The sequence below is a fragment of the Clinocottus analis genome, unplaced genomic scaffold, assembly GCF_023055335.1.
Source record: "Clinocottus analis isolate CAN_PGR_092001 unplaced genomic scaffold, fCliAna1.0.p SCAF_9, whole genome shotgun sequence".
Lineage (NCBI taxonomy): Eukaryota > Metazoa > Chordata > Actinopteri > Perciformes > Cottidae > Clinocottus > Clinocottus analis.
In genome coordinates, this window is record NW_027176251.1 from 9,889,897 (window position 1) to 10,018,136 (window position 128,240).

The 128,240-nt window shown below is 42.2% G+C and overlaps 6 protein-coding genes and 1 long non-coding RNA gene across 9 annotated transcripts; 1 reads left to right on the plus strand and 6 right to left on the minus strand.

The window, feature by feature from the left end:
- Positions 1-4,332: 4,332 nt before the first annotated feature.
- LOC137781747 (uncharacterized) lies at positions 4,333-71,714 on the minus strand. Its single transcript, XR_011077231.1, has 4 exons — positions 71,635-71,714; positions 71,322-71,398; positions 19,582-19,675; positions 4,333-4,447 (listed from the first exon to the last, which is right to left on the minus strand). It is a non-coding gene; the product is annotated as an uncharacterized lncRNA (long non-coding RNA).
- Positions 71,715-81,243: 9,529 nt separating this feature from the next.
- rragca (Ras-related GTP binding Ca) lies at positions 81,244-92,171 on the minus strand. 3 transcript variants are annotated; one of them, XR_011077224.1, is made up of 8 exons: positions 91,790-92,171; positions 88,971-89,174; positions 87,954-88,153; positions 85,558-85,672; positions 84,733-84,875; positions 84,367-84,515; positions 81,680-83,324; positions 81,244-81,556 (listed from the first exon to the last, which is right to left on the minus strand). XR_011077224.1 is itself a non-coding variant. In XM_068570506.1 (7 exons), exons 1-7 carry the CDS (start codon positions 91,970-91,972, stop codon positions 83,170-83,172), a joined length of 1,149 nt encoding a protein of 382 aa, XP_068426607.1. In that variant the 5' UTR covers positions 91,973-92,171; the 3' UTR covers positions 81,244-83,169. The 3 variants fall into 3 exon arrangements, 2 of the variants coding, with proteins under 2 accessions (XP_068426607.1, XP_068426608.1); XM_068570506.1 differs by having other exon boundaries at positions 81,244-83,324; XM_068570507.1 differs by lacking the exon at positions 91,790-92,171 and adding an exon at positions 91,534-91,651 and having other exon boundaries at positions 81,244-83,324.
- Positions 92,172-92,795: 624 nt separating this feature from the next.
- Positions 92,796-94,903, plus strand: LOC137781485 (c-Myc-binding protein-like). The gene is made up of 5 exons (XM_068570268.1): positions 92,796-92,977; positions 93,445-93,517; positions 93,898-93,946; positions 94,137-94,266; positions 94,353-94,903. Exons 1-5 carry the CDS (start codon positions 92,963-92,965, stop codon positions 94,392-94,394), a joined length of 309 nt encoding a protein of 102 aa, XP_068426369.1. The 5' UTR covers positions 92,796-92,962; the 3' UTR covers positions 94,395-94,903.
- Positions 94,904-95,788: 885 nt separating this feature from the next.
- Positions 95,789-97,735, minus strand: gja9a (gap junction protein alpha 9a). The gene is made up of 2 exons (XM_068569756.1): positions 97,683-97,735; positions 95,789-97,262 (listed from the first exon to the last, which is right to left on the minus strand). Exons 1-2 carry the CDS (start codon positions 97,733-97,735, stop codon positions 95,789-95,791), a joined length of 1,527 nt encoding a protein of 508 aa, XP_068425857.1.
- A 2,886-nt stretch (positions 97,736-100,621) lies between these two features.
- On the minus strand, positions 100,622-105,184 carry rhbdl2 (rhomboid, veinlet-like 2 (Drosophila)). The gene is made up of 7 exons (XM_068569423.1): positions 104,954-105,184; positions 103,169-103,317; positions 102,113-102,225; positions 101,827-101,927; positions 101,464-101,524; positions 101,305-101,366; positions 100,622-100,801 (listed from the first exon to the last, which is right to left on the minus strand). Exons 1-7 carry the CDS (start codon positions 105,182-105,184, stop codon positions 100,622-100,624), a joined length of 897 nt encoding a protein of 298 aa, XP_068425524.1.
- A 2,423-nt stretch (positions 105,185-107,607) lies between these two features.
- Positions 107,608-118,266, minus strand: akirin1 (akirin 1). Its single transcript, XM_068570115.1, has 5 exons — positions 117,903-118,266; positions 111,654-111,800; positions 108,683-108,811; positions 108,273-108,344; positions 107,608-108,146 (listed from the first exon to the last, which is right to left on the minus strand). The coding sequence occupies exons 1-5, from the start codon at positions 118,105-118,107 to the stop codon at positions 108,136-108,138; spliced, it is 564 nt and encodes a 187-aa protein (XP_068426216.1). The 5' UTR covers positions 118,108-118,266; the 3' UTR covers positions 107,608-108,135.
- A 2,290-nt stretch (positions 118,267-120,556) lies between these two features.
- Positions 120,557-121,897, minus strand: cnr2 (cannabinoid receptor 2). The gene is made up of 2 exons (XM_068569757.1): positions 121,828-121,897; positions 120,557-121,647 (listed from the first exon to the last, which is right to left on the minus strand). Exons 1-2 carry the CDS (start codon positions 121,895-121,897, stop codon positions 120,557-120,559), a joined length of 1,161 nt encoding a protein of 386 aa, XP_068425858.1.
- Between the last annotated feature and the right edge of the window lie 6,343 nt (positions 121,898-128,240).

Consider the following 128,240-nt stretch of genomic DNA (forward strand, 5'->3'; position numbering starts at 1 on the left):
TGAGATATATTATAAATAAAAGGAAAAGGGGAGTAAATACCAAGCTGGCTTTTATTAGCTGCCAGTCTCCCTGCCAATATGTGCCGTGACTCCGCTGTCCAAAACTGTAACTGTCCAACGCCAGATCAAATTAGAGAGACTGACAGGCAATAAGAAATTGGTGAAGTTAAACGTGATTCCCGCAGCCGCGCACCCAGAGCTCTTTGAATATTAGAGCCATGGTGTCACAGGGTAGCGGAGGAGGGGGTTTGGGGACACGGGGAGGAGGAGGGAGACAGAGCTGAGGTAACTCCTGATAAAGTTTTATTAAAGCCATGTGCATTTTCCGTTCCCCTTTTTTTTTCTTTCCCTTCCCTCCATCCCTCCCTCCCTCCGCTCATTCTTTGCCCCTAGATTCTGATAAGCCTTGACAATGACACTGGCATCCCAAGGACATACAAACAGCTCACTGTCACTCGGTCTCTCTCTTTGTGTGCCGTGTCCACAAAAAGACGCCCGGGCTAACTGCCGTTCAAGTGCAATTCTTGCAAATTGACATGACAGATATTGAATCAAAATTAAATCTGATATTAAAATATCCAAACCAACTTCAGGAAAATCGTGAGGAATTGTAGCCGTAAGCGTGCTCACAAGCAAAGATAAAGAATCATTTTCTATTACAGTTTCAGCAATGGTATGACATCATCGATGGTTAATCGGCTGTTCGGTCTCACTTATTTCCCACCAAGTCTCCTCATTTATTCTTACTTGCTTCCTCACCTCTCTCCTTATTGCCCCCTCCCAGACTATTCCCTTTCTCCGCCTATCCGCCGTAACTTTTAGCATAAGGCCACACATGAAGCACTGGTGGGCTTTTTTCTTCTTCTTTTTTTTGAGGACGAAGACAAAATCTACTCCACTCCCAAATGCAGTTAGTAGATGCATGTTTGTATTCCAATGAATGGCTGAGAAAACTCGGTGGCCTTTTGCCCATGCAGCCTATGTACCAGTCCCCTTCCCCCGCTGCTGCTACGACCACGATACTTCCCAGCAGGTCCATCATTTCCCCTCTGTCTTTCGCTCTCTTCCTCTTTCTGTATTTCTCACTGGCTCTTTGAACCGAGCATGGGGCCCAGTGCTATTGTAAGACATGCCTTCTTCTTACTTCCCAAGTTTTGTCTGTGTGTTCCTCAGCCCCATTGAGGGCTCCCCGGCCTTTTTCCAGTGTGCAACTCCTTTGTAGCTTCCAGAAAGGCCTTCATCTCGCTTGTTTTCTTCAAGCTCCCCCCCCCCACCTCTTACCCCACTCGCTACCCTTTCCTTTTCACCTCTTCCTCCTCCTTCCCCTCTCTCCCTCCCTTCAGAAAAAGACAGGAAGAGAATGCAGATGTCAGACCCACCTGAGCTCATTGCTCATTCTCTGTTTCTCTTTTCTCTCTCCCACGCGGTCTCTCTTACTTGCTCACTCTTTTTTTCCTCCTATAGACCCCCGTGGCTGAAGCAGTTGCTACATCATACACCGAACACATTGACATACTGAACCTCACAGTGGATGCTGTCCATCACAATAGCAGCATGCTTGTTTGTTGTCTCTCTCTCTCTCTCTCTGTTGCCTTGCTGTCTAAACCTGTAGTTGTCTGTGATGCTACATTACAGAGGCAGGTAAACGGTCTTTGTCTTCAGTCTGTGCCTTCAAGTCTTTGTAAGAGTGGAGAATATGGATTCGCTTTTGTAGATGAACTAATATTATCTGATCTGTCAGATTCACGAGCATGCAGCCGCTCGTGGATCATGAAATATATCTTCACAGTTTCCTCTGTATGATAAGAAAATATCAGACACTAAAGACTCAACCTCAGTCAGCGCCTGTCGACAGGTATCTACAAAAGGAGAGAGTATTCCCATAGCAGAGTTGTTACTGGAGGGCAAGCAATACAGAGAAACAACCATCTCTGCCAGGTTCATTCCCTGTTGGATTGGCACTGCCGCGCAACCACCGGGTCTCCTCAAAGCCCATCAGAGTGTACTGCGGGACATATCCGCTGCCTGGCACCACCCACAATCCTTGGCATCTTCCAGGGAAGAGTATGGGACAGTAACTACTCCGCCCCGGGGATCAGGGCAAGAGGGCACGCTGCCTGGTGCAGACACATGATGGGCGTCTGGCTTCTGTCACGGTGCCCACTCCCTGTGCAGGGCACGGGAGGGAAAGGGGGCAGGAGGGGGAGTAGGCCTGGCACAGGGCACCGGCAACTGGTAAAGTTGGCACAGGGGGCACATAGCATTCTTTCACATGCCATTGTGGCATTCAGACAGGACGTTTTTTTTTTTCCTTCTTTTTTTGGCAGGAGATCGTGGTCCTGCTTCTGTTGACGTTTCAGGCGGTCCCCGGTTCCCCAAACAGCAAATGAGCCTGGAATTTAGTAGGCAGTCTTTCAGCAATGTGTTGCCATGACTTCTAATGGAGGGCAGGACAGAAGGGTCAACAAGACTTTTGTATTACAGAGCTTTAATTGAAGGGCAAAGTCAACAGAATTTCACTGCTAATTGCCATCTCTGTACCGCTATCCCCTCCCCCCCCAACCCCCGCTCGCACCCCATCCCAAAAAAAAAAAAACTGGCACTCGATAGGAGTCGTGTTTCTCAGTGAGAAAACAGGATTAATCAGAGCAGCGTGGGAAGTCTCCAAAAAATGGCATGAGGCACCACACACACTGCACCCAACACACTTCTAAATGCACTATGAATTGTCCTCTTATAAATCATAACACTGACAACAGGATAATTATTTGTATCATGTTCTCGTTGATAGGACTGATAATTTGACTACCCCCTGAATCATTCCATGTTTGTGCCATCTTTCACCACAACACCTGAGCTATCCCATGAGGCATTGCTGCTGCTGCTGCTATAAAAGGTAGGCATTGTGCCGTCTGGGGTGTAAAATAAATAAAGGCAGTGGACAGCAGGATGAGGTGGGGGTTGCAGAAAGCCAAAGATGGGTGGGAGGAGAGAGGAAGGAGTGTGTTTACAATAGAGAGAAAGGAAAAGAAGAGAAAGAAAGATTGCGTACCGTGTGTGTGCGTGTGTGTGTGTGTGTGTGTGCGCGCGCATGTGTAAGAGAGTGTGTGTGTGTCAGAAAAGAGGGAAAGAGAGAGAGAAAAAAGAAAAAGAGGGAGTGTGTGCATTCAAATGTGTGTGTGTGTGTGTGTGTGTGCGCGTGTGAGTGAGAGTGATTGCATTTGTATGTGTGTGCATTTGTGTGTGTGTGTGTGTGTGTGTGTGTGTGTGTGTAAGAGAGTGTTTGCATTTGTATGTGTTTGTGTGTGTGTGTGTGTGTGTGTGTGTGTGTTTGTGAGAGTGTGTGAGTTTGTGCATTTGTATGTGTGTGTGTTTGTATGTGCATTTATATGTGTGTGAGCATTTGTGTGTGTGTGTGAGTGCATGCATTTGTGTGTGTGAGAGCGTGCATTTGTGTGTGTGTGTGTGTGTCTGTGTGTGTGTGTGTGTGTATGTATGTGTGTGTGTGTGTGTGTGTGTGTGTGTGTGTGTGTGTGTGTGTGTGTGTGCATTTGTGTGTGTGGTAGTGCATGCATTTGTGTGTGTGTGTGTGTGTGTGTGTGTGTGTGTGTGTGTGTGTGTGTGTGTGCACTGGTACAGAGATGGATCACCAGCGCTTGTATCTTCTCCGCGGCCATGCCTAGCAGCACGTCAGCGGCAGCCTCCATTTACATTAGGGAGATTTAAGCTGTCTCAGGCAATGGTGACAAGTCAAGGTGTTTCACTTTAATTACACTGGGCAAGGTCACCCCCTAGCTGGCTCACCCTCACACAGGAGGGAAGGGAGGAGGACGACTACGAGGAGGTGATGGGGGGAGTTGGGTGAGCTCACGCCTGTATTTACATTCTCATTTTCAGCCCCCACATCTTACCCCGCTGTCCTTTAATACACCGCCACACCACGTAAAAAAATGCAGCATAGCACAAACACACATACTTGGGGCACACTGGGGGCACACGTTAAAAATATGATGGCCATGGATTTAGGAGAGAAATATTCTCCTGATAATATAAAACAGGGCGCAGACACGCGCACTCTACACAAAACAATACATTTGTCAACACTCACAACCAGAATACAAGCATACACAAAGAACACACACATTCCCCCGGCAAAGCCCGTTTGTTCCGAATAATCCCTAGTGACAAAATAAACGCCGGGGTGTATGAGGTTATAGTCTTAATGGCCCGTACACCATTGAGGTGACATAGTGTATTACACACCCTTAATATGACACCTATTGCCTACTGTGCTTTTAGCCAGGTCTCTCTGCCTTTTTACTCCTTACCTCTCCACTCTAGCTTGTCTGTCCCGGGGCGTTGGTGTTGTACAGTGGAACTGACAGGTCGGGAGTTCACAGAGTGCCTTTATGGTGGTTAACCATGTCCTGAGAGGCCCACCGAGAGGCTGTGAGAGGAAAGAAGAAGACTCACAGTCAAGCAGGGTAAAAAAGGAGGATGCCCTGAGTTTAGACTTTTGTCTTCCTCTACTTCAGGTAGAATTCATTAAATGTCTATTATATTTATTCCACTCACCCCTCCAAATGTCTTGCTTCTTTGTAGCTTAAGATGACATAAAGAAGAAGTAATTTGACTTCCTCACTGCAGAAGACTTGCATATTACCTGTGTGTGTTTTCTATATGGCGACAAGTAAATAAATACATTAATGAGAATCAGATATAGTTTTGTTTTATCAGGTCCCTTTATCAGTCCTCCTATGTACAAATAGGCAGTAAAAGAACTGAGTAATGAGTGCCACAAAGAACAAAAATCTATACTCATTTGTAATCTTATCTGTTAAATGTTGCGCAGGCTTTTTCTGATTTAAAATGTCTTATTATGGGTACACCGGAATAGATTTGTGCGACTTAATGGACTACTATTGAAGATTTTTATAAATTAACAAAAGAACAAATTGACATGTTAAGTGGATTTTTAAATACAATTTACAATATCTATTCTATAAAACACTCTATAAGCCTCTGTAAGTCCACACATGCTCCTAACCTTCTACTCATTTGTGTGTATTTTCCACAGAGATTTGATGTCAGGCTACCAGTTAAAAGCTGCCTTACCTTTCTTATCAGCATCACAGCTTTAGCCGTGAAAACTGCAGTCATTTAAAAAAAAAATAGAAGAAGTAAAAGGGTGGGAGGGAATGAGAGAAAGGAGGAAAAAAAAGAAGAGAGAGGGGAGGGAGAGGGTGAGAAAAAGAAGGAAGTGCCTTCGGGGGAAGTTATTAAAGAAGGTGCAAGCTGGCTGGCTTGGCAGCAGTTCAAAGGGGGTGGATCCCCTTGCCTCTCTGCACCCAAATGGCAGTTGCTGGCACCACCGCTAAACACACAATGCCTTGTGGCAAAACTGTGTCTTTCATTGACAGATGAGTGGGGCAAGGAAAGGAAAAAGGGAGGAGGGAACACAAAATGCTGCTATTCGCTCTCTTTTTTGAGGTGGGAAAAAAAAGACTTAACCTGAAAGAGGTGTTAGCCTGAAAGGCAGCGCTGCACACTCTCTCTCTCACACACACACACACACACACACACACACACACACGCACACACACACGCACACACACACAAAGGAAATGGGGTTGTAGCCATTTGTGGAAGCATGAATGTGGGATGGTGTGAAAAATTAAGAGAAGGAACAGTCAGTTTTGTCATTTTATCATGATTACAGCTGGCTATGGGTAGTAATAAAAACATATTATAAAAGTATGCTTGGTTTGTTTTTCCTCTGCTTCTTCTAGAAGCTTTGACTGCACAGTTCCTGGCAGGCACAAGGTTACCATATCTTATTGGATACAGGCCCTTGGGCTTCAGTCAATACTGCCGGTCAATAGTTCTTATTAATAAATGGATTTCAAAGGATATCTTTTATTCACCTGAATGTAAAACGTGCAGTTGAAGTGTGCCACTAAGCCAGGCAACGCTAATAATACATGAGCATACTGTACATGAGTGACATGGGGCTTTGGTTCTGGTACATACTTTCAACTAGAGAAATGTAAAATTTATTCGATGATGAGGGTTGATCATCTACTTTATTAGACTACAGAAAACCAAAGATATACTAATGTCACGAGGTGCACAGGTCTACTTCAACAAGCCTCTCTTTCACATGACCACAAACAGACACACACAGTTAGAACACATATCAACAACCGCACACAACGTCAGGCCACCCTATAGATAGATTTATGCATACATACATAATCAGCAGCCGATGTGGAGGCCCTGACCCTGCAGGTCTCGAGCAAGGACAGGGAGATGCAACTGAAAAGTCTAAACTCTGAAAGGCATTAATAATAAGCTGTCCAAGCTTCAAGCACTGCGAGAGCTGAGGCAAGGTACAAGACGGTCTGATGGTTGGATGGTGAGACGTATGAATGAAGGCAGGGAAAAGAAGTTTTGTAACACGCTAACAACCAGCCAGTTCAAGATACATCAACATACATAAGAGGGATGACACTTTGTGTTGAAGAAGTTAAATACTGTTTGTAAAAAAAGAAAGAAAGAAAGAAAGAAAGGGAGAAAGACAGCGAGCGAGAGCGTGAGTGAAACAGAGAGCATGAGCAGGTAAGCCTATTTATCAGTAAATAGATGCTATAACTGCTCAAGACACAAGCCAAGGTCCCGTGTGTTGCTTACCACCTCTTGATTCAAGTGAAGTAGTTGGCCCTGAAGTTACCGCCAACGTCTGCCCAGGTTCACTTAAGGTGGGCTGGCTATTCTCATTTTTTTCTCTCCGGTTTTTGCTCACCGGGCCACTCCTAAATATTCAAGCATAGAGAACCAAGATGACGAGTACAAACCTCTTTTCAATCTTGTAGTAACAGAAGCGAGGAATAACACAGCCGTCCAAGCAGGAACACTAGGTGAATCAGCATCAGGAAGAGACGATTCAAACTTAAGGAGGCCTTCTTTACAGCGGTACTTTACAACTCTGCTGATGACTACAGAGTGGTAGAAGAAGTGAACGCTCTTTCTTTCCAAACTCAGTTACGAGGGTCGATTTGTATATGCTTATTTGACATTCCTTAGTGGCGCTTTGGTTTCACACGGGACACAAAACGCGGCCTCTTTTGGTAAAGCTCCGTGTACGTCCGTGTATTTTGGACTCATCCAACCCGCCTTTACGCCTGCCCTCCACGGACTGCTGCGCTTGCTATTTTAAACCAGTTGCTTGAAACATCTAACATTGGAGTTAGCTGAAAGCTCGTGTGTCAGTCTAATAAGTCATCCAGCTATTCGACAAATGATCGCAGAACTAGAGTTACAATATGTAAGAATCTTGTATGCGTAACAACACGTGTCAGTCATCATTAACATATGACTCAACTCCATGATCCAGTTATGTATGTATGCGTTTATTGTTTACATTTCAATTAGGACTATATGTCCTGCAATGATGGGTTTGTGTCCCAGCGAGGTGAAAAGACAAACACTCCACTGGTGTACACAATACAATTTTTTATAATGCAATACAACGTGACACAACACCATCTGTTGTCCTGCAGGAAATTTTGTTTGTAAGGCAGCACAGTAAACATTACAGTTATCATGCAGAAAAGCATGCGTGACAGAAGGCCACATACAACACATTCTTTACAATACTGCAGTATCCACTTATATCGAACATGAAAAGGCCAGAGAAGAATATACAGATTGACGATCACAATGTCTTAGTCCTAATTTGGGAAAACTGAACTAGGCTACACAATAGCACACCGATTCTGCCCCGCGAGTGTTGAGTGTGTCTGCATATTCTCTCTCCCATGTATGTGTGAAACAGAAACAGTTGTCAAGCCGCGGCCAACTCAGTCACGCTGCCACTGAGCTCCAAACAATGACCTGAATATAATGACAGATGACACATAGGGTGTGTGGATGCAGCACAGGACGGAACCCAAACCCCATCTGTTACTCTGCCATATTATAGAAAGATGGACTTCATTTATTTTTTTTTAAAGAGAAGCACGCCACACTGTTTAAATCTGTGGGGACACACCGCACTTTTCCTTTCAATTAATAAACAATTATCAGTAGATTGTAACGTTGTGGCTGGAATGACAGACTCCCATGTTGGTTGAAAGAATATATTTCACATCAGAGTCGTTAAAAGCCCTCATAAACCAATGAGGTGAACACTAAAATGCACTAAATCAAACATTGTGGAGGAACGGGACATGAGCTGCATGCACACGGCAATCAAACACATTGGAGGTTCAACGATTAGTTCATGAATTGATGGACAGAAAATTGGTGTTGAGAATGTATTAATTGTACGTGTCCCACTGTTTGCTAGTTTTTCAAGTTGTCGAACGGTAACAAGTTAAATACTTTATTCTAACGACGTAACCTTTAATTTCAGCATTTTACACTTTCATGTGTCACATTATAAACTTAAAGATTCATCAATTATTCCAAAAAGTAATCTGCAGAATTATCAACCATGAAGATCACCATTTGTTGTGGTCTAAACATACATGCACTGGATGTAGGGCCTACCTTCTTAATCCTGTCTTCATTTATTTCCAGGAAGAGATTGAGAGTAGACCAAAAAAATGTGTGAGCACATTCTTGCATTTGTGTAGGTCCTACTCTGAAAGACCTGTCATGAGTGAGGGATTTTAGCCAAATCGGCCAAGATGAGAAGCTTTCTACAGCGAGCACAGCTGCCGGTGCAGGAGGTTGGGAGGGAGGTTAACAGTGGCAGTTTTAAATGTATTTTCTACAACACTTTCCCAATTAAAGGCCCTTTTTACACATAGCACTCTGCTAATAACATAATGGCAAGTAGAATGTCATTGAGTGGTGTAATGTACCTAAATCCTTCACTAGCATTTTTAATGCTTCCATAATTGGAGCCCACTTTGGAACATAGTGGCACACGGGAGGCAGTGGTGGGAAATCAAAAAGAAATGATTTGTAAAGATGTCCGCACTGGAAATAATAACTAGCCTTGGTGCTAATGTAGGGCTCTTTGCGAAAGGGGAGAAAAAACAGGTTGCTAATTGAGTTTGCCTGAAAAAAAAGACATTTAAAACTCATCATTTCATTTTACAGTCCTTTTTGAGGCACATTGTTTTTAGAAAGCGAAAGGGGAACACTCGCGGTGTTTCACATCCATTTGGAGGTTAATGGTCAAGTTTCTGGCTTTTAAATGTGGTAAAAACTACACTGAAAGGATTTACTTTAATTAATTGCAAAGTGTGAATTTTTTTTCTCCAAATACTCATGAACTCTTGCCATTCAAAACTTACCTATGCAGGATAAATACCAGTTTTAGACTTTTTTGCTCGCAATTGAGAGTAATATCATGAGTTTGCCAAAACATTTTTACCTGTATTTAAAGTTATTTTGGAATAATCAACACATAATTTGAGGCTCAATGAGTTCTGAAACACAGCCAATATAACTTTCTGTTTAGACTTTTGCAACAGAAACATCTGACCTTTTCTTTCTAATTTCTTTCTCTTCTTCCTTTCCTCAAAGAAAAAAAGGGTGTTTGGGGTGGACTGCATCCGATTTGTGAGTCCATCCTGAGACTATACATTAGCTGCCACCACAATGACCCCTAGCCCTGTCTAAACACAGACCTTGATGACTCATGGTCGGTGTGCACACTGCTTGGTTATAGGGCTCCGCAGGCTGTGGCCGGGGCGAGGAGAGGACACTCGGCACCAGGATTGAGTGGACTCCACACAGACATTAGGGCCCTCGCTTCTGGGTTGTATTGCATCAATGTCATTGGGCAAAAACATGTCCTCCATCTTCAAAACCACACCCTGAGGAAGGAGAATAGCACCTGCGGACCTCTTATTTATCAAAAGATAATGGCCAAAGTCAAATCAGTCTTTCTCTGAAAGCACTCAGCTGTTGCGCCACGGCAGGATGTGGCAAGTCGTACAAATTAGCCGAGACAGCGTTACTCCTAGATAAGCTATTGTCCTCAAACAGCATTACATCCCTTTTAGCCTTCCCTGCTTTTTTTCCAATGGGGAAAAAAGGGAAGGTCTCCTGCACAAATATCCCCTGTATAAAATGAAACGAGGAAACAGGAGCTTCGGGGTGAAGGAGCAGGGAAATCATTTACAGTAGCGTGATGAAGTGTGTGTTTCTCCTGGCAACAAACAACTTAGCAGGTGCCTTAAGAGAAGGAGTTGTCCTATAATCGTAAAAGCTTTTTTGATCATTTAACCTGCACGCCCAATCAATCAGCAGAGGAAGCAGACGCGCACACACACATGCGCTTGTGCGAAACGACACAGCACATGACCAAGTATGTTACACACAAAAGGTTAATCGCTCAGAGAGAAACCGGGGAAGGTCGAAAAATAAGTGGAGAAGATGTATAGTAGGTACATTGGCAGCAAGGTTTCACAGTGACCAGGGCTCTATCAGCAATATATCTCTATCAGTTACTATAGTGAGACTATTTGTATTTTGTTAGTTCTCAAGTAACACATCATGTATGCAAAATAAAGTATAAATACACTGCTATATTCATGAAAACTAACTTTTTTTTTCCAGGGTCCCTGCGTGATTTGTACTCAAAGTAGCAGAGTGATACTTTCATTAAATACACATAGGAGGAGTCGTCGCAGGAGTTTTGACAGATGAACCTGATGGCCTTGAGAATGGCTCAGAAACCTCACCAGCTGGTCGTGAACCTGGCGCCAACTGCCCATCGAGGCTGGCAGCTTGCTTTAACATGCCAGTCGAGACCTGTGCAGGCTCGGCTCATGACCAGTATAGCGCCAGAGGGTATCAGCTGCCAAACCTTCACAGTGGGCTCTCAGATGGAGCAACCGAGGCGTTAAATCTAATGAGAAGGAACTGAAAGTCATTCAATGGACAGTTTTACGAGAACTAATATAAATGAGCAGTAAAGCAATTCCGGCGTTTGTACCTGTTTTTTTTTTTTTTAAAGATGAAAATGAATAAAAAAAAAAAGATTACCTTGTAAAACCTGTACATGTTGAAAATGTGGTAAACACTAATCAAATCCCTACAGCTCGAGTTTAAATGAATAGTATCACATCTCACTGCATCAACAATCAGTAAAACACCATTTTGAGAGACGTCCAGTGCTTTCTAAAGTGGATTGAAAGTTCCCAGACTCTTTCTCCACTCTCCTGTCTCTACAAAAAACTATTTTTTATGAAAAATATTGAACTATTCCTGCTAGAAATCCCTGTCTTGAGTAAATTCCATACAACTCTGGTAACACAGGCTGCCAGTTGCGTCATGGTGTGTCAAAACATTAGTGGGAGCTGAAAGATTTACCGTACGGCTAAAGTTGATGTGAGTGCAGCCTCTCTTCTGCAGTTTTATGACATCAATCAATCAATGATCAGTCAGTAAACTTGATTTTGTAGGACTTATCCTTAACATGCAAACGTTTTACCATGCATTGGAAATAATTATGAAAGTTCAGCTGGCCAGAAAACAGATGAATTTATACAGTTTTCATTTAAGGACATTTTTGAAGACGTTAGCGAGTTAACGGTCTGTAAAACAGACGGAAGAAACAAAGAGGTCATCGCTCGAGACGCCTTCGTTATCTGAGGCCAACATCCGAAAGGGCCTAATCACCAGAATATTCTTTTTAATACACTGAACGTGTTTGATGGAGTGGTACTACACCTCAAAGTTTTTCCGTTGTCGACATGCTAAAAGAAAAGGGGATAATTATCAAGTAAGTATATAGTCAGATTACAACTGGATAATTCTTGCAAAGGTTTTAATAAAAGGAGCAACATAGGAGATCGGGTTGTGCTCAAAGGTAGTTGGACTGGCTAATAATACACCTTTCATCAGATAAGAGTGGTTGATAAGGACATAAATAAGTATTAAGTAAAGCATTTAGTTGGCATTACATTTTCATGACAGAAAGAAGACATTTTTGACTTTTAAAGGAGCTGCAGACATCCTGCAAACAGATAGACTAACGCTGACACACGCTGGCACAGATTCCAACTGAACTCCAGCTACACATGGCAAAGACAGACAGATCAAGACTATCGAAAGGGGTTGGGGGGGGAGATGGAGAGCAGCAGGGAAAAACAGAGACATAGAGAAAGAGAATGGAAGATCCAGAGACTTGTCAGTCATGGCAATGAACACTGACAAGCCAACTCTGTGGATAATGTTTCTGTCACTGAGAGCTCTAATCACAGTGTTCTTAGTCAAATCCAATCCCCTCATATCTGTACACTTGCAAAGTGCCGGGATGTTTGTAGCAAACAGCTGAAAGAAGCGTACAAAGAGAGGGTGTCAAGGCACGCAGATCGACTCACATCTCCACCATTGTCACCCGCTGTGAGTAGCGCATGGGGTAGAAAACGCCGGGGAAGAGGAGCGGAGAGGCAGAGAAGAGGTAGAGAGTGTGCACCAAAGAGAATGGAGGAAAAGAAACGAGAAAGATGGCAGTTTTAAAACACGCCCGGCCAGGTAGTGCCTGTCAGAACACATTGCCATCGTCTAATTGGGTCATTTTTGATACCCCCCCCTTCTACCGCACGGTGCCAGCGTATTGATGGGGAGGTGTCAGGGTGCCAAGAGCCTGCGAGGCCTCGCTGGCACCGAATCAAAGCAGGCACACACGCTGCCCGCAGACAATCTGGCAAGCCCGAGCACACACAGGCGCAAGAACATCCAAGAACATGGCCCCTCAGCTCCCGCCTGTACCACCGGGGCGTAATTGGTACATGGGCATTCCGGCGCGTTTTCAAAGGAGGGAACTTAATCCACATGTGTACTATGAAATTGGCTATTTTGCACCCAGCCTCCCCTCCCTCTTCCTCTCTTGCGCTCTTTCTTGCCCTCCCCCAGTTTGCAACCCTACCAGCGATTTAGCACTCCGAAAATGTCTTGTTTCTCTCACATCCGCTCCGTCAACTATCAGCTGCCACTCTATCTCTCTCTCTCACGGAAATCGCCCCAGGTTTGACCACGGCGTCGCAGGCTGTGAAGGCGGACAAGGATGCCTAATCTTTACTCGGTGCTCAGCTTGACAAGATTTCTCTCGTTGGAGTTTGTTTGCGGTTGTGTTCTTGCCTGTGTGTGTGTGTGTGTGTGTGTGTGTGTGTGTGTGTGTGTGTGTGTGTGTGTGTGTGTGTGTGTGTGTGTGTCGGTATGCTTGTCTGTACTGTAAGCATGCGGATCTGTAGAGCCGAAGACAAATTTGATTTGTTCGTCATGTGCTTGCACATAAAGCTGGAGTTTGGGTTTTACGGGCGTGGGTTGTGGATTGATGCTTACAGTTGGATGTGGGTGAGCCAAGACGAGCACATCCCACTCCTCTACTTAGACGAAGAATCTTTAAATCTAAATACTCCCAAACACTAACATCCTCTCATGTGTGTCTTGTGTCTCTACATTCCGACGTTGAAGAACACTGTCGCATCTCCTCTTCTTTTGTGTGGTGGAGTGTGCCTTCCAGCCAGCCTGGCACTGACTGGCACATGGAGTAAACCGACTCCAGCTGCTTTCTGACCGAGGGGAACTTGTTTAATTAACCGCGCTCTGGTTCCAATGAAAGGGTTGGTTTCGCCCCCAGCTGTTGACCAGTCTGTGGCCCCCCGGAGGCCCTGATGGGGACTGGCATATCACCCCTGGTCCGGTCAGATCCATGTTTCCCAGACAAAGATGGACTCTGCCTGTCATGCCAGGATGTATCACGCCTGAGCCCTCCTTCATAAATTAAACATGAGATCTGGAGGAGTTCTTTTAAAAAAGGAAAAAGACCCAGAGGATGTTTCTCTGCTCAGATTCACCCACGCTGCTTTTCTTTCCTTTTTTTTTTCTCTCTATGACTCGGACTCACTCAGACATGGAAAAAAGGAAGAATGGGGAGAGGGTATAAACAGGTGCAGAGGTGAATTAGAAAACAGTGCCCTCAAAGACTTTCTCAAGTGTGTGTTTGTGAGTACTTGTGTGTGGGCAACCCACGGTGGCCTGAAAGAGCGCTTCAAAGAGTCTTCTGATGGTTGTCTGGCCGTTTCCATGTGCTTTTGGGGACTCACTCATATGTGCGAAATGAACTCAGCGTTTGAGCATTACTCATCCTGTGTTAATACTCTATCCTTGGTGCAGGTGGAGTGGTACATATAAAGTTCCACCTTGAAAATATGTGGGTCTAAGTCTTGCATTGTGATAAAAGCAAAATGCTCCAGCTGTCCTATAAAAATCATCATTCACTGTTATTATATTTGAAATAAAAGTTGAACTCCCAATTTAAAAGTATTATTAAACACAATTTTTTAAGTGAGTAATTTCATCTGCTGCTTTGCCATTAAAGCTATCGTATTTTTAAACACAGAGCACTGCAACATTGTGCACGCTCAAGATTGACCCTTGGGGGTAAATATATGCAGACGCATGTAAACACCACTTCAACAAGACCGCCTCAATATCGTAACCATAATATAACCCCAGCCCCCACATCCCAGTCTCACGACAGCCATGAATCACGGGACAGGGCGCCACCGAAGCCATCAGGAACCGACGTTTGTGTTTGCCCGTGTTTCTCCTACAAGTGTTATGTAATCTTGGTCTAATTAAATTAAGAAGCCTGCACTGACATAGTATTTTGAGTCAGTATGAGATGAACCAAGGGACCTATAAAAACCTAACATAACTTAAAAAAATGTCTAACTTATTTTAAACTTAAGACTGTGCTGTTACTCCGCCAGTCCTGTACATGTTATAAATTGTGAGATAGAATATGTAATTGTAGACTGTGGTATTTTCTAATTATTCTTCCTCATTATTTCCACTTAGTTCTGTTACTCCTAAAGTGGTGATTTCCAACAGTGCTAATTGTTCTGTCAGTGGGTTTCCACTATGTTCTCACTCTCATCCGAAATAAATCAGGCTTTGCAAGACAAGTCGAATGCCAAAGTGACATTCTGAGAGGTAACATCACCACCCAGCCACTGTGGAAGTCTCTCTAAATCTAGAAAGAGCTGCCAAGAGAGCTAATTTCACCAGCGACTGGATGACAAGTCGTACCCTCACCAAGCACAATTGTCACCTTTACACCTTTACAAGTTGTCATGTGTCTTGTGTCCTGGATGCCATGATAATGCACACTGGAAGGGTGTCATGTCATCCCCTCAACAAATCATGTGTGAACACAGCAAACAGGCAAAGCCTATTAACACCCAGAGCAAATGGAAGCAGGGCTCTGTTTAAATGTCTATATACATACATATATGTGATTTTAGTTGTTCTTTTATCCACACAACTCCCACAAAATGCTCTGTGATTTAAAAGATTGTTGAATCAAAGCTGGATTAGCTTTTTCTGCTTCACTTTATTGCCCAACTCATGCAGCCTCCAACCCTCACCCCCTATCCACCTCCCCGTGTCATTTTTTCCCCCTGTGAGTCCAAGGCAGAGTCCACGGGAGCCCCATTTGCTGTGACATATGGCGAACAAGGCAGGCACTGCGAGCGAGCGGCCCTGTCTGGAGCTGTGACTTAGTATCGTCCCTCAGTGCCTCTGGCAGCACAGGGACAGAGGGATGAAGGGGATGGAGGAAGAGAGAGAGGAGGTAGAGAGACAGAGGAACGGTGGGAGTTGGGGCAGAGAGGATGGGGAGTGGAGGCGGGATTCATGCAGGAGTTTTTGCCCTGGAGACACACTGGCAGTCCTAAGATTAGAGGGGTAATCAATCTCAGCGTGGAGCCGGCCAATCCCACCGCCCCACGGCCTGGCAACCTGGCCTCCTCAGGTGGGGGCAGGGCTGCGGGGAGCAAAGGAATACTGACAGGAGGGATGGAGAGGAGAGAGAGAGAGAGAGATGAGGGGAAAGAATATGCTTTATTAAGAGTCATTTGTCCTTTAACAAGCCTTGGTGGTAGACAGGTGATGAAGCATAGCACCACAAACACATATGATTACTGTCATCGTTGTTTACTGGCTTTGCTGCCTCTGTCACCTCACCAGGGAAACCTTGTTTTGGGTGCTCCTTACACACACAACAACACACACACACACACACACACACACACACACACGCCCTGAGCTGTGCAGCAACTATCTTGGTCATAGTTAGACTGCGCTGATCCCACAGTCAGCAACTGTATCAGTCCAATTCTAGAAAAAAACAAACACTGGAGCCGTTATCAGAAAAACATATAAAGTTCAAAATAAGATACAAACTTTTGAAAAATATTCACTTAAACATCATTTTGTTTTTTCCTATAGGCACACTTTAGACAAATAAATGCAATGAGAAGTCGCAACTTGTCACACGTTAACGACAGTAACCGTCATCATGTCAGCTATGCTATTTCATGTTAAAGAAAGGGGGGGCAGCACAACGACACACTGTCAAGAGTGCAACACAAGTGTTTTAAGGGACGCAATCGGTGTCACCTGGCTTCAACACCAAAGACCTGAAGAAACACTTGCAGAAGTATCATCCAAAAGAATATGATTAGGTTTAACAAACAACAAAGGCAAAAAAAAGAAGAAAAAAAAAAAGAAAAGAAAAACATGTGAGAAAGCACAGAATATAAGCTTAAGCACTGGGCCTAAACAGACTAATCAGTTTCCAATTCAGAAAAAATATAAAAATATTTTTGAAAAAGAGTTTGGTTGATCGAAAATATTTCCTATGAACATTTATTAGCTTATGGTTTGTCACATGTTCACATATTTAAAGCAAACTGTATGTACATAATTACACAGCAACACAACAAAAAATGTGTAAACAGAAACAGTATTGAGAAATAGTTAAATCATAAGTACCAGTGTACGGGCAAGCTTCGGACAGAATCAGCTGCACTCACAGTTAATCAGGTGCGCTACATACTGAACAGATCACTTATCAGGTTATTTAATAGATCATTATAGTATTTAGTGTGTGATCAAGGAGAGGGGTTTTAGGTCCGTATCCGATAGCTTCTAATAAGTCACACTGTGGACTAGCTTGAATTATAGTCACTTGGTAATTACCATCAATGTCTCCGCTCTTCAATTACTGTCCTCAATACATCTTGAAAAGATGAAATGAGCTAGAGAAAGAGATGAAATATAATGCAGGAGGTTGAAGTATGCTCAAGATGAAAAAATAGAAGAGAATTTAAAATAAAAGGAAGGAAACATCCTCGCGAGGACTTTTAGAGATAAATGAAATACTTAGACCCAACTCCCCAGTGGCCAATACCATTTTATTTTATTTCGAGAGAAATAATTAGAGTTTTTTTTTTTTTTTTCCTCTTGCAAAGTGTCTGTTTTTTGTCTTTAATCAGTGCGGTGTAGCTTTGTGCTAAGATGTAATATTCTGTGGTTATTCAGAGTTGTATTGCATTACGAGGATGCAAGCGTCATGTATCAACCAGTGTAAATGTCTCACCGCTGGAAACCTCTTTATCAAACTAATGCACTAATATATATATATATATATATATATATATATATATATATATATATATATATATATATATATATATATATATATATATATAACAAAGCAGGTAGTCCTGAAGTTGGAAAGCTTCTTTTAATTGGGCCAAGAGGTCTGAACTAAGTCCCATCTGTGGTGTGGTAGGGACTTAATTATAAGCAAACATGGCTACCTATCGATACACCACAAAACCACAGCGAGGAAGAGGGTTAAGAATAATCTTGACGCCCCGCGGGTCATCGCACACTGTAAACAACATGGATTTATCCAAAAACAAGACAGACAAGAAACCAAACATAACAAGTTGTATGAAATCAATATGGGCCAAAGCAAGAATCAAAGCTGGAATAAGGGAAATCAGGCTAAATTGGACTTTTTGTTGTGCTTGGTCAAATATAGTGCGGCTCGAGATGAACCTCGGGAGAGAACGGCAATAACAGAGTAATACTTAAGTCGAGATTGTGGGTCCATATCTCAACAAAGTCAATTCAGGTCCTTACGACTCCACACAGTGGACAACGGCACATGTTCGAGGCACACTCTCAGGTCCCCCTTATGAGCCCGAAAAGACATTCTAAAGTGGAGATGGCCGTGAGTGTAAGTCAAGGGATCGAGGGAGGCGCTCAATGTCTCAGTGCGTTGTTCGTCTGCAGTCCACAGCATCTCGGGCTAGCTGCTCGGCTCATCTGTGATCTTCCGCTTGGAGGCACTTGCATTAATTGAGCTCGTAATTGAATAGTTGTCTTCATTAGTTCCAGTCCCCTGCTCGCGAGTCTCGGTTACGGATTATTGGGGAAATGTTTGTGCTAACATCCTCTTGGAAAGCTTATATATAGGAGGACATTCTCGTCCTTCAGCGCTCACCGTTGCGTCGTTGAAGTCACTTGATGAGAAACAACTGTCACTCATGGCTGACCGGTGACACAATGTGTGTTCCCGTAGCAACCGTGGCTTTTCAGAGACACGGGCGAGATACAAAAACATCCACGAGGAAGAGGCTCGTTGAATGGAAACAATCGCCGAAAGTCATTAATATTCTTGTGGAGTTGCAGGCTGTAGCACAAAAGCTTTACCTGAAGGAAGGCTCTTCCAGGAGACGCAACTGATCTCGTCATCAAATCTCAAAAATAATTCACAAGACTTACAAGTTAATACTTCACGTTTGTGATATGAATTCAACATGTTACGCTCATACAGCGTAGAGGGGCATGGAAAATTATCTAGATACCTTGGAGGCACGGGCCAAGTTCTGGAGAGAAAATTCCATCCTGTTTGATTGAGAACGGAGAAAAAACAGGTACACAAATAAACAGCATGCATAGAGACGGGCCAGACATCAGCACCGTGATGTGCTTGAGGTCGTGCAGCATGGTTGAGAAGATAAAGGGAAATTAAAGGAAAGGTCCCTGACCCTCTCCGATAGCTCTAAATGCCTTGCAATTTTCCACAGGAGACGAAAATCCTCCTCCACAAATGAAGGGCTGCGTCTGACCTCTTCCAAGAGCGCAGGAAGTTTAAGAGAGGTTGACAAAAAAAAAGAAAAAGGAAAGACTCAAAGAGAGGCGAAATGGTAATTTGACTTGCAAACAGACATTTCTAACCCCTTTAAGGTGCATTTTATTAAATCTTTAGCAATTTGCATCTCCCGCGCCCAGCCAATTATTATGGCATGCGTCAGATTGAAGCAACATCTATAGAAAGTGTGACACTGTCAAACGGGCAAACAAAATGAAGCCTAAAAAAAGCTGGCGTCACAGCAAGCAGGCCGGGCTCTCACGCAAAGACTTAAGGACAGTTGTTCCCTCATTAGAGCATCGTTTGGCAATAATTATCTTTAAGTGCTCTCGGTCGTCTTGGAGAGGTGAAACAAACTGTGCAGAGCTCCAAGAGAAAGCATGACGGGTTGCTAGAAAGAGCTACAAAAGTGCTTGTCAGACATGCACGGCATCGGCTGTCAGAGCAAGTCAACACCGCCGTGACGCCGGCACTGAATGACATATTAAACAAATTTAATCAAATTAAATGTAGGTGCAATTTCGCTAGGAGTGGGGCTGGTGATCAAGCCACACTTTAAATATCTTCCACACTCTGCCACAGACACCTCACATATGTCTTACCTTGGAGCACAGACACCTTTCTCCTCTCACCAAAACGGATTCGCCCATTTCCTGGTACCTAACAGCTTCACAAATAAGAAGTGACTCCGCCGCCCTGGAACAAACAATGCCCGAAAGCATCGAAAATGTATTTTATATGAATATTCAACAAGGGAGCATAAGAACCTGAATTCCTCATTTTCACCTTCCTTCCTTTCCCCCATTGCAGCTTTTTTCTTTAACTGCATAATTAATGTGTGAACAGAAACGTGTGAATTTGTTTGTGTGGCAAAATAAAGAATGGTGGGAATTTATAAAAAGAACACAGCTCCATTCCTTTGGAAGAACATTAGGGTAATCAGAGCAGTAGGAGGTGGATTTGTAAGCCATTATAGCTGAAATTACAGGATAGATATGTCTATATGTAATTCCTTATCCTTTATTCATTTATAATTGTAGACAAGTACAAACTTGCTGCTTCCTTCTCTGACTGGTGGTGTTAAGTAGCTGTGATTTCAGTATTTTATATTTTGTAAAAATGCATTTAGATGCATACAGTATATATATATATATATATATATATATATATATATATATATATATATATATATATACTTTTAGCTCAAAGTATATATATTTTATATATACTATATATATATATATATATATATATATATATATATATATATATATATATATATATATATATATATATATATATATATATATCCCAAACAATAGCTTTACTTTTTATGTTATTGGATGGAAAATGAATGTGTAGTAAATGCCCCCGACCCTTATTTTGTCAGGCTCGGCACGTAAAATGTGACGTAGGCTCGGCAAGACACACACACACTGTGTCCACCCACCAACATTATCTCCCCTGCTTGTTAATGGGGACAGCTCACACAAACGCCCTAGCAGAAGTGAAAAATCTCCAGCCCCTTGCTCAGATTTGTTCCCCTGACATCAATCGTTGATCCTGTAATTTTGTAGTTTTGCCCCATGTCGTTGATGTGTGCTTTTAAAATATATGTGTGCCATTTGCCTTCGAGTATACAATTGGGTATACACATATAAAAACAGAAGAGGAAAATGGGTGGCAGCGAGGGGTTTTGCAAGCTAAAGGGATTTTTTTTTTCCAAAGGTACACAGATACCCCGAGGAATAGATTTACTGGCCTAGAATTGTCTGTCAAGATGTGATACATTCAGAAGTTTTGCAGAGATGAATCTAGACAAATTAATGCATTTGTGATTCCTTCCTGTGTGTGTGTGTGTGTGTGTGTGTGTGTGTGTGTGTGCGTGTGTGTGTGTGTGTGTGTGTGTGTGTGTGTGTGTGTGTGTGTAGGAGGGGAGGAGAGAATGAGACGGAGTTAGTATGCTGAAGGTAAGTCAGTGGGCCGGCAGGTAAGTAGGAGACAGAGCGGAGTAATCAGGCTGCCCACAGCCCAGTGGCACAGATACCACACATACACACACACACAGCTCTCCAATCGTTCATTTTCCTAATGATCCGCAGAGCAGCAGGAGGCAGGAAGCCATGTTGACTGGGAGACCTCTGCCATAACCCTAACTCAGAGCAGCATCGCTAATGATACTGTGTCAGTCGTACTCTGTTGAGTGTTTGTCAGTTTGTAAACTTTCGTTATTTGAAACACAAGCTGAAACTTTACAGAGCAAAATACTTTCAGCTCAAAGTCAGACAAGGAAATTTCACATCTGTCATTTTGCCAACAGTCTTTTCATTTGGAAATAAAACTTCCAGCTTAACATGTTGAGTGTGCACTAATCTACTGTACCACCAATTAATAGCCTGTTAACCTTGGCCTACAGCTCCCAGTATGTCTAACACCACATATCCCCTGTGACCCTCACTCCCCTGCTTCTCTCACGTCATTTCTGCTGACCACAAATTCTCTGTAAATAGTTCTAGATGGATAAAAAAAAAAAAAAACTTTCACCACCGTGTTTAGGCAAATATCAGGACGGCCGCGGAGGCGAGGTGGCCCTGGGTGGCCATTAGGATGCAGCAAGCAGCGTTTCCATGCAGACACCATCTCCACATGGAAAGGTCACCTCCCTCCCTTCGCGGGTAAATACGCAGACGTATACAAATGCGGTTGCGTGCTGAAATGGCTCACCTTAAGAAGGCATTAGGCTCTCTTCCACTGAACTTTACATCCCTCTCTTCAATTATCTTAACCAATGGCATTTTAATCTCTTCTAAAGTAGCTGAATGCTCTCAAACTACAGAAAGAAATTAAGTCTGCATCTTCAAAAGCTAAGAGTGGATTTTATTTAGTTGAACAACATCTACATTTTATGGTACTATGACTTGATGAATGCAAATGTTGTATGTTTTCCACTATAATAAGTAGACAATCTTAGTTTGAAAGGAAAAGAAAAATGAAAACATCAAATGTCTATTGAAGTACACAGTGTCTGCTAAGCTGTCTGTTGTCATCATTATGAAACAGCAGCGCAATAGGGAGTGACGCTGATTGAACAACAGTTCATCCTGTTCGACTTGAGATGTGACTCAGTGCTGCGCCGTGCGCTTTTCCCCCCCTTTGAATCCGGTGTGCTGCAGGTTCACTATAAGGCCCTTAGCACCCAACCTGCCTACTGGGCCCTGCAAGCCTAACTGCTGTCAAGTCGCATCCAGCCAGGAGACTAACTCAGACTGTCAGTGCCCCGCGTCCACTACTAACACACCTGAGCTGGGGCACGCCTTCTACTCCAGCCGCAGGCATAGCGGGCCTCGAGTCAGCAGTCACTGTTGTGAAGAAATGGAGGAGGGTTAGGACATACTAAAGGAAGTTTTGTTTTAGAAATAATGGCTTGCTGATGAATGATGATAGAAATTATAGAAGGTTCTCCTCCGATTCGTATGTATTTCTGACTCTCTCTCTTTTTACTGTTTTTATCCTGTATCAAATGCTAGATCCTGACATTAGCTCACTTCTTCACATCTACTTACATTTATTCTATTCATACAACGCTCATGGGACTGTAACTGGATTTTTGTTCATACTTCTAGTACTTCTTTGAAACTGATGTTTTTCTTTTTTTTACCTTGAATTCTTTATTCCTGTGTGTTTGTCTTCTACTTTCCTCCATTGTCTCCCTTTTTCCCCCCTTTTGTTGCTGGTCTTTTCATTTTTCCCTTTTGTTGTCTCAACCTCGCCGTCTCTTCCCGTCCTGGGGGACGGCCATCTTTCCCCTGGCACCAGATCCCAGTGGACGCACGGGAGCCCCGCTGTCGCGCTAGCAGCTCTGCAGTTAGCTCCTCGCGCTGTGCCGAGGCTCGTTTCCGTGGTGCACTCTCTCCCAAAGGGAATTCCCACCAGAGACAATGGGCAGCTTACCAGGGTAAACAACAGCCTCCTCCTTGCCAGCCTGCCACAAAGGCACAGACAGCGAAAGGGGAAGAAGAAGTGCAAATATAGTACAATACTGCTTGGTAGCAGAGAAACCAACCACAATGCACGGAGCCAAGTCAGACGCATCCCTCTCAGTGCTTCAGACATTTAGAATCAATGGCAACACAATCACACTCACAATATGTAATTGTGGCTCCAGCTGCCTCTTTGATTTAGTCAAACAATTGCTTTAGTTTGCGGGAAAAATCCATAAGAACTAATTTTCAGTATCGCCAATGGGAAGGGAAAAAAAAAGTCTCATCAAGAAAATGCAATGAATCAGGGAGCAGTTGGAACACAAGTGCGGTGAAAAAAGTGAGCCTGTCTGATGTCGCGATTATGTCAATGCGTTTGTGAGAAAGGCTGATATGAAAGGATGGTTTTGTCTTGAAATTCATATCCACTTACTGCCAGGGAATGGCTGTATACCTCTCTCCAAGTAATGGGTGTTTACAATATAAAAGAAGAGGAAAAATAGCCACTTTTCTTTGCTCAGACATGAAATCCTCTTATGAAATTAGGCTGATAAAAAGGCCTTGTGACGTCGGACATTTTTCCAACCTTGCCTGTGAGCATTATTAATGGCATCCTTGTGGCATGTCATCTTTCTGCATCTCCAACTCCAGCTCCTTACAACAACAAGCAGAGGGCTGGGCCCGCTCGGCACTTTGCCAGAACAACAGTGGAGTCACCATGCAGCCCCGTCAAGCTCCCCGAAGCAGGTGCAGCCGGGGAAGAGCCACAAAACACACTTTGCTGTGTGCATAATGGCCAAGGGTTAATTTTTGTTGGTTGCCTTCAGAGGGGGAAGAGTGGGAAAAAAAATGAAGCAGCGTTGAAACAAATAGCAGCGTCGGGAGAGACGTGTGGCCTTCGCTTAAACAGAGCCATAAATCAGCAGACTGACATGGAGAGAGGGAGGGAGAGAGAGAGACAGAGGAAGAGAGCGGGAGACAGAGCAAAACCAAAAGTGAGACGACAACAGCATAACATTACCAATGTTTAGCCCCAACAACCTACAGGATGAACTCTTCTTATGACTTGTATACTTCTTTTATACTGTAGAATGTTCTCTCTTTTCTTCCATGTTCTTAAGACAGCATTTTTCACTTTATAGTTCCCACTCCTGTGAGGTCATGTGCGATTGTAACCCCTCATTCATGAGACCACGTTGACCCGCGTACCCTTTACCTTATTTATTCAAACATATAGCAGCAGCATTGTCTTTGAGATGCTCATGGGACTTTCTTCTTTCTTTTTTTTTTTTTACAGAGGAGCAGAACAAAAACTGCTAATGGTCAAATCAAAGAAAGCCCCTCGTGCGTGTGTACCTATATTATATTGATATTTTTCTTATAAAAAACTCATGCAAAAAACATTGCATCGGCGCTTAAATGTGAATGCGTCTGCATGCACAAGCGTGTGTGCATGTTCATACAGAACGTGGCAGTGAAGTTTAGCATCTGCCTCCACACAGGCAAGGATTAACAAGCCTCTTTGGAGTTGCATAGTGGAAGGGGTCGAAAATACATGCGGATTACATATAGCGAGCATCATGTTGCAGTTATGTTTTTAATGACATCCTGTGTGTTCAAACCTGCATGTGTGAAAGGACCCACATTGCGTAAGGCTCCAGCTTGGCAGGCCAGGAGGCTCATCCAATCGCTAATACATTCGGAGTTTGTCCGTAAACCCAGGTAGGGGCAAAATCTCAGAGATATCTTATGCACGGCCGTGTGTGTTCAAGCTGCGACCCACCCTGTGTCACTCATTTTGTCCTGACTTGTGAGGGATTACCGCAGTGTGGGCTTGTGCTGAGGTGGCAAAATACAAAGGGATAAGGAAAAGATAGAAAGGTATACCAGTCTGAATGTGTATGTGCTTTACATACAAGCCAAGTCTCCAGGAAACCTGCAGCAGGTCTGTTGGACCCAGCTGAGGGAGACGTTAATGTGTGTCATCCATGGCCATCGGAGTGTAGAGGAACGAGAATGGAGAGATGGAGTACAGGTTTTTTAGAAATGACATAGTAGATCTGATTTAGGAAAAGCTGGATAAATCAAATAGGGTAGCCGAGGGTTTTCCAACTGCATGCTTTGAAAGTGAGCCTAATAGCACCTTTTGCAACCATAGAGTAACAGGAAAAAAGGAGATTTGGCGCATTTGTGTGATATACTGTAGCAAAGCATGCAATTGCCCCCTGGATTTCTACAGTTTAGGCGCAAAGTATGTGCAAATTATTTCATTCACCTGACACCAAAGAACAGCGGTCGCCTGGCACTTTCAGAGAAAATTAAATTAAGCGCCCAGAAAATGTTCGCAAAAAAACTTGGAGGATATAGAATGGATTTATGGCTTTAAATCTGATGGAGCTTGATACTAATGCGGTATAAATCCTCGCCTTTCATTATAGTATTATATGAAATGCATTGGAATGGAGCGATGGATCCTATTTGACATTCCGTTACCGGAGCAGTTGCGCGCAGCTTCACACTTAAGCCCTTTAAAGCTAATACATAAATGTAACGTTACATATAGCCGCAGCTCTCAACAGCAGTTTTTTTTTCTCTTCCTCTTCTGACTGAATCAGCAACCACGTGAGATGATTCTCCCAAATGGTTTAATTACTCAAACAGATTGAGGAGCGTAATGATGTTTTGCCTCTCCAATGGCAACAATGCTGCTAATCGGCTCAGCTATTATTCTGACAATGAAAATGAATCATAAGATGCTTGTTCCTTTTTACAATATGTTAATGTCGCACACTGTAATCGACTGGGCTCACGGAACGATTTGGAGGCAAGAACTGTGCATTTTCACAGAATATTCATGTGACATCAAGACCAAAGACAGGATGTTACAGTTTGTCTCTTTTTTTATTTCATTAAAAGAACTTCAGTTTTCGGTAGGAGCTGGAGAAACTATTCTCTTTCTTTCTTACTTGTAGCAGACTTATCCACAGACATGAACTGACCAACATGGTCTAAATTATGTACAGGAAAAAAAATGAAAATATCGATTATAAAACTCCCTCGAGAAGAGAGATTGTTTCTTTTTTGGCTGGCTTTCAACAGACAAATAAGACGTCACTCCAAATCGTACACAAAGAGGGTTCTCAGATCTTCCTTTTTTCCCAGCACAGGTCATCATTGATGCATGCGATTCCTATCTAGTCCACGGTGGGCCACTGAAGGAGGACTGGGCCTCTGCTGGCCTGCTTGTACTGCAGGTGGTGGGTATCGAGATGGGGTCCATTTGGTCCAGTGTCATTTGGTGTGGGGGGACGGCGCAGATGCATTGTGCCCTTTGGCGTGGCTGTGGCGGCAGCACGTATGGGCCCCATTGTGCTGCGATTATGTAGGACGAGCACGCCGCCTGCTAATCCGCCTGTGGGAGGGTGCATGCCTGTGAATTATTGCACTTTGGGAGAGAGAAAAAAAGACAGGAGATGAGGAGCACAGGAAGAAGAAGAGGAAGAGGAGGAGGAGCGAGAGACAGAGAGAGAGAAGCCCCTTTGGCTGTGATTATGAAATGGTCTGTCACAGATTAAGGCTACAGGGATGCAGGCAGAGATGAGCCAGAGCCTCCCACAGACACTCTGGCTAGTCAGGCTGCTTCATTGAGCTTACCTGAGGTTATACACGCCTCGCATCCATCGATGGATGTACGATGCACACACATACGCATACGCATGCTGGGGAAAGACAGAGAGGAAGTGAAGGCAGGAGAAAATGAGAGGGAGGGAGCGATCGAGAACGAGAGGAGAAAGCGTGAAAACAAACATGCTCCAAATAGGCTTGCAATTGAAAGAGAAGGAAAGAAAGAGGAAGAGAGGGAGAGAGAACTGTGCCCAAGGAAAAACACAAGAAAATAAAAGAGAAACGGGAGAGAGGGAGCTTGAGAAGCCTCGCAGCCACAAAAGCCAGTGACTAAAATAAGACCTGTGTGGCTATTGTCTGTTTCCAGGAGGGCTTTGGTGATAAAAAAAAAAAAAGCCCACGCTATTTGTCTTTCTCTTGCCTTGCCCTCCTCGAGAGCATAGATACCTGGAGATGTTTTTAAAAAAAAAATAGAGATAGAGAAAAGAGTATGTCAGGAATGAGTTCACAAAGTGAAGGATTGGGTGTCTTTTGCAGGTTTGTATAATTATACCGGGAGTCTTTAACCTAAGTATCTATTATTTTCACGCCTGGCAGCTTTAGAGGTGTGCAGCGTTGTGAAAAGGGTAAGAAATACTCAACTCTTCACTGATTGATTGACAACTACAGCCTGCGCAGTTCCGTCCAATCACACGCTCCACTGTCAGGTTGATTCTTCCCCCGGCTTCAAGAGGGGAAGAAAAGCCGCTGCCAGAGTTTGTTACGGCAGAAACATCCACGTTTGATTGGCAGGCCGGCCCTCTTTCAGGACAGATGGAGCCAATCAGCTTAATTAGCCCGATAGTATTTCCAGGTTTTGTATCTACAAGGCTGGGATTTGTGAGTTAGGATTTAAGTTTCAGCCTTTTGTTTAAGGATTCACTGGGGCTTGCAAGTCTCCTTCCATGTAAGTCAGACAGGAAGTAGATCTGCATAAGACAAGCATTGGTAGGAGTTTCATACAGGTGCAGGCAGCTGTTTTTTTTTGTTTTTTTTGTCTTGCTCCAGGTGTGTCGGTAAGTCGTCTATGTGTTGGGAAGAATGAAGAAAGGAGAAAACTTATCCCTGGGCCATGTTGCCCTGAATATATAATGTGTGTAGTTTGATACTGAAGGCGTCAGTATGGTTCAAATGAAGCGCTTGTCAGATCATCGAACAGCCTCTGAAACTCTTTCCCCCTCATCTTTCAGACATCAGAAATGTGGGGGCTTCGTCCGACAATTTATGGATTTTTTCAGAAATCCGACAAGCACAACCATTTCGCACAGTGATTGGCCGGGTCACATGTGTGCTCCGTCTTTGCACGATCATCACATCTCATACCTTCCTATGACTGTGTTTCCATCCACTAGTGTTTATGAATATTTTCAGCGTGCATAAAGAGTTAAGTTTCTCCCATTAATACATTAAATAAACATCATCAGACATTATCATCTAGTTGGGGCTTCTTCTTCTTCTGCGGTAGCTGAACACCACCAGCTAATCGTTTCAACTATATTTGCATCACAGTAGTGGATGAAAACATACATTAATTTGCATTTCTATAGCAGATTTATTTCTGGAAATCTGGTTAAAATTAGCAGGAAAACCTGTTTCATGATGGCACATTTTTTTCCTTCCAGTGTTCTCCAAGTGAACGAGGCCATTCACAGGGTCTATTTAACACAATCACACTTTTTATGTCAGACTTTGTCCCATCCCACTCCGCCTGTGCTAACATGGTATGTGTCCATTCATGAGAAAGTGCCGTGAATAAAAGCATCATCAATTTAATAAAAAGGCCAAAACATAATTACAGGACTACTGTATGTCTTGGCATGGTAGCCTTGGAAAATAAAAAGCCATTTCTGAAATAACATGGTCAGTGTGTTTCTTATAGGGATGTAGGAGAAGCAAAACATGAATTTGCATATTCAGAGTGTATTTTATTAGTACTCCCAAAGAGTCTGCTTCCTCCCGGCTTTGTATAGAGACTCAAGGACAACAACCATGTGACCCTATTGTGACCGTACTGCTACATACATGCTGCTCCATACCCATCGGACCACATTAGATGAGAGAGGATAACCCTTTAAAAGTGGTGAGTTATTACAACATCTCAGCCTGACACGCCTGTGACAACCCGAGCTGATGCCAGATAATTGCCCTCATGCTCGCCACTTAATGAACATAATTACCACATTCTTCGGTGTTCACCCGGTGATTAATTGTTACAACATTTCTTTGTTGAGTTCCCGACAAATTACCCCCACGTACCACCGTTGCCATTTTCACATCAGGCAATCATAAAGTACGCAAGCAGGCACTCATAAAGGCAGCCCAGAGCCACTTGAGAGCCATGTTGGGATTATTGAAGGAGGCAGAGGAAGTTAAGGACTCACCAATCAGTCAATTATAATCATTGGGGAAAGGTTTTTGAAGCCGCCATTCCTCCAGGAGAGGAGAAGAGAGGATCTCATGAGAGCTGTATCCGCCATGTCTATGCGCACACACACACGTGCACACACACACACACACACACACACACACACACACAAACACTCAGTGCTTTACTCAGTCACACACACAAATAATATGAAAGGGAGGATCTGAAAAACTACAAATGACTCAGAAATCATTGGCGCGCACACGCTAAAAAATCACTTTGAGCTCCATGACACCTGTGAACTTAAACGAAAACATGTCTATACACGTCAAACGGAACGGAAGTTCTAATCCGAGTCTTGAGCTTGTGTTTGGGGGCAATTAGCTCGAGCATATTTCACAGACGACCTAATTGAGAAGCTGTCACCATGTTAAGCAAGGCTCGTCCTAAGAGCATTTGCTTAATAAGCCATGGCCTAATGCAATAAGGTGCCTATTCCCAATCAGCCATGACAAAGTCTAATTTATGCCAGGCCAAATGAGCAAGACGAAAGGGAGTCAGGGGGGCCGAGGAATGATCGTGACCGCTGGAAAGTGTGATTTAAAAAGAGTTTGGCGAGACAAGAGCTGTCCCACACGAACCACAGTGAGTAAGATGAAGTGTGCGTTCAGCGCAGCCTCCTGCCGAGAGGAGCGTGCGGCTCGTTTTTTGGGCCACGCGCCTCCATTCACTTGTACACACACAAACACAGTTTCACGTTCAGACACACACAGACACATGTATACAGTACACGTAACCCGCAGCGCTTCTGCGTGATTGATTCGGCGAAGCGTCAGATCGCTCACTGTGACAAATAGCTGGCTGACAGCACAACACAAAAAAAAGCCCACACCCTAACGCCTAACCTGTGAGGAGGACTGGGTTAGGGGGAGGGGGCTGACCTAGCAGCAGGCCTGCACAGCTGTCTCCATCAGGCCTCCCTTTTTTCTTTTTCTCTTTCTCTAGCCTCTTTCTCCCTCTGTCTGGTTCCCTTTTTCTTTATCTCTCCCTCCGTGCTCGCCTTTCTCACTTTTACCTTTTACATCCCTTCGTACTCCTGTATCCTCATCAGTATCTCTGTAAGGTATTCTGTCCCGCCCTGCCTCCCTCTATCTCTCTCTCTCCCTCTCCTTCTCGGGGAGTGATAGATTCCCTCTCAGTTCATTTATCCTGGAAGCGGAGGAGACGGCAGTGTGATGTGATCCATCTCGCCGGCGATGGAGGGAGCGCGGCGTCCCTGATCACAGGCCCTATCAATCTCACTCATAGGGGCCGGATCAGCGCTGCTGTCAGACAGCAGACACACATGGCCCGTTTGCCTGCCTAGGACTTCCTACTGTACCTAGCGCACTAGCACTCACTGGGGATGTGACTGTAGCTGAGATAGGGAGACCCGCAGAGGGGATGTTGCTGTTTTGGTGCTCCAGAGAGAGAGATATACGTTAGTTCTGCTCAGATGCTGCTGGCAAGACTTGAACAGGGGTGAAATGAGTTAAAGCCTTGTTTGGAAAGATCCCTTATGTTTCTAGCAATGCCCCGACAGAGGTTTGTACTGCAAATGTAAAATATTATAGCTGCCAGTCAACATGTCTCTTGTATTCAGTAATTAATTGCTGGAATAATTTGTCACTATTGTTATAATATATTGATAATTATCAAGCAAAATTGACAAACGTGCTTGTTTCATCTTCTCAAATATGAAAAAGTTCTACTGTTCAAAATGTGTGGCCATTTAATGACATCAATATTGCAATAGAAAGTTTGAATTCCTGTACCCGGTCAGCAAGTTCATTATCTTCGCCAGGTGCGAGCCGGCGGAGAGTTTGTGTGTTCTCTCGTGTGTGCGTCCGTACTTCTCTGACTGAGTGAGTGAGTGTCCACGGCTAATCTTGCATGCTGTTCCTGCAAACTGCACAATATTTTGGGTCGCCAGTTATGACTGCATGCTCAAGGACCACTCATGGTTGCAGTGACTCACACTTTGTCAAAACACTCTTTATTGTCTGTTTTATATACTGCCACTGACTGCCTGCTTACTCCTCACTCACCACTCCTAACCACACCCGCCGGTAGTGGCTGTTGGTGATAACACAGCTGAGTCACTATACTCTGACATTTTACAACCCCTAAAACCAGAGAAATTTGAAAATGCTTGTCTATGCTAGCAGCTATTGTGCAGTTAATTGTTGCATTTTAAAATGCTACTCCTGGAAGCAGGAATAGCATTGACTGGAGCGATTCGTGAGCATGTCCAGCCTGTATCAGCCCTACATAGGAAAGACATTTTGAAGCCACAGTTTGCAGCTTAGAGGAGGGCGATGAATTTAAGGAGGACATAAAAAATGCTTATTTTGTTCTGCAAAATCATTGTGAAGTTCAGAAAGAAACTATAAAAGAACAAAGCAAAACACTGCTCTCCTGTACAACAGAGGCTTTTAAGCCACTGGAAACTGAAAGACCACAGAAAACCTTTCTTGACCTTTAATATCACAAAACTTTGATTTGTTAATGTTCACTTTTTAAACTAAATGTGATGTGTGTGAGCGAGAGATGGAGAAAGACCAACGCTTCTTTTAGAGTTCGAATGAAGTCTGTTTGACTATGTTTGAAAAAAAGTCACAATATTAAACAACAACAACTAGACACTCGAGCTGTTGCATCAGCCAATTAAAAAATTAGTAAAATCCCAAACATAAAATTACATTTATTTGAAAACCCCTAAAATGAGTCGAATAATTACTCAATAGAAAATAAGAAAACACTGGATGGGAAATGAAATAAAAAACTTAAATATCCCAATTCATTCACAATGTTGGTAATTTCATATCTTGATAGCAATGTATATCAATAAATAACATGTTTTCTTGTAATTTAATAAGTAAATAGTTTATATGAAATAACAAAATGTTTTTTATGATTTAAATACATTTAAATACACATTTAACAATCAAAACACCATAAATCAGTTAATTTACTAATGACAATCATCAGCTTTATAAAATGGAGAGTAAACCATTCACCCACCATTCAATATTGAGAGAGGACGGCACATTTGTATTCAGTTTTTCATAATCAAACTAAAATTATGGAACTTTTTTACGCCACAGACAGCACATTTAAAAAAAAATCTCAAATATTGACAACATGAGGATTACTATTTGAGGGGCAGCGTTTCAATCCTTGTCTGACCATATTTCCCAACAAACTTGCCATATGCTGTATCAAAACACATCAAACTCTACTTGACACTCAAGTACACAAAATCACCATCGGCCATGACATAAACCACCCTTTACACACACTCCCCTTTACACACTCTGACACCCCTCAAAAAACACTTCCCTGCCGACGTGTAACACTCTCATGCACTCATCCACAGACACTTCATAACCTGACATGCATCACCCTGACACGCACACACATGCACGCATCCACACACATCAAAAGCAGTGGGCTGTAAAGCGCTGTCCCTATCCACCCCAGACAGCGTCGACCAATCAAATTAGGCCTGATCAAAACATGCCATTCAAAGCCAGGGCTGGGGTGGGGTGGGGGTGGTGATGGGGTGCGTGTAGGAGGGAGAAGGAGGGTGGAGGGGGGCGTTCAGGGGAGCGCAGCCAATGCTCTGACCTTGGGAGCAATTAGCATGACCAGAGAGGGAGAGAGACGGAGACGGAGACGGAGACTGAGGGAGAGAGAGAGTGAAGGGGGGGCTGAGGAGAATAAAGAAGGAGGTAATGCAAAAGCACCCCCACCTTACTAGATCTGCAAATAGGGGATGGAGCCCTCTGAGGGCCCACTCAGCACAAGGCCCTGGTCTTAGCAACCTCCTCCTCCTCCTCCTTCCCAGTCTCTTCACCCGAGCTCCCTTAACTCCCCCGCCGCCTCCCAGAGTTCCCCGGTGCAAGCCTTGGGCCCAGGTCTCTCCCTGAGGAAGCCAAGGCCTCATGTCGGTGTCTTCTTCAGACTTGCTCTCATTAGACTCTGCGTGTCATATTTGATTTTGTAGGTCATTAGGTTCCATGAGGTCGCTGTGTGTTTGAGGTGGATTTTAACATATTGCAGAGTTATTTCATTCCTTTTCAAACACGGGTTGAATAAGATCAATAATGTCATTGAACAACCTCGGCAAACAAGTAGTATACACGCACACCTCTACAACAGCTAGCAGTGAATCAGTATCACAGTATCTTCTATATTTGATCATATAAAGTGCATCACTTACTTACAACTCCTTCCAAAAGGAAGCAGAATTTTACATACGTCGGCTGTGTTTAAACCATGTACTCCACTAGCATGAGAGAGGCGCTTGTGACACTCCAACCCCCTCCACCCTCCCACCCCCCTTTCCTACCTGGGAATCTAATTTCAATTGACTGTCATACAGAGGAGGTTTGAGGTTAGAACCATACAGTAAGAAGGCTGGGCAGGGCCGCCTAACTGAGGTCCGCAGGTTCAAATTGTTTTCTATAAGTCACCTCTACAGGGGATTTGTGTTTATCCCTGGCCATTGATTTGTTGCTGGGGTTCATCGGGTAAGAGGGAGAGAAGAGGAAGGAAGACAGACCAAAGAGGGGAATCCAAGAGAGACCGAAAGAGCGTCTATCGTCCTTCTCTTGGAGCCCCACAGAGAGGGAGAGTTGAGGGAGGGTGAGAAGCACACTGGGTTGGAGATGGAAACCGCGTTGGATAGGTTTCGCAGTAGAATGTTGTTCATGTGATCGTATGTGGTGGGTTTTAGCACATATTACATTTAAAACTATTACGTGATCTGTTTAAATTTTTTTTAAAAACAGAAAATTAAGCACTGAAGTTATTTCTTAATTATTTTTATTTAATCACACAAACTAGCAATTTGAAGTCTCTTAATTAAACAATGTACGGCAATTTATTTTCTAAGTAATCGATTAATCATAAAATGTCTAACACAACAATCAATAATGAAAATGGTCATAAATCGCAGTCCTAATTTGGTCAACAGTGTATGTTGTGTGTTTAAGTTTAGGGGCAGTCGGTCTTTCAGAGCTGCATGTTTGTGAACAATTAAAAATTGTGTTGAGCTCACTTTTTTTCGGTCTTCTCTTGCTGATCTCTATTTCACCTACGAACCTCCCACCCAGGTTTAAACCAGCAAGGCTTTTTACACAGTTGATAATATTCATACACATGTGCACATGCATATGTCATTCTTTCAGGTTATGCTAAACACTTTGGCATCAATCCGCCGTTGTGGTATTATTTTCTTCTATTCTTTTGGTCTATTGTAGTTTTGTCTTTCTTGTTACAATGGGACATTCCTGATGGGGGGGATTGCACTTCCTGGCATTGTTCTACCGAGCTCTTGTCATTCCGCGTCTGTTGTTCTCAATTTATAATGCCGCCGTGGCGCTCGCCCCATGACTCGCCTGTTTCAGATTCACTTAGTGGCTTAATTACCGCTGAGCGTCTTCAATGCAAACGATAGACAAATGGAAAACAAATACAATCAACACACTGTCTTATTAGCCAGGTTGTCTGATCCTCTCCAACAACTCTCGTGCAAGACAATACCTTGTCTCCTGTGTGCTCTGTACACCACGATGTGCTGATGGAGAGACTGTGAAGTGAATGTAACTACGAGTTTGCATATACACACAATACAACATTGGTCTGTAATTGGAAAAAGGGTATGGGGGTATAGCGACGACGACGACGCAAATAATTATTGGGTCACTCACTTAGTTTGAACCAAGTAAACAGAAGAGCAACCAAATGTGAAATGAAGGCGCTTTACAGAATGTTAAAAAATTAAAACAACTTAGTCTCAATATTAATCAAACAGTTATTTCATATATTACTTGATCCAATAGTTGGTCTATAAAATGATAAAAACAATAGTAAAATTAAAATGCACATCACAATCTCCTGTAAAGCCAAAGTTGACATTGAAATTGCCTATTTTGTCTCACCAAACGACAAACACCCGCAGGCATTTAGTTTATCATCACATATCTAATATCAGCTCATATACACATTTTAGAAGTGGGTTTGTTGGTACTATAGCTTGAAACATGACCAAGACCATTAATTGATTATCAGAATAGTTAAAGATGATCTGTTTGTGAACAAATAAAATTATAAAATGGATGGAATGCTTTAGCTTTAACCTCAGCTACACTACACAAAAACGCATACGTTCATGTGTGCTGTATATCAAATGTAAAGTAAGTTCCTAAGCAAAAAAAAACAACTCTAGCTTCATCGCAGATTAAGTCTATATAGCAACATTCGTACTTCAAACCCCCAACTGCTTAGAAGTTACAGTGGTGAACCATCTATGGATGTGTTTTGGTGTATGCTTGATCACTCATGCATGCTGTGGATTTCATCAAGGAGTGTGTATTCATTTGTGTTTGTTCAGTTTGGGGAGCGAGCCTCAGCTTGACAGTCATCTTGAGGGGCATGCTTGCTATACCCATAAACAAGACGGGTCCAAATTAGCCGCTCAGAAAGCCTGTGGCCTTGAGTGGTGCCGTCCTACCCCCCAGCTACATTATTGAGCAATGCTAATGATCCAGGCTCTACTCATTTACTCCCTCTTCAACACCATTTCACTGGCTCTCGTATCAGATTTAGCCTGGCTGACTTTGCAGCAAGCTTCATCATTTTAGATTTCAACCCTTTCCTTCTCCGAAAAAAAAAAAAAAAAAAAAACATATACCCAGTGGGAGCGGGACTCTTCACTCTGACTCTTGCTGACTGACTCTCTCTCAAGGTTTTGGTAAGCAATGCTGCTCCTCCAGGTTTTAATAAGCAGTGGAGCAGAGTGTGTGTGTATGTGTGTGTGTCAGTGTGTGTGCGTGTGTGTGTGTGTGTTTGTGTACATGCATGGCTGTTTGTATGTGTGCCAGTTTGAACGGTGAGCCGGTAACGAGACATACGCCCCCTCTACCACCACCAGCACCACAACCACCAACACCGCCGCCGCCGCACCACTGTTTACTCTAGCAAATCCTGAACGAGGCCGCGGTGCTCCGAAGAGAGCTTTGCTCCTGTTAATTGGTCATTAAAAGTAGTGGTTTGTGGGCCTCACTAAATCTTTAAACAGGCCATGAAATAATAAAAGGGGAGGTTTGTCACCGCTGTTAGCTCCCCAGAGCAGGCAGCAAGGGAGAGGGGAAAGAGAAAGAGGAGCAGGACTCGGCTTTTGATCATTATCTGCAGAATTAACATGACTGATAATAATTGCTCTGTTCATTTCGGGCCTTGTAAATACATCGTGGATTTGAGGCTGCACACCGGCAGATGAAAGGAGGTTGTCATTGATGTGTGAGGGGGTAGAAAAGAGGTGGGCTGGAGGGGAAGATTGTGGCAGTAATCATGATTAGTGTGAAAAATACAAAGTCTTGTTAGACACAGGTTGAAACAGCGATAGCTTGTTGTTCCTCGCGCTGAACCTACAGTGCCGCACATGTTTGACATTGTTGGATGTCTGCGGTTGCAATGTTGTGCTCCGATCTGTTAGAGGAAATGCTACCGAGGATGCTGAGGAACCTGCGATGAACATTGCGCAGCGACTGACTAATGATATCAAAGAAAGTCAAACCTTAAAAGATGACTCCAGCAGGACGGAGACAACAGGTGTCAAAGAAAACACACACGCACACACTTTCTCTCTCTCACACACGCACACACACACAAACCATATTGTGTATTGTATCCTCCTAAGCCCTGTGAGAGTAATGATTCTGTTATACTTGCATGGCTTCTCATATATTGATTTGGACCAGGAGGAGGCCCCTCCCGTAGGGCCCCCATTCCTCGTCTCCCCACCCGGGTCCTATTGTGCCTGCGTGTGCATGTGTACAAAATACCAGCAGTTGGTGTGTCAACAGAGTGTGTGTGTGAGTGTGTGTGTGTGTGTCTGTGTGTGTGTGTGTGTGTGTGTGTGTGTGCGTGTGTGTGTGTGTGTGTTTGTAAGAGAGAAAGAAGGAATAAAATAAAGAGATGAGCCAAGACAGTGGATCTCCCTGACCCCGATAGGAGTACTGACCTATCCCCTCGCACGCACACAAAAAGTATGAGCACATATATAACCACTTGCACCCATGAGCGTACTTCGTTGTTGGGGTATCAGTTCAAGTTGTCAATAATTATGCAGTGGACTGTGAAGGGACAGCCATGACCCAGACTGCTCATGGCGTGGAGTTCATGTGTGTTTGTGTTGAAGGATCCACAAACACCCACATACACCCACACACACATGGGCACACACACACACACACACACACATACACACTCACACAAATGCACACACAACACACACACGCACAGATAAAGAGTGCCTGATCGCTGACCTATATGACCTTTCCCTCCTTGCTACCCTCCTTCTGTCTGTGAGTTGGCCTGTGTGTGTGTGTGTGTGTGTGTGTGTGTGTGTGTGTGTGTGTGTGTGTGTGTGTGTCCTATACAGACCGTTTTCCTCCCCTAACCCCACACCCCCAGTCCCTCCCCTTTCCTCACTCTTCCACCCAAACCTCCCATTGTTTCCTCTCCTCCTCTCCATTGTCTCAGCTGAGAATGGAGGGATGAGCAGCCGGTGAAGAAGGATGCTGATTCAGAGAACTGTCGACGGAAAGGTTCATCATACAGGCTGAGGCAAAATACAAAATAAAAAAATAAATACTTTGCTGATGTGTTCTTTTGCAAACACTAAACTTGAGACTGCAACAGTGTAAAATCCATCTGGGGGAAAATTAGCTCTTTTTTTCCTTCTCCTTTTTAATTGAAAACAAATTCACACTTTATTTAATCAGAAATTAGCATAACTATGTTGCCATTTTATTTAACGCACACAGACCTTGAGTAATTGTCTCGTTTTCACGTCAAGTTTTACATTTTCAGTGACAAAACACCATCCATAGTGTACTTTCTGCCCAATCATACAAATTGTCTTCCTCCTGTTTTCATTCTAGCAACTACTATACTGTGTTTTCTGAATGTCATCCATCATGCTTAACCTTCCTTTTATTGCAGAACATTGAAAATGCATCTCACTTAAAAGGTAACAAAGCTTAAATGTGTCTTATTGCTACTTTGACTGCTATATTTCAAGAGAAATGAACATTTGCAGGTAAAACATGATTCTACACAGAAGATAAATTTGACCTATGAAGTAATATTAGGAAAGTGGGCCTGTAAATGCACATGGCAGCTAACTGGGTTTTGGCTGCCATCTTCAGGCTGTTGTGAGTATTACCCCACCAACACATACAATGTACAAGCCCTAGAGCTAAACATGGTGATTGTTCCTTCATGAAAATTAGATATCCCCACCCCTAATCTCTTCTAATTTCATTCAAGGATTTGTAGAAGCCATAACCCTGAGACTTACATTACATGTAATCATTAACTGTAGCGTCTGTTTACATGAATGCTCATCATCAGCTCCAATTCTTATGGAATTATACACAGCGTAATCATTTTCCTCAAAAGCATGGATGGTTTGTGTGTGTAAAATTAACAGCAGGAGAGTCACTATATAAATATATGGCGAGCCAAAGGCAAAATAATCATTGTGCTTCAAACCACCAGAGATATTCACAGAAATAATGTCTCAATTCCCAGGTACCATTGCAACCAATTCAGCCAAGTTTACTTTTTGAACGACTCTGGACATATTTTTTTATGTACAAATCTATCCAGAGCATTAGGTACAGTGAGGGGATGTGTGCTTCAAATCATGCTCCGAACCCTCGGGGAGTTGTGGTATTAAATAAGACCTACCTTTGGAGCATTAGTGGAATTCAATATGTGCAATGTAATTATTCTGCTCAATAAGCCACTGGAGGAGGATATTCCATTTACTACACGCTCTAAAGTAGGTAGATTCAGATGCTGTTTTATGTTCACACAATAGAGGCAAACATGCTACTGGTTAAGGGGGAGAAAATATCAAACACACATAAACGGGTTTCATGTTAGTTCACAATTAAGATGGGGAGACCGTTTATGAATGTTAGCGCTGTTGGTGAAGAGGGAGGATATGATAAGTTGAAAATCAACTCATGGTTAAAGTCATCTATCAAGAAAACTGAAAAGAATTTGCTGGTTGCAACAGATCTGCTGCTTTCCTCTGTTTATTAACATTGTAAATATGGGGCTGGGCAATAATGCAATATGATGATTTATCGTCTCAATGGAAAGATATCGTGAGGAAATCAAATATCAAGCTATCGTGATACACAAATGCTTTTTCTATATTTAGCATATACTAAGGCAAATTTCTCCGAAATTGCTAATTACAAAATCCTGTGGTACTTTCATATAGATTATTCATTTATTGGAAAACCAAACAACATGCTGTATTGTGATATATATCGTTATCAAGCTATAAAAATGACGTATATATCGAGACAAAAGCCCTGATTGTAATTTCAGAAAAAGTTTTCGACTGTTTATCACACAAAACAGGCAAAATGAAGACTTCACCGTGGGCTCCATGAAATTGGGACGGTTACTATTAAACAACATGTAATAGAATAAAACCATTCATTGAATTATCAAAAAGGAAAACTGCAGACTAATCAATATTGAAAAGCCATACAGGGTAGTTTATCAGGGTAGCAAAATATTCACAGAATCCCCATCTCGTAATACAGCAAACAACGTGTCAAGGTATCAAAGCATGTCTAAGTAATTTTACTGCAACACAAGAAAAAAGACAGTGAATGACAATGCATACAACCACGACAGTGCTGAAGCCTGACTAGAGTATCACCAATTCAAAACATAAAGAGCGCAAGTTTGAAAAGAGAAAGAGATGGAGGGAGGGAGAGAGGGAGGCAGGGGAGGGTTTTGGGGGGTTATGCGTTTCATGCTGTCCCAGTTGCCTAAAGTGATTCTCTCAATAATGTATTAGAGCACTTGTTTATTATTTACTGTTTACACAGCTCAACTCATGCTGCTTTTGTGGAGTGACATCCTCACCCGCGCCGTCTGCGCAGAGCAGAGCAGGCGAAACAAGACGCGGCGCAGACAGACGAGCCGGCCCCGCCAGCCGAGGCAGGCAGCCAACCAGACCGGGCAGCCACGCGCTCCACGCCACGCTCAGTTGATGCAAAGGCAGTGGACTGAGAAATAAAAGACATCTCGGTTCACAGGAGCCGTTGTACACGCATCCTGAGGTTGTCAAAGAAAAACACACACGCACGCAGAGGGGGTTGGAAAAAGGTGGGAGTGGGTGGGTTACTGATATTAATATTTATGTAGACACCTAACTGGCCACCACCCCACTCATCTGTTTCTTCATATTCATTTCATTTTATTTCAAAGTGGTCCTTTGTGTGAATTAAAAGATGGCTGGAGCGAGGGTTTGTATGCCGCATGAGAGCAGGTGCACAATGTGTAAAAGGGTTGGTTTCTACTCGTCATGTGACATAAAAGTGTTTTCTTAGCCTCAGACTAAAGAAAGAATGACAGAAAACTGCTTTTCTTTTCATAAGGTAATCCTAATGTAATAAAAAAATAAGAAAATCCCCAACCTCTACGAAATGATTGAGAATTATTTAAATTCTTCCTCACACAGGAGGGGTTTATAGCTGAAAGCAACATGATTTAAAGGCCAAATCTGAGATACATTGCTAAAAAAAAAAAAGTCATCACACCACAAAAATAAAAAATAAAAAACATAATTGAAACCTGTTTTCACTCTATTAAAAAGTTATTCATGTTTTTAGATTCTTCTTAGGATCTTCTTAAAGCAGTAATACTTTAAAAAGAATTTAAAAAATCACATTCTGTAATTACTTGTGAATATGCCTTTAATGATAAGATCCAAAAATGATCCAGGATGTATGAAAATAATAGTAGAGGAAAGAAAGAAGAAAACATGTTTCAAAGATGACCTGCCTCTTGGATTAAATACGTGTCTTGATGTTAAATATAAAATAGAAACAATCCTCTAATTATCCGCTCGCACAAGCGGAGCAGACTTTGCAGCATGTGAAGTGTTTACTGGAGGAAGAAGCACACCGATATGAGTCTGGTAATTACAAATAAAAAAAGTCTATCTCTGGTCATAGCAGGCAATAATTACATCCTCTTGTGTAGGCATTAAAGTAAATCAGTTCCCAGGCCAATTTCTCAGAAAAATGTAGAGGTAGACTCTTGAGCACATACACACACACACACACACACACACACACACACACACACACACACACACACACACGCACGCACGCACACAACAAACACTTACTGTACCCCAAAAACAAAAACAACCACAAACACACACACATGCACACACACACACACACACACATGCAGCAGTTTCAAAGTCATAAAACGAGGGGACTTCAAATGCAGCTATTTGTTTGGGGCCTGTTGTCGTGGGAATAGGCAGTGCGACTGTGCTGGTTCATTAGAATTCCTTTCAAGTTGTGGAGTGCGGCCTCCCTATGTTCCTCTCCCCATATTCCCTGACCCCGACGCATCTCCATGGGGCTGAGGTAGGGCGGGGCACAGCAGGGAGGGGAGGGGGAGGTAGGGTTTGGAAGTAAAGCGCAGTGCATTACACTGCAAATACGCACGCAAACACACTTCTGGACGCACACGTGCACACTGCACGCACAAGGCAGGCCGTGCAGACACACACCGGAAAGAGTGCTCGAACTGGATGTGAAGTCACCAGAACTCAACAAAGAGGAAGAGCAAAAAACACACACACACTTGCTGCTGCTGCTGCTGCTGCTGCAGCAGACATACACATTATTTTGAATGCAGGTAAACACACACACACACACACACACACACACACACACACACACACACACATACCCAGAGCTCTCCTCCCTAACGGTGTCACCTCGCTGCATCACCCTCTCAGGGATGCAGGGGGAGGTTCGCCTCAGCAGGCACAGCTCAACACTCGGTCACAGGAGAGACTGCGATGTTGTGTTTTTGCCACCAGAGATGGTGGCAGGGAAATTGTTTGTGTAACGCACCTGGATCTTTTCTGGCACACTAATAATTACTCCCCTCATCTGCTGCAAGAGCAGCTAAATGTTGCCTGGAAAGTCCTCGAAACGAAGATGAATTTAGAAGTGTCTCCGTTCAATGATGATTGAAAGTGAGTGAGTGGCATTTGTGACGAGATTACCAGAATGTGCACTGAGATAACTACTCACTGAACTTCCTGACATGCAGGTATTACAAAGATGCTCTTGAAAAAAAAAAATAGAAATGCATGAGGAAAAGGTTTCAATAGCAGATTTGAATCACATTAATGACCAATCTAAAGACACTTTAAAGACACTAAAACACTTCATTCTATTTATGAAGTATATTTCTTCATAGAGGAAAACATTGTTAAAGCCAAATAACCATTTTTAAAACAATGTATTTCAAGTAGAAATGCAGAATAATGAACTTAAGCGAATTACTTGTTTTCTTTGGTTTTAAAATGTTTTGCATTCTGTATCCTAAAACATTGCTGGACCATTTCATGGTAAACTATGATAATGATCAGAAAGCTTCAACAATGTTCAACAAGCCAAATGTTGTTTGTGAAAGCACAAACATGATTCTGTGACGACAATATCAACGAAGACTGAATGAACAGCAGTGTTTTTAAAACCACTGGTTAAATTCTCCAGCAGGATGACTCAGCGTTTCGGTTGAAATATTAAATGAAGCACTTCTCATTGTGATTAAACATTATGAATTTCAACTGCAAAGTAGCCGCTGTTGGTTCATTTCAGCGTTGTCCAGTTTGCAGAGTGAAAACGGCATGCGGTCTGCATGAGTTTTTTCTTCTTTTCCCCCTCTCAGTTGGAGTGAGGTCACTTTGGCAGGCTGGGCTCCCGGACGAGACCCCAGCGGGCGCCAGACTGCAGGGAGAGGGACGCGGAGCTGCTGCCCGTCACAGCCCACTGGTCGCCTGACGGGCCCAAAGGCCTGCCAGACTGACACCACCCCCGGCCGGCAGGAGGCAGAGAGGGGGCTGTGGGAGGGGGCCAGGGAAGGGGTGTACGGAGGTGGAGGTTGGCATGGGGGACAATCAGTATCCAATGCATTTATCTATTTCATATAGTCGGGTAGAGGTGGAGAGGACACCGAGTGGAGGTACGGTCAACGGTGTGGCACTGTGCCTGCTGTTGGTGTATGACTGAGGTTGTTTCAGGGTGTACAGAGGGAAGGGGGCAGAAGGGGGAGGGACTCAATAGGCAGCAATTACTCAGCATATGATAGACAGATAGATAGCAGTTCACGCAATAGGCAGTTACAATAAGATTCTAGTTGAATGAGAGAAATAAAAAAAGTCAGGTATGAGAGAAAAGAAAGAATGAGATAGGGGAGAGAAGAAAAGAAGAAGGAAAAAAAGATAAAGGAGAGTGAAACTAGTTGTGTGTGTCCCAGCATGTGTCTGAGGCTGGCGTGGAGGAGGCAGGAGGGTGACACTCACAGAGTCTCTCAGGCGCGTCCAGAGCATGAGCCTAGTACCTCTACTACATTCAAAAACACACACACACACACACACACACATGGACACCTGCCGTCTCTAACACACCTGCACACACAGACACACACGCACAGCATTGTACATGCTTGCAGTTCATCGCACCGACACACACTCAAACTTTTACCCTGGCAATTATAAAGTTCATGCAAAGTCACTCTGGACATGAACATTTCCCCTCAGTTGTTTCAGTAGGACAGAGACATCCCTCTAAATGCTTTTCTCCTTCTCGTTTTTTCTCCCGCCGCCCAAACTTCTCCCCTTCGCTCTGTATTAATAAGATGTCTTCCTTCAAAGAGGAAAGAAAGCACGAAGACAGCTCTATTGTCTGCGTGTATCTATGTGATATTTTCCAAAGCTGTCCTGTGCTTATGTAAACATGACAGTTTTTGCATTGAGAGAAGTGCTTATGCTCAGACACAGAGCCAAGTTTGCAGCACTCACTGCTTTTAATATACAGTAGTTCTCGTACTGGGGGATAGGGTATCACACACACACACACACACACACACACACACACACACATGTATATATATATATATATATATATATATATATATATATATATATATATATATATATATATATATATATATATACATATATATATATATATACACATATATATATACACATATATATATATATATATATATATATATATATATATATATATATATATATATATATATATGAAATGTGTAAATGCATGAGTCTAACACCTTGAAGATATTCAAATTAAAAACACACTTTTCCTGTACACCCTTGCAAGTACACATAATAAACACACACACTGAGAGCCAGAAGACATCCTCGCACATGGAATAAAGCAGTAACTGATGAGGGGAGCAAATTGAATCTTGTCAAAGAGGGGTTCGTGTTCTACGGCGGCGCATACACTGTAACTTTGCAATTAAACAGTAAATGGATCAATGTTTGTATATGTTTGTGTGTGCATGTGTGTGTTTGGGGGCCCTCGGGGGCCGGTCCTAATGAGCTATCTGTGTGCATTTCTAACAAGAGCTCGGTGCAGCGCCCACGGCACTGTCATCCTGGGCCGCAGCTGACCTTGCTCGGCTGCTAGGCTGTGTCGTTTGCTATATTTATGGCACCACCACCATCTTGCTGTGTGTGTGTGTGTGTGTGTGTGTGTGTGTGTGTGTGTGTGTGTGTGTGTGTGTGTGTGTGCGTGTGTGTGTGTACATTCACCAGTGTGTGCATTTCAGGAGGGCGGGAGTGCAGGGGGGCTCAGTCAGGAAGCAAATACTGTGTATATCAGCATAATGAATCAAGTGAGAGAGAGAGAGAGAGAGAGAGAGAGAGAGAGAGAGAGAGAGAGAGAGAGAGAGAGAGAGAGAGAGAGAGAGAGGGTGGAAGGGATGAAGAAAGCCATTTTCCCTCTGCTGTTTTCTCCCCTCTTTGCAACCAGCCCCTGTGGTGTCTAACCCATCTATTCTGCATTTGCCTCCCCCCCCCCCCTTTTTATTTCTTTGCTTGGCCTGATCAGAAAGCTGCTCCCTCCTTCAGCACTGCATTGAGGCACTGCAAGTTGGACTGAGCACAACACTCAAGAGCTTATTTGATGCCCTCTATGTCTTTCATACCGTCTCTGTCCCCTGCTCCATACAGCATCAACCATCCCAATGAGAACGGGAGCTTGGAGCGTTTACACAACGCACACAGTCAGATGTAAGCGGGCAGCGTGCGTCGAGTCATGTGCCGCTGTGCATTCTTGCACGCAGCTATACGAGTTTTGGCACCAACCAAGCCAGCTGAATCGCCAATGGAATAATAAGATGTGCATGGAATCAACTGGATCCCCTGCTCGTTTCTGGGCAGGGGAGCTGGTGCACACTCATACATAAAACACACACACACACACACGCACACACACACACCAAGAAACATACACGGCCTCAATATGCAAAGCTCCCCTGTGCTGGGTTAAGGGATAGGGGCGTGCTGCTGTGAATACTCATCTGAGCCTGGCAGAGGGAGAGAGCTGTGTCTATCCCCCCATAACCTCGGGGCGAGGGGCAAGGGAGGGCGCTCCATTTGCGCGGGACACACATACACAAGTCGAAACACACACACGTCTGAAAACACATTTTCACACACGTAGACACCAACAGACCAGTCAGACACATACATGCTCATACGCCAACACATACACATAACATAGCCCATTCGCATATGCGGGCGATAAGCGAAGGAGCTCTACGGGGAGGGGGCGCCGTGACCAAAAGTAAAGTTTTAATTCGGTCCTCGGGGACACTGCTTACTCATCCAACTCCCCCAAGGACGACTTCCTCTGAAATCTATTCAAATCACATCTCTCCTCCGCCTTTTATTGCATTTCTCATATCCCCCCATCACAAAGTGACAAATCACCACACACTTCACAGAGCCAACATCACTTTCTCTGCATTTTGGGGGACAGAAAAGATTTGGGGGGGTTTTACTTTTAAAGTGATTAGAGAAACTCACTTCCTACTGGTTTTTAGCATTATTATTTTCTATGAACATTACTGTACACAAGTTGTCATGTTAGGAGTCCAGCGATACCTCTACCTGACAAAAACATGCAGCTGAAAATACCTGGAATCGTTTTGAAGAGGAGGGATTATTTATCCGACAAAATTGTAACTGAGCTTCCCTCAGTACTACACACACAGATGTGCATCATATTTAAGTCACACCAACCCTGCCAAAGAAGCTCACACACTTCCTGTCTCCCTCACAAATACACTAATTCCATCGCACACTCCTTCCCAAACATAAAAACACACGAGTGTAGGAACACACTCTACTACTCAAGTCCCAGACTTGCTGCCACTGTTCTCCCCTCCATTCTTAATAAAGCAGGTGATGAGAGCGTTGAGGTCTAATTAGTTTATTCAGACGTATGAAGCTGGTGGGACTGGCAGCATTGTTATTATTTCCCAACCAGCCCACAGCCGACACACACACACAAACACACGCACACACACACCAACAACAACAGTGACACTTACAACGTCGCCTGCCGCATCCCCAACCACGCTCATCGAAGATGGTTAAGGGGGGTGAAATGGTGGAGCGGGTTAGGCTGGATGAGAAAGGGGGTGTCAGAGTGAGGAGAGCCGGTGTGCGAGCGCGAGAAGAGAGGGAGAGAAGCGCCACTTGATATATTCGTAATGTTCCTTAATATTTTCATTTTGATGTAATTTGTGGCCCCGGTTTTTTAAATATCCGCTCTGTAATAATGTTTAATTTCAAGGGTCAGTCTGCCAAGGAGTATATTAAAGCTGATAAAACTCATTTTCCACAGGCCCAATATCGCGCCCAGATCAGGTTAGGAGGCCAGCCTCCCTGAATATTTCATCTTTTATCATGCCGATAATGGGAAGATGACAGAGGCGCATTATTACAATGAGAGAATTGCTCATTTTCCTGACGGGGAGGGCTGCCTGGCTGCTTGGCGGCCTGCTTCCCTGACTGCCTGCATAAATGACTGGCTGGGGCTGCCGAAAGCCGAGGGCTCCACAGAGTGTTTGTCGCAATAAAATAAATTCTTCCCTGGGAGAGGAGAGGTGACGAGTGGCGAGGAGGCGCAGGGAGGGGATGGAGGTAGAGAGAATGAGAGCGAGGTAGGAAAAGAAAGTGAGAGAGAGAAAAGCAACTTTCTTCAACCACCTCACTTATTTGATTGCGATGAATAATAAATGTGTGGGCTTACAGTTGGGGGGGGGGGGGGTGAGCAATGGAGCAATCGCACTGTGTCTGTCTGTGTGTGTGTGGGTGTGTGTGTGTGTGTGTGTGTGTGTGTGTGTGTGTGTGTGTGTGCGTGTGCGTGTGTGTGTGGTGATGTGGTGATGTGGCAGGGTAGGGGGCTAGGTGATAATCACAGATTTGAAGAGTATCTCCATTCCGAATTAACCCATTTAATTGAGCCATTAGGAAAGAACAAAGCTGGGGCTATGAGGCGAGACGTGGGTACAGCGTGGGGGGGTTCCTGCTCATCATCAGCCTTGGGAAAGTAACCTGCCCCGCACGCAAATGACTAACTGGACCGTCTCTGGCGCCAGAGCAGCTTAATAAATGGACCCAATCAAGGCTGTTCTGGGGACCACCTGTGTCCCGTACAGGTCAGAACCATTAGACCCACATTAGAGGGCCATGATAGACGCAGGCGCCACTCCAGCCACCCCAATAATGAGGATAATAAGAGTACCATAATGGCATATTTATGGGCTGGCGAGGAAAAGAGGAGACTGGCTGCAGAGTTTGGGGTTTATTGAGAATGGCAGGAAAGGAACGGGGAGAACTCTGAATCAGAAACAGGTGACTGTATGAGACTGTGTTGCTTAAAGCGATGTGCAATATCACAGGCTGCTATTTCAATTACCAACGTGATTACAGAACTTAATCCTACCTATAAAACAAACACAAAAAAAACTCAATAAAAGAAGCAGCAAACGAGTAAACCAGGAGTGATCAGAATAAAATGACTCACAAGAGACTTAGTTATGATGCATTCCCATTTCCACTGGCTGCGCTGTGTAGAAGATCTGTCACACACCAGGTGGGCCCATCTTGGCATTTAATATGTTAATTTGTAATCTTCCTCTTCATTCAACTATTTTACTACAGACACCGCAATGAAGAAATGTTCTCCCTTTCTGTATTTCTGACACTTCTCACTGCCTAACGGCACTGGTTGAATGCTGGGGACTACGGACGGGAATGTTGAACCAACTAATCATTTAGACATCCAGGTAGACCTGAAAAACCCTACTTTTACGTTCTTTGTTTTAAAAAACAATTATCAAATGAGCTATATCTCCTTAGCAAATATAAGAGTGTGGGTGTATGTGCATTGGAATCAAACCTTTTAAGCTTTTTAAACAGTTGAGGTTATATAAATAAACTTTTATATAGAGTGAAAACATTATATTTTGAATTTCCTGACATTCAAATTATTATTGTCAACATATTGAGAAACTCTCTCTCTCTCCCTCTCTCCCTCTCTCTCTCTCTCTCTCTCTCTCTCTGTTCTTTCTCTCTCCCTCTCATTCCCCCCCCCTCTCTCTCTCTCTCTCTCGCTCACGCTCTCTCTCAAACACACACACACATGGAGGGTTGTAGATCCTTGCGTCTCAGTCCAAAAGTTAAAATGTATTGGGAAAAAAATCATAGATGTAATCATTTCCAAAACTCACAACATGTTTTTATTGAACAGAGTATCCTGCTTCAATCATTATGTGTTTGCAGTTTGCATTCAGACAGTCAAAAACAACTTTTGGTCGCTGTGTCTTCGCTTGCCGCAGCCTGAATTAACAGCAATCTACCACCACCATAATTTACATTTATAGAACCACAATAACACAAAATCCTATCTTTTTAGGGTGAAAGGTGATGACAAACTGGTTTGTTATTAAGGATTTAAAATTCACTCGTGCTGATTAACGAGGCTCAGCAGGCAAACATTCCGCTCCACTAAACATCTCTAAGTAGGAAGCAGATTTCAGAGAGTTCGTATTTATTTTTCATAACATCTTAGTTCTATATATCAGCGACAGAAAAAAACAAACGTCGACCACCCCTTCAATCGGCAATATACTATCCAATCGCCATTTGGAAAAAGGTCTACTCCCAAGTGTCTTTGCTGTTCATATTTACGGCTCGCAAAGAGCCATGAATTCGGGCTCAGGTGTGCCTCCATTAGCATCGTTAGGCCTCATCATCATCTCCATTATTGTGAGAGACAGTGCTACTTGGTTGCTTTTCTGTTCCGAAGAGATCCTGCCACCATCACCGGGTATCAGCCTTCTGTAGCACTCACAGTGCCATTGACTGCATCAGCAGAGGCGTTCGCCACCTTTTATGTATTTCCATTGACTTGATATGCAAGTCAAAATGTGGTGCGTAAAAGAGTGTTCAAATGATGAGCGTGTCTGCTGTTCTTAGAGGACTGCTACTGGAGATTTGAGTTTGTTCTGCCAGTTTTCCCCACAATCTTCCGTGTTAAAAAGGGCACTGGCAAGTGTGGGAAAGGTGGCGTGCACTTCAGAGCAATGAATTATGTATTATGTTGAATTGAAGTGGACTCAGTATGATGATGACGTCCTGGCAAATTAATGGTTTCTCGTTGCTTGTTGTTACACAGCACAGAGTTCAAAGGGCGAATGGGGGGGGGCAACAACAGCTTGTCAGTGACGTCAAACCAGTGTCTCAGCTCTTGTGGAAAAGCCTTCAAAGAATGGGCAACCTATCCCAAACCCCACCCACCCATCATTTGCCACCCTCCAAAAAAAGGTGCCAGACACTTTGGTGCATGCCTGTGGAGAGGAAGTGGAAGTGGTGAGTACCCCAAAGAGCAACGGAGGTCACTGCTGACCAGCGTGACTGCCAATGACCCCAGGGAAGGGTGGGATGGAGTCAATGTGTCTGGACCCACACCCCAATCATAAAAAATACAAAAAAAATACAAAAATAAAAATCTGTCACTGTGTCGGGAGGGGTGAGTGGGAGGTGGCGGGGGTTAGGAGGGGGGAGTGGGTGATGGTGGGTACCAGACTGGGGCACCTCGGGGGACTTTTGGGGAGGAAGAGCCATGCACCATGTCTCCTGCTACCAACCGTAGTTCCCTCATTTGATTGTGAAGCCATGAATAATGCATAGCGGATGGGACTGAAGGAGGGGGAAGGATGGAGGGGTGGATAGGGGGGGCTTCAACCTTAAAGGGGCCCTGCCACAGTGGGAGTCATTACCGATGAACAACCACACTGATGAGCCACGAAGAGAGAGAGAGAAAGAGAGAGAGAGAGAGAGAGAGAGAGAGAGAGAGAGAGAGAGAGAGAGAGAGAGAGAGAGAGAGAGAGAGAGAGGGATGGGAGGAAGAGGAAGAGAGATGTGAAATGAGTAGAGGAGAAAAACAAACAAGATATAAAAAAAGAAAGAAGGATGCCCATGAAACCAGGCTTCTCAAACATTTCAAGCATGCCGCTTATTGAGTGTTTTTTCCTCCTCTGTTTTCCTCACTCTGTAGATGTTTTGTTGTTGTTTTCATCTGTTCATTCATCTATTCATAATTCAAATCGGGGAAATTCTCAACATCTTTTTTTTTCCCCAGTTTGTTTGTATTTGTTGCCTAGCTTTTTCGTAATAAGTTTTATGTAGAGTAAATGTACAGTAAAAACTTTAAATACTGTGGTGCTAACTGCAGTCAAACGCAAAGCACCCATTCGACAACAGAGACGTTATTATTAGTTGAAAAGCTTTAAGAATGTGATACGTTCTATGATCAAGAATTTATCTGGGCAACCTATCCATGTGGCTGTTTAAAAATGCCTGAACTGATGCCCAATTCCCATCAAGCTGGATTAACTGTTCCATTGTGTTGCATGAACAACTGTGATCAGTGTGGTTTTCTGTCAGACAGGAACGGCAAGGTACAAGTGAGATGTCTTCATGATGACATGGAGCTTTGAGGTTCACTCAAACTGCAGCGATCGTCTGTCACCGGCAGCTCCAAACCAAACCAGTTCACTGTGGCTGCTTTTGCTTTCACTTTTCCTTTTTTTACTGCCAGATTCTCCCAACAAGGATGTTCTTACTGTGTAAGAACTGTGCTGACTGTGTGTGTGCGTGTGTGTGTGTGTTTGTGTGTGTGTGTGTGTGCGCGTGCGTGTGTGTGTGTGTGTGTGTGTGTGCGTGTGTGTGTGTGTTTGTGTGTGTGTTCCAGTGTTGAGACAGACATTACAGGTTATGTAAGTATCCACCAAATGTCACTGAGTGGCATTTTGGCCTGATAGAGATATTATGAAGCGAAGAAGAAACGTCACATGACTATAGCGATTGGGCATAATAGAGCCAGAAATAATCAATTCAAATAGGCCTTAATCGACTCAGATAACAATATGGTGTGTCAACCATATTCTATAACCATTGGATAAACCGGACATGGTTAATAAGGGATGAGATCATTACTATGTTACTCACATCGACAGAAAAAATAATCAGTAACAATTATTGATAAGCAATTAGTCCTTAAAGTCTTTAATCCAGCAAAAATATTAAATACAAAATCCAGCTTCTTCAGTGTCAGATTTGATCCAATGATCCATTTTTTTTATCATTGCAAAAACTTGTGCTGGCCTATTAAAAAGTAATGAATAAATACAAAACATACATTGATTGGTCATGAACATAAGTGTTAGTTGCAGCCCTCTTATCTTTCTGAACATAATTAATCATTTGCACTAAATACACGTTGCACACACATACCACACTGGCTCACACCAACAACAAAAACAAAGCGGCTCACACTTGCAAATCCATAGAAACACAATTTATTTCCGCATATGCAAGCTGCTGGAGCAGGAGGTGGGTGGGAGAGGGAAATGAGCAGAGCCATCCAGCAGTATTGCTGCTGCTAGCAATGTGTGTATGTGTGTGCGTCTGTGCAGGTGTGTATTTTATCCTGTGTGTATGTGAGTGTGTGTGTGTGTGTGTGTGTGTGTGTGTGTGTGTGTGTGCGTGCGTGTGTGTGTGTGTGTGTGCGTGCTTGAGAGCCATTCCTGCGGCAGCAGCTAAGGCGCTGTAGCAGGACTAGGTGTTATCACTCATTCTGATTCCGTATTACAGCATGACGGATGGGCCCCCGCGGGCCGGTGAGCGTCGCCGCGCGCTTATTACCGCAGCTCTTAAGTGGGAGTTGATTTAGCTTAAATAGGTTGTTTCATAAGGAGAAGACACCAGCGCTGTCACCACTGCTCTGCTCCTCGCTACAGCAAACTGCCACTCTAATTGAATAATGCCTCCTCTACATACCTATTAGGGTGCTTCGGTACATAGTGTGCCCCAATAATTGCTTATACAACCTGGCTAATTTGGCCTTCACCCCCTGCACACTCACACACACACACACACACACACACAAACACAACCCTTCTGATATTCATGTTGCTGTGATAATCCCCAGTATGTGTGTGCTCTATGTGGGTGAGTATTTTACAGTATTGAATGGTTGAACGTCGTCACTTTTGCTCCGGCATATTAGCAAAAACAAAACAAATAGGCCTATATTTGAGTCATAAAATTCCGGATTTGATACCGCATATCTAATTCGATATTCCTTCAACATGAATCCATCTGGATCTCGAACGCTATAAAAGTGCAAATAGGCTGACACTATAAAGGATTAGTGTTTCATTACCATATCACAGGGAAATATTTGAGCATGCATGTTCCAATAATACAAGCGCCATGGTGTTTTAGCGTGGAGGTGGTTACGATGGGAGGAGGTTCGGATAAAGACATTTTCGATTAACGAAACGTTGATCCGTTTCCCTGTCTCTGTTGGCTTTAAGAGATTATTGCTGATGCAACAGTGCGGTGGCATGTGAATTGTGCGCCACTGTGGAGTGGAACCTGTGCCAACTCTCTGTAAGTGAACAAGGGGCCATGGTTCCTTGCCAGCAACAACATACTCCCGGGGAAGCCGAAGTTGGCCGTCAATCATGATCCCTCGAATGGAAACGCACCAATTTCCCACTAGCTAGCTCACCACTTCACTCGGTCTGTCAGACAGACGCACGGATATTCATACACATGCAAACACACAGACACAGAGGGGCACTAAAAGTGAAGAAACAAAACAAAAGGGGGGGTACTCGCAGGGGGAGGTTTGATCAGCTCCCAGAATGTCTAGATTAAAGCTCCTGAGCAGCCGCACTAAATCTAACTGGGAATTCAAGACCTCTGAACAGCATGGGAATTTCAGCAGCTCAGCCTCAGGTCAGAAATGATCGGGTTAGAATATCGTTTTGCTCACCGGACAGAATTCTAAATATATGGGGTTGGTATCTGCTAAACAGCTGTACAAGTGCTTAAAAAACATGTCTGTGAGTCCCAGTGATCTGATTCAAATTAACTCAAAGAGATAAATTTGCATTTTATCTATACACTAGGTATAAATATGTCCCCTTCTGGTTCTATTGGTGACATTTCAGATCAAAAATCTCTATTATCATGTGTCTTTCACCAGTAAAATGCATTTTATTTAAAAATACCATTCCGAACATTAATCAACAAGTATGAGAAAAAGAACGTTTCTGTTCTTTGTCTCATATGGACCGAAATATGACACATCTCATAATTTCCAGCAATAGCAACTGTGTCATTGCCCTTTCATGCAATCTTTAGACCTATAAGATGTTATGCGGTAAAGGTGAATTTAGGCTGAGCTAGTTTTATTTCTATACTATAACGCCTCACTACATATGACTATTGCAGTAGTTTTAATTTTGTTGGGGCCAAATGCACCTTATCTATGTTGTTAAATAATAAAGAAACATTAAGAAAACATAAAGTGACAAAAAATACTGCATGTCAACCAAAAATGTGTTGCTTAAATTTCAGAATAGACTGATGTTAAGGTAATGCTACTGATAATTAAAATGGAAGATAGAAATAATTACAAATCCAGATTCATGAGTCTTATATGCTCCAATAGTGACACACACAAATCATCAAGCTCGCATACACCCTCACCTCCCCACATGAAAACTTTATAAAAAACGCACATATTTTATCACACAAACACACTCCCATATCCCACACATTCACACACACACAAACATTCACAGAGTACACATTTGTACAGCCTATGTGCACACGTGCCCACACATGCACAGCCCTGTGGGCGCTTGGGTGTGCCACCCCGCTCTCTTTCCCATGCGTGCTTGCTGTGCCCTCTGGTTGGCGGTGATTGATGACGGCCATGCCGAGGCAGATCATTTGGGTGGCCCCATCTACACAGGACGTAAATCAAATCAGCTTCGCTAATGATTCTCAGACGCTCATCTGGCAGCCGCGGCCAGAACCCTATCGGGTCTTGCACGGAGGGACAAAAGAAACATCAATAAGTCCGGGAATGATTTTATTTGACCATCCGTTCCAGGGATTGATGTCCATTTTCTTAAAGATTTCTAGGTGAAAGAGGGGCACCTCTGTCTGGGAGGGAAAAAAATCAAGATCTCATCATCTGTACTGCATCACAAGTGTGAAATTGATGCATGTGTGGGCATGTGTGTGTGTGCAGCTCTATGGATATGCATCTATTTAGATGTGATGCAAGGTAGTGTAATGTAGCTGAATAGGTAAAAGATTGCTTCATTGGAATCTCGAAGATAACCTCTGCCAGTTAGAGAATCTAAAAATAAAACTTTAAAAACAAGCAAACAGGTAGCCGTAGTTGAAGAGAAGGAAAACTCCAGAATTGAAATCCACCCAACACACGCGTCTGTGGGTCCACTCCTGTTGCTGGCTGTGATGTGATGTGATGGATAACCCCGGCAGGTGAGACGACCTCAGCCCTCAGGCCTCCGGGGGTGACCCATTACAACTTTTCATTAAAACGTCTGTCCGATATACAGCCTTGATTTGCCCATAATTTATGATGTCATTACGAGCTAATTAGTGCCAGGATCCCTCTGCCCTGCTCGGCATGCCAGGCCTTTGGCAGTTAGAGGAGGGCACACGCTGCCGGCTTTGGCTGAACAAGTACAAGCAGAGGCGACTCTCTCCAGCCTGGGCTTCATTTTCCTTTTAAACTGTGGCCGTAAAGGTCGGTAAATGCAGAAGACTGCCACGTCAGAAACATTATACAAGTAGCAGTGGAAGTAGTATCCACTGGTGCTGTTACACTGCGATTGTAGAATTGAATAAACGTATTATTTGTGAATAAATGTTTCCCCAGTATAAAAATACAATATGTCAACACAGTCACATTTTAAGAGATTATTTCATGATTGTGTATCGAAAGCAGTAATTTGTTTTAAACTACTTGTAATTCTGCTGGTTGCAAGCAAAGGTTCAAGAATGATTTATACCTCAGGTTTTCTGTTGATAGGTTTTAAGTGCTGCTGCAGGTGAACATGGAGGCCTCAACGTGTGGATCTCAAGAGCTTTTTTCAGCTCATTGCAGGTTGAATCACTATTAATCAGTGATTGTGAGAGCAACAAAGTATGCGTGATTCATAACCTTCCTTTAAATCAAATATATAAAGCTGGATTCCTTTGTTTTTTACAGTTATCTGACCAGAGTAGAGGTCTTGTAATTCTAAATGTGCACCATCTGCATACAGAGCAAATGTTTAACAGTAGCCTAGCAGAGCAGAGAGTGACTGTCCTCAGCAGCTTGTCTATAAGATTGGAGGGGAGGGGGGTCTCATCAAAGCCAGTGCACCCATGCATGAAAGTCAATCCACTGCTTGTGTGTGTTTTATTTATTCATTAGTGACACGCGGCTTGAAAAGGAAGAAGAAAAAAAGACAAGAAAGTTCCATTCAAATAGGCATGGCATCCCTGGAGCGGCATTGTAAGAAAGAGGGAAACAAGGGGGGAGAGATAAAATGTGTGCGTGCGGGTAAGTGTGTGTGTGTGTATGTGTGTGTGTGTGTGTGTGTGTGTGTGTGTGTGTGTGTGTGTGTGTGTGTGTGTGTGTGTGTGTGTGCGTGTGCGTGTGTGTGTGTGTGTGAAAACAGGGTGCTGGAAGAAAGGAAGATGAGGGAAGAGTGGGATGACTTCTTTTAATTTGAGGAACCTCTCGGGGGAAATCGAGCCTGTGAACACACAATTACGACAGTCATCAGTGAAGCGCGCACGTGAGGAAGTCGGGCGTCGAGCGTAAAAAGGAAAATAACAGGATGGAGAGGGAGGGAATGATATGAAACATTATTATCTCAAGTCTCGGCTGCCCCTCCCCCACTGATAATCACCCTCATACACATTCACAAATCTTCATGTGCTTCGTTTCGGAAATGATGAATGTAACTAATACATAGATAATCTATTACAAATAACTGTTTTGGGGGAAGGGCAAGACCATCATCAGTGGCCAATTATCATGTGATTATGGGTGTTAAGTGGCCTCATATTAGGGTCAGTGCCCCTCATTTCAAGGGAGAGAATAATTGTTAACCTCTGTAATAGCGATACACAGAAACTGTGTAACACACCCCGGGGGTTTCCCTCACACCTCACACACACAAACTGTGTCAGCGCATTGGCCAGAAGTTCAAATGGCTTTCTGCGCACACAAAAAAAGCTGTACACTTCCAACCCGCTGCAGTTTCAGGTCGATAATACCTTTAATTTATCCAACAGATCAGATGCAGTAATGTGTGACCGGAAGTGTGATATCTTCCATCAAGCCGGCTGTGATATGTATGTTAATTCATATTTAGTTGTGTACGTACTCTTATAGCTTGTGTCGTGCCAGTTGTTTATCGCCGTATGAGGTAATAAAAGTCTCAGCCAGCACACTATATTTTTGGTCAGTGATATTCAGTCACAGCTATTTTAAACTTTTCCACCATGATTGTACTGTCACGTCAATCAATTCCTCTTTTTTTTTTGGTACACGCTGTATGTGGGTTTTGAAGAACCCTACTTATGCCACTGTAGGTATAATGATTAGTCAGTCAACACAAATATTCGTCACAAATGTTACAAGAATAATCCTTTAAGAAGTTTGATAATTGTTTCATAGTTCATAGTTATTTATTAAGCAGAAATGTCTTGGACACAGCTTCTCTAATGCGAGGACTTTAGTTTTTTCTCTAGTGTATACATTATAGATGTGATATCTACAGGTTTACAGTCTTTTCGGACAAAAAACAATTGTGTTGACCAAATGATGAATTTACATAGAAACACAAAGATTAGATTGAGTGGATTAATCTAGAAAAAAAAAAATCCTTGGTGGCCAGCCAATTTTGTCATGAAACTGGCTCTACCCACCTCTTACTATATTTTCCTCTCTACAATTGCAATAAAACCCTTTCATGAAAGAAAATTGAGTTTTACTTTCACTCTTACAAACATTTGAGATCTACTAGAGATTTAAAGCTGCATCGACAAAATGTAAGAATGGAGTTGGTGTCGGGGAAATTTATTGATATTGTAATTGACTAAATGGCCACCAAAGAGGAAATTACATTCATTCCCCCCAACAAAAAAGTTGCATTCATCCTTTAATCTGACAAAATGTAGAGAGACATATTGTCGATAACAAAAGGAGATCAAATCAACTGTTTGGACTGGGAATCCAATATTGCTGAACACATGACTAAGGTAAAATTATGATTGGACTAAACCAGAATGTTATTAAAACAATCACATCAACAGTCCAATAAACTTGCGGAAAGTCTGAGCATCTTTAAAAGTAGATTCCCTTTCAAAACAAAAATGGAAAATCCTCTGAGGACATATCCAGCGCCTCACTTCTCCTCAGCAGTCCACATGAAGAGACAACAGACTTGGTAAAGTGTGTTTTTCAATAACTTTTTCTTTTGAGTCAGGTAAAACCAAATCCATTTAGCTTGTAGATAACAGTCAATCTTATATGAATGACTCTCCTAAGTCAACCTGGGGTATATCATTTTTAGATTTCGCTTTTTGCAAATAACTTTCAATTCCTTTCCGGCCTAAATCAAGTTTTTCAGGAAATTCTCTTTGTGGTATATTGCATCTGGCTGAGTGGCTTTTATTGTGCTGGCTCTCAGGTGGGCTGTTATATGGGAAGACCGGACCCTGGGGTCCTGTGTCGCCTCTGGCTTATATTGCGACAGACACCAAAGTGACGATCTCCCCCAATAGCCTGACTCCCTCACTCAGCGAATCCTCTAAGTGAGTTACCTGTCTAGGAGGGTGGCTTAGATAGAATGAAACACTCACTTGTCACTTTTATTAACCCTCTTATTTCCCCTTTTTCTCCCCAACACCTCCACCCCCACAACCTCCTACTGCCACTCTAACCCTTTCTTCCCACCCAACAAAATCCCCATCTTTCTTTTTCTTTTCTCCCCTACATTAACCCGCAATTCCCCCTATCACACCCCCTGAAGCCAAAATCATCTTCATTTTGCATAATGCTCCATTTAGACTGATAGTGGTGACATGAGCGGGAGGGCACTCGGAGAGAGATGGAGAGAATGGGGAAGTGATGAAGCTTTGTCCTCTCTTTCTAACTCATCCTCACTCTCTACCTCTCTGCCTTCGCAGCTGGCTGTGACCCCTGGTGGCAGTTATTATCCACAAGGTCGCAGTCGGTCCCTTGTCCCATGAGCAGGACACAACCCCTTCTTAATGTAGTCTCGCAGGCCTGCTCCTGTGAAGCCATATACTCACTAAAGCACTCCTGCTCTTCAGCACGCATGCACACACACACACACACACACACACACACACACACACACACACACACACACACAGAGACACACACACACACACACACACACACACACACATACACACCAAGCTCAACCAATCTAGGAAGCTTTCCTCTCTTCTACCGCGGCCTTGTGCTAGTCGAGTGTGCTTCCTGCAGGCAGGAGAATATGTGATGTAAGGCGGTGGATCTATTACATCGTCAGTAATGACTCATGACATAAGACATGCTTTTCAACCTTTTTTTACACTTTGGGGTTATGTCAACAGAATATATATATATATATATATATATATATATATATATATATATATATATATATATATATATATATATATAAAGAGAGAGAGAGAGAGAGAGAGAGAGAGAGAGAGAGAGAGAGAGAGAGAGAGATCAGCAGTAGCCTAATTTATCTAGCAAAAAGGCCAAAACATTTTTTAATCTCAGTTTCTTGAAGATTTTGCTGCTTTTTCAAGCTTTCTATAACTGAACAATTAATACTTTTGGAGATTTGACTGATTTGGACCAAACAAGCTAAATTAAGACGTCAACTCTGGGAATTTCTGACGGTCATTCATCACTATTTTGAAAATAAAATGAATCAGTTCAACTAAAAGATTTACAGATGCATTGACCGTGAAAATAATCATTCGATAGCTAAAATGGATCAATTAGACAACATATAAAAAAAGAATTTACACTGCTCTTTAGGCTGCTTTGGCTCATGTACTAATACTTAAATCTACTTAAGTACTTAATAATAATTGAAAGTATTTGTAGTACAGTTATCTCATTATAAATAGGAGTTGTTTCAACATGAGTGTCCAACAATTCTGAGAGGACACATAATGACTAGTGGGATAAGAAAAGAAGACATACACACTTCTGCTGTGCAGCTTTTTATAATATTTGTTTCTTTTTTTCTGAAATACGGGTCGGCTTTATCTTTTCAGGCAATACATTTTTTGAAGGGGAAGTCACATTTTTTTGTTAAACCGCTCACAACACATCAACCCGTACTTCCTGAAACGAGGAGTCAAATGTATTCTTTTGATGTTTTGGTTTTAAAAGCCAAAAGGTTTAGGAGCCACTGTGGAGTGAGTAAAGATTAGACAACTCTGTTTTACTTTTCAAATAGACATAGATAAAATATTGTAAAGTTTAATATTTTGTTGGTAGCACCTGCACATACGATCTGCTTTTTACTGGGATGATTTGATTGCAGCTGACTGTCTATATTGACTTGATCTGATAGTGCTGAATTGATCGTGGATATTATTAATTATGTAAGTTTCTCTGGATGAGAATATCTGATAGATGTCATACATGTTAAAATAAATATTAGCAAGATAGTGGATGGACAAGCTTTCTTACCAGGTTGCAGCATTTTGTAACTCTAAAAGACAAAAAAATTCAACTCATCCTAGCTATCACCATGCATCGCCATGCATTCGTTGATTTATATATCACATATTACCAAAAAATAGAGCCAACAACCCCAAAAAGAGACTTTTAGAAGATTTCAGACAGAAAACAATGACAGAAACAAGCTCTGTCGACATCTCTATCCATCTTTCCTCATGTGACACGTTCTTAAATATTCCAATCGAGAAGTGGGCAGAGACGCAACACAACCTCATGAATTCAAATGGGCGATGCCCGGAATGCCAATGGTTTCAGTCTTCCCTGCTGCTACCAATTTATATTTTCCATATGGGTCCTTAAACGGCAAATGGAAGTCAGTCTGTGCCCTTCTATCCCTCCTTGCCTCCCCCCTGGGGACAAAGGCGGTCAAAAGTCAAGGAAATTCTGATTCCTCAGCACAGCACACCAAGGGCACCTAAACACAAACCAAACAAGCTCCCACAATGCCTCACTGTTGGCAAACTTGGGTTCCCTCCCTCAGAGATCTGCTAGTATTCTAAATGGTAATTATCACACATACACACACACACACACACACACACACACACACACACACACTCGCAGGCGTGCATACACACTACCTGGATTGTACAGATGAAATGCAAAAGACAAAGACGAGAAAGGGAGGAGTTCAGGGAGAGACAGAAGAGAAAATGAGGTGTAGTAAGGAAAAAAATGGAGGAAGTGTAGCAATTTAAACCAGAAAAAAAGAGAAAGTGGCAGGGAAAAAGTGGTGGGTATGTAAATGTGGAGTCAGAGAGTTCAGGAGGAGAGAGGAGGTATAATGTGCTGAGCTGACCTGGGGGCCGCGGGGCTGAGTGTCCAGGGGCCAGTGGGGGACGATGGCCAGATCTCAGTGGTTATCATTATGTTGAGGGGGAGGTGTCCTCCATCACTCTCTCCATCCCTCCCCCTCTTTTATCTCAAACTCCATTTCTCTCCCAGGGCAAAGGTGAGGTGGCCTGGGGAGCGGCGGCAGGTGAAGGGTAACGCAGGGCGAGCACGGGGTCAGCGGCTGTCGTTAGTGGTGCAGCTTGACCTGCTCACCTACAACTTTAAGTTTTACTCCCCAAGTTTTTTTTGGGTTGCGCTTTTTTTTTTTTCAGACGCTTCTTTTTTTTTTTTGTCGCCCTCTGTCTCGTTCTCTCACCGCTGCCAGACCAAGCTGGGATAGATGAAACCTCCCCTTCTGAATCTTAATAGATCAAATGTTAAGGCGACTTGCTGGGTGAAATTTGACAAAAAGTCTCAAATAGAGAAAAGTGTTCTCATGGAAAGTATGCATTCAATCAGATTAATTTGGAGGGGCAACAGTTTTATGCTGTACAGTTTTATCTGTGGACAGAATATATAATGTGTCCTATGGCTTTTCCTTGCTGCAGGACTTTAGTATCATTGATAAAATGATTAAAGATTAAATTGTCATTTTGGTATCATTTTGTTACATCTCTAGGTTTCTAGTACTAAATGATCCAGGAGATTTTATAACGGTTTAATTTTTTTTTTTAAAAGGGCAGAAAAGACTGGAGAAACGAGTTCAAGTGGGAGATGAGAAGGTAGAAGGACCCTTACACCTTAGATGTAGGAGATCAAAACACACGCCCATCTAAAACACATGGCACTTTCTACAGATTAGAAATCATCTCAGTTTACAAAAGCCTCGCTCCACACAAAGGTGTTCTTTTCACGGAGACGAGGCCGTGGGCGCAAAGAAGAGCCCCCGGCCTTTTCATTGTCAAGCTCTTTCTTTTCTTTGCCGCCAACAACACCGCCCTCTTTATCAGTGCAATTACAGCACAAACAGACTCATCATTGGCCCAACTGTCCTCTCCTATCGCCTCCATTTCCACGAGCAACCTAATTAGTCCTAAAGAGAGAAAAGCCGATGAGCAGAGGAGAGCAGAGAGGCAGCGAGAGAAAAGACCAGCTATCATGTCCATTTGTGTGGGTTTGGAACAGCAATTGTATGTGTTTGTGTGTGTCTGTGTACGGGTGTGTGTTTCCCCTTTCTTTTTGTTTGTTGTTGTTGTCCTCACTCTTTTCTATCTCCTTTTTTTTCCCCGAGAAAGAAAGCCTTCAAAGGAGCGATTGTGCACAGCGGCTGAAGTGGTCTGTTGGTAAGCGGACACAGCAGAGCAACACAACAAACATGGCTGGCACTAATCAGGGCCCCGGCTAATGTAAACAATGTCATTTTTTGCCCTTAATGAGCCAATTTTCCGCAGATACGAGAGGGCTAACAATTGGGGCAGCGCCTTTGATGTGATTCATCTGAAGGTTTGTTTGTGATCGCTTGGCACTTTTTGTTGGAAGCCCTGCGCCCAGCTGCTTTCATCTACCCCTGAAAAGGGAGAGCAACGGCTCACTTGGGTACAGAGGGAGGGGGCGAATAAAAATAATAATTTTCTTTTCTTTCCTTTTTTTTTTTTTTTTAAAGACAACCACCCTCCCCCTTTTATTATAAACTAGTCCTAATCAGCTGACCGGCCCCCTCCCTCTTGTCTCCCGCCCCTTTAGCTCACCCCCTGCCCCCCACCCACTCACACACACACACACACACACACACACACACACGTACACACTTCTGTGAACATGCATACATATACAAGAGCGAAGGAGCATCGTTCATGTGGGATGAAAAAAAAAAAAACAGCGTCGTTCGAGCCGGGTGTCTATAGCGATCAAATAGCGAACTCATTAAAAGGCGCCCCGGTGTGCGAGCGGTGGACACTGACAGGGCCTTCATTAACATGGTGCTGACAAAAGGTGAGGCAGACCAAAGAGGCAGCCGGCGGGCCAGGTGTGTGTGCCGCGGCGCCTTTCAAGATGGCACCATAGCCAGAGGCAGGCGGGCTGGCAAGCACACTCCATCAAATGGCATCCTGACCAAGAACAAGCTGGTTCTGATGAGAGGGAGAGAAAAATAAAGAGAGACAGAGTCAAACGGAGATAAAGAGTTTTTCAGTGTTTACTAAATCCTCCAAACTTCCCATCTGCAGTGTGTTCAAAGCAAAATAATCCTGCCTTCCTGCCAAGCAATTGGTCCATTTCATTAAGCAGATCTTTCCGTGAAGTTCCTGGACGAGAAAACGTGTCTTGCGCTGATTATAATAATAAAGTGAACTCTTCAAAGTTCAGAACAAGGCCACAAGAACACACAAATAACCAAAAAAAAAGAGGAAAGAGAGGGATATTGATGTAATGAAGGTAGTCAAAGGTAGTGACCAAAGGCAATACATCGCCCATGTCCAGGCCGGTTCCAATCAATCACCAGAACTGAAGTGAAGTCAACTGCAGGCTAGTCAGCCAGGCCCCTACGACATCCACATATATACATACACAAACACACACACAAACACACACACTTCTGCCTGCGTCTATGGCCATGAGTCAGGGGCCCTCTGGGGCCAAGCGCACGTACGCACGCACACACACACACACACACACACACACACACACACACACACACACACACACACACACACACACACACACACACACATTGCACCTGCTGGGCCCTGCAGTTACCAGCTGTCAAATCCACGTGCTCTGTGCCGTCTGTTTAATGTGTGTGTGTGTGTGTGTGTGTGTGTGTGTGTGTGTGTGTAAAAGAGGAAACGGGTTGCAGCAAAGTTATACACCTCAGATGGGTCGTGGACAGAGAGAAAGAAAGTGATAAGGGACCTGAAGGACATTTACCTGCATTCAACAAATGTTCTAACAAAAATGAACTACAGTGTTTTTAAATTACAATAAATTAGATTAGACATTTTCTAAATACACAAAAAACACTGAATGCTCAAATAGAGTCAGCGCTGTGAAGATAAATGGTTTGACAGTTTGTTTTACACCATCTGAGACAGAAAAACATAAAAGGAAAGTTCCCAACGATCAGGGACAAATAGCATCAAAATGTCCCATCTTCGCATACTAATGAATCATTCAGTCATTTCATTATTTGGTAAATTTGATCAACAGAACATGGTCAGCAATAATTGATTGATTGTTGAAGTTATTCACTAAGTATGTCAAACACTATCTGGGTCTTCTCAAAAGCAAAGATTTGCTTATTTTCTCTGCCTTATTATTATTGTGATCTTGATTTTTTTTCCCATTTCCAAGCATTTTGGAGACTAAATACTTTGATAATTGATTAGTTAGTTGAAGCCCTGCATCAGTGTAAGAAAAATCGCCCCAGCTGCGAAAGTGCAAATTAAAAAGTGATGCACACAGTAACAGTGGCGGGAGAAAGAACCATAAATCAGTAAAATGGATAGATTTGGTGGAAAAATACAAGACGCATTACAGTGTTTACCTCTAGGGCATGACCTTAATCCTGAGCTCCCTCCCCACCTCTGTAAGGGACAGAGAGATAGGAAACCAAGCTCAGGCAACAATGAATAACATGTCTGTTTTGGGGGGGGGAAATCAATAATGTGTTGTGATGTGAAACTGATTCCCCACTGGATTTCGCTGTGCTCTGTGCAGGCCTATTCTCTGTGTGGCCCTGAGGTAAATAGTGTACTTTGTTACAGTGTGTAGCAGTAAGCCTTGGAGACCTGTGCAGCGATTAAGCCGTATTGGAGCACATTAGCCCAGGCCATGTCATGGCAGGCTGAAACAAGCCTGGCATGGAAGGGAAAAGGATGAAGACAGCGGGTACACCAGAGGGAAAGAAGAGGAAATATGAGATCAGAAGAGAATGAAAAAAAAAAAAACAGGACGTGAGGGCAGGGACAGAAGAGGAAGGAGGAGAAAGAGACAAAACAAGAAAGAAAAAAAATATGACAGAGTGAAAAAAGTCAGACAGAGAGATGACATTTGTGTGACTGCATCGTCATACAAGACTCCTGCACAGATGCATTCTCATGTCCGGAGTGAGACGAGACGTGTCGCGAAACTGAGACGCTTCCCTGGTGTCACCGCTGACGGCGAAGAGAAAGACAGCGGGGATGGTGAGCAGGAGCAACAGAAGGGTGGAGCTGTGGATAAAGAGAGGAAAACAGACACAGGACAGAGGTGGAGAGAGTGACAAATTCCCATCTGATGGCTATTTACAGGCTATTCAACCTCACCGCGGAAACCCGAGGCCTCAACCCCCTTTTCTCATTTCCTCCTCTGTATTTATTCCTATCCTTTCCTCTGTGGTGAATTTGTCAATTTTGCATAATGGTGCTCCACACCGACGTGGACTGCTGTGAGATGGCAAGATGAGGCAGCCCAAGGTGTGATGGAGAAAGTAGGGCCGGTAATGGAAGGGAGGACAGAGGAGTTGATGGCTGCGATTCCTTCCTCAATCGCTGAGGAGGGAAAAAAGAAGAAAAAAATGACCATCTTCCTAAACCCCCCTCTCTTGTTCTGTCCCCCTTTGCCCCCGTCACCCACCTCTCCCCTCCATCCTTCCCTCTTGTACACCACCCCCCTCCTCTCTTTCACTCTCTCCTCTCTCCCCTCTGCCCAACCCTCCACCCACCCCCTCCTTCTCTCTCCAGGAGGCAGTTGTCAATCAAGCGCGTCTCCCACAATCCCTCTGGAGCTCATTGTGCCCGCGGTCGCTGGCGGAGGCAGGCGTTGTGAGGCGGCAGTGAGCCGCAGATGGAGGGAGCGCTGTCAATCATTGTCACTAATTATTAATTTCTGTCACTCAGGCCCCCGTGGCAGCCACGGAGCGGGGGCCTCTCACTCGCTGCCTCTCCCTCCTATTCCTTCTCCATCCTCCTCCTCCTCCTCTCCGCTCATTCAGCAAGTCGGTCTGCATCCCCGTCCCTCTCGTGTTCCGTCCCTTTCTACCTCCCTTGTCCCTCGTTAAAGCCTCTGCCTCTCCTTCGCCTTTGCCACTTTCGTTCGGGTCGCCTGTTGTTTCCATTTCAACTCCCTCCAACTCTCACCCTGCCATCCGTTTTCTCTCTCTCTCTTTTTCTCTCCACTCCCCCTCTGCCCCTTCTCTCCCTCTCTTAATACTCCCAGGGTGAGTTGATTTGGTATGCCACCCCAGCCACAAAAAGTTCAACCTCTCATTATGTGGTGCACGTGCACTAAGAACTGCCCCTTCTCCCCTCCCATCACCAGGTCAGTCCCCTTGACTCTCTGCTCCTTTTTAATTGTATTCTGCCCTCCACCCCTCTCAACCTCAACCCCCTCCCTACACCGCCACGTCAAACTCCTTTAATTCCTCAAGAATCCTAAAAATCATCAAAAAAAAGATTTGCTTGTCTTTTTTTTCTTCTTTTTTTCTTTCTTTTTAAAGCTCAGACGCAGCGGGTTTACGTTGAGGTTCTGATTTGATATGGTGAACTTGGTGTTTTCAATTTGCACACCGGAGCTTTCGCCTGTGATGTCACTGCGATGGCGGCTAATGAGGGAGGCCTGACCCGCATGTAGTTGCGACTGAGAACGGGGCCAGTCCACTCTGCTAAGGGTTCTGATCCACTCTCACCCTCACCTCATTACCAAAGGTGTTGGGCTGGGAGGAAAAGAAGAGAAAGAGAGGGAGAGAGAGAGAGAAAGAGAGAGAGAGAGAGAGAGAGAGAGAGAGAGAGAGAGAGAGAGAGAGAGATTTGGTGATTAGGAGTTAGGGTGCAAACACACACACATGTATATATATTCAAGAAAACACACTGCGTACACACACAGGCCTAAATAAATATCTAAATATTGCCATGGTCTATGCTCTAACATTAATGCATGCATTGACTCACACAGTGCCATACACACGCCGTGACATCATTATACACACACGCCGGTGAATTCAACCTAGACGCACACCCCTTTCACCGTACTGTATTTATAGAATAAATATATAGATTAATGCCCGCACAAGCATTTTCAGTCACACACATGAGTATACGTGAACACAGACATAAAGTGTCTCTCCACCTCTTATCACATAGCTGCTGATTAACAAACGCGCAATAGGAAACATGCATTAAATCTCACAAGCAGACACACAACGATATCAGGTGTACCCGCACCCCGCACTCTATAACACCCACTGTATACATCTTCTTTGCTGCTTCCTCCAGGATTACAATTCGCAAGTCGCGACAGACCTGTGCCGCTCTAATGAGCGGCCGAGGAAGTGGCCAGCTGGACACCACTGATCCTTTACCGCCCTTATCCCTTTATCACTCCATCTATACCTCTCTCTATCCACCCACCCACACACACAAACACAATCCTTCTGCCCCCCAAAAAAACCCTGCATGCCCCACAGTCCTGCTCTGCATACAGCCATTAGCACCCCTCTACCCCTAACCTTCTGTCTCTCTGCAGCCACCACCTCCGCCCACCTCCCTGTCTGCCTCTTTCCTTCTGTCTCCTCTCTTTCCTGTCGCTCTCTTTTCTTCGGCACCTGTCACTTTTCCTTTCACTTTTCCCTGTCTTTCCATCTCTTGTTTGTTTTTTTTCACTCTTTTTCTCATCTCCTCTTACCTGTCACTGTCTTTCTCATCCCATCTGATTGTCTCTTTACTCCCTTCATCTATCCATGTCCCTCTCTCTTTCTCCCCCCTCTCTTTCTGTCACCAACCTCTCCCTTCTTCAATGTGTGTGTTTGTGTGTGTGTGTGTGTGTGTGTGTGTGTGTGTGTGTGTGTGTGTGTGTGTGTGTGTGTGTCAGCATTCAGCACCTTAGTGGAGACAGGGTTTATTGGGGTAATGCATTTATCACTGCTGCAAGCCAGGGCCTCACCTCCTCCTTTGAGCCAGTGAGTAATGAAAATAGGATCAGTTCTGACAACACTCTGCAACAAACACAAAGACTCACACAAATGCACTCCTGCGCACACAAAATGCACCAATGCGACCCAAACCCCCCAAAATAACCAGACCCAAGTGATTGTTATGAGCACACACGGTACCTCTTTCACATGACGCTGCTATTTCTAATGAGATGGCCTTTTTGTTTTCTTCTATTGTTTCATTTATTCTTTGTCTTTGATCAATTAAAGTTAAAACAGTTGCTTTGTAGTCAATTGATTAGTTTGAGCAGCTAATTACTCTGTTTAATTACACAGAGATGAGAGGCACACAAGCTGGAAACTGTGAGAAAGAGAAATAGTCATGATGTAACTTATATTCCAATAAAGAGTCCATTCAATACTTGGTTGTAAAATTAGTTACAATGGGTTACATTATCTTCCTTTCAAGTGTTTTGTTATTTACATTGGAGGAAAGAACAAAACACTATAATATGGAAGCTGAAGACCGATAGAATTTTCCTAATCGGGGTTAAAAGATGCTTAACATTTCAACATATTTATCTTGACTTCATCTTCATCTAAGAACAAAATCAAGGTGAGTTGAAAAAAGCATAAATCTGACTTCTCAAAAACTACATGGACCGCAATAAGCACCAACTTGTGTCTAAATAAAATAACTATCGGTATGTTTATTCACCAGTGGCGGGCCGTGGATTTCCAACCTAGGCCTTCAGTGCTGTCTGATATAGTTTACATGAATATGCGCATGACGGGATGCAGCGTCATTAACGAACAATGTATGTTGTCCACATCAAAAATAACCAGTCAAATTTAGTTATAACAAAACTATCTAACAAGCACTGAAACACTGCACATTCAAGAGAAAGATATTAACTATTGTAAAATTTGCCACCATGCTCACCCAAGGAGGCGCAATGAAAACAGGCCAACAATTAAATTACAAAATAGCTATAACGTTGTGATTCTGTTTAGGCCAGCAGAGAAGGCATAGGTGGCCCTGACGGCCCGCCACTGGTATCCACATATTTGACTGCATTGCTGCAGAATTTCTGAAAATCCTAACATAATCAAAGATCTTAAGCATTAATTAATGAGCCCAACCCAAATCCAGATATCCAATTGGCTCACTAGACACCGAGTCACAATATTACAGCACTTTTTTTGTCCGTGAATTACATCTGACTAAAATTCCAGCGGAATTGAAAGATAACATGTCCAACTATTTCAGCCATGGTTTTCTCAGGAGAAAGAAAGCAGGTAAGGATCAAGTGTTAATGGCCAGGGGTGCCTGTCTTATCCCATTTGGTCTGGCAGTGTCGGGAAAGTGGGGGAGGTCTTCACCAGTTTAAAACGATACCATCACCACAAGTATTCCAGCCAGGCTCTGATTGGCCTTGACAGAACAAAACATCGCCGCAGCAAACGACTCAAGCACCTCCCACAACATCAGACTCAAGAGGACAAGGTCAGATCAGCAGCAACATAAAGTTTAATCTGAGAAAACAAACTTCTCTTCAAAGTGCACACTTAAACGGAGTGCATCGTAGCTGAGGAGAGCATCGCTAATACACCAAGTGGTGCGTGGAGAGCCCAAGTCAAAAGACTGCTGACTAATGTGCCGAAATGGCTGGAAATACTCTGTGGTATTGCAGATGGCAGAGGTATTTGTTATTCATATGGCCCTCAAGGTGCATCCACAAGGCTTGCGTGAAAGTGTGTGTGTCTGCATGTGTGGATGTCTGTGTGTGCGTACGCTTTTGTGTGTGCGGGTGTGTGTGTCTTGTGCTTCATCCACAGTGCTGAGGATGCCATTAATGCTTGCTGCTGATCGCCCTCCCACATTTAAATAACAATAGTGCAGTCAGAGAAAGCATCGGTGTGAATCCAACCCGCAAAACACCCAGGAGCTGCAGGCCCCACTCCTGCTGTGTGTGTGTGTGTGTGTGTGTGTGTGTGTGTGTGTGTGTGTGTGTGTGTGTGTGTGTGTGTGTGTGTGTGTGTGCGTGTGTGTGGATGAGAGGAGGGAAGTTGTGAGGGGGGATTTTAGGTGCACTTGTGCTCAAACATCACATACATATGAGTCTGAGAACAAGATAGTTAGAGAGACAGGAAGGAAGGCATGGAAGACAACAAGAGAGAGGAAAGCAGGCTAGACACACAGTCACTAGGTTGTGTGGCGAGACACTGCAGGTCCATGGAGCTGCACCATTAGCATGCACTAGTGGCCCTGGATCCCTCAGTGGTTGAGCTACATGTCCATTAAATTAAATATGGCACTGGGCCAGAGATGGACAGAATACTGACTGTTAGATTTTGGTCTTTTTTTTTTTTACCTCATAAGTAATAGACATTTCAAGTGTTCCTCTTATTATTGCTTCATTAAAGTCATTACAGCGGCACTATTACAGTCACAGCAAGTGACAGCAGAGCTTTCACTCAGCACTTCTGTCATTATAAATTCATTTGGGCAGCACATCATGAGCATCACTGAGCCAACACACAACATACACGCAGTGCGCTCCCACAAATGCAACATCACAGACGATGTAATCAAGGGAATATCACATTGCTTTCAATCCAGGAACAACAGTTATTTTAGTCCTAACTAAACACCTCAAGCAAGCAGCCCCATTTATAATTACACCATAATAAACAAATCCATGCAAACATTTATCTGTTTTTCCAATACCTGCTCATCCTGTGCAGGAGTGACAAGACAGTATTTCAGCTCACATCGGACGATACAGATTTCCAGTCTATTAACAACCGTTCAGAAGTCTTTCTTCTTTGGACTGTGGGAAGAATCCAGACCACGGATGCAGACATGGGGAGAACTTGCAACTCCAAGGCCGCAGTCAGCTGGTAAAACTGTTGCACCCATAAAAAGAACTGTCCACAAACACATCCTTCTTCGCTTTGCAACTTTTATTACATACAAATCCACACTCTCCTCTAAAGGGTCAATACTATCCATCTTCCCTTCACAGTCAGTATGTGTACAAGTCATTAATGCTCTCAAACATTGGAATAACAACATATGAATTAACTTATACTCACATTTAAAGTAAATTATTAGAAATAGACAGTCGTATTAAATCCGCGAGACATATAAAATAAAATATTTCAGGGCGCTACAAAACTAACATTGAATAGTACTGAAACTGAATTACAATTATTTTCAATATATTAATAAAATCCCAGACCTAAAAAATAGCCCAATATCCAAGTAGCTGATGCACTTCCATAATCACAAATTAAGCATTTACAAAAGCACGAGGACACTGAAACTAAAAAGCAGCTATAAGCTAAAAGCAGCTATATCTGCTGCTGTGACGTGACACAAATACGCACTGAAATTGAACACCAACACAACTGAGATTGAGAAAAAATACACATCAATAAAGTGTAAATAACCCTATTTGAGGAGGGTACTCACCAAAATGCATCATGTCGTCTCTGAAAAGATGAATAGGGCCATCTCTTCTTCAAGAGGCCGAGCTGTTGGTGGGTTTTCTGTCGACCAGAGTGACGGAACACTTTAGATAAGGTTTGTTTTGTAAAGTCTTCCTTGTAACTGTAACTTCTTCAGCTAGCTAACAAGTCGTAACTTTAACTCTGACTTTATCCACTCCTCAAAAACAATGCGCACACGGTTGCGCAGAGTTTACCGTTCGTGCAGGTGCTGTCCTGTCCCCCCTGAAAAAGTTTAATAAAGTTGTCTCGGACAACAGTTAAAAATACAAACTCACCGGTGAGTAATGTGACGTCAGCCGGCTCTTCAGCAACAGCGTGGGAGCTTCACGTGCATTTCAGCCGTAATGTCAAGTGAGAAGAGAAGAAGAAAAAAACAGATAGGACGCAGATCCGTTCAAGTTTAGCGGTTTAACTAAATAACAGCTCATGTCAAAGATGGCGCAGGAGTTGTGTCGCTTGTTCTGATTTCATATCCTCTTTTCTGAAATGTTCAAACATTTTCTTCCCAGGAGATTTCCTTTCCATATTCAAAACCGCATGGACATCTACCACTGTCGGTCACCGTGTCTGTAAAATGTAAAACATTTGAATTAATATTAAAAACAGCACCTAAACTATATCACTACTGGTTAAATTTGCCTTCAACAAGACAACCAACGAGTCTTAACCACCGACACTGTCAAAACATAATGTTGACAGAAATACATTTATTTTAAGTGTTTTGTTCATTTAATGCAGGAGTAAGGAATCAAATGACCGCTATCAGATTGTCAACAATTATGTTATCTAATAAATCAAAGACCAAGGGAGATCTTGTCAGAACTGTATCGTATGCTTACTTCCTGTCAGCTGATTTACTTTACTTTTTTTTCTCTTTTTTTATACATTTACAACTGTGAAACTCTGGATGCAAACACAGTCATCTTTTTTCATGTAATGTGTGTGACCATGAATTGTAGCCTACCTCACCATAACATTAACATAACATCTAAATCCAGAACCTTGTTCTTTCTGACCTTTAGATTATGAACTGCACCTGAGCCCCATATGCATCATGCTTTATATGACCCAGTCATTGCTTTTCCTGTACGACTGGAAGGAAGGTACATCCGTTAAAATCTGTACTACACATGCAAGAGATGTGGACCTACTTTTTTTCTTTCTTTTTTTATCTGTCAAGAATGTGCGAAATTATCCAGTTTTCAATAAAATCTATATCCTCAACATCTGAAATGCTCTGACACTCAACTCGCTCTCCTGAGACTTTGACTGCTTCTTCCATTCATCTAACACCTCGCGGGCCTGCACACACACACACACACAGAAACACATACACTCTCTCACACACACATACACTCACACACACACAAATACACTCACACACACAAACAGGTACACAACAGCATGATTCAGTTTATTTTTCCTCAACTCTCTGTTACACTTGTTGGCTGTCACAGAACACCTACTCACTGGCATTGCACACAAACAAATACATGACCTAACTGTGCATTTATGAGCATATGTATACACACACACACACACACACACACACACATACACACACACACACACACTGACTGATCCCATTTACATTGTTTCAAGTAAAAGTCGCTGGGAAATAAAAGATAAAGCACTTAAATTCTCAGATGTCCCTTTGAATGCTTTCAGCAAATAAATTAAGAATACTTATAAACTTCTCTCCACATGCATCTTCTTTTATTCCTTCACAAATTGATGCCCAACAGTCCGCACTAGACAAGAAGAAGAGCGAGGTAGAGGGAGGAAGGAAGCAAAGTATAAGTGGGATGCCGCGGGTGCAGAGAGTTGTGAGAGACTTTTGGGAAGAAGGAAAAAAGACGGAGACAAAAAGAGTGAGAGGCTGAGCCTAATAAGAACCAAGAGACGGCGTGCTGATGTCTTGTGGTGCCATTTGAATACAGGGCAGCAGCAGCTGGAGTCTGTGTCGAACAGCTCTGCACTTCACACAGCATCAGCATCAGGAGAGCATATAGCGCTGGTAGTACTCTGCTGGAGTCTTACACTGCTTCACACACTCCCACAGACCAGCTTGTGTGTGAGCATGTGAGTGTGTGTGTGTGTGTGTGTGTGAATGTGGGAATGACTTGGAGCTCCATGGTTCTCATTACTCAGCCACTGTAATGTGCTCGGCTTTCTAACTTACCATACTGGGGCTGGTGTTCCCACTGTTGGCTTACAGAAAAGGAGAGGACCGGCCTCACCTCTGTTCTGAATGCATTAGCACACATCACATTTCCAATCTGGACCTCAGCACAGGTTCCCAGCAAGTCTACTGAATAGTAACAGGGTGTATGCATGCCAGTGTGTGTGTGTGTGTGTGTGTGTGTGTGCGTGCGTGCGTGTGTGTGTGTGTGTGTGTGTGTGTGCGTGTGTGTGCGTGCGTGCGTGCGTGTGTGTCTGCAAGAGGGAGCGAGGGGGGCTGTGGCAGAGTTTAAAAATGCCCGTACTCCTGTTCGGTGCTGATAAGTTGTGTTATGGGAAACTGCCGGGGCGGACAGCAGGGTCATTAGCATGACTGCAAGATTGAGAGGGAGAGAAGAAGGAGGCAGCGAAGGAAGTAAAGAAGAAGAAGAAGGGAGGGTGGAGAGAAAGAGAGAAATTACACCCAAGTTTTCAAAGTTTTTGAGGGAAACAAGAAAGTGTCCAGGCGTAACTGGACAGATCATCTGAAGACAAACGCCATCCTCTGACCTTTCATGTCCACTTGATGAGTGGCTCCTCTTCAGCAACCGTGTTCATCGTCTGTCACCTCTAAGGTCCACTGATTCCCTGAGGTGCATCAAGGTAAACTTTCTTTTCTTTTTTTATCCATGTCAATTGCCTGTCCGGGGCTACTAACTAACAATTTTGAGGTACTTTACTTGAGTATTTCCATCTCCTTCCTGCTTAATACTTCTACTGCACTACATTTAACTCTTATAATTATTGTGTTTCACAGTCAGCGTTGGGTGCTTTAAATCATGAGCTCGACTCTTAACAAAGTGTTCATTATAACGTAACCTAAACCATTTGCATGCTTTGATCTAAACTAACAAAGTGTAAAAGTATCCAATACTCTCCCACAAAATCAAAGACTCCAAAAAGTTTGTTTTTTTATATTTAAAACAGAATACATATTTGTGTAGTAAAACTTTTTTTGCCCCTCAGATTTATCTTGCGGCCCGTTGAAAGGACCCGCCCTCTTTTTTGGGAACCACTTGACTTAATTACTACAAATATGAACAGTATATAACGTAGTTAAAACAAGCGTCACTTTAGCCAACTCCACCAGTAAATTGCTAAATGCGTATTAATGTGTTATTTAATGACATATCAGTCACAGTTGCTAGTTTTCTGTATAATGAGTACTTTGACTTCAAACATGTTTCTACTGTTCCTTAAGGTACTTATTCTACTAAAGCTGTCCAGTGGTATCCCCACTAATTGTTTCTGTTTTATTGAGTGTAATACATCTGGAACACAAATCTTTTCTTTTATGGAGAAGGGACCTGGGGATCCTTGTCTCTAATGTTCTGTTGCATTACAATCGCCCTCGGTCTCTAAGCATCCGTCCACTCCATCATCTTTAAGTCCACTTGAGCCCAAATATTCTCCGAGGCCTTTTAGATAGCCATTACAACACTATTCTCCTGGCTCGCGCCGTTCAACACCAGAGAGCCTGTTGATTGTTTTAATAGCAGCACCTTCAGTATTGCTCCCTTTAGGAACAACAAATCAAGAAAAATAAAACTTGGATGGCTACAGGACATACTGTATAGGCTGTAAAGAGAACACATACAAAAAGCCAAACGTGAATGGAAAGGCTAATAAAGTCTGCATGACCTACAACGTTGTGAAGGACTTATTGAGGAAATATCACAAACTGGTTACGGAGATTTTTTATGAAGAACCGTCTCCTTTTCTGGGTTATTGACTTAGTTGTTGACCCCTCTTCTACTCATGAAATTGGAATCCTTTGAAAAGAATGTGAAGATTTTTTTTTATTATTGTTATTTGACCAAAAAGGTACTAGAGAGCTCAATTTCTCACAGGGACATACAGTACAGACAGGTGAGAAGCCACAAGAAAACTTTGAAGAAATGAGTAAAGAACCAATTCTTGCAAATGCTTCTATACTGGGTGTAATGGGTCACTGAATGGTTTGATGAGAATGGAAATGATGTGAATCTGCTGTGGCCCTCGAAGTCACCAGATCTCTACCCAACCCCTCAGAGCTCAACTCTCCAAAACACCAAATGAGGAGCTATCTTTGAGAAGAAAGGTGTTTATCTTTTCAGTAGATCTGAATCAATCGCGATACGGTTCAGTTTCAGGACAGAGTTCGGATTAAATCAAATGTATCTGTGATCTGATGTTCAGGGGTAGTCATCTGTTACTGTTCGTTATCAAACGGCTTACTGCTAGTGAAGCACTTCCTGTTGGTTCTTTACTTTGTCACCTATGACTTTCCCCTGTGATTCAGCATCAATACCGTTTCAAAGTTTCCCCCGTGATCGCATCTCACCTTATGTTTTCTCGCCGTTCCCTTAACTATTATTATTATTATTATTATTATTATTATTATTATTATTATTATTATTATTATTATTATTATTATTATTATTATTATTATTATTATTATTATCTATAACTCTTGAATCATCATTAGTTTTCCCTCCAGTTTTTAAAACGTTCTTCCTCAATCTTTTCTCTTGGTGGTGTTGACAGAAACTGCAGGCCTGCATCCAGACGGGCGTAGAGTAATTAGGGAAAGTTTTATTTAAATTTGCAACTAACGCCATTGGATTTTCCTCTGTGACAGGAAACCTTTCTTTGAAAGTGAGGATTTTACAAGCCTACTTCTTCTTCTTTTTTGTCCATCTTTAAAATGCTTATTAAAGCACTTCATGTGTGTGTGTTTTTGTAAAAGTAAGCTCATTAGGCTTGATCTAAGAAAGAAAGCAGACTTCTTTACTGCCACTAAGAAAAAGATAAAAACATATTGCTACTCGTGTCATGTGTGTGTGTTTGTGTGTGTGTGTGAGGGGGGCGGGGAGGGGTGTCATTAGAAGTAGGACATTGACCTGTTTCGAGCGCCATAAAAACTAACACTTTCCACTCGAGCTTCTCACACGAACACTGGTACAACAGCAAGACGCGGCGTCACCACGACGTCACAACTGTCTGGTTTGTTCTCCAACACTAATGAGCAAGTGAGAGAGAGAGAGAGAGAGAGAGAGAGGACCCTGATTAGTCTGGCAGCATCAGTGTCAGACACTCAGCGGGGCATCCACAGCACACTGTGTGTGTCTGTGTCCGTGTGTGTGTATGTGTCTGTGTCCGTGTGTGGGTGTGTGTGTCTGTGTCCGTGTGTGTGTGTGTGTCTGTGTGTGTGTGTGTGTGTTATGTGTATACTCAAGCATTTGTATGACTGCCAGTCTTTGCTCTTTCCTTTATTTTTGTTTCGCCGTTCCTCTCTTTCTCACTTTTTTTCGGCGGTTTTCTTAGTCTCTCTCTCTCTGGTTCTTTAAGCTCCAAAAACTCTGATCCCTGCATTCACTCAGTCTGGCAAATGACTGCAGGGGCTGACAATCCACTGTCAGCATGCGCCGCCACAGTCAATAACGTTGTCCCATGTCACCGCACCACACTGGCTAAAGCTCACATTTCTTATCCCTCCCAAAAACTGCTGCTTAACAGCCCTTCTCTGCCTTTGCCAATCCTGCTAAACGCATCGCCATATATCCCCCTCAGACACCCCCCCCACCCCCCCCCTATCTCCCAGAAACCCCACCCTGACACGTTTTTTTGGTTCTCCAAATGACCAGAACATCCTTGAGCGCTGCATATCTTAAGGTCAAAAGAAGCACACAGTGAAATTCGCTACCAAATGTGATGCGCCTTTCACGACGCCCTCGAATTCTGAGCAAGTGATGGGTGACTGATCTGGCTGTCTGACTGTAACAAGACAGGGTCATGTAGGCTGGACTCAGATACACACCCCAATTGCAAATACGCGCATATACACGCATGCATGCACGGGGCGCAGAGGAGCTCAGACAAGTGTTACCAAGGAATTGTAGTCTCCTCGATAATCCACTTCTCCTCTATCGTGTTCCATTAACCTCACAGTGTACACACACACGCTCCCTCTTTTAGCCCACACAGGCCCTCACACACACACACACACACACACGCACACACGCACGACGTGCACGTCTGTCAGTGTCGGGGCCTGTGCCGTCCAGCTCCATTGTATCTGCATGAGGCTGAGATAATGGCATCTGTCGCTGCTCCTTTTGTCAGCCCCGGCCCCGGCCCCGGCCCCTGCTCACTGCTGGTCCCCATTAGCTGGCTGCTGGCCCGCTGGCCTCTACGCTCCACGCTCTGCTGCCTGACCGAGAAAATGCTGAAGACGCCTGTCCCTTCCTCTAACTCCCACTTTCGTTATCCTTCCACCTCCACTGTCCCTCTCCAGCTCCTCCCTCTGCTGCAGGTTGAGAGTAGTCAGGTAGTTTGTTAAACTGGAAAGGGCGGGAATTAAAAGGAAGATATCTGAAGGCGGTTTTGGTTTCAGTAACAACAGAAGCACCACGCTGTAGTTTTTTGTTTGTTTGTTTGTTTGTTTGTGTGTCAATTAAGTGGTAACATTTAGAGAGGATCTTTGAAAAACATATTTCTAATCCCTCCATACCTCTGGAAATCCACTGCTTCTAAACTCTGAGGTTTTCAAACACAGGTTTTTAAACATTGCAAATGAATCAAAAACAGATTTAGAGCTGCTACTACCAGTTATTTTTACTGTCGATAACCTGACAGTTATTTTCTCAATTAATCGATGAATAATTTGGTCCTGGAACAAAGAAATCTGTGGTATTCATCCATACATTATTTATTGGTTTGGTTGATAGTTCATTTTCCAACTACTCCCATCAACTCTAACAGACCTTAATTAATCGGCAAAAAAACCTCTGTTAAAAAAATATGCCATTTTCAACATAAGAAGGATAGTAAGAAGAAATGTGTCACAGAAAATCCCTCATTCCCGAAGGAAATAGAAGAACATAAAAAAAAACTCAGAAATTGGAATAGGTGTGGCACATAATGTCACATTATTTACATTTTCCAACTTTTAAAGAAAACAGCAAAAAAAAACTGTCTGAACTATTATTGTAATATCAACTCTTATGTAAGTTTTACAACCTATATATTTACTCTTGGGCATATTACATCTGAAAAAGTTAGCCACAGACTTATCAAAGTGCGTTATCGTTACATTACGTCCCTTCATTAACAGCTGGAACCTTGAAGCTGTCTCATTTCATCCAGAAGAAGCTGAATACAAGTACTTGCTGCTGAGAGCCACGTCCATGCCACATAATTACACTGACTGAAGCTGCATTACCTTACAATATAACAAATGAAGCCTGTATTACATCCGTCACCTATCTGAGACGTCTCACTTAGTCTCATCATTTTCCCCTCGTCTCTCATAAGCATGGCTAATAAAATGTAAAGATGGGAGATAGTCCACGGCTGACTGAGATTTTATTAAGAACGTAATGGCAATATCATTGTTGTAATGATACTAAGACATCCAAGATGAAGGGCGGGCCGGGCGAGCGGAAGTGAGCGTGACATCACAGGCAAAAGTATGTTCTGCTGGCTTTATTTCATTATTGGTTAAGCTTCCGTATTAGGGACAGGGGGGAGAAGCAGCGTTGCCTTTGATAAAGCAAAGCAATTTCAGCAGCTGCTACGCTGCCAAATTACAGTTGTACATCATGCAGCTCTCTCTCTCTCTCTCTCTCTCTCTCTCTCTCTCTCTCTCTCTCTCTCTCTCTCTCTCTCTCTCTCTCTCTCACTCTCTCTCTCGCTCTCACTCTCTCTCTCTCCACTGCTTCCTCAACTTCTCCTCACTCTCCCTTCCCTCCCTAGCTGTATGTGATGTTGATCTCCATGTTGCCCGCACTGTGGAGCAGAAAGGCTGAGGGAAGAGTGAGGCAGCAGCCGGTGAAGCAGCAGACAACAGCCCCATCTAGAGAGAGAGTTGAGTCACTGTGTTGCTCCGGGGATATCAGAGGACCAAGCTGCTCAGATTTAGTTTGTATTGGGTTATGATTTTACCTGATTTCTTCATTAGAATTGGTCTCAACGCATGTTGGAAGTTGTATTTGATTGTTATTTAAAGTCACTTTCAATTCGGTGAGGGTTGTTGATGTGAGATTATCGTGGCCATTAAAGGATGTCATTAAGAATTAACACATTTAAAAGTCAAAAAAGTATTTGATCCAGCATTAGTTATCCTAGATCATGAAGACATTGCCATCTGTAATCTATACAACACATACATTGCACACTTTCTGAATTTGCTGGTACTTGTGCAATAGCTGTTTTATAAGATGACACAGCTTAAAACAAAGTGTAAACACTTTTTATTGCAACTTCAGACTCAATACATTTATTCTTTTGTATGTTGCTGTATATTATTTTTTTTTATGCTTAATTTGTATATTGTAGAAACTTCTGCTCTCGCAAACAGAATATTATTTTATTATTCTTTCAAAATGTTTGCATGTGTTCTTTTACTTCTGCTGCTGTAACAGTTGAGTGGAAACATCAACACTTATCCTATTTCATCAACATTAAAAGCACAATTAGGATTTGAGTAGTAAGTCCATTAAAGGCCCAATGCATCAGCTCTATAATCATCCTGTCCCAAATAAGTCCAAATGACCTTCAAAACATCATAAACACGACCTCTCCCCTTCCCCGAACACCGAGTGACTCGCAGATCAACAAACAGTCAGCCTGACAGGTCTAACCTATCTGCCATTAGGCCGTCAAGATATCACACTTTGCTTTAATTCACCATCTTTCAGAGTGTCACACTTTATATTCCTTGGCATGGGAAGTCTACATGCGGATGCATAATTTATCTCAAATTAGCGCCTATTTGAGTAAGCATCAAAGCAAGGCGGCTAAGGTTGGAGGAGAGCTTAAGGAACCGCAGGGAAACCACGGCCAGGATTAATGCGGGAGATTTTTATAAGAAATTACTGGCTTAATGAAGTGGATAAAAAAGCTGTCAGTGTTTTATTGCATCTAAATTGTGTGGAAGTGGTGTTTAGCTGTCTCGCCTACTCCCCACATAATGGCTCGTGACAGTAGCTGTGAGGCTTATTTAACTTAACTGGTGAATAACTTGCATGCTGAAGCTATTCAGCGACTTGTTTTTAGACCCACTAAACCAAGAAGGGGATTTTTTCTCTCTCAGTCATTACACCATGAGAACATCAGCCAACTCAAGAAAACAGACAATTAGATATTGCATTGACTCTTTTAAACATTTCAGTAAAAGTTATTGGGATTTTAAAAAGGTCTTTTTAGACTATTAACATTTTGAAAACCAGGAAACACAACCTTTTCTTCTCTACAAGCTGTTTGTGAGCCGATCATCATTACCGAACAAGCATAATGCCCTCCCTTGCTATGATGTAGGGCCACTGGGTGTACTGGGTGGGTGTACTGGGTGTACTGGGTGGGTCTCTGCACTGCTCCCTGTGGTAATTGAAGCTGCTGACATTTATAGTCAGACTTTAAAGTAAAACTCCACACAGGCTCAGACAATGGGGCATGCTTACTGTAAAGCATGAAAACAGTTACTGGGCTTGGAGAAGTGAATAAAACACAGAACAAGTCACTGTGTGGGAACAACGGCATAATCCTACAGCGCCATCTTGTGTTTGCTTGTAGGTTTGCATTAGATTAAGGGCCGTTGAGCAGTAATTTGTGTCGCCTTGTCATTTGTTTGAGAAGTTTTGAGAAATAAATCCAGATAGCAATCAGACAATAACAACATTAACAAAAATTTAAATTTTCATTTATTTCACATCGTATATAACATCACAATACATAAAATCAATCATCCATCACAGTTCTGATGTGCAAGTGTTTATTTTCTGCTCACTGGATTGAGAACATCTCGAGCCGATTTCAAGATGCAAAGTCACAGAGTTACAAAAATATCTTTGCCGAGTAAAATTCCAAAACGCCGTCAAATCTGGAACGCGAACGTTTTAGCGTTTTACTCAGCAAACGTATCAAGAGAACTCGTCAGTGCAGCTTCACGAGTCAGGTTCCTGTTCTTTAAGCAGCCAGAGTTCCCACATCTCACCCCTGAAATAAAACACACGGACATGAACATATTGCATTTCATTGTAATGGCAAAAGTAAAGAAATTTGGTCTTTTTCCCTCCTTATATATGCGTTTAATTGCCTTTGTTAGCTTCACTTCCTCACCTTTGAATGCAATGAGCAGCATTAAGGTTGAGAGCGATACGAGTTGACAACACGTCGATGGATGCATGCTTGGAATGGGTACATTTTGTTCTTGAGGATCCGGCTGAACAGAGCCAAACTAAGTACACAACATGAGTTAATCATTTTGGGCAGGACTGAAACTGTAGGTGGGGAAAACATGCACTTTTAAACCGGCTCACATAATCATCATCCCAAAATGTCTCAGACGGACGATGTTGAGTGCGGACCCTCTGCACCAGTCCTGCATCTCAACCGAATACTTGTCTTTCTCAGATGGCAACAAGTACGACTTTCATCATGACAACTTCTCACCGCTTCACGGTTGACTGAGCCATTCAATCACTTTGGCAGTGCTTTTACAATAAACAAGTTTCCAAATTTCAAACCAAACTTATTTTAGTTTTCCTTACAAACTATCACAAACTTAATCATAAGTTTTAATTTTCAGTTGGGTACACACAGAAAAGTTTCTTTCACTGATTGAAAAGAGTTTAAATTACGCTAAGCTTCAGTTATTGAGAAGGACGTTAACTCTTTCTGTAAAGGTCCTAGTCTGGGATCAAAATAAAACCTTCATTGACACATGCATGCACGCATTCTCTCTCTCTCTCTCTCTCTCGCACACACACACACACACACACACACACACACACACACACACACACACACACACACACACACACACACACACACACACACACACACACACAAACACACACACACACAGACACACACACACGTTAGATGGACAACACAATCCCTTTTCAGTCTGATCACAAAACCGTGTTTTCCCTCCACGAGTGAAACCAAAAAGCGAGTTTCGGGCAGCATTCAGGTAGCGTGAGGTGAGTGGTGCTGAGAGAAAGCTTGCACTGCAGACAAGCTCCATCTACATAAGGCCATCTCTGGACATGTGTGGGTTGGGACGAGCAGTTCACATCCCCCATCATTTGTTTTGTTGTTGTTTTTTTTTACAGTCAGCACAGAAGTGGTCGGGGATCACGAGACGGACTCCTGCAAACTGACGTCGCCGTTTGTCCGTGAGCAAGAGGCGACCACACGGGTTTGTTTCCCTCCTCACATTGTTCGTTAAGAGGGACCAGCAGCTTATTATCGCGGCATTTCACCGCTTTAGGAAAGAAATATCCTGAACCTTTTCCTGTCCAGGAGCAGTTTTAGGCTTTTCGACTTGCCTTTCACTTCGACTCTTCGCCTTGGATTCACCTAAAGACGAATGCTTGAATTTCCCTTTCCATCTTAGCTTGAGAAGCCTGACGCGCTGCTCCAGGGTCTCACAATACTCAGGGTGCTGACGGAGAGGGAGGGGGGGGGGGGATTGAGAGTAGCGTGAGCCCCAGTTCAGTAGTCTCTTCTCTCCAGGCTCTCTGGCCCTTCTCCATGTTTCCTGGCTTCTCCCGTTTTTCTTTTTTTTTTTTCAATTTTTTTTAATTTTTATGTAGCATCAGTGTTTAGACAGTGTTGCGCGGCGTGCCGTTCAGTGCGACGGCTTTGGTGCAGGGAGAGCCCACCGCCTGGGAGCCAATGGGACGCTGGGCGGACACGCCCACCTCAAATACTTCATGGATGGCCTTCCGGAAACAGTGGAAATTGTAGTCTATTAATCCTAAAAGAGGCAACAAAGACAAACAGATTATGTTAGGACATATACAAGTCTTGAATTGTTACAAACACTTGCACATTTGATTATTTGGTGTATTTTTCAATACAGTGTCATGTTTGGCTATTATTTTTTAATTTTATTTTAATGCATTGCATAACATAAAAATAACCCCTTACCCATCAACAGATTCCCCATAAACGAGATGTACTTTACATCCAAACATATTCCACAACATTTTTCTTTTTAGTACTAATGTAACTAATGTTTACTCCATGTAGACCCAAAAGAGACGATTTAATTTCATGGTCGCTTTCATGATCATGGAGATGTTGAGCTATAGTTTGTTGTCTGGCCTTGCATTGCAACAAGAATGATGTCATGTAGTGTTAAAGCGCTTCGAGTGGTCGGAAGACTAGAAAAGCGTTTTACAAGTACAGGTCTATTTACACCACAAAAATAAAAACTTAAAAAAAAAACTTAAAAAAAGACCCAAAGTTGAGCATCTTCTTGATATACCGTCAAATATAAAAGACAATATTTCAACTATCAAAATGCAGCAGCATTGTTAGCAAAGTCAAAAAGGAGCTCCGCCACTTTGACAGATTAGGATCCATTTACTCATCACAAAAATATCACGACCAGGATCGTGTCATTTCCTGCGTGGCTTTTGAAGGAGCTTTTCTGAATTCTGAGAAACTAATCTTGACAATCTCATCAGCAGGAGTCTCTAACAAAATAAACCAAAGGATAAAAGTCAGGATATCTCGGCCACTACTCCATTTGTTATTCAATATATCCTTTTTAAAATCTGTATCTTATATATCCCCAAACTGGAGTGCATAACTAGACTGCTGGATTTTCCCTGTAATTTACTTGTTGAGGCGTCCTTGTTTTGACTTCCTGCCCTCTGTAAACATGCCGATACACTTGCTGCAATGCTCAAATAACGTGGAGGAAAATATGAACGCGCTTGACTCAAAGCCACATTAGCCTAATTACGCCAAATGAGCTGCAGGGGGATCAGAGATTGCTTGTGAAAGTTTACCTTTGCGCTCGAAGCTTTCCTCCCGCAGGATGCAGACAAGCGCCAGGAACTTGGTGACCTCTTTCAGGTACAGCACAGTCGTGTTGTTGAGCTTAATGATGGCCATGGACTCCTTGTCGTAGGCACTGCCGCTGCCATCCTCTCGCAGACTGATGTGGCACAATACAATGCATCGTTCAGGGGAAAAATAAAGGCATACATTAAGTTCTGATTCAGACAAAGTATTCAAAGAAAACATAAGGTTGAACTCTATAGCCTAAAATATTAAGAAAAGCATGTTCTGTTTGTATTTTATATGTAAATCAATATGAGAGTTATTTCAAAATACTCAATAATTCTTCCCCCCCACGTCTAAATCACACTCACCCGTAGATGCAGGAGACGTCGATGACCACGTCGATCATGTCACAGCACAGTTCATAGGACTGCATGTCGACAGGAGAGCTGTCTGTGGCGATGTAGATCTTACTGACCACATCAAACAGAAAGGCCTTCTCTATCCCCGAATTCTGCCATTGATGAAGACGACAGAAAGGAGAAATGAAGGATGAAGAGACAAAGGGGTGAAAAAAGAGCCGTAAGGAAAATATTCTGGCTAACGTCTGAACTGTATATAATAGATAGAAGAACGATATGAAAATGCTTTGAGACATTTATTATTTGGTAACTGTTGAGCTACTTTACAAGGGCACCAACTAATACGTTTCTCTTTATTAATAAAATGTGAGACAAGAGTGAAATATTGTTTTCTGAAGCAAAGGTTCACGTAACAAAATTACTTAGTTTTTTAACTACTCAAACACAAAATTATTGATCAATTGTTTCAGCACTAGATATACATTCTGTTTATACTACGATAGGTACCCTTTAATATGTCTCGGTGTACAGTACTTAGGTAAAGATATATTTGTATTGATTTTGCATCAACGTGATAAAGTATTATCAATTGGTATACAGCAATAATATTCAAAATGTATCATTGACGATATGTGCAGCAAACATGTGCAACATCCACAGACCGTCATCATAATCAACCACGATAAAGGGCACTGGAGGAACTGCTCACCATAAAGTGGCACCGGGGTTGGCAGTGACTCACATAATGCGGCCGTCATGCATTTGTCACGCTGGCCAATGACAAAGTCACAAGGAGCTTGATTTAAAAGTGTTGGCTGCTCTGAGTTTACTTACTGAAATGAAGATGTTTAGGAGGTTCTCCAGAGTGGGAAGCTGAGGGATGAGCTTCTGCACCACTTTGCTGAAGGCCTCAAAGATGGAGTGGTCATAAATACTTGTCAAGTAAAAGCTGAAAAACATGAAGAAAAAAAAGGAAGTCAATAAGCGGTTTCTAGTCGGGAACACTTCTCACTTCCTGAGAGCACATATAATAGCAGATAAAAATACAGATAATCACGATGAAATACGCAACACTGGATGGTAGAGAAGAGCTGGAAAGCTGAGTCAGACATTGAAAAAACACAGGAATAAAAACGAAATGTTTGCACACAAAAAACAGACTTTGTACGCCAAACTGGACACGCATGACTTGCCATTTTGTTACTGAGATATAAAAACAAACGAGGCACATTCAGGGAAGAAAGCACTGGAGAGCCACAAAACAGAGCCATAAAAAAATAAAAAGGCCCTCTCAGCGTCGCTATATTTCCAGGACCGCTCCGGCTGTCGAACCGGAATAAACAACAATCTCACCCCACATAAAACACGGTGCAGCGAGTGCCAGCACAAACCAAACATCAGCCATTAAGCTGCTGCAGAGATGACCGCGATCAGCCTGGTTCCACAGACTGTCTGGGCAAAGGCTGCAGCTAATGAGGACATTCATGTTTAGTTTGGGCATGCAACAAACAATTATTCTCATTATACTCAGAAATCTATTGATTCATTTACCATCTACGAATCGTTTTGTCTTTAAATTGTAAAAAAAAAAAAAGTATAAACGACACTGATTATTTGAGTTACAATGACAAACCAGGGAGAAAAAAAATCGTAAATCTGAAAGGATGGAACTACTAAATTTGCTTAATCAACTAATCCATAATTATTTCAGCTCAATGCTCTAAAAATCCTCATAGTCAACAAGCAAACACATATTATAGTGTTTTACTCTGACGAAAGGACTTGATTTACTTCTTAAATTGATTAATAATACAGTCATGAACTAGCTTTTCCGTCCGATTAACAAAGCATTAAGTCCAGTTATCAATTCAGCTCAACCTTGAATATGTCGGACGTTGGGAACTTGCTCTGGTTTCTGAAGCGTGGGCCATTGTTTCTTCATTAGGAGATCAGAGAGGAATCTCACAGTAAAGCTCAAAGTTTGCAGGACATCGGCTACTCTGCATCAACACTACTGAAATCACCAATAAGCTCCTCCCCCGTGTCACACACACCAGTCACTTTTCACTCAGTTTCACATCCTGAGTAAAAACCCTCTTCAGGGATTCAATTAAAAGTCATTTGCGATAACGCTGATGTTGTACTTCAAGTGCAACACCTGAAACCGTGAGTTTTCACTTTCAAACTTAACAAAAGTGTAATGCAGTGGGAGGTACATCTGACTGGTGGTTAACGCCTACATGTGTTGTTTTAACACGGAGAATTGCTCAAAACAAATACTGAATTAATTCGTTGACTACTGTAGCTACAGTCATAAATAACCAAACATCATAGGATGAGCTACATTCGAGAAATAACTTCTCAAAAATTAGGAACATTGTTTTAAAGAAGTTAGAAATAGGCACAAAAAAACGTCTAATAGAAAATCCCCACAGACGTAAGAACACGTGGGGAATGAAGAATTAAAAAATAAGTATGAAGAACCCTTAATGCCTCTGCACGTGTTCACATTCAGCCAGCATGAGCGTGTGGTTATGGAAATGCTTTTGGGGGGGGATTAAGGCTCATTTCTAAGCTGCGACTATGTTTTTGATCAAATTTAGGTAAATACGCTCTGCAGAAAGTCTGACTTCAAACATTTAATACAATGTGTGATTTGTTTTGATGATTTCATTTTGTGACAAAACCATGCACCTCTGATTTTGGTGATATTGATATGTTCAGATGAACTAAAAACAATTGAAAGTTCCTTAACGAGTGATAAAAGAAAATTGCTATTTCTTAAGATAATTAATTCATTGAAACCTCTTTGGATTATCTGAAAAATTAACTGTCGCAAAGATAAGTTTGTAAGCTGATGAAAACTTGACATTTTGGAGAGATGTTTGGTGTTCATAGGACAATGACGCAGTGTTTATGCATTCAAATTACTGAGTTATAACCCTTTTGAGTCCGACAGAGTGTTTATTAGATCCACCACTTTGTTGCAGTGAGTTTGGAAATATGTGTTTTTAAGGCAAAGTTTAAAATAAATAGTAATACGCAGGTCGGACAACCTGATGTTAGGAAAAACTAAACATGCACAGATAACACGTGTGATAGTGTGATAGTGTGTGTGTGTGTGTGTGTGTGTGTACCAACTATGCACCAACATGTGATTAGAGAGGAGGGATAGATGAATTCTTCTTTAGCCTTGTACAGATGTTAAAAGTTAAACATTAAAATATTACCTCAGATGCAGCTTTTCTAAGCTGGCGTCTGCCAGATCGTCGTTGGCTCTCTGATGGATATCTCTCTGGGTTTCGATCTTGTGATCGTCCGAGAGGCCGTCCACTTTGTGAATAAACACCTCGAAGTTGATCTCTGGATTGACTCGGTAGGCCCGAGACACAGTGAGGTGAAGTCTGCCCAGGGCCTCCACATAATCATCCTAAGAGGAAAGAATGCAAGGTATTAATACACATATTCAATATGCACATCTTTTCAGAAAGATCATCATGAAACTGGGTACAAAACGATACAAACATGGATCACAATTAATTTCTATGGCTACATTGATGCACACAATCATCAGATTAATAACCGGTATTTCTGCTATGCTGTCAGATGAGTTAAAGCATTTCAGAACAACATAGTTAAGTGTATTGAAACATTTATCGTAGATACCTCAAAATATACGATGAAATGTCTCAGAACCGCATGCAATGCAACTATCTCCTGCTTGGAATAAACCTAAGAAAATGTCCATTTTCAATATTTTAGGGCAGTGAAAGATGATACTTAATTGCAATTACAGCTATGCCACAGCCAATTCCATTCAGGAATTTGGCCCAGGTTTGAGGAAATGTACTGCGGCATGTCTTCAAGACAAAAACAAGCCTCCTTAACTATCACTGTGTGACCAACTGCTGAAACTAATTGAACCTGATGCACCTACTTGAGTACAAACAAACCCTGCAATCAGATCAGCCGTGGCTAACATCACAGCTGAGATTACTTCTTGAAAGCACTTAGAGCACTGGCATAAGAGGCATGGCGTGTAATTGTCTTTCATCCCAGCTATTCTGGCTGTCCGTCACCAAGTTTTTTCTCAAAGGCTTCAATTTCATCTTACAGCACAAAAAAAAAGTTTTTTTTATGCACGCATTTTTAAATTTGATAAAATGGAAAACGTGTGTAGAAGTGAGTCAGAATATTTTCCGATTTAGAATGTTACACATGACACAGATTTCTTCCCTGTTCCTCACCTGAGCATCGATGACAAATATCAAAGCTCCGGTTCCTCTGAAGATCATCTCGTAGTCGAATGTGGGGTCAAAGAAGTCAACTTGACCCGGGAAGTCCCAAATCTGGAAGTTGACAAAGGAGCTGCTGGAGATGTCGTCCTTGTAGATCTTGTTGGTGCTCTCCAGGAACAAAGTCTCATTGGGAGACATTTTGTGGAAAACCACCTGAAATCAGAGGTTGAAGTAAAATAAATTACTTGTATTGGTGAAAAATGTACAAATAACATTCAGTTTTGTATTCAGAATTTGCCAGTGTGAGATTTGTTCCCAAAAGTATTTGTCATAAACGCAAAGACAACAATTCCTGGTGCGCAAGATGATCCCAGCCGAGAAATAATAGACCTCCTACCTGCCATTGTTTCTTTGGTGGATGGTTCTAATTGTTTTGTTCATACAGATAAACACAAATAAATGACAGAACTTTTCTTTTTCAGAAATGTGCAGAACCTTCAGTATATTTGGATTCCTTCTATCCATCCATCCATTATCTTAACCGCTTATCCTCATTAGGGTCGCGGGGCGCTGGAGCCGATCCCAGCTGTCAAGGGGCGAAGGCAGGGTACACCCTGGACAGGTCGCCAGTTCATCACAGGGCAGACATATAGACAAACAACCATTCACACTCACATTCACACCTACGGGCAATTTAGAGTCCAATTAACCTATGCAGCATGTCTTTGGACTGTGGGAGGAAGCCGGAGAACCCGGAGAGAACCCACGCTGCCACGGGGAGAACATGCAAACTCCACACAGAAGGACCTGCCAGACCAGTATCCGAACCCCACCCCGCCCGGGATCCGAACCACAGACCCTCTTGCTGTGAGGCGTCAGTGCTAGCCACTACACCACCACCTTCTAATGTTTGTTAAATTACTGTTTAATATGAGTGTTAAATAGCTGAAACGTTACACATTCTTTTAATATTATGACAAATATTCATATTAAATGAAATACATATAGAATACAACTTCATATGCAGACTTGTTAGTGTTTCCTTTACTAGTTACACAGAAACGTATGTGTTGTAAGTTATTGTCCAATGATATGTTTGGATCTTACAAAACAGCCTCTGTCAAAATAATATTCCTTTATGGGAAAGAATACCCCGGCAGGATTGTATTTTGGCTGATGCAATAATTCAAGCGTTAAGACATCATCCGGAGGTCACATGGAAAGCAAGAGAGAAAAGGGCACAACATCGCAGACTCACTCTGATGCAGCACTTTGATGCTAGGCATTTGTCGACTGTCTGCTGTCAGACTGCAGCTATATGAAGTGAAGTCTGATCAGGCACTAGCTCGACTGAATACAGTGAAAAGGTAGAAAATAAGTTGCACTGGGGGATGGTGGAGGACATGGGAGTGCTTTCCTCACCACTACCATTTTGAATCGGTGTGTGGGCCATTGAGGTCAAAGGCCAATGAACCAGCAAAAAGCCAAATCACATGTTTTTCATTCCAGACTGGAGGTTTAAGGAGAACATTAATCTAAGACTTGACAGGAGTGTGGATTATAGCAAAACAGTGCAACTGTTCACTTCAGGACAGAAATCTGCCAGTCTTTACATTTATTCCTTTAGGTGATGTCTGCGGGACAGGCTCCTGGCGAGTCATGCTATATCAGGCCTAATTCTACTTCCCTCTTGAATTTAACATAAATAATAAAATGTGCATATCATCTATTATGCAACCACAGTGCCCATCTGAAAGAGTAAACTTGAAAAATATAAGCAAGACAGCTAACCTTGCCGTAGGATGAATGACATGGAAAAGGTTTTTAACTCAAGTAGGAATTACTAACTGGCCAAAGTGGACAACAACTTCAAGGGGTTGTAATAATTTGATTATTGCACCTTTGTTCTGGAAGTACAATATTGACTACGGCAAGGCTTGTCGAGGGAACTTGTGTCAAAATCTTACTCAGCTTTAAAAGCTTTTGTGTTTTAGTTTGAGTGTAGAACTCAGATTTCCACGCTGTTTTATTGCAGGGGTGTGGAGCATTACAGGTCGATGCATACCATAGCATACAAAAAATATGAGGCCAATAGTTAAAGAATTAGGCTTATATATGGAGGAAAACAGAGTTGTTGACTGGGTGAGGATCAGGGTGACTTAACACCACTGCTAAAGGGAGTACTGGTTGCTCTGGGAGGCGGTGGGGGGGTAGAGGGCATGGGTGAATGGGTGTATATTGCACATGGGACGGTTTGGTGTTGGGCCATCAGGGGCCCCCTTAACTCATTAATCCAGCTTTGATTTTTTTCTTTAAAGTGGAAAGAAAGAAGACCATGTTGGCCAAACTGGAGATACTTCTCCTGGTGCACTGATTTAAAACCAAGTGCCAGGACTCGCAGACGGGTAGGTGTGGTCGGGTTGCAGTCATGTGAGCTAAACGTCAGTCCTCGCCCGGTTCCTTACAGCTAGGTGGGACTCGGATATATTTGGCAAAATGTTCGACAAGTTGTTAAGCAAACAGTCACGTGCCTTCATATGTATGTGTCAGTGAAGATGCACGCGGGCGTCACCTGTCCACCTGGTTAATAATCCACTGCTGTGGCTACACCCGCGTCAGCTAACACTTGGAGGCTTGCCGGGTCATCAGCTGCGGGATCGGGTCTTGTAATGTCTGTTCTTTCCCTCTCGTGAAGCCAGACGTGCTGAACTGAATGGTTAGATATTCTGGCTGACGTGCCGTTTACGTGTGTGAAGCAGCAGCAGCAGCAAGGGGGTAGCTAACAGCTAACAGTTCAACGGCTAACAGTTTAATCGTCTTTCCCCTACCTTCTGGATGGACGATTTTCCACTTCTCCTCAGACCCATGAGCAGGATTCTAGGTTTGCTGTCGGACGCCGACGGACTGTCCTCGATGTCGGCCTCCTCTTCGCCGTAACCGAAATCTTTGGGGAAGGAGTCCGCCACCCCATAACTGTCCGCCAGCTGTTCCACCTCGTACTGAATCGACATTTTGACCTAACGACGGTCGCGTCCCCCCTCTGTTTCTCTCTTTCCCCACCCCCGCCCCCCTTTTTACTTGTCGGTCGCCAACGCCCGTGTTTGTATCGGGGCAGTGGGTACGGGCCAAACTGTCGCTTCACAATGAATATAGTTTGTCAATAAAGCCCAGGTTACTTAGAAACACCGAGTGTGATCCCACACATTTCGGATTTCCTCTCCCGTAGAAAAAAAAAAAAAATACCCCTTTGTTGCCACCCCTTAATTCTGATTGGCTTTCCGAATTCATTTGCGATAAACGATTGGTCAGCAGCTCCTGTCACTCTACTGAGGTTTGTGGCTGTCACCTGACTAGTACTCAGACCTGTTTTGTGACCTATCACCCGAATAATACGCAAATACACACTCTTACCAAACATATTAAATACATTTAAGTTTCCTACATTACCACTTAATTTTTACATTTTAAATTGTGGTAAAAAATAAGTGAGCGTTTAAAGGAGATTGCTAAACAATGAGACGACTAGAAAGTGAGCAGAGCTGGTATTCTGCGATATGACCAGCAGATGGCGGCAGAAATCAACTAAAATAAGGCTTTCATTGTCTTTATTCAATGTCGGAATTAATCGGGTCCATACTATTTTAAAGAATCAATAAATAGTTGTAGCCCATTTGTAACACAAAACAAACACACAACAAACAAAAGAAAAACAGAAGTGCATTCTTGTAGTGCTTTCTTTTATTTGCATCATAAGTAATCGGCAGCAACAAAACAAATGCTGTCAACTGCCAATGACGGTTTTTGCTCTCGCCAGTCAATAAGTTTGATGCATTCTTGTTTTACGAGGGACACCTGAAGGCGACATCGAGCACGGCAGCAAACCGGTTGCATAAACGAAACTTAAACTTTTCCTGCCTTTCATAATTAAGATTTGCGGAGATAAGCGGAACCCTAAAGACAGTAACTATAAGAAGAAAGTCAACTTTAATGACGACGTCATAATGGCACATTATAGAGTAAGTGTGTTTGCTGCTGTCGCTTTGTCTTTACAGTTTTAGTGGAAACAGCTTATTAACTAACGTGCCTAACGTTAGCGGCGAGCTAGCTAAACTAACATTGGCTCGCTCGGCGTCCAGGTGCTCATCAGGGAGTCCACGTCCCACCTGTGGCAACTTGTGGTGTGGCCTTGGGGGGTCGTAAATGTTTGTGGATGCGCCTCAGTCAAGATAATATTTACAAAACCGACTGAAAACTTCTTTTTTTTTGTCAAGATTTTCTCCTGCAGGTCACAGTTTGACCATTATGTCTGAGGTTAATCACGTTCACTGTTTACTTTGGAAATGTTCAACGTGCATTACATTCTTGCAAATTAACTGCTGACGAGAAAGCAAGTCATTTTTAACCATGATTTTTTTTTTCTTCTGGTATATTCTAGTTAACCAGACCTGACAGTTTACAGTTTTGTTTTGTTGTCTTCCTACAGACCCCAGACCCTAAAAGGGAACAGTTTAGGAGATACTTGGAGAAAGCTGGTGTTGTTGACAGCCTGACAAGTGGTATGGCACTTCTTCTCCCTCAAGTCGTCTCTCTGTGAGCGTGGCCACTGTTAACAAACTTCTCTAGCAAATGAGGCAACTCGGATGAGTTCTAGACGATGTTAAAACTGAAACCAGCTACATTTATAGAAATGGTTGACACAGATCCTCTTCTGACCGGGCTGGACTGAAAATACTAATGAGTATCACAATATCAAAACCAAATTATCATCAAATGGCAGATTTTGCCCCCAGTAAAAAGGGCCAAGTATTGTTTGAAAGATTCAAATACCAGAGTCAACTCAGTAGCGGAGTTGCAGTGCTTTTTGTAATACTGACTTGACCTCAATTGACATTTGATATCTATGCAATTTAATTGAATTGTCTTTGTTATTTTTCAGTTCTAGTGTCTTTGTATGAACAGCCTGACAAGCCGAGCAATGCTCTGGAGTATCCTTTCAAACACAAGCTGAACCATTTGGGTGGTTGCAAAAAAGGCCTCTCGGGCTCGTAGTTGGTAGTGAGTTGAGCATCGGACTTAATGAATTCCTGCACTGACAACTCCAAACCGAAATAAAGAGAAATGTTTACAAGTTGATGATCTGCTGGCTGTAGATTCTTTCACAAACTCCTTTCCCAGATTTGTGAAGCGTCATCTGAATTCTGGGGGCCAGACTTCAACAGACACGGAGGCTTTACAGCAGGAGGTGATCGACTTGAGGCAGAGTTGTGCACGTCTGGCGGAGGAAAACAAAGATCTCAAATCAAAGGTGCGTTTTGGCTGGTTCTCGACGTAAGCTGTGTCCTTTCAGGCAACATGCTTAATGCAGATGCACTTTCTCCTCTGTCTCTCCAGCTGCAGCGTTATGAACCTGAAGATGGAGCTGCAGCTGATTAGACCACAGCAGCGCTTTGGCTTACTCAATGTAGATTTTGTTAATTTAGCTTTTGTTTTTATGACACAACACTATTAACTGAAGGCAGAGAATTTTAGGTGCCTGTTTTTGTAAATCTTATTTTCTACTGTTTCTTAGAATTTAACTTATCCTGTACATGCATGTATATAAGTTTGTTCCTTGTTTAATATTTAGCTTAGTTTTACTGAGAAATTGATCCTTTTTATATGGCTGAAAAAGTCAGAGCTATAAGATTTTTTTTTCTCACCCTTAATAAGGTATTCATTTAAGACATGAGGCATATCCTTTTTTTGAGAGGTTTATGGGGGAAAAAAGTGCTTCTTTTTCTTTCTGAGTTATAAAACAAACATGCTTTGTCCAGAGCATCGAGACAGTGTGTGACAGACACACTCGTACTTAATTTACAAGGAGCTGGTTACCAGTCAAATATAGCACTTCTCGTCTTGTAATTATTGTTGTATTGCTAAATACATTCATTTCTAAAAAACAATGTATCCGTTGGGTCTTTTATTAATATATGATAGAATTTTAATACCTTGGTCAAATAAAGCTGTGTACTTTCATTATAACATTCATTACTTTCTACTCTGATGCAAAATTAAGAATTTTCTCAGGAAATAAACAAGTACAGCAATGAGTGATAATATTATAGAGATGCAATTGAACTACAAACTTAAGACTAAACAATCTTTTCTCCACAAACATATCTGGATGTTGTTTTTTAGTTTGACTTCATGGTACAATGTACACATTGATAGTTTGCCTGTCATGCCAAGCAACATTTTTATAAGTACTAAGGCTAATATACGTGACTTGTTAAAGTGTTGCTCGTAAGAGAATTAAATATTTACCGACAAAGTGGAACAGTGGCTAAAGAGCATGTGCGGTAACCAATAAGTCCTCTACTCCTATAGTGAAGTGATATTGACATTTTTTACAATGTTTATATGTCGCACTACAATGAAAAAACACTACTTCTGACATCTCATGTCTATTAGATCCAGTGCAGGCCTGAACTAGTATCATATCAATAAGATGATACAATTCAGTTTTCATGCTAATTGGATAGCGGTACATGCAGTCAGTCACAATAGAATATAGGTTTGTTCCAAAAACTGTTAAAAAATATATAAAACATACAATACAAAGTCTATTTTTGTATTATTATAAGATGTCACCAATAGTGTTTATTGATGTCAGTTCCATTAGTCAACTCCAAAGGGGTATTTAAGCATACCACATTAATTAGACTAACAGACAAACTGAAATGGGAACAAACTTTTACCAGATTGGAGGCAGCTCAGTGTAAAACTTCTTAATGTAGATATGGCGGTCGAGTCAATACACCTGTGACATGGATTGCTGTCAGGAAAGTTTAGATTTGAAGGTCTGATGTTTTGCAGTTGGAGGAAGGGGGTCTGGGATTGTGCCCGGATTCTGAGCTGGAGTCGTCTAGTGACTCCGGACTGGACGACCGGCTGTGATGTTTGCCATCTGATTTTAACTGCGTCTGAGGGGAGAGATGTCCACGCCTGGCTTTTGCACCCTCACATGAATCTGTGTCAGAGCTTTTACTCTCCAACACCGTGGAGCACTTGATAGCGCCGTGAGCCCTGCACGGCCTCTTCAATGCACTCCCTTGCAGCGTCGCGGAGGTGTCCCCTACCTTCTGTGTGCATTTGGGAGAGTCTGGACTCCCTCTTTCACTGCCACCATCCTCTTTACTGTGTAGGAGAAGGTGTAAAAAGTCTTGGGCCTCCTGCTTTGGCTGAAGCAGGGAGTCGCAGCAGGGAAAGCAGGGTTCTTTGGTAGTCAAGGTGCAGTTACAATGCGGTGCGCTTTGAGCGGAACATCTGGAATTGTCCATATTTTGTTGAGTGGTCAGCGTGCTCTGAAGAGGTAGAAAAGTTGAAGGTTTAATAAGGTTTGGGTACATTGTTGTGCCCTGCACCCTCTCCAGCAGGAGGTTGTAGTCACTGGGTGCAGAGGCAATTGTAGCCCTCCGGGGTGCACTGGTTTGCACGACAGATTCTTTTTTGCACCTGTTGGCATAGTAGTCGTCAAGTTCATCCCTTTCATCCCTCAAGTGAGGGTAGAAGTCCAAGATGCCCTTTTTGACCTTCTTGTAACCCAGGTGTGTGATCTCCAAGATGTTCAGGAAGAGGGATATTGCGGCGATGCATTGCATAAACACCATGAAGACGCTTTTCTCTGTCGGTCTGGAAACATAGCAGTCCACAGCGTTGGGACAAGGGTCCCGCTCGCACTTGAAGAGCGGGTAGAGGTGAAAGCCATAAAGGAGGTACTGACCTGTCATGAAGACCACTTCTACAATCGAGCGAGTGAAGACGTGAGCCACGTAGGTACGCAGCAGAGAGCCCCTCAGAGGAGCTTTGTTCAGTTTCCCCTGATCCACCTGTTTAATTTCCCGCTCAATCCTCTTCCTGGCTTCTGCCAACTCCACATCAACCAGCTCCAGCTCCTTCCGCAGCAGAGCCTTCTTTTTCTGCCGGGCCTTCTCCAGCGCCCGCAGCCTGTACAGGGCGTGGCCCATGTACACCAGCGAGGGGGAAGACACAAAAATGACTTGCAGAACCCAGTAGCGGATGAGGGAGATCGGGAAAGCGTGGTCGTAGCACACATTTCTACATCCGGGCTGCTCCGTGTTGCATATGAAGTCTGCCTGCTCGTCGTTCCACACATCCTCAGCCGCCACGCCGAGGACCAGCATACGGAAGATGAACAGGATGGTGAGCCAGATCTTACCGACCATTGTGGAATGGATGTGCACCTCCTCCAAAATCCCACCGAGGAAGTTCCAGTCTCCCATCTTCACTCTGCCATTTTGACTGAAAAAAATTCAAGGATGGTGAAAGATGAAATAGTTTAAAATGTTCATACAAAGTTAATAGTAGAATAGAAATACAGTGACAAGAAGTGCAGTCAACCTTTGAGAAAATAAGTTGGATTCAGTAAGTAAATTGGACAGACAGCAAAGGCGTGTTGACAATAGAAACAATATTTTTTTTCAAGATTAGAACAATATGAAACAACTAAATTTGTAATTAACCACGAAAGACAAAAGACAATACCTCTTAAATGGAAATATGAAACATTAGCTTGGAGAAAGCTTGTGAAATAAAGTGTCACGTATTGGTAAAATATTTATAAACAACTATGTAAAGTAGACGTGGTCATGCAGCATCCCCTACAGCTGCGGCATCATACAAACCATGCCGAAGTTCTGTGCACTTGCCGGATTCGTTTACCTTGCAGCGGCGTGGACAGACTGCCGGTGGTGACTTAAATCTCTTTGGGTCATGCAGCCCTGACGCGGTCACCAAAAAGTTTTTTTTAAATTGTTACCACCCTCCGCATTAGTCCCTGTACATTGTTCAAACCCAAATGACCCGCCTCTCCCTCAGTGTTGCTCAAAACTAAGTGGGAACAACTGAGCTGCTGCGGGAAGGTTGCCAACACTACTCTGACTAGAGAAAGTCAATACCGACAGCTTCACCCATTCATTTAAATCAGGGCCTCCCAATGATGGGCTGTAACTGGTCGTAGCACTGATATTGACCTCAATATTTGCAGATTAGGGATGTTTGTTAGTCTTTTTTTCTCCTTTTCCAGTAGAAATACATCATGCATTCAACAGCAGAGATCATAACGCATTGAACATATTTTATTGTGGTTCACATATGTGTATATATTAATGTAAAATGTGTAAATAACAAACCTTTTTCTAAATAGATTCTTTGCAAGTCAAGACTGCATGCTTTCGGCTGTGTTAGCACTCAATTGTTGGAGTTGTGTGTGCAAACAAAGAAAAAGAAACAGTCCCACATTATCGATACGAGTCAGTTATTCAACCAGGCCTTGTACAATCAATAGTTTTCTTCAATAGCAAAGTAATCAATGGGTCACCATGTCTGATTTTATACCCTGCTGCTCCTCTCTGGATGTAATTCTGTTCTCATGCACTTGACACCTTATTTCATCCCATTTACAAGAAATCTATCACAGTGGATTAGTGTGCTTTCCAACTGCACACCGTCCAATTCTAAATAGCTTTAAATACCTTTTTAAAAGCTTGTTATCTGATGTCATTCTCGATATCACAGCTTCTCTCCCCATGACACGTTTGTTTGTTGATTATTGTGTACAGAGCAAAACAAACAAGCTACACTAGTGGGATATTTCATTGACAAGATTCAGAAAGCTGAACCTTTCCCTTCTGACCTAAAACCTCTCACTCTGCCTAGCAGATCAGGATTGATCCAAACCAGTCTGGTCCAACACATTAAGAGTACAGGAGGTCAAACTGGGGAACATACTGGGAGAATTCCAATGTTATTTCCCCTTTTTCAAACCGAACAATCCTTTTTTTCCTCCTGGTACTTCAACCTCAGGATGTGTATCATTTCAAAGTAGTTTATTAAACTATATTTTTTCACTTTACAATTTGCATTAGTTATTTTCTAACCAGCAAAATGTCAGTATTTAAATCTTAAATACTTAGAACAATATGATTTCCATGATTCATTTAAGATTGTTACTTTAAACACTAAGTGACAAGATGGCACTTTGTTGAAGTTACTGTGTAAAGAAAGATCCTCATTATCTCTTTAAAGTGAAGTGACACATTTTAAAAAGGAATGCAAAAACACCACAGCAAAGATAGCTTACGAACAAATATTTAATTTAGGATAGGACAGCTAAAATCCTGATGCGGCAGCAGTGTTGCCCAGTGACAACAGATGTTTCGATTGCTGCACTACATTGGACAACATACACTTTCCCACTGTTTCGGGGTCAAGGCAAACAAGCACATGATAATTGGATATTGATGCACTAAGTTAATGTAAAAGTAATATGGATGAGCCATGTTTGGAAACTATAGAACTTTCCACATACTGTAGAAAGCAGGCGTCAACATTCAGGCACAATCACAACATGTAAGGGAGTTCCTGCAGCATCAAACAGCCGGCTGCTGCGCACACACTGTCACCAGCTTATGGCCAAACATTAGAAATGTAGTCTTCAATGTTAATCAGGACTATAATTATCAGTAAAATAAATCATCAGTTTCCACCAAAGATTCAATTTGACAAATATGTTTAAAAAAACCTTTTATTTTTTAAAGACATTGAGCTGTGGACACGCAAAATCAAGTGTGAGAGGCTTCAGTTTGGTCATAGTTTAAATAAAGTACATTTTCTAACATGAGCTCTTTTCCTGAATTACAAACTGCACCCAATGTTGTGATATTAGAGTTTTCATTCATAAACTCCTGAAACCTAAAATGTACCAACACTGAACTAAAATAAAAATGTAAAAGACTAAAATAAAGTTGGGTTATTGTCAGACATCAACCACATTGTTATTCAAACAAAACCAAAGCCAAAGTTGTGTACTTATAAGGTTGAAAAACAATGAGCATGATGGGAAAATAAATCAACAGTTTCACTAAAGGATGAATGTAATTACTCGCGTCATGTCAACAGGATGTGGCTGCAACAATAACGTGGCATTAGGCCGTGGCTCGAGACTTCCTGATAAACTCTCTCATCGGGTTCTCTTTCTTTTGTCTCACGAGCTGAATATTTCACCACATTGAAGGCACATTTCATGAATACTGAAAGTTGAAAAGAGTCCTTGATTCAACACATATGCAACAGAAAATGTATTTGACGGTTTGAAAAATAAAAAAATCTATATGAGAAAAATGACATGAAATTGGACCAGTGTGTTTAATTTCCTGATAAAGGTCAAAGAAGTCTAGAAATACACACATACATTAAAACATTAATTTCATGTTAAACATGTTTTAATGTATGTGAGTTTCTAGACCTCCTAGAAATGCACAGATAACATTTCATTCAGTTTTAAATGACTCGCTCATTTAAAGCACGTTTTGCTGCACATCGTCTTAAGATGAAATAGAAAATAGGCCTTCTGCAATGCTACGCATCAACAGCAGGAGGTACTCTTCTCCTTGAACTCACAAATTCAGCTCCAAAAATAAGACAATCAGATAGTAAAATAAAATAAAAATACCTTGTGCACTTTCACAATAGTCACTAAAAAGCAACTTGTCACTGGAACCCTTGAGTACATCAGTAAAATACAGCTTCCTGAGTGAGTGACATTAAGGCTTTAGTGTTAACTTAACAACAAAAAGGTTGACGAGTGCAGCTTCATGGCCCTATGATGCTGGGCTCAGGAAGATGTTGAAGACCACAGCGAAGACCACGAACAACACATATCCAACTATACACAGCCAGAAACGTGGGTCTTTGATGAGCTTCTTATTGTAAGCGCTGAAGAAGACGTAGCCGATGGTCATCCCGGCCGCGATCCCTCCAAAATGAGCCACGAAAGACACCTAGGAGGGGAGATGGTGAAGTGAGCTTTCAGTAAGCCAGGAGGAACTAATTACCCAAATTAAATAGAACACCCTTGGGTACTGTCATCCGACCTCACACTTAAAATACTTGCAGAACCAGTTAAACAGCCAAAACAAAACCCAAAAGACACACAGAAAGAGGAAGGGAGATAAGAACATGGCGGAGGGAACAAGGAATCAGCTTTTTAGAGTCTGCTAATCACTCAGAAAGAAAAACAAGCCTCATCCAACAAGAAGAAGATATTTCAAGTCTTGTAGTTGCTTTACCTAAAACTGAAACTATGGCGTAAATGACAAGAGTCCCCATTTCTCAATGTGGATTACTGATTTTTTTTTTTTTTTAAGAAACCGTTTATGTAAAAAGTCCCAACAAGAGCTATAATGCTGCCTGTAGCCACAAGCGCTCTGTCAGCGAGGGGGAGTTTAGCTGATGAAAAGGTCATGTTTGAGTCCTCTACTGTACAAGGGGAGAAGAACCATACCTTTAAACCAGCCTCGTCTGAGACAAATCTTCTGTAGAAGGCAAATCCAAAATCGACGCCAACTGCCGAAAGAAACCAGTATTAAATATTATTGAAGTGAGATCACGGCAGTTAGAAGATACATATCAAAACAGGTTGAAAACACAAAGGAGGACATACCAAATATCACTATAGCGGCGATACGAAATATTCCAAGAAGAGGAATCATCTCTCGGAAATTCTGTGAAATGAATATGACATTTATTTATTAGAAATTGACTGAGCTGGTACTGTACACACATTATTCAGCCAACCTTTAGACAATGAATTGGAGCGCCACACACATAATAGATTTCAATGTTGTTTCAATTGTGTATCAGACAAAATCGTTTGTCTTGTCTTTCTATATTAAAATATACATAAAAATTCTCTTAATATGTCACTTTTTATACTATTTAAAACATTGAGCGATGTGAAAAAAAAAAAGGGTTTGAGCGGTCTCTTTTCACACAACGTAAATACACACTGAAATGCTGAACTCACCACCACTGCGTTCATAAAATAGCCTCCTATGAGGGCATAAACGCCCCCAGAAGCTCCCACCAAAGCACTGAGAGGATCAAAGATGGAGCTGGCCAACGAGCCTGTGGGGAAACGGAAAGTATCAGTGGCATTTCGTACTGCAACACAAACAGGAAACCCCTACTTCAATGACTGTTAGAAGGCCATCGCGGATGAAGTCCAGCTAGCTGAAGCTGCTTGTGTAACAGAGCTACATCGGAACAAATAAATAAAATTTAATAAATGAAAAACAGGGGATTTTTTTTACCTGCCAGGACGCCTGCTAGATAAACCATTCCCACTTCAAATCCTTTGTGGACCAGTTCCAGCGGGATGCCCAGCAGCAGCTGCATCAACAGGTTTCCCACGATGTGCTCGACACTAGAGGAAGGTGGAGAAGAGAAAGAGAAGGATGTACTTCATCATGGATGACAACTGTCCTACAGAGAATGGACAGAATATCAGAAACACCTGTAGCCCAGCGGTAAAGTTAGCTTTAAACAATGCTTTCAGAGGGTAAGACTGGTATTTTTCTATAGCTTTGATATTGTAAACAAATCCCACACTTATATAAGAACAGTTGGGCACTGCAGGTTTTGACAAATGTAACTCCGACTGGGCCAATATCAGGAAATCAAATCACATTTGGTGCATTCGTGAGTGTTTCTTGCAACAGGATGGCGTGTGTGGGTTTGACTCAAAAAGAAAAAAACACAGTGCCCGTGGTCATTCTAAGAAAGGGACGTGGGATTTTGTACAACAGTGTGTCTCACTGTCATTTCTTTAATAGTTTTTGGACAACAAAAATGATCTACGGCACAGATGAATAACCAATTCATTGTTGGTTTTGGTCTCTTTTTCGGTCTCTTTGTTCAGTGTCATCCAGTTGGTGAGAGACTGTGACCACTGTTGCTCTTGCTCATGATTTTTGGTTTTCCTGTCGTCTTGTGGTTTATGTGCACATGATTGTTTTTCCAGACTGTCTGCTTGCCACATCACATGACTTTAGCCGTGTTTTGACAGATGTGCCGGCAACTCTGGCAACGAACGCCTGGCCTCCGTGTACCTCTACAAAAAGCTACGAGCACTCTGGTTCTTGCCTTTTGTAACGGTGAATATGAAGTCATGTGGAAACAAGTGTCAAAACCATGACGTCATATACCAAACACAGGAACACCGGACATCGTAGAAAAAAACCCAGCAGAGAATAGGAGCTTCACGGCCATGCCGCTGTAAAGTGACTGAGTTTTTGCCCACACCCCAATGTGACTCAAGCGTTCATGGTGTAATTAAGGTATCTAAAAAAAGGCCTGACCAGGCTTACCCGGCGTGGACAAACATGTAGGAGATAAAGCGCCATGCTTCCTGCCTCTCTTCAGGCTTGTATGTCAGCGGGCTTTTCCAGATGCCTTCATCCAGGGTCACCCACTGCTTCTGCGGCTTCCACACGGCGTAGTAGATAAACACTGCCAGCTGACGAAGAGCAGAAAATATATACGCACAAGTTAGTCTGAAAGAATGAGATGTTTTTTAATAAACTCAAACTTGAAAGTTGGCAGCAGCAGAAGGATGGGGGACGACGCTAAATCCCAAACAGCTGAGAAAATAAAGATGGGAACGATGATCAAGAAATGATGTTGAAGTGTGTTTAACCGACCGCAGAAGATCCCCCAGTGGGGTTGTGCATAGCAGCTCATACGTCTGAATCTGCCAGCATTGGTGGGAATAAAAAGCGATGGCACGCTGAGAAAGAACACTGTGGCTCAGTCGATCTTCTCTGGGTAAATAAAGTGCCTCCCCCCAAAAAGAACATATTCACAGACATTTAAAAAGAGTGACATTGGACATCTGTGAGCGGAGAATGAGCTGTTCATCCCCAAGTGTGACTCGGAGAGTGTTCAAAAAACACTCGGTGACAGGAAACAGTCACGTAACAGCCAAACTGGCTTTGCCAGCAGCTTTTTAACCAGGATGTTACATGATTTATGTGTATGGATTTATGCCTTAGTAGTAATAATGTAAATGAAATAAGGACAATTGTAAGAGTTGTTGTAAAATGTTTTGAGTTTTACTATTGTCTGCCCATATCTGTCAATCTGTTGCCCCCAACTACCATGTATTATTCTTAAAGTTAAATAGCTAAATAGGGGAACTTAACTTAATAGGGGAAGTTAACGTAAAGAAAAAAGTTTCAACATAAAAGGGTCAACAGCAGTGGCCAATCCGTCAACAATATCCAGCAGGAGACGGCACATTATGGCAAAAAGTGCATTTATAAACCAAGTAAACATATCATCTTGTGGGCTGCTGGACTATAAACCAAACATCCCATTGTTTGTTTCACATTGAGGAAATCAAACGCATTCCTGGTGGCATTAGCTTCAAATGATATTTAAAGACGTTATATACCTCCCTTTAAAGCCACAGATTTAGGGCCAAAATGAAGCCACAGCACCCCCCATGCCCTCATACTATTTCAACAAATCACCCTCTGATCCTCTACATGCCACACTTTATTTACCTGAATCTAAAAAGTCAAAAAGACACAGTGGCGTTCTGTTTGCACATTCAGGATTGAGGATCAGCTGCAGCAGGTCTTACCTGAAGCTACGACTCCATGCCCCCTGCCCCAGACGGTTCTCTCTGTTCTATCATTACCTTTTATCAAACTTAGCTCCATAATACTGATGATCATTCATCAAAACTCTCATTGTGTAAATACTTTGTAAAGTGATCAACAGCACAATGTTGTCTCACTATAGATATTGAGGCATTTGTTTAGAAGTGACATTTGATTATCCCCATAGTACTTAGCCCTACTCGTTGCGGGACAAGATCTTCTCAGTTTAGAGCGGATCTGTAAAAAACGGAGGTCAATTGTTTTCCTAATTGCCACACTTCAAAAATATCCTACCCGAGGTTCTACGACTTCACCTCGATATCTGCTCCACAACATACAATCACAGCGAATCTATACAGTAATTAACGCCCTGGCAGCCTGTAACACAAATGTAGGCTACATGTGATTAGATCACAGAATCCATACTGCTCGTCCCAGTGCGCATGCAATACGTGTGTGTGTGTGGTGCACATTCGGGGCAACAGCTACCTCTGCCAAACTGATGAGGATGATGAAGATGGGGGGCGGGCAGCAGTTGGCCCGTTCTAGGTATTTGCTGCGGGAGTCTTCTGGAAGCATCCATTTGGAGACAGATCGCTGGAACTTCTCGCAACATCCAATCTTTCTGTCACCATCAGGCTGGTCGGCTGCACTCCCGAACCGCCGCCCGTCCCGATCCACGGGGAGCGGCTCAAGCTGCTCGATGTCGATGTCTTCCATCACCGCTCCAGCCCTACACACAAGATTAAACAGTTACGGTTGGGGGGAAATGACAGCCTCCAAATTAACCATATTGATGAATCAACACGTCCCTCGTACAGCGTCAACAAAAACATTATAACCTTCATGAAGGTGGGATTTACTGCAAGGCCAGCTTTAGTTTGGGGTACTCAATACACTGGCTAATAAACTATTGAGATGTAAAATGACATTTACTGGTATAGAGGATTTTATCCATTTTACACACCCTTATTCTAACACGCCAATTACTTCTTTCATGATTTAAAGTGCAGAGAAGTCAATCATCATACATTAATACAAATCTATGACTGGCTAATCCCTCCAGTACTTCTGTCCTATAAATAGACATAACTGATCACTACTAACAATTATTTTCAGTAAGATTAATCATTCTGTGTAAATAGAAAAACAGAAAGAAATTAAACATTTAAAATTCCCGGTTTTGTATTCAGGTGTCTTGTTTTGTCCAAAACCCAAATATATTCAGTTTACCATCATGCATGACAAAAAAAGAAAGCAAAACAAAAAAAATATTTGGCATCTTAACTGGATTGTAAAATTCCTATTATATTTTCTACAGTCTGACTGGTTGAGTAATTGACTTATAGTAGCAGCTCCACTGACGAAGTAAAATACTAAAATCTACACATCTGCATCACGGTCAGACCCCTGAGTCAGAGACATGTACAAACAGTGCACTATGTAAGGTGTACATGGCTTATTAAAAACTTACTGACTAAATGCCACGATTAAATAGTTGCATTTCAAGTGTAATTAAAGATAAGACCTTTAGTGAAACTATACACAAAACCATTTTAAGACCTGGGCTGAGACTTGACTATTTAAATACACCTAATATTCCTGTGAACCATGAGAGAAGCAGACACGGTAACAGTATGCAGCAGCATGCCAATTAGCGTTTCCTGTTTACTGGGCGTTGCTGGTGATAATACCGAATTTGTGGGTGACACAAAAACTATTCTTGACAACTGAATGTGAAGTGCAGTCAGGGCTCCCACGTGTTAAGTTTCCTATAATTTGGTTTGAATGAATTCGACTTAACTTTGGCCTTTACTCACCTAAAATGTCAACAGGAAGAGTGCAGATGGCTCCCAGCGGTCCCGAGCACATAGATATCGATTCAACTAAACTAATTCAAAACCACTCAATTTGTGAGCAGATGAGTGCATAAGTTCACATCCAGTACTAGAGTTCAAAAATAGTGTTCAACAGCGTTCCTCCATGTTTCCAGACAAGAAGCGGAGTCCCTTCCCCGTCAGCCCTCGTCTGTCTCAGTGGGATCCGAAGAAGAAGGAAAGCCACTTGGAGATAATTATAGACCTTGCATTGCTTTTTTTTCTCCTGCAATAAGCTTCCTTCCTCTTTCCAGACAACCCACTTGTAATCTATTTTTTCCCAGCTCAACAGTAGGTGAGTTTCATAGAAACACAGCAAAGTCTGCGGTCTGCAACCTGCGCGCCACAGCGACAGCTTACCTGTTTCCCCGTGCCACACCTGGGATCGGTGACGTCACCGACACGTTATCTAGATCAGCTCTCCACCTCCCCCACCTCTCCACTCACACAGCCCGGCGCGCACACGCGCACACATATTCAAATAGTATACAGCGCTAAGTTCAGTGAAGTGGATTGAGTTGACAGTTTAATAGAAATGTTGCTTTGACTTGAATGAACCACAAGGTGGAGGTAGAGTCCACGATGAAGAACAAAGGACGTGCTCAATGTCTCATGTGGGGATTGCTCGTAATACATGCTGCACTTTTATATGTAGCATCCGATTTATTAATCACCGTGATGCATTGCCAATTCATTGTGTTAGTGTGATTTATTAAATACACAATTTTAGTATTTTAATACAAAAAATAAAAAAGATACAACTAGGAATCTGGGCCATAATATATTTGAGAAAACAACCATTTAGTCTTTAAAAGAACTTATGATCATTACTGGTCCAGAACAGCTACTTCATGGACCTCATGGCTAACACGTATTCTCAGTTAATTACTTAGATTCATTTTCTCATCATAATCTTGACAACAAAATACCAGAATTATTTTTTTTCCTCCTTATTTTCACATTTTTAAAAATGCCAACATAAGTCTTAACTATAACACATTTCACAATGATTTGAAACAAGTTAGGCATTTTTGCTATAAAAAAGTGTCTCACAAAAGCACCAGCTTTAGCTCTCGGTGAGATAGTCTTGATTAAATTAAGCTACTCAGCCAATGTGGAAGAGAAGACTTTTAGGTGAACGTAGAGAATAGAAAAGTAAACATCCACAATTCAATCTCCATCTGCTGAGAAGACCGTGCAGGGTGAAAAACTACCGACATCACTAAAAACACATCCTGGCTTCAAGAAAACATCCCAGACAACAGATTTTAATCACAGAACTTTTATTTTTTTCAAAAGGGAGAAAAATCCACATTCTCAGGTAAAGAGTTGTGAGGGATGGGTCGGGGGGCAAGAAAAGGGGGGACACTGTGAGAAGCAGGAGCCATTAAATACTGCTGCTGGAAGATTATACAGAATGATCACACGAGCCAAAAAGCTTTTTCTACAGCGCCGGCAAGAGATTTGACACAGATCTGCTTTAGTCAGGATTTCAAGAAAGCGCATATGAACAAGAGAAAAAAAAAAAAAAATGGGGAAAAAAATAAAAAAATAAAATAGGGCTTCATACATAGTTTATCTTTCAGATTCTTTTAACGTTTGGCCAGCAGCAATAGTTTTGAAGTAAGAATCAACATGTGGATTAAAATGTGGATAAACCATGGCACTCAAACAGTTTAAGATGGGGGTCGGGTTAGGGAAATAAAATGAAAATCAATTGGAAAGGGGAAGAGGAGGGGGCAGTAGAAGAGCAGCCGTCCAGTGAGAGGAAGCTGGGATCTCATCACGGTGAGTTCAAGAGACATCTGAAACACATAGAATAAGCGATACTCAAGTCAGAGACAATAATCTGTCCAACTTTTCTTTTGCTCCAGATTAAAGCAAAGACGTATATTTTGACAGCGAAGAAAATGGTGGTTTAGGAAACTCACAACTAGCAGTCCGGGCTCCGTATCTTCGCATTATCTGGTCTTGTGTGAATTTCACAAAAGATTCATATTGTTCTGGAAAAAGAAGAAGATTAAAAAAGGTGAGCAATGCTGTCGACGTGAACAATATCTCTGCCTACACCTGAACAGGATAACAGCTAAATCTCTTTTTCTGTGTCCTCTTTCGGTTAGCAAACTACACATCTGTGCATCACACAGATGTCTGGTAAGACTGAGGATGCTCAGCTTGTTAAACCAGAGTAAAACCCACATAAATATAGCTCAGTGACAGCGCCAACATTCTACCATATTTATTCCACGTGTTTCCCTTTTACAGCCATGGCATCGAGAAGTGTATAGAATTTTTTAAATAAAATAACCATTAAAAGAGTGACGTTTTATTTGTTCTTTACCTGCAAGTTTTGTGTTAAGAATCTGTTCGTACTCCTCCCGGATCTTCTCCTCGTGGTCTTTAAGCAGCCGCTCACACAGGTAGCTCACCTGCTTCAGTGTAAACGAGGCCTGGTCCTTCCTTGAGGCACCTGAGAAACACAAGAACAGATCGACAATGAGAAGGCTGATCCACTCACATTGGTGGCGTAGTGCTAAGCAGCGGTGTATAAAGTACCCAAAAGCCATACTTGAGTAAAAGTAAAGATACCTTCCTGTAAAATCACTCAAGTAAAAGTCACCTATTAGAATACTACTTGAGTAAAAGTCTTAAAGTATGTGATGTTTTTGATAATTAAATATCAAAAGATTTTTTTCTGATATTAAATGTACTTAAGTATTGAAAATAAAAGTACAAGTTAATAAAAAAGCAAAGAGTCAGAATTTTGAATTATGAAGTTAAATTTTTTAAGTGCTGTGTTCTCCATGACCAAGGACAAGGAGTTGTGTTGATAAAATAATTGTTTGCTGTTATCCATCCAGGACCAGCAATGTTAAACATAATATATTGTACATGCATATATTTTTGCATCTGCTATGAACTTATAATCATAATTCTCCAAATGACACTATGAAGGAGTTGTCTGTTTATAAGTATGTTCATTCCGCCCAATACCGGTCTGTGGGTCCCACGTTACCGGCCACGAAGAAAGAATGAATGAAGAAAAAAAAGAAAGAAAGAAAATAAAGGCCGGAAAGATGTTTTATTTTTGAAAATTGACCGAATGCATCCGTCTGCGAGTCATCTGGACACGTCAGGAGTGTATACGTTTCCCCAAAAATGAAACTTAATTCAGTTTCAACTCTGACAGTGTTCTGGATTAAAACCAAGGCAGAGTATGCTGAGATAGTCGAAAAAGCACAAAAACCCTGCCTCCATTTCAGCATCCTGTCTGTGTGCAACGGGTTATAAACTAAGCAGTAGACTGGACATAAAGGTTTAAGTCACAGAGTAGACTGGACATAAAGAACACACGTGTCGCCGCTCCAGTCACCCCGAGATGGGACCCGATCCGTGAAAATATCGTCTTCAGGCAACCGGTCCGTGGCACATAAAGGTTTGGGACTGCTGGACGAGAAGATGTAGAGGGCAAATGCGTAATATTGTGATTCTCCAAACCTGCATGGTGGCGTCAGTGTTCCACCACAGTCCCCGATTATTTATTTGTTTATTTTCTAAAGATAGATTTGATTTTATAGCGAGGAACGAAAGTTTCAGGGAAAATGTATCGGCGTAAAAGTACCAGGTTTTTTTTTGCAAATGTAGTGAAGTAAAAGTAAGAAGTAAATATAAATAGTATAGTACAGTTATCCCAGAAAACGACATAAGTACAGTAACAAAGTATTTATACTTCGTTACTATACACCACTGGCGATAAGTCACACAGAAGGAAATGTCCTATTTTCAGAAATGGGTGCTCAGTCAGGTGCAAATTTACAGCTTCGCACTGTCGTCCTTCACTCCTGCCAAACAACAGGGTCATGCAGCATTAATGTGGGCCCTCTCTTTCCCTCTCCCCAATGTCTCTTTCACAGTGCAACTGGAGCCAGCTTTAGCTTCAGATGATCCTTTACCCAGTGGTCTTTGAGGTCTGCTGTAAGCCGTTTAGACAAGAATGTTTGTAAATCACAGGAGAAGATGGCAGAGCAAGAATGAAGGTTTAATGGCTGCCTCGGAGACAGAAAGAGGCTGGGTTAGTAACACTGCAGTCAGTGTGATCTATGAGACCATCCTGCAGAGTGATTAGGAGCAATGCTGGAGCCGGAAGGCCTTGGGCATGGATTACAGCTCGCACCTAAACTGCCAAAATTGTTCTCAAAGCATCAAACTGCAATACGACCGCTGGAGCGCAAATTTGCAAACAAAAGCTGGGCTGAGACAAACTGAAGTCATCACAATCTGCACACATTTTAGATGTCAGTGTAGAAACTCATTTATCAAAGTTTTTTTAGTAAATACTGAAGTAGAGCATAAAGTTATGCCTACATGGACGGGCTAAAATAATTATTTGGACGTTTTCTCAGAAAACATCTGGATTTGTTAATGTGTTCACTAAGAAAAGCTTGTATCATTTTTAGTTTTAAGGCCACAGTATCACAGTAAATTATTCAACGACACTTTATATCAGTTAAACATGTTATCTGTGTAGATATGATGAAGCATGAAAGTACAATTCATTTGTAGTTCCATCTGAAGCAAAAAAAAAAGTATTCGCAGAGAACGAAAAGCAGACTTGTCAGGAATTTAAACAGGATATGAATGATCTCAGAAGAGAGAGACATCTCCATTTCAGGAGTGGGCTGGATTTGGCACAAACAACTATAAATCTTTCACAAACTCACATATGGACTCACAATTCCTCTGCCCTTGTGATTGTTTTGATGAGCAGTAGTAGCCTACCTCTTTAGACTTGAGTTGGTCATGCAGGTCCAGCCAAAGGTCTTTTGGCAGACCTTGCAGAACAAATTGCTTTATCATTCGTAACTGTTACAAAGATTAGGCTAAAAAAAGTTGCCATTCTGTTTTTTATAGTTATCTGTTGTCACTTCAAGGACTTACTAACCAGAACAAAACAAATGTTATTTAGATTTCCTTCTGTAGCAAAAGTACAATATCCTCCTACAGCTCTCAGCAAAGCTAAAATGATCTAAACAGTGACTAAAATGTACGGTACTCAAAAGAAAGAGAGGAGATACTATAATTGAACCGTTAGACCGAGAGAACTGCTCTTAAAAAAACGCACACATGTTAAGCATGTTCGTTTGAATTGGGGAAAAACGTACATAAACATCCATAAACATGGCATCAATAGTGCCATGTTTATGGATGTTTTTTGTTAACCATTAGATATGTACATGACCATGGCCTTTGGAGTAAAAGCCATAAAGCACACGCGCACAAGTGTGTGAGTGGTCAACCCTAAATTCTCCAACCTGGTGGGGAGCTGGGAGCGTTGAGGGAGGAACTGGGGTTGGGGGAGTCACTGGAGCTACAGGCCTCAGTCTGGTTGAAGGCCCCTTCCAGCTGCCGCCGCCTCTGGATCCGGCTGTACTCCTGACGGAGGTTCTGGAAGATCTGCTCTGTAGGGAGGAAACAGAAACAAGGACAAAGATTGTTTAAACTAGGACAGACATCGCCCAAAAATGAAGGTTGCACACATTTCTTTCAACCCTTTGGCAGTTATGAGGGGTGCTCCCAATGGACTTCCAAAGCAAATGCAATCCAGACTCTCTCACTTTGTTGCTTGGATGTCAGCACAAGTCTTATAACCAAAACATTTTCCTTTTGTGACGAAATGCCCATTAACTGCAAAGTTAATGGTTTTCAAATGTATAGAGTGCTGCTTGAAACTATTTTGAACATGAAAAGGAATTATGAATCTATCCAGTAGTAGTAACTGTCCCAATCGTTAGACACTAATTCATTACAGGAATAAATCAGTATTTTCATATGCTTTGTCTTTGATGCATGTTCTCAACACTGCGCCCACCACAACCATGTTCAAAAATTGTTGAATGTAATCCAGCATTAATAAGGACTATAACCGGAATTTACAGGGCTCTTAAGGTGAACTTTAGTTCCATGTTCACTTCCTCTGTGCCGTCGCTCACACAACATGGGTTTCTAAAAACAATCAAACAGAAGAAGAGACGCGACTGCTGACATTGTAGACGAACCTGCAGCTGTGACAACCAAACACAAACACAGAGGTGACTTAAAGACACACTTTCTGATCTTGTGTCTATCACTTTCATTTCTCTTCCAAAAGTGATTCATGACGTCAGCATCACCACAGCTGGTGAGAAGGCTTAAATACAAATCAGTGTTATTTACAAAAATAAAAGCCTCTCATTCTTCTGAAGTCTATTTAGTGGTTGGACAAAACAAACAGATGTGTGAAAACATCTGGGTGACTGCAATGCAAACAATGTAAAACAGGACATTCATTACGTCTCTCACTGTAATTATGATAACCAGCGCTTCTCACTCTACCGGTATGTACGGTAGCGCCTGGAGAAATCCCCATATAAATCACCAAACCCAGTTTTCCTGAAAAAGTAAATAAGTACTCAAGATCATCTACAATTACAAGTAGGCTATACAGAAAACTTAAAATACCATTTCCTTTATGTTTCCGACTAAAACTGGAGTTTTACAATGTAAAAAAACAACAACAATGGTTTTGGTAGACCTTTGTGCATTTAGTGACGTAATTAAGGATTGTTTTCTTTCCAAACTGCTTGCATTGTCACAATCAGTTAATCTACAGAGAGTAAGCAAACAGGAAGGAGGCACCTGAGCCCACATCTAAAAGCACAACATGACACAGTTAACCAATATCAGGTCGCAGTATAGTGGGGGCAGCATAAAGGCGCTCTAAAAATTGTTTTTGCAGCACACTGCAACAACCACGTATTGTATTGGTTAAGCTGCCATATTGCCTGTAATGACACAAATCCTGATTCCACTTCAAGTGTACTGCTTGGTGGTGCTTTCAAGGAAGCTCTAACATTCGAGGTGTGTCTGCAATTCACAGTTATGAAAAGTGTCTTGTAAATTTTGAACATTTTTGAAACAAAAGGTTCATTGTTAACAAAAATCATTAGCTTGAGAAAGTATACTTAATGTATAGTTAAAGATGTATTACAGGTATAGGCATTTATTAAGTAAAGATAATACAGGTACTGTACACATGCAGAAAGATGTGATTTGTCAAAACAGTGGCTCCACCATATCATCTTGAATATATCCTCCTTGGAATAAAGCCTACGCTGCAGCTGCTGTTACAGCTTAACATGGGTCGCAGCCAACACACACACACACACACACACACACACACACACACACACACACACACACACACACACACACACACACACACACACACACACACACACACACACACACACACACACACACACACACACACACACACACACACACACAAAAGTCATGGGAAAAATGAAAAAAACACCATGGCCTCAAACAGAGCTGATAAAGCCCTGCCTAAACATTTGGTTATCTCACTCAGTTCATACGGGAAGTGAAGTCTCTATGCATGGTGCGCCTCTATCTGGAGAACTCTGCCTCATTTATCTTGGGTGGAGAAGGCCAGAAGCCATGTTGCCACTTCTGCCTGCTCTTCTGTCAGCTTGTTTGGATGGGGAGGAAAGCCACGTCATGCACTTTTGAACTGGTGACTTTGCTGATACCCTCTCTGCTGAATAAGGCCTCTGAAACCTTCCAGAATTAACAATACAGGACCCTAATCTGCTGTTTATTGAAATACCACTGGGTTTTTAACCTGTAATAAAGCCAAGTAACCAAACCATGAGGCTGTAACAATGACTTAACCAGTTAGTAGTCAGAAAACAGATTCACATGTCATTTTGATGTCATTTCGAGAACAAATGCCAAATATTTACAGATCAGTTTCACAAGTGAGGATTTGACAGACGTCTCAAATGCATTGGTCCAATTAAATATTTTTTTATTTTTATTTTTTTTATTACTTTTTTATTAATCCCCTTGGGGAAATTCTTCTCTGCATTTGACCCATCCTTGATTAAGGAGCAGTGGGCTGCCCTGTGAGGCGCCCGGGGAGCAGTGAGGGGTTAAGTGTCGTGCTCAGAGACACTTCGACGTGTGAACTGTGGGGGGACTGGGGATCGAACCAGCTATAGCACTATTCCTTGGTATATCAGCCTAACCTGTGGAAACCCTCTCCGGCTTCCCAACGCTTTCAGCTCTGCCAACTACTAGTAGCTCAATGGTGGGTGTTGCTTGGCAACAATGACCCTGCCACAACAAGGCCAAGCAATCAATCACAGAGACTTCCGGGAGCCAGGGGGACCCAGTGGAGAAAGCCTCGGCTAAAAGGCTTAGGCACCGGCCAAACAGTGAATACGACATGAGATCGGCCAGATAGATTGGATGTGGTGGTGGGGAGGAAACAAAGCTGACTCATTTCATTTCACCCTCTACTGCAAAAGAATTGTGTGGGGGGAGGTGGGTTTCGAATGTCCAAACTGCCAGTAAAGTAGCTTGTGATGTATTATGGGTCCGTTGAAGTTGCCCCCTTCTGCAGTAAAGAATTTAAAGACATGGAAAGAAAGAAAAAAAAAGAAATCACAAAACAATTAATTGTTTTTAAAGGAATAAATCTTACAATACATTGTAAAAGGATAGCGAACCCCATGTGCTGTAATCTCTTCCCTACCACTATTGTGTAGTGGCTGCTTGGACAAATCATTGAGGACACAACTAATTGCCTGTACACGGTGTCCGCAGAGCCGACATACACACCCTCTGATCACACGGACCGGAGCGTACTTACAAGATATAACGGTGTAGTAGTCAAATACTAAACTCCTCAATGCATTTGGAACACAAAGCAAAACACAGCAGGCCATCGTTAGCCCAGGATAAACGAGCAGTCTTGCTATGACCTGCCTGCTTTTATACTCAAACTGTGTGGTACCAGTAGTACTGGTTGTGCTGGATAGTACCAGTCCAGCCTTGAAGATGACGTGTCCCAGGAAAACACCAGCTCCATCTGTCATCTGGGGGGAATTTTTTTGCAAAGCACAAGACGAGACTAGCAGCATGAGAAAGAGACCGAGGTGAATGGAGTGAGTGATCCTATCTACATTATGAAAGGATTACCTAAAGATACATTGACAGGGTCGGATCCCGGCACACACACACACAGCCTTGCTCACCACAAGCAAACCAGAATAGCTGAAAAGCATGTGTGGGTAGGGACGGGTGGGAGGGATGACAGCTGACCTTTCGCTAAATACAAAATTGCTTTCACTTGGCAAACCGTAGCAGAGCGGCATCGCTTGCGACACCTGTCCCATAATGGGCCTTCTTATGGGTGAAGGTGAGTGTAAAAAACTAAGCTCCAAGCACTAAACTCTGAAAGAACTGGAACGTATAAGAGGCCCGTTGAATTCTTAACATAAGGTTTAGGCTAAATAAGCAAAGTTAGAACCGACAACCTGAAAAAAACCTGATATGATTAATTTTTTGAACGAACATAAACATAGGTCCATTATGTACTACTCTGCAAAGCAACCATAATAAGCAATTTGTACAGTATAAATGATGTGAGTAATAACAGAGACATGAAAATACATCTTCACCTCCAAGAATCTGCAAGGAACTGCCCTCTCCTTTCCCAGAAACAAAAAACCTCTTAATCACTAGAAATCTTTTTTTTATTTAACCAGAAAGACATGCCTTTCACAGGAAGCCAGCTGTAAAGCCATCTCCATCATCTGTGTGTGTGTGTGTTTGTGTCAATGCCTTCAGCACACCTTCCCAAGCTTTTGCCAAGAGTGATGTGTGCACCACCGACCAGCGTCATCTTACAACGATATGCACCATGAAGCACATTTTTTCTTACAGTGCAAAAAAGACCAAACAGGAACAACAGAGTCCACAATCTGGCCTTTGTCTTAATGTGCACAATGTGCATAGCAGGCACATTGAGGAAACGTGGGTCTGTGTGCCCTTGTTGGTTTATTGTTTTAATACTAATAGAACAACCTCACTAACAGCTCATGCTTCACTTTCATTTTTCAGGGATTAAGTTAATATTCACCTCTCCCACGGGGTAAATTGTCCATGAAGAACATCAACTGAAACCTAAGTCAAGATGCACAGAACTATAGAGGAATAGCACAATTTGACCAGCCTTAGTTATTTATGGTATGACAATCTATGAAATTTTAAAAGAATGAAGAAACACGGATATTTAACCCACACTTAACAGGTTTAACAGAGATTAAGTGGCTCAACGCAAAGCCCACTGAGTAGACATGAACCACTGAAACGCCATCAAAGAAAACGTATTCTCCAAGCAGTACATGATAATAAAAACTGGTTATGGGAATGCATTCGTACATTTTAGATTTTTTTACTGTCAATACTTTGTGGCAAGATCGAAGGCGGTTACACCACACCAAATCAGGTGATAAATAGCTCCATAGGGAACCCTACGCTTAATAATATGCTGGGCTATGCAAAATGGATTTCTAACCACTGAGGAGCACATGATGACAATCTACAAGTTAACAGCATGGCTTAGCACAGGTATTACAGCTGTCTCCATCTTGTAAACCTCTCCCATTTCACAGCAATGAAATGATAAAATAAATTCAATGACATTTTTTGTTGTAATTACCATTCACAAGAATTAGGCCTCACTGGTATCGTGCTGCCCAATCAGAGAGGCTGGCACATGTAATCAGCCTTCCTGGATCGCAGTGCAGACATCTAGGTAATTGTCTTGTGTCTATAGTGTGCCCCACGCCTGTCCATTGCTCACAGCGGAGCTCTTCAAGGAAAAAGGGAGAGTAAATGACAGACATAAAAGGAAATGAACAATGTCCTGCAGGCCTTAAGATGAATAGAAATGGCTATGGTGCATAATGGTAACCCCCACCTCAATGCAAGACAATTGTGCCACTGAAGCCAAGGAACATTACCCAGGCAGCTCCTAATTAACAGCCTGCCATGATGTGCCCGCTGCTGTGATGCCATTTGTCTTGTCAGGAGAGCCAACAGGCTCGTCTGCCACCCATGTGTTAAAGTACAGGCTGGGTCTTTTGTTTCAACCCCTTTCCGTTTTTCAAATAAATGTTTAATTGAATACATCACCGGATTTAAACCACATAGTCCATACTATAGCTACGGGTTGTACAGACAAATTTGAAAAGGGGATAGTCATACAGCTATAATTCAATGTGTTCCATGTTAGAAATTGTAACAATCTTTGATTTAACGTTTGCTATGCAAATAACTTTGAGGCTAATATGTTCATGGGCAACTCAACATTAGCCTATGTAAGCTAATTCAGCCAACTATGCAACAGTACAATGAGCTGGCAAGGTGCCACCGACGAATGCCGACAGAGACCCCCCTCTACTTCTGTGGATCCACTGATTGATTATGCTTCGTGAAGAAAAAAATCCGTGTCGGTAACTTGGCGACAACGTCCCCCTTCTTCCCGTCGTTAGCCTCGCTAAGCTAACGTTTAGCGTTAGCCTCCAACCCCCATTCAGATGAACTGACGTTAGCTCACTATCCTTTCCAGTCCACTCCACCCAAACCCCCTCCCCCATGACACCCACCCTGATGGGAAAAACCCCGTAAATTACGGTCCAATTTCCTACCTGGAGTGAGCCTGTGTTCGCCTCCCATAGCCGTAGGAGACATTGAGTGCGTTGGGCTGTCGACCGGGGGACGGAGGTTGCATCTTTGCGGTGACGGAGTACCAGCAGTCCCCGGTAGTGGGTTGCACCGTCTCCGCTTAGGAGACTGGGGACTGAGGAGGGCCTCAAACTCCATCGACCGCTTTAATGTTGCCCCGCAAGCCATGTTAGCTAAAGAAAACTGGGGAAGTAACCTGGAGAAAAAACGACCCGCAAAACTGGGTGGTTGTCGCTCGTGGGTTGTACGTTAAACGTTGCTCGAATTTCTTGAGCCTTTCTTCCTCTCCACAACAACGGATTTTCTTCTCTGAGTAGTAAGCCAACTGCCGACCCTGCCTGCTGAATTTTTAAAACGTCACAATGGCAGACCGTACCATTGAAGTAAAGAGGGGCGTTCTCGAATATTTACAACTGATTTTATTGTACATTACACTCATTTGAACTGTCATACGTACCCAAACGTATTTTTTTCATTTGTGCTAGTAATAAATATTTGAATCAATTTGCATTTGTGTTATCTTCATCTGTCTTTAAGCTACGGTCTCTTGCTACTCAACCCTATTGTTGTTGTTGATGGCTTTAGTTTCCGTTGAACTCAAATTGAAGGTTCACGAGACGTCTGGTGGTGGAGGTCAGGTAAATCAAGTAGATTCAAAATTAATTCCAGAGTGATTTTACTCTTCAATCTTGATTAGGTTTACTTATTTATTTGCTGTCAATAATTAACCGGCTTCACATTGTATTTTCATTTTTTTTTAATTTGCGAACTTTACACAGTGACTGCATGGCGATAATGGCACAGAATAGAGTCCCTGCAAAAGTCTCGATCACACTATACACGGTGACTAAAAATAGAAACTGTGTTTCTATGTACAAAGCATGTGTATAGTATGCTGCTGTCTCCATCACTTGGTATGCATCTTGATGTGACCGTTTGTTTTATGTGCAATACGTATTCCTGCACATACAATGAAATGAACTCTTTTGATCCCCAATTGGGAAAAAAATGTGATAACGGTCTCACTGGGTTTTAAAATCCCTTCTACAGGAGTATCCTGACTTTTTTAAATGCATAATTAGTTATTGTAGGTTAATACAAACTAAACAAAGTCTTATGCAGTCATTATTGCAAAGAATTAAACATGCAGCCAGAATAATGTGATGCAGTAATTATTTAAGCTTTAAGTATCTTAAACGGACCTGTTTAGAAATATTCAGCAATATCATTTAAAGTAGCATTTTAGCATCTCCTTAATTTTTCTACTTATGTCCTACTGTTTTTTGTTTTTTTTAGGTGTGTCTTGTTATTAAGGTTTAAAAATGTAACATTCACACATTGCAAACTTTTTGATAATTTTGGAGGCAGTATTTTGTGAATTCTCTTGAATTGCATACTGAGAGGGGCTTCTAACTGGTCAATGACTTCATTCATGTGGGGTAGGCCTGTTCAAAATAATACAAATGCCACCTCAAAGAAGGCTATAACACATCTTATCACGCATCTCTAAAACTGTTTTTTTTACAAAAGACATTATTTCAGCACGTGACCTCTGGCAGCAAATACCCACCCAGCAGATTGATACAGAGACAGGGACACTTATACATCATTACAAACACAAGACTACTGACTTTTTGCCACTTGACAATGATAATTAAGGATGACAAATGAGTACGATTTATGTATCAATATAGAGTATGGTCGAGTATCATCTTTAATCAGTTGATATTGTTGTTGAAACATATGTTCGGTGTTGTATGTTCACCTGTGAGTTTAAGTGTAATACAGTATGTGCTGCAGCTGCAGCTGCCAGTTGTCACAATTGCAAAGAGTGTTCTAGTGTTTGTGCTCGTTCTCCTGGCATGTGCTCCATTTACCTCGGCACACTGCTTGGATTCACATGTGCGGACATTATGTGAAATCCTCCCGTGCATGGGGCTTTTGTGGAGTCCTGGCATTCATGTGCAGATGGGAGAGGGAACCCACAGTGTCCTCTGTCCTTGCGCGCTCAGGGACAAAAACTCAAAAATAAACAAGCATACCAACAACAAATCCACCTTTTTTATCACATGGTGAACCCAAAAGTTAGGTCAGCACTTCAGGAGACAGTATGCCATAGCAGTTAGAGAGTTGAAGCACTGACATTGGATATGGAGGGGGTCAAAGGTAAAAGGTTAGCTGGCCACATGACATCATCTCTCTTCCAGTCCAACATACAATAAGCCTTTTGTCTGACCTGAACCAATGCCCAGAGATGATAAGCTTTATTTCCACTGTTATCTGACACTGGAATGGTTTTAACTGTATTTGGAAAGGTTAATGGTTTCGCCTTACGAGCTGTCTTCCCAGTTTTTCTCATAACTGCAATAAAATGCATTATGTAGCATGTTTCAGACATTTGGTAGGCTTAGTGATCTTTTAGACCAATTAAAGGCATACTAAGAATATTAATGAGTTATTGTTTAATAGCGTTGAACACAATAACCTTAAAATGTCCCAGCATTAATAAAATGCTGAGAATGAATCCTGCTCATAGTTGATTCTTTGTGCACACACAGTGATAATCTCTGTGATGTCAAACACTTATCTATCTGTACAAATACTCCTCAAATATAACTTAATTTCTAATGTTCGGCAGTGGATTGTTCATCATCTCTGGGACTAAGTTAGGTTGTGTGGTTCTGGTCACTGGCATCTCATCCTCAGAGATGCCAGTACAGTTGTTGTCTTCTGTGGAAGGCAATCCTGGGGTTAAAGCCTCTGTACATTTTCTACACCTCCCAATCTCACACAGCCTTTGTAGCAACTGCAATAGAGCGACTCTTAGCTCTCGACAGCGCAGTGCATATAGCAGTGGGTTGACTGCAGAGTTGACCAGGCAGAGGGTGCTGCAAAAGGCAAACGCTCTCTGTTGGTCAGGATTCAGGGGCATAGAGACATCAGCTAACATGAAGGAGAGTGCAGGAAGCCAACATCCCACCATTATGAGTAGGATCAGGCCAAAGGTACGTGCTAGTCGGATATCCATCCTCATGCGGGCATGGCCTGTCACTGCTGCTCCCTGAAGGCTGGTCATAGAAGACTCATGGCGGTGGGCCTTCCACAGGATGAGAGCATAAGCACACAGAATGAGAGCCAGAAGCACCAGTGTGAAGCTGGTCCAGCAGGCCAGATAGCCCTGGTTGATGTAGGGAAACAGGTGTGAGCAGCGTGGCTTAAACTCTGTGGGACACCTCCAGCCAATCAGCGGCAAGAAGGAGATGAAAATGGTGGCACTCCAGAGGATCAGCAGACTCAGCACAGCTCGCCGGCGGGTCAGCAGCACTTTATAACTGGAGGCCTGCTGGATGCAAAGGTAGCGGTCCAGAGCGGTCAGCAGCAGACTCCCCACCGAGCTAGTAAAGGCCATGGTGACTCCACCTAATTTGAAGAGGTAGGCGGTGGGGCCATCACAGCGGCGAAATAGGTGAAAGTCCAGGAAGCTGGTGGTGAAGAAGCAGCTGGCGAAGACATCAGCCAGAGCAAGGCTGGCAATGAACAGATACGAAGGCCGCTGTCGCAGGGAGGCTGTCGTAGCGATCACTCCCAACACAAGAGCATTTTCCAGCAGTGTGATCGGCCCAGCCAGGAAACAGATGGCACCGATGGCTGTCCGCTCGGTCTCGGTAAGAACCATGTAGAATTCCAGTTTCTCACAAGAACTGTTAACTGTGAAAAGATCACAGGTTTATAGTAAGACAGATTTTATGGGGCAAGTGTATTAAAATTTTAACTGTCATCATGAACACACCCTTACATTTCATTTGCTGAAAAACGCATATTATCTTGGACAATTTTAGATTCTAAAAAAAACAAGGCAATACATTTGTTTTTATTGAAGCTACATACGTATGGGTGATGAGGTGTTCTCTTTGGCTTCTGTGGGTCCTAAAGAAGTTGGAACCTCCCATTGCTCCATTTCAACTGTTCCTGGAGGGACAGGACTATTGTAGTTAGAAAATGAAGTAAGTCATTAAAATGTGTTATTATTTATTAATTAATAACATATCTGTAAATATGTATAGATATATAGTTCCACTATTATCTCAACTTCTAAGTCACATACAAGACCAAACACACATAGCAAGATTCACAAATCTACAGGAAAAATAATATAGGAGACACGTTTATTATTTGATTGATAACAAACCTTAATTTCATGAAGTGACTAAAGCAGGCAACTTCCTGTGGAGGAACAAATAAAGTATTAAAAAAAAAAAGTATTTTTCTCTCTTTGTCAATATTGAACTTGGTGCTTAGAGGGAACATTAACATCAGTGAGTCAAGACAGAAAGTCATTTAGAGGTCAGGGTAAACAGACAATGACCATTACAGTATCTGCTGCTGCTCATACTCTAGAGCTTGTTGCAAGGAGCCAGGGTTTAAATCGCAAACCAATGAACAAGTTTTGTTTAAAAAGCCCCCAAAAGCCAAAAGGTTTCATATTAGTCTATGATATGTAGAACGGTCTAATGCAACCAGTGTGCTCATAGTGTGTTGAGTAAGATTGCATCACTTCCAGCAACTTGTTTTTGGAGCTTTTATGCACAAATCTCACAAATGTTTAGGCATCAAGAGTGATAATCTGCAGCCCAGGGGATGATACCTTATCTTTTACCAAGTGTGTCTAATAAAACTTTGACAATTCTGTCTCTGCAAGACATTCTCTGTAATTTAAAGAGAGAGTTCACTTCAAAATAAAAAGGCATACTTCCCTTTTAGCTGTAGTGGAATTTATTAACCAATATTTTTGGTATTATATCTACATTCCACATAAAACTGCTCACCACAAGGACCGAGGATTATCTTGAGTAAATGGGTCATGATTTCTGGAAAGAAAATGCTGTTGAGTTTTTTGAATGTATTTTTATTTTAATTAATATTTAAACCATAGTTTCACAATGACTTTGGCAGGGATTTGACTGAGTGCATTTAGTTATCTGCACAGACAAACACATGTTTGTTTACCTAATATGTATCTAACAGGATGAAGACTGCCCCCTTTTGGAATGAGAAGGGATTGTGTTGTAACAAAAAAAGTTAATCGGTGGGTGAAGGTCACCGCAGAGATGAACAATCTCCTGTTAAGTGCATCACCTGTGTGCAATCAATAGATTAAACATGTGGGAAGCCGATGTGAGAGGATTTGATCAAAGTAAATAATGCTGTGATAAACAGAGTGGACAACTATAACTGGTTATACTCAGTAAGGCTTATAATATAGAGAATGCATTGTATAGGCCAAAACATGACCAAATCACATGAATGGAAATGGCAGTAAGCTTGAAGAAAAGGCTGTGAAACAGTGAGTAAATAACACAAACAAAATCTTTAAATTGAAAAAGGAAAGTAATTTTATACAATGTAGTTTAAGTGATTTTAAGCTGAAGTAAAAAATTTAACCCAATCAAGCCTTCAAGCCATCGTTTCCCTTTATTTTCAGTGAACAGTATTTCTGTTTTTCACCACAACTTTAAGACTGCCTTCTGAAAGAATACAAATATATATGAGCTGAAATGGTGGAAGTAAATTACATTCCAGGAAGGTCCTTATTGACTTGACAATATTTCACAATTCCAGTGTGGGCCATATGGGTGCAAGCACTTGTGGATATTACACCACCTCAGGCTCTTTTTTCCCTTGCAGTGAATCTTGATAGAGTGTTTGGACTAAGAACCATCATTCTTATAACATTTTTTGCCTCTTCAAGAAAGCAGAAACAGTCGTGTCCAGGAAACTTAATTTATAATTAAAGAAAACATGCAGGCGTCCATTTTTGTCGCATCACCATTGCACACGGAAATAATGTGGCAATAACCCCTTGAGTCACTGTTGCACTGTGCCACATTGTTTCAAAATATAATAAGCACTTCTGGCATAAGCAGAACAAAAAAACGTCTAGAAACGTCTAGTTTTGTAGTAGCAGCAGGAAAAAAAAGAATTCAAAATAGGTCAAAAGTGAAAGATCTGCTGCACAAATACATTTAATAAATAATGGACCCACAACACATTTTTGAAATAAAATTTCATTTTACAGAAATATTACCACAATGCCAGTTAAAATGCATTCTAGGACATTTTGACATAATACTTAGAAGTCATTGGATTTAAAACCTGTAATCAAAAAACCTTTGAAGAGCTTACCTTGTGTGGAGTTTTCTGTCTCTTTCCTATTTCAGGAGATCTGGATTGGCTCCTTCAGCAGCACAACAACCACAGCATGATCGCACAGACCTACAAACCTGAATGGTGGCAAAGTGCATGACTGAGGGGAGAAGATAAGGAGGGAGGCTGTGATGACACAAGGGCAAGAGGGAGGGAGAGACAGAGAGAGAGAGAGAGAGAGAGAGAGAGAGAGAGAGAGAGAGAGAGAGAGAGAGAGAGAGAGAGAGAGAGAGAGAGAGAGAGAGAGACAGAGAGAGAGAGAGAGAGAGAGAGAGAGAGAGAGAGAGAGGGGCTGAGAAAACCAGATGGAAAGAGATGAAAGAGCCCATATGATGAATTAGACAACATGGTGGGTGATGAAACTGAGAATGGCAGTAGAGTTTAATGTTATATGTTTGATTTTAAGTAGTAAAGGTTAAATAGATGAGATATACAGCAACAGAGACCAACTGTAGTTATCACACACTTCGAGCGATGTCTTTCCAGCAGACAGGGTCAGGATGGGTGCAGGGGAGGAGAGCACTTAAGCAGGTGTGAAAGACATGTCGATTAAAAAAAAGAAAACACATCATACTCCCTTTATGAAAAAAAATAAGGAATAAAGTGACCTTAAAAAATATTTTTGTGCTTTGAATCCATTACCCACCATTACCCTGTCAGTCAATAATAACTTGATAAATGGATCTTGAATTAAGATTATTGCTGCAAACTACTCATCAAATGTTGAAGTATTTCCATATATCTTTGCTATTGCTTTCCACTAATTTTCCTATGACAGACAGTATCCTGCATCACAGATGCACACACACACTTCATTACATGATGGTTTATCATAATAATAATAATAATAATAATAATAATAATAATAATAATAATAATAATAATAATAATAATAAATAAGATTTAATTGATGTCTGCTTCGTTAAATTAATTGAGTGTGTGCATTAGAAAAGACAATGAAATACGTGTTGTTTTGTTCTTGGTGACACAATGAAGAGTTGTTTTGCAAACATTTGACTGCTTCAGTTAGTTGATTATTGTTTAGATCCAATCTGCAGTGAGTGCAAAGCAGGGAGAACCAGCCTTCATTGCAAATTTGCGAGGATTAAGATTTTTTCTTTCACATTACTAACTAATGCCCAGTGAAGTCAGTGTGGGTCAGGGTGTAGTATTGCTTGCAGGACAGCAGGGGGTAATGCTAGGCAGGCATGAACAAGTGGACTTAATGAAATGTTGCGCAGTTTTTAATCTTTATCATTCTACATAGATACATAATTTCAACTAAACAAGAACTTCAATCACAATTTAAGGCTGTTTAATTTGGCTTACACACCTGTGGTGACAATAAAGTGCATTGGGAGCTCAATGCAATTTAATCAGATCACGATCCTCAGGCATTCTGAAATGAATTGGCATCCTATTTTAAGAAAAAGTATGCTAAATGAAACAGAAACTGGGACTCACAAAAGAAGAGACAAGAAAATAGGTCAGAAAAAGAGATGTTTTTGATGTCATGTTTATAAATAGACAACATTCAAGTAAATTATGGTTAATAATAAGGCGGCGATATCTGGTGCACTGTGTCCTATCCTCCACTGGACTGATAAATTCAGCCGGCCAGAAGGCAGGAAATGTGATTAGGAGCAGACAGCACAGCTTCAATAAGAATTATTCTCAGTCACTGTCCGGCCAGGTGCAGCTCAAGAGCACAGACCACAGGACAGTAGAGAGCCTGAAATGTTTAATTATCAATTGGATTACATCATTCTGTTTTACAACTTCCTTTTTAGAAACATTGGACACAAACATCAGGACTCACTTTGTTGTTTCAGATTGATTTGGGTTTAATCCAATAATCAAATTTCTTCTCCTCGTTTCCAGATTGCATGACCTTCAGACAGCTTGCTGATGTGAAAAAATGAACCGATGAAACTAAAAACAAATTACTTAACGATAAATGCTTCAATAACATTTCATTTTTTTGAAATTGGTTCTTTGAATTATATAATGTAATTGTAAAATGCTTGAATTTGAAAATTAAAATGGGAATGGAAAACTACGTAAGTAAGTAGATGCGTCGAAAAATGAAATGTTAAAAGACTTTAAGAAGTGGTCTCATAGAACACTTCACAATGTTGACATTTTATAAATTTACCATACCATTTAAAAAACATGCAAACCTTTTGACATTTTCCATTAACAATACTCATGTAAACTAAAACATAATCAGGGTAGTAGGATTACAAAAATGAATCTGAGATGATGACTATGCGTTCCCAATTACTGTTCAATCTTTTGGATTTTTCATATTCTAATGTTTAAGTTGTTCAATGATGTTCTCTGCAAGAACTGAAGCAGTTGTTTCATTCTTTCCTTTGAAGAAAAAAAGGCTCACTGAGACAACATTACATGGTAATTTCCATAAATTGTCTAACGAGAAAATTGCAGAAAATTTCACCTTGTAGTGGATTTGGCTTGGTGACCCTGACGTGATTTGAACCTTCTTTTTACTCAACACAAATATTTGAAGGTTCAAGGTTTTTATTTAGCCATTTGTGTCTAGACCAACAGTCCAGACACATTGAATTGTTTTGTGCAGTCAACAGTACGTTAAAATGCTTTGTCATTATGAAGTTTGTTGTAAATACATTATTTAAAATACATAAATAAAGTAATAAAATACGAACTATGTCAGTTTTGAACTGCAGAATATAAATTTGTCCCAGAGTAAGAAAATAAAGTCAATTCTCGAGACAAAATACAAAGGACTTGACCTTTGTGGTATCTGCAACCCATATGTTTTACTGTGTTTCACCCGCTTCCTTCACAGAAGAATTAGTAAAAGCAGTGTGTTAGGTTGTTTAAAAATGTCAGGGAACAATGGCAGAAGACATTACAGATTTGAAATACATCTGAAGGACATCTCAGCACCTAAAAACTAAATGTTGAGAGAAGATCCAACAAACATAACAATGTGATGTGGGGCAAATGCTTGATTCTCCATAGCTGGAAAGCCTGCTTGAAACAGCGTAGAACGGAAAATAAACACATGATAGAAACCTCACAATACTCTCAATTGTAGTGTTTGGATGTATTTAATCTTTCATTTTTCCAGGAGCAATGGGGTCATATTTGTAGGGAACATAGTGTAAGTATTAACACTGTTTTGCTGCTTATTTAATCTAATCTAAAGTCTTCCTTTTTTTATTATCTCTATGTTGTTTAGAGACAGAGTCGTAAGTACATGTTGTGCCTGTCCCTTGACTAGACTTCAATAATTGTGAGGGTTCTTTTCGAAAGAGGGCATTTAGGCTCATTTGTGTTTCTGAGCCTTTGCTGAACAAGACTGGAAAAAGACATTTAAAAAAACAAAACAAAGAAAAGAGGTTTCACTTCTTTGCTGCTAGCATTACAAAGGATATTGGATGTAGGGCACGCTTGCTGATTGGTGTGAAACTGGTTCTGCTTCTGTTCTTACACGTCACTTTGTGTGGGTGGTTTCCCACCTCGTTTCCGGCTCTTCAGATTCATATGAAGCCATTCACGCCCAATACTTACTGTGAATGGCCTATGAGAAAGAAATAAGGAAACTCTGTATATGATGTCTGAGGAGTAAACAAAAGTCTTTGTACAGCCCTGTTGCTTTAATTATATCTTCCGTTCCATGTCCCAGGATGGCCTACCGTGCAGTCACTAACATTCACTAGGTCTATGGCATTTTCACGTGACCAGGGGCGTTTGTAAAGAAGCCTTTACAACCAGTTAAAAGTGAAGATATCTTCACCTCCTATGATCTGTACGATCTACAGAAGCCTCCCCATGACCTACTTTCCGTAGTCGACTCCTAATGGGAACAGCCCCCTTTCAAAGGTTGCTTTGCTTTGGGGAGTGTCCTTCCATGGCCTGCAGCTGCCTGCACCTACCGACACCAAATGTGTTGCACACTTCACACAAGGTAGAGGGGGAAGTAACTTTAACCGTAGACTTATGAGTCAATCTATTGCGCCAGTTGTTTGGTATTCTTCATACTTGGAGCTGCAGACTACCATAAAACTCCCATAAAACCATCTGTGAAGGCATAACCTCACCCACAACCA

Excerpts from the sequence above, each read along its gene's own strand:
- rragca (XM_068570506.1), bottom strand. The coding sequence starts at position 91,972 with ATGTCGATTCAGTACGAGGTGGAACAGCTGGCGGACAGTTATGGGGTG. Across the intron at positions 84,876-85,557 it reads TCCTAAACATCTTCATTTCA|AATTCGGGGATAGAGAAGGC; the intron begins GTAAGTAAACTC and ends CATCAATGGCAG. Across the intron at positions 84,516-84,732 it reads GACGTCTCCTGCATCTACGG|TCTGCGAGAGGATGGCAGCG; the intron begins GTGAGTGTGATT and ends GTGCCACATCAG.
- LOC137781485 (XM_068570268.1), top strand. Across the intron at positions 93,947-94,136 it reads AAGCCGAGCAATGCTCTGGA|ATTTGTGAAGCGTCATCTGA; the intron begins GTATCCTTTCAA and ends CTCCTTTCCCAG. Across the intron at positions 94,267-94,352 it reads ACAAAGATCTCAAATCAAAG|CTGCAGCGTTATGAACCTGA; the intron begins GTGCGTTTTGGC and ends CTGTCTCTCCAG.
- gja9a (XM_068569756.1), bottom strand. The coding sequence starts at position 97,735 with ATGACCCAAAGAGATTTAAGTCACCACCGGCAGTCTGTCCACGCCGCT. Across the intron at positions 97,263-97,682 it reads TCTGTCCACGCCGCTGCAAG|TCAAAATGGCAGAGTGAAGA; the intron begins GTAAACGAATCC and ends AATTTTTTTCAG.
- rhbdl2 (XM_068569423.1), bottom strand. The coding sequence starts at position 105,184 with ATGGAAGACATCGACATCGAGCAGCTTGAGCCGCTCCCCGTGGATCGG. Across the intron at positions 101,525-101,826 it reads ATTTTATGAACGCAGTGGTG|AATTTCCGAGAGATGATTCC; the intron begins GTGAGTTCAGCA and ends TTCATTTCACAG. Across the intron at positions 100,802-101,304 it reads CAGACGAGGCTGGTTTAAAG|GTGTCTTTCGTGGCTCATTT; the intron begins GTATGGTTCTTC and ends CTCCCCTCCTAG.
- akirin1 (XM_068570115.1), bottom strand. The coding sequence starts at position 118,107 with ATGGCTTGCGGGGCAACATTAAAGCGGTCGATGGAGTTTGAGGCCCTC. Across the intron at positions 111,801-117,902 it reads CGAACACAGGCTCACTCCAG|AGCAGATCTTCCAGAACCTC; the intron begins GTAGGAAATTGG and ends TCCTCCCTACAG. Across the intron at positions 108,345-108,682 it reads TCTTAACACAAAACTTGCAG|AACAATATGAATCTTTTGTG; the intron begins GTAAAGAACAAA and ends TTCTTTTTCCAG.
- cnr2 (XM_068569757.1), bottom strand. The coding sequence starts at position 121,897 with ATGGAGCAATGGGAGGTTCCAACTTCTTTAGGACCCACAGAAGCCAAA. Across the intron at positions 121,648-121,827 it reads GAACACCTCATCACCCATAC|TTAACAGTTCTTGTGAGAAA; the intron begins GTATGTAGCTTC and ends ATCTTTTCACAG.